At 42.6% G+C, this 144,179-nt stretch overlaps 1 long non-coding RNA gene and 1 pseudogene across 1 annotated transcript; both read left to right on the top strand.

Moving 5' to 3' along the window:
- Positions 1 to 69,602: 69,602 nt before the first annotated feature.
- Positions 69,603 to 117,134, top strand: LOC123277014 (uncharacterized). Its single transcript, XR_006513659.2, has 4 exons — positions 69,603 to 69,835; positions 93,492 to 93,531; positions 115,710 to 115,792; positions 116,681 to 117,134. It is a non-coding gene; the product is annotated as an uncharacterized lncRNA (long non-coding RNA).
- LOC123277064 (U6 spliceosomal RNA) lies at positions 93,204 to 93,304 on the top strand (annotated as a pseudogene).
- Positions 117,135 to 144,179: the final 27,045 nt, after the last annotated feature.

The raw sequence follows: 144,179 nt of genomic DNA, 5'->3' as shown, positions 1-144,179 counted from the left end.
GTTATGGGCTTTCACAGCGGCTGGGAGCAGGTTCACCTAGATTCACAGCTCTGTCACTATCAGGACCCGCAAGATCTCACTTGTCCACTATGGGCCACAGCAGAGCTATGGGTATCTACTGCAGTCTGTGGTTAGCTCACCCTGCTGTGCTACTTCTGCCTCAGGGTGTTCCAGCTTTGTGATGGCTGGGTGGGGCCTCTCCACTAATGCTGCACAGAGGCTTTCTCTGTGACTGCTGTGGGACTGTGGATTTTCCCCCTGAACCATGTAGCAGGGCCACTGGGGCTCCAATCTTCCCCCACCCACTCCCATGGGCTCACTGGCTGTCCCTTGCCCCCTCTGGGACACTGCTGGAGTCTGTGAGTCAGAGGCAGCTGCCAGGCTGCTGCACCACCCAGGATCCTCCTGTCCTGGAGCCTCCCAGCATTCTGAATGCTGGGCGAAGCCTCTCCGCTAACGCCAAGTAGATGTTTTCCCCACGGCTGGCGGCTGCTGTGGGACTGTGGATTTTCCCCCTGGGCTTAGGAGTAACTGCAGGTGGCTTAGGTAGGGCTGTAGTCACCTGTTTGCACTGTTGCCCTGCCGGTGCACGCACATGCCTGCCTTTGGTGCGTGGTGATGCCATGAGCGTGTCTGCTGGAAGAAAGTCGCTTGCAGGTAGTAGGCTGCCCAGGGGTCGGGGGTCGGAGAGTTTTCACCTATCTCCACCTCCTCCCAGGGAGAAGTCCGTCTGCCGTCCAATGTATAGCAGCACAGGTCTCTCAGGCGTCCTGAGATGCTGTGTGGATAGCCTTTGTTGACCGATGAATGTCCAATTAGTTGTAGATTCGAAGGGGGAGAGACAAAGAAGACTGCTCACTCTGCCATGTTGCTGACGTCACCCTCTAACAGATTTCTGTAGCGCATACCACACAACAACAGCAAAATACATATTCTTCTCACATGTGCATGGAACATTCTCCAGTATAGACCATATGCCAAGCCATAAAAAAGCTTCAGTACATTTAAAAAGATTAAAATCATGCAATGCAAAGTATGTTTTTCAATCACAATGAAGTGAAATTAGATAACACTAGTAAGAGAAAGAAATTTTGGAGGTACAAAAATATGTGAAAATTAAATAATACTCCTAAATAAAGATAAAATCACAAGGGAAATCAGAAAATACTTTGAGAGAAATTGAAATGAAGACAAAACATACAAAAATTGTGAGATGCAGCTAAAGCAATGCTTGGGGATAAATTTAATACCTGTAATAAGCTGTAACACCTATATTTAAAAAGAAGAATGATCTAAAATCAAAAACCTAAACTTATAGCTTATTACAATGGAAAAAAACAAAACAAAACAAACTAAACCTAAAGCAAGCAGAAGGAAGGAAATAAGTTGTATATTCTAGTTGTGGGTCCTTCTAGTTCTGCTATGTGGGATGCTACCTCAGCATGGCTTGATAGGTAGCATTAGGTCCGTGCCCAGGATCCAAACCAGTGAAACCCTGGGCCACCAAAGTGGAGCGTGCAAACTTAACCACTCAACCACGGGACTGGCTGGCCCCTCTACCAAATATTTAAAGAACAATTAATACCAATTCTTCACAAATTTTTCCAAAACATAGGAGAGGAGTAAACACTACCCAATTCATTCTATGAGGCACCTGTTAACCTTACCACAAGCCAGACAAAGACAATGCAAGTAAAGAAAACTGCAGGACTTCATCTCTCATGAATACAGACATTGAGAAATTCTCAATAAAATACTGAAAAGTCAAATCCAGTAAGATATAAAAGTGATTATACATTATGATCAAGTCGGATTTGTCCCAGGAATGAAAGACTAGTGTAACGTTAAAAAAATTCAGTCTTTATAATATACTGTATACGTAGAATAAAGGGCAAAAACTACCCAATCATCTAAATAGATGCAGAATAATTATTTGAAAAAAACCCAACACCCCTTCATGATAAAAACCCAACAAATAAGGAACAGAAGGGCACTTCCTCAACATGATAAAGTGCATAAGGTATAAAAAACCTACAGCTAACTTCATACTTAAGAGTGAAAGTCTGAAAGCTTTCATCCTAAGATCAGAAACAAAACAAGGATGTCTGCTCTCAACACTTGTACTCAACATTGTACTGGAGGTTTCAGTCAGGGCAATTAGTCAAGAAAGAGAAATAAAATGCATGTGGATTGGAAAGAAAGAAGTAAAACCTCTGCCCAGTTTTTGATCGAGTTGTTTGTTCTTTTGCTGTTGAGTTGTATGTGTTCTTTACGTATTTTAGAAATTAACCCCTTATCTCATATATGATCTGCAAATATTTTCTCCCAGTTGGTGGGTTGTCTTTTCCTTTTTTTTTTTTGAGGAAGATTAGCCCTGAGCTAACTACTACCAATCCTCCTCTTTTTGCTGAGGAAGACTGGCCCTGAGCTAACATCTGTGCCCAGCTTCCTCTACTTTATACGTGGGATGCCTACCACAGCATGGCTTTTGCCAAGCAGTGCCATGTCTGCACCTGGGATCTGAGCTGGCCAACCCCGGGCCGCCGAGAAGCAGAACATGTGAACTTAACCACTGCACCACTGAGCCGGCCCCATCTCTTTTCATTTTGTTGATGGTTTCTTTTGCCATGCAGAAGCTTTTTAGTGTGATGTAACATTTACTTTTTCTTTTGTTTCCCTTGCTTCAGGAAACATGGTGTTCAAAAAGATAGTGCCAATAGTGATGTCAAAGAGCATACTATCTATGTTTTCTTCTAGGAGTTTTATGGTTTCAGGTCTTACATTCAAGTCTGTAATCCATTTTGAGTTAGTTTTTGTGTGTGGTGTAAGAAGTAGACTTACTTCCATTTTTTTGCGTTTGGCTGTCCAGTTTCCCCAAAACCCGTTTATTGAAGAGACTTTCCTTTCTCCATTATATGTTCTTGGCTCCTTTGTTGAAGATTAGCTGTTCATAGATGTGTAGTTTTATTTCTGGGCTCTTGATTCTGTTTCATTGATCTGTGTGTCTGTTTTTGTGCTATTTTGATTATTATCGCTTTGTAGTATATTTTGAAATCAGGGAGTGTGATACCTCCAGTTTTGTTCTTTTTTCTCAGGATTACTTTGGCTATTCAGGGTCTTTTGTTGTTCCATGTAAATTTTAGGATTCTTTGTTCTATTTCCATGAAAAATTTCATTGGGATTCTGATTGGGATTGCCTTGAATTTGTATATTGCTTTAGATAATATGGACAGTTTAACTATGTTTATTCTTCCAATCCATGAGCATAGAACATCTTTCCATTTCTTTATGTCTTCTTCAATTTCTTTCAATAATGTCTTATAGTTTTCACTGACTAGGTTTTTCATCTCCATAGTTAAATTTATTCCTAGGTATTTTATTCTTTTATAGGATATAAATAGAAATTTTTCCAAAGAATATATACAGATGGCCAACAGGCGCATGAAAAGATGTTCAACATCACTAATTATTAGGGAATGCAAATCAAAACTACAATGAGATATCACTTCACAGCTGTCAGAATGACTTACTAAAAAGACAAGAAATAATACGTGTTGGAGAGGGTGTGGAGAGAAGGGAACCCTCATACCCTGCTGGTAGGAATGCAAACTGGTGCAGCCACTATGGAATACAGTGTGGAGAATTCTCAAAAAATTAAAAATAGAAATACCACATAATTCAGCTGTTACACTTCTGGGTATTTATCCAAAGAACATGAAAACACTAACTAGAAAAGACATTTGCATCCCTATGTTCATTGCAGCATCATTAACAATAGCCAAGACTTGGAAGCAACCCAGGTGCCCATCAACAGATGGATGGATAGAGAAGATGTACTATATACATATATATACAATGGAATACTACTTGGCCATAAAAATGATGAAATCATGCCATTTACACAATATGGATGGACCTTGAGGGTATTATAATAAGTGAAATAAGTCAGAGAAAGACAAATACCACATGATTTCACTCATATGTGGAAAACAAACATGTAGATAAGGAGAATAGATTGGTGATTACCAGAGGACAAGGTGGTGGGGAGAGGGCAAAAGGGATAAGGAGGCACATATGTGTGGTGATGGATGGAAATTAGACTTTTGGTGGTGAACGTGACATAGTCTATACAGAAGCTGAAATGTAATGATGTACACCTCAAATTAACACAGTGTTGTAAACCAATGTGACCTAAATAAAATAATTTAAAAAAATTTAAACTATCTCTCTTTTCAGGTGACATGATTTTGTATATAGAAAATTCCAAGGAACATACACAAATTTTGGGACTAATAAATGAGTTCAGTAAAGTTGCAGGATACAAGATCAATATATAAAACATCAATTGTAGTCTATACAGTTGCGGTTGCTAGTGCCGTGGTGTTGATTCTGACTCCTAACAACCCTGTATACAGCAGAGCTGAACCCTGCCAGGTCTTTTTTGTGCCATCCTCTCACTTTCTGGCGCTATATCAGACAATCCTCCACGGCTATTCAGAGGGTTTTCATGGCCAATTCTTTGGGAAGTGGATGGCCAGATCCTTCTTACTAGTCTGTCTTAGTCTGGAAACTCTGCTCAAAACTGTCCATTATGGCTGAACCTGCTGGTATTTGAAATACTTGTGGCATAGCTTTCAGCATCACAGCAACACACAGTGATCACAGTATGGCAACCGATAGGTGGTGTGGTTTCCTGACCAGGAAATGAACCTCAGCCATAGTGGTGAGAGTGCTGAATCTTAACCACTAAGACCACCAGGGTTGGCATTTCATACAGTTGCAATGAACAGTTCACAAATGAAATTAGGAAAATAATTCCATTTACGTTACCATCAATTACCTGATTGCCTAGTGGTTAAAGTTTGGTGCACTCTGCTTTGGCGTCCTGGGTTCAGTTCCCAGGTATGGAACAACACCGCTCATCTGGCAGGAGCCATGTTGTGGCAGCAGCTCACATAGAAGAACCAGAAGAACTTACCACTATGCATAACTATGTCCTGGGGCTTTTGGAGGGGGAAAAAACAGGAGAAAGATTAGCAACATATATTAGCTTAGGGAGAATCTTCTCCTGCAAAAAAAAAAAATAAATAAAAGGGTAAGATGCTTAGGAATAAATTTAGAAAAGAAATGCAAGACTTGTGTATTGAAAATTACAAAATATCATTGAAAAAATTAAAGAAGACCTAAATAAATGTAAGGACATCCATCTTCATGGATTGAAAGACAATATAGTTAAAATGGCAACACTCACCAAACTGATCAACAGATTTAATGCAACCCCTACCAAAATCCCAGCTTCCTTTTTTGCAGAAATTAAGAAGTTGATCCTAAAATTCATATGGACGTGCAAGGAAACCTCAATGGCCAAAACAATCTTGAAAAAGAACATATTTTGAGGGTTCACATTTCCCCATTTCAAAGCCTACTAAATAGCTACAGAAATCAAGACGGTGTGGTACTGGCATAAGAATAGACTTATAGATTAATGGAATAAAACTGAGCCCAGAAATAAATATTACATTTATAATCAAATGATTTTGACAAAGTGACAAAATAATTTCATAGGGAAAAAGTAGTCTTTTCAGCAACGGCAATGGGACAACTTGATATCTATTTATAAAAGAATGAAGTTTGATGCCTTCTTCACACATATGCCAAAATTAACTCACAAAAGATCATAGATCTAAATGTAAGAGAAAAAACTTTCTTGGAAGACAATAAAGGGGTAAATCTTTGTGACCTTGGGGTAGGAGAAGTTTCTTAGATATGATACAAAAAGCACAAGCAACAAAAAAAAAAGTAGATAAATTGGACTTCAAAATGAAAAACTTTTGTTCTTCAAAGGACACTATCAAAAAACAAAAAAACAACGTAAAGATGGAAGAAAATATTTGCAAATTATGTATCTTATAAGGCATGTGTATCTATAACATACACAGAACTCACACAATTCAGTAATACAAAGACAGCCCAAGGACTTGAAAAGATATTTCTGCACAGAAGATATACGAATAACCAATAAGAACATAAAAAATGCTCAGCATCATTAGCCACCAGAGAAACGCAAGTCAAAACCCCAATGAAAGACTACTTCACATCCACTAGGATGGTTATAATAAAAAAGACAGATAATCACAAGTTTTGGTGAGGATGTGGGGAAATTGGAACCCTTATAGATTGCTAGTGGCAATATAAAATGATGCAGACACTGACAACAGTTTGGCAGGACCTCAAAAAGTTAAATACAGGGTTGCCGTAAAACCTAGCTGTTCTACTTGTAAGTATATACCCAAGAGAGTCAAAAGCTTATGTTCACACAAAAACTTGTGCACAAAAAGCTCATTGTAGCATTATTCATAATAGATGAATTGTGGAAATAATCCAAATGTTCATCAATTAATGAAGAGATAAATAAAATATGGTATATCCAGAATTTCTAGCACAACTGCTACTGAAGCTGTCACCATGGGGAAGGCCATTCCATAAGACGGTAGTGAATATTTCAAAGCTTTTTGTTTTCCATTCCACAGAAAAGAATTAACTTTCTAGAAGATTTCTAACACAAGTCATGTGAGTTTTAGAAAGTTCATCAACCTTTTTGTGCCTCAGTTTCTACATCTGAAAAGCGAGGAGACTAATTACTACCCACTGCAGGGTTGCCAGCAAATTAAAATGATATATGACGTAAAATCAGAGAAGTCTTGGAGGATACATATTAGACCCTCAATAAATTTCTTTTTCCAACAGAATTGGTATTTAATAAGATCTTTATTGGGCACTGTGTTCATCAGAGCTCTCTTGGTTGCAATACAAAAAGTACAAACTAGACGGGTTTGTCAGTTCATGAAAGACAACTGGGGAAAGGGTGATGGGAGTGGTGTGGAGAATGTGTGACTGGCCTCAGGGATGCCCTGAGTCAGGACTCCAGGGCCTCCAGAAGACTCTCTCCATTTCTTACCTCTCTGTTCTTTGCATGTTAGCTTCATCATCCTTTACTGTACCCCACCTTTATCCACATGGTGGGAAATATAGCCCCTGGAGTTTCTGGACTCACATTCTCCCACTTTGGCCTTCACTAAGAAAAGACTCTTTTCTCTTAGCTGAAAGCCTTTGGGAAGCTTATGGTATGCGTCCACCCATGAGGCCAGGTGTTTGGATATTAGGATACTAAGATTGGCAACTGTGAAGTTGGAGTTGAGAGGGTAACAGTTCTTAAAAAAAAAAAAAAAAAAAAAAGAGGTGTGCTGTGCTGCTCTGATCAGATGGAAAAAAAGATGGTTAAACACTGGCACTTGCACCCATTAGGTTTTGATGAAATGGAGGTAGCATAAGTTCACAGAACCTGAAAATGGCATTTCAGCCCCCATTCACCATCTTGGCTGGAAGACCTTGTGCAGTGAACAACTTGTACAACTCTGCATAGTGGCCCTCTGCTCCCAGACCCACACCTACACCCTAACAAGTGTCAGATGAGCAGAATCCAAGAGTGAGCTCTACGGGCAAAGAGTTTGTATTTAGGGATAAAATGCTCATCCAAACTGGGAATACCATGCAACTAGGTAGACTATCTGAAGGGGGTTAGCCTGAGAGATTATGAAGCTACTCTGTGGAAACTGGACTAAACGGACTGAGCTTAAAACACAAGGTGATTGGTGGATTCCAGATGGATTTATAGGATGGGAAGGCACACCCTAACAGCACTGTAGAGGAATCCTATCATCCAGTGTGGACAGTGTAGACAGGGACGGAGCTCTCTATGCTGCAGCCCACACTGGTCACAACTTTGTCCCTACAGGACTGTGATAATAACTCAGTACCTCCACCTGACAGCAGCAAGAACAGCGGCATGAAAAGCAAAGCCCTTACGCTCCCACCCAGCAGCGATGTCCACATTGCCCTCCAAGGGAGGGTGGGCTAGTGTGAGGAGCAGCTCCAGGGGCTAGAAATGGCTCTGGTGGCAGTAGTAGCTGTAGCAGCAGTAGCAGCAATGGCACAGAAGCCCCTAGAAGTGGTGACAAATTCCCTTAAGTATCATCTGCCTTCTAAGTGGAACTGCCCCTGGAAAATAAACGAGAAGCTCCCACTGGTTAATAGGACCTCTGGTGCCCATTTGTATTTGCAATTTTGCAAACTCCTCGGTGGCTTGCGAAGGTTCTCCTTAAATTTCCTTTCAACAGTGCACTTTCCCTTTCTCTTAGATGTGCACAAAAAGAACCCGGCTGCCCAAGGATTCTTTCCAGGTCAGATGGTTGGCTGCTTCTTCCCTTTAGCTAAATAAAGGACACCATCTTCAAAGGGCGAGGAGGCGAATCCATCTGGTCTCTCTGATTGCACTGGTCAGGGGAGTTCCAGCCAAGTCCCAAGCTTTAGCTATGTGGACAGTCAGCTCATACCACCCAGAATCTACATCTGGCTGCCAAATGCACCTTGCTCAGGCCACCCACATACAGGGGATCCAATGAGCAACAGCCTCAGCATTCTCCTGGCTGAACAAAGAGGGTGATTGCCACAAGCAGGGCTATTGTTCAATTGGCATTGGCATCAAAGGCCCAGGCCAGCTCCCCTTTGTCTGTCAGCTGCTATTCAGAAGGAAAAGAGAAGAAAAGCAAACCAATAGGTTTCTTGGAAAGAATCATCTGTGGACGTGGGACATTTGCTGTAGCACTGTGCTAACGTGATTCTAATAACAACTTGTAAAGCTACTTAACATGGAGAACCTCACCAACACATATTCCAAAATGTCACAGTGCCTGGTTATAATGGGCATGCTGTTTCCCAGATTCAGAGCTGAGAGCTGAGTCATCCCTCTCTGCCTATGTGTAACAAGGTCTGTGCACGGTGTTTTGGGGCAGGTTATCACAAGGATGTTAACTTTTTTACCCTACATTGGTGTTAAGAACATGTGTCTTCATACCATGAGAGCATCTTTCCCAGAAAGCCAGATTTTTTTTCACCTGGCCCCATGCCCACCTCATGCCACCAGTAGCAATGAGCTCTCGACAACTTCACATATATCAGCTTTTTTTGGAATCATTCACCTGCACTGGTAGATGAGGGGTCAGGCAGGCCCAGTCCTCCCTGGCAGGCAGGAGTATTTTTCTGTATGTGGGTCAAAATCTTATTTCTTTCATGAAATATTTGTGACATGTCGAAAAACAGCAGATAGGAAAAATAATGAACGCATGGTGTCCACCTCTGGGCTTAAAAAAAATTACAAATATATGCCCTGTGAACCCCTTCTGATTGCTTTCCTTCCTCCCCACCTCCAGGGGTCACTGTCCTCCCCAGTGTTGGTCATGCCCATGCACTTTGTATACTTCTACAACATGGATCCACACACAACCCTCATTTTATGTGTTTTAAGACTTCGTGTAAATGGCATTAGACCATGTAGACTTCTGCAACTAGCAGCATTATGCTTTGGAGTTGCCCAGATTGATATACGGAATGCTGGTCATCTGCTTTCACTGCTGTATGGTGTTCCCCTATATGAATATACCACGGCCCATCCATCCATTCTTCAGGTGAGGGACATTTAGGCTGCTTCCAATTTTTCACTGTTACGAACACTGCTGTAGTGAGCATTTGTAGGCAGGAGTATTTTACTAACGTTTTTTAGGATTGCTGGTGCATGGTGATAACAAAAAACAGCCAGACTTTTAGTCAGTTTCATATTGTTTTTAAATTTCTAGAGACAATGCACTCCTTATCGATAAGCCCAGTGTGGATCCCGCCCATTGCCACTCTTGATTCTCCACTGTTCTCTCGGGCCATCTTTGTGTCTATTTCCTGACCTGTGCCTGATCTCTTCGGCATCTGTTTCCTGGGGTCAGCTTACCTGCCATCTCTGATTCCTTGTACCAATTCTCTCTCCCACTGGACTCTGGCTTCCTGTGCCCCTTTGATTATATAATTTCCTGCTATTCTAGGTGAAAACCTCACACAGTCTTGCCCCAGATCCTGTTCTGTGGCTTAGATACGCTTGGCAAGCATCCCTGCTGAATTCCTCAGGCCCTAAGAATAGAGATAAGAAGGGGAGATACGTAGAGTTTTCTCTGAATCCCCACTACCCCTCACAGGGATTGGTGCAGAGAAAATGCTCGGTGACTGAATGATTTACAGAATAAAAGAAGAGGGTAAAAAGGAATTGTATAGATGTAGTATAGGGTTGGGATTACATAAGACCCTTCTAACAATACGAGTAGATTGACTCTCATTGAATAGAGAATCTTTTATGGAAACATTATGGCACATAAGCCAAGCTATTTAAGAGAGCATAATAAATTTGATGTTTCCTTTCACCTGACTGCATCCCTGAAGAATATTCAATGTTCAACACCCACACATACATACACACTCAGAGGCATACACACCAACACTTCCATTTCCTGAAAAGCCTCAGTGATAATCTATTTTAGGCACTGCTAAGCAATTTAAATAGAAGTTGTCTTTTATGTAAACTTTCAGTGAAGTGCAACAAACAGAGAATACACAAATCATGAGTGTACAGCTCAAAGAGTATTCACAAACTAAACTCACCTGGTGATCATCTCCCAAATTAAGAATCAGAGGATACCAGCTCCCCAAAGCCCTGCTTGTGTGCCATCTCAATCACCACATGCTCTCCCCAAAGGTAACCACTATTCTGAGTTCTAACACTGCAGATGAGTTTTGCCTTATTACTATTATTTTTTTGCTGAGGAAGTTTTGCCCTGAGCTAACATCTGTGCCAATCTTCCTCTATTTTGTATGTGGGTCACTGCCACAGAATGGCTGACGAGTGGTGTAAGTCCACAGCTGGGATCTGAACCTGCGAACCCAAGCAGCCGAAGTGGAGTGCCCTGAACTCAACCACTACACCACAGGGCCGGCCCCTGTTTTGCCTGATTTTGAACTTTAAACAAATGGAATCATGTAGTATCTACTCTTTTATGTCTGATTACGTTTTGCACAAGTCTGTGAGAGGCATCAAGTCATTGTGTGTAGTATAACTCATTCATTTTGATTGCTATATGGTATTCTGTTGTATGAATATATCACAATTTGTTCATTTTACTGTTGATGAGCATTTAGGTTGTTTTTAGTTTTTAGCTATAATAAATAGGGCTGCAATAAACATTCTTGCACATGTTTTTGTGGGTGCACATATGCACACATTTCTGGGTATAAACCTAGGAGCAGAATATTGGTGTGAAGGGTGTGCATATGTTCAGCTGTGGTATTGCCAAACAGCGCCCACACCATTTGACACTTGTATGAGCAGTGTGTGATAACTGCATTTGTTCCTCACCCCAACCTTGGTATTTTCTGTCTGGGGAATACAGTAAAAACTCTGTGTCCAGTCTTCCATGCAGTAGCTCCTTCAAAATCACAAATCCTTTTTTATTCTGACTCTACTTCTTTCCTGATCTTTCTGTTTCTTTTGCTAGATCCTCTTCCTTTGCCTACTCTTTATGAGTTATCTTTCTCCTAAGCTTCCATTTTCTTCCTTCTTCCTTTCTTATTCTATTTATACTACACAACCCATTCCTTTAGCAAATAGTGAATCCCTACTATGTGCTAGGAATTGTGCTAGCTGATGAACAAAATAGACATGGTCCCTGCCTTTAAGTCCCAGTGGAGACGCAAGCATTTAATGGGTAAATCTCATAAATGATTTTATAATCACACATAACAATCATTGCCCTGAAGGAAAAGAAATGGGTGCCATGAGTGTAGCTTAGGGACTTAATTTGGATTGGAAAGTTCAGGAAAAGCCCCTTTGAGGAATCTGAGGTAGAAAGTTGAGTAGAAGGTAAAGGGATGAGTGTTGGGGAGATAAAGGATCAGCATATGATCAGGGCTCAGGGGGAGGAGGGCTCAGGGGGAGGAAGGCTCAGGGGAGGAAAGTGGTTGGAACATTCAGAGACCATGGGAAGGCCAGTGTTGGAGCCTGGGCGGCAAAGTAGCTTGCTGTGAGACTAGAGATGGAGGCAGCAGACAGAACACGTGGAACCTTGTAGGGAACGTTAAGCATCTTGTGTTTTATTGCAAGTGCAATGGGAAACCGTTGAAAGAATACCATATAGAGTAAGGTGTTCACATGTTCTGAGGAGCTTTGTTAGATCACTTAGCTACTGTGTGGGGGACTGGAAAGAAGCAAACGTGGAAGCAGGGAGACCAGTTGGAAGGTTATTTCAGTAATCCAGAGAAGAGAGATTGATGGCTAACAGTTGGACAGTAGAGTGGAGATGGAGAGAAGTAGACACAGTTTAGAGAAAATTGGGGGAGGAGAAGCAGAACGGTCAAGATCTGGTTCTCCACTGGAGGTGATGGTGAGAGGAAGGAGTTGGCAGAGCTGTTTCCCAGATTTGTAACTTGAGCAACTGAACAGATAGAGGAGCCATTCTCCTGGTAGAGGGAGACTGGAGATGGTGCAGATTTGGATATGGGGAGGACCACGAGTTTTAAGTATGTAACGTTTTGTTACGCCTCTGAGACATACAGATGGACATGCTCAATGGACAGTTTGGCGCTGAGATATTTCATTCTCACCACTTTGGTTTGTCCCAGGACTCTCTACTCTTTGAAGGTGAGGCATCTCCTTGCTTCAGGGTAGGGCAGACGTGGCTGAGAACAAAGGTGTTAAGGATTAGCCTTGCTTTCAAATTAAATTACCTTTAAAAAAAAAACGCATAGAAAAATAAACCTTTTTCATTCGCAAGGGACAGATTTTGTGGAAAGAAGAAAGGATTTGTGATTTTCAAGGAGGCATCTTCCCACCACACAGGAAGGCAATAGGCTCTTCAAGCTGAAGGAAGAGTGTGAGAAGATTTAGAAAGAGTGTGGACCCAGCAGGGAGTAATAAGAGAGGTGGAAAGAAAATACCATGAATATGACATCACAAAAACCAGTGAAGAGAAAGTCTTTTATTTTTTTTTTGGTGAGGAAGATTGTCCCTGAGCTAACATCTGTGCCAATCTTCCTCTATTTTATACGTGGGACATTGCCACAGCATGGCTTGATGAGCAGCATGTTAAGTCTGTGCCCAGGATCTGAACCTGCAAACCCCAGGCTGCCATGCAAAGCAGAGTGTGCGAACTTAACCAGTACGCCACCAGGCCTGTGCCCAGAAGAGAGTATTTTAAGGAGCAAATAATCAACCTCATCAAATGCTGCCAAGAGATCAAGTAAGAAGAGAACTGCACACAACCAGAAGGACCTACAACTAGAATATACAACTATCTGCTGGGGGGCTTTGGGCAGAAGAAGAAAAAGAAGGAAAAAAGAAGAATGGCAACAGATGTGAGCTCAGGTGCCAATCTTTAAAAAAAAAAAAACGGAAGAGAACTGCAGAGTCTCTATTGGATTTAGCAAGATGGAGGTCACTGGTGTTAAATACAGGAGAAGCCAAAGTGCTACGGGAGGAGCAGAAGAGAAAGTAGAGTCGACTGAGGAGTAAATGGAGATGAGAAATAAGAAGCACCTTTGGTGGATGAATCTTTGCAGAAATTTGTATGTATGTGGGGACAAGAGAGAGCATTATTTGGAGGAGGACTTGAGATCAAGAGAAGATTTTCTAAAGATGCAACCGCCTAAACATGTTTGAGTACAGATGAATATGTTGAAGATGTAGGAGCTAAGTCTCTAGAAGGCAGGAGAGGATGGGCCCATCCACATTCGTGGCTGCTGTGGTGGCCATGAAAAGCAACTGCTTAGATCTCCTGCTGTGGGGTGCATAACTGACTGATGGCCCTAGCTGCTGTCCTTCCCGATCCACCCCTGAGTCCCTGCTGAGGCCATGTTTCCCACAGGCCGTTCCCAGTAAATGACTAAGCATGGCAGGGCCATACCTGTGGCGATTTTGGCATGAGAACGCCCCATGATCCTGGCCAAATCTTTCTTGGACTGTGCTACAGTCTGAGACTCTTCCTGTCCCATCTTCCTTCCCCTCTCCTTTGCAGGTGCCAGACCTGCCTTACGGACTGAAAGCGCTCTTTGCCTTCCTTCTCTGCCTCCTCTTTTTCATCCTTCACAGGCATTTCCCCCATAAATCTCCTGCGTGGCTAATCCTGTCTTTGCATCTGCTTCTAGGAGGACCCAAACCTACCCAGCTACTGACCCTCAAATCAGTCTCTGTCTCTTCTGACCATCAGACTTGTCTTTCTAACTTCAAATTGGACTTCAACTGGAATATTGCAGCGAGTAACGCCCACTGGTTTCCTCACCATTATTATCTTCCTCTTCTGCTGAATATATTGTTCACACTACTATCAGAGTGATCTTTAAAAATAAACATTTGGCCGTGTGATCTTTTAAAACTGAATCAGCTTCATTACTTACCTGCTTTGAATTCTACAGAGGCTTCCAATCATGCCTAGAATAAAACTGAATCTCCTCACCATGGCCTCGCTGACATCTTCTAGCACATTCTCTGAACTATTTCTCAATCATGCACAGCTTATTCCCTCCGGAAGGCCTTTCCTCTTGCTGTTTCCTGGAAGACTTTTTCCCCAGATCTTCAGATGGCATGTCCTTCACTTCATTTCACTTCATTCAAGCGTCTACTCCAGTGTTACTCCTCAGAGAAACCTTACCTGATCCCTTTGTCTATAATTGCTCACCCCAGCCCCACCACTGTCCTCCTTTATCCCCTTATCCTGCTTCATCTTTTTCTTGGCATTTATCACTCTCTGAAATTATATTACTTATTTGTTTTTTTATTTGGGCTCAATAAATATTTAAAGAATACCATTCTTTCATTTAAAGATTCTGACAGCTATATATCATCTAGAGCAAAGCAGTCTGCTAGAAATGTAATGTGAACCACACATGTAATTTCAAAGTTTCTAGGAGTTCTCTGCTATGTCTCAAGCTTCCTAAATAGTGAGCATGAATGGAGTTTGGCAGTTGTTTGTGGAGAGGTAAAAATCCCCGGGTGGCCATAGCTTTTGGTTGTGGCAAAGGCAAGCTCACCTCACAGGGGTAAAAGCTTTCTACTTCATAAGGAAATTACTGAAAGAAGAGATGTGTGACTTGGCTTTAGTCCATCAAGTAGTCCTACGACCTTGTGCAGATCACTTGGGTCCAAGATGGCAGATAGGTTTTATCTTGCATGTCATCTTCTGTCAATTGATAGTGGCTGCCTGGAGGTCTGCTGAGGGAAGGATCTGAGGCTTAGTCTGAGATTCTTGGGAAAGTGTGCCGTGATCAATTAGTGATGTCTGCCCTAGGCACCACTAGGAGAATTGGGCTGGATGTTCTGACTCCCTCTAAGACTCAATTTTTTCCTCATTCAAAAGGGGATAAAAATAACAGCTCCCTCAACCCAACACGGATACTATGAAGCTCAAATAAAGTAGGCTGAGAAAATGCTAATAAAGTCCAACACACACTAAGATATTATTAGAAATACATCTTAGTGGGGTCAGGGATAACATAACAGGTTTTTGTATGTGTGTCTGCATGTGTGCCTTCTTGCACGTGCCTATTTTCCCCAAGGGAAAAAAGAGAAGTACAGGTTAATGTTTTCCAAGAAGCTGAGTCTAAAAAAATACTCTGTTGTGTCAAGCTCAGGATGTGGAAAAGCTGTTCTGATGAAGATTAAACCAATTGATGAGCTTTTAAAAAATTCTCAGTTTGGCTTTTTTCCCCCTTAGAGTCAATTTATTACATGTGTGTATGCACACATTTAATCTATAAACTTTTTTCAAAATAATGGTCTCTTTACAAATCATTTTGAATTTTTAAAGGCTCAATTTCTGCTGCATTGAAAAACAGAGTGTCATTTTTCCTCTTTTATAGACCACTTATGGTCTGACCAAATTTACTCCTGTCTCTACCCCGACATCTTTCTCAGCTTCTCCCCTCTCTGCAGATGCACAGGCCACCTCAGTGAATCTGCTATTATTGATTCAGGAAAAGGCTTTGATTCTGCAAACCGCAAGCTGTTACTCACGAAACTATGACAACTTGGTATTAGCTACAAATCAATGAACTTTTAAAATGCAGTCAAAGCAACAAAACTCGCTTACTGCTAAACCTTGATAAGCCCACCCACCCTGGAACTGCCAAACCTTTATCTTAACAGCCATGTGATCTTTGCAGCTTTGATAGCCCCTTTGCTGCATTGATAAGGATTACACATCTTGTAGGAGCTGTTGCCCTCTCTGGAAACATTTCTAAGGTGGCTGCTGGAGAAAAGGGAATCTCTTTCTATGGGTAGGCTGTGATAGGTCAGCGTTCTCAAGTAAACCCATTCTCAGCCTCCCTCCTTTTCACCTGAACTGTTCTAAGAGACAAAATAGAAAATAAGAACCTGTCAAGGAAGAGTTCAAGCTATGACGAAGCACTCTTGGGGGGATTTACTGGCGAGGGCATTTAGATCTTCGTTCTTCTCAGCTGTTCTATAGAAACAGCTTCCTGCCCATTGCTTCACAGCAGGAGTAGTCTCCTCTCTTTATTTCTCTCTCTTCATCCTTAGTTAATAAAATGTATATAAGTGGCTCTCTCAGACTTCTGGTGTTTGCCCTTATCATTAGGAGCCTTCATTTATGTGAGTCACTTTCATCTGGAGTTTGGCTGCAGATGAGTTTAGTATAATTTGGGAGAGCACGGGGGATAGCTATCTTGGGGAGACCCTTAAAGGGGTAGGTGGAGACCAGTACGGAGCTCCCACATGTCATCAAGCTGGGATGGCTTGAGGGTCCATGGTAACTGCTTGGTAAACCAACCCCCTGCTTGCTGTATGTCTGATTTCCGCCTGGTTAGGCATTATCCAAGGGACCAAAACTTCTGATATTTCTGTTTCTCCCCTGTATTATCTTCCTTTTCCTTCTCCTTGTCCTCTTCGTCTTGGACAGTATTTGTGCCCCATTTCACATCCTCACTCTTCCCCTTTCACTTTTGCCATTGCTGTAGCCACCAGCCCTGTGTAGGTGAAAACTGATGCCCCTGGCCCAGCTGTACTGCCTGGCTTTCAGTTTCTATCCTGGGCTTCTTTGCGACTATGCTATCGAGATGCCTACAGAATGCCCCCTGGCACTTGCCTCCCAAAAGTGAGAGGGAGATAACACCCTCGGGTACAAACTTTGTCCAATGTGTGTTGGAAGAAGATAAGTAAATACTCCCTTTAGCCATAAATAATCCCTCATCCATCTCTCCCATGGATTGTTCTGAGGCGCATTTTACGTGGCTTCTCAGAGATCCTGGCAGGGTCAAGCCTCAGTTTCCCACACTGGTGAGTAGCTCAAGGATTCCCCTTCATTTTGGCTTTCCTTCTCCCCTGTCTCCTCTCTCCCCATTGTGGGAACTGGGTCTTAGCACACCAATTCTTTCCAAAGAAATCATCCACCGACACCCAAGCCCCCTCCTGGATGTGGTGAGGGGTTTTAGAGTCATCTAACCAGTTGTTGAACACCTACTTTGAAATTTCTGCATGGAGGGCTGCCTCGCAACTTACTTTGGGATCCTGTATCTATGAACATAGGATCTCAACCTGTTAAATAATTTGTTACTGAGAGCACATTTTGAGTGGGAATGGATTTTCTGTGTGACCCATGATTTTGGGTTTCAGAAGTGTCTCAACCAGATGGTTCTATGTTTGCCCTTTAAATTTTATGAGTTCCAGGCTAGTGTATCTATTGAATTCTCAGTACGTGGTTCCTGAATCCTGTGAATGGTTGTGAACTTGGACTCCATACCTGCAAATTGTGCCAGCTTGGGATTTTTATTTCCCTCAGGTGACCATTTTATCACATGGAACTCCAGGTAGAAGAGCCATTCCTCTAATGAGCTGGAGAGGTCTTTAGGGATTCCAACTCTCTTATCCAATTTCTCCACTAACCTTGATTCTCTTGAAAAACTTTAAGGGCACTAGAGAGGGTGATTTCTGATGCAAACAACAAAAAATTCAACCTAAACTAGTTTGACTAAAAAAACAAAAGCAGGTATTTATAAGCTCATGTAGAGGCTCAGGTCAAGTCTGGACTCAGGGGCGGCTTTTTCTGGGAACAAACCTTGTGACCCACGCTGTTGTTCCCTCCTCCATTTCTCAGTTCTGCCGCTAAGAGCTCAGGCTTTGTTCTCGGGAGGATTTGCTCCTCAGGCGGGCCCAAGCTGGCACTCAGCTACTTCCAGGGAGTGGTTCTCAACCGGGGGCAATTTTGCCCCCTAGGGGACATTTGGCAGTGTCAGGAGACACTTTTGGCTGTCACAACTGGGGAGGAGAGGTGGGCTGCTCGTAGGGAGAGGCCAGCTCCCCACAGCAAAGAATTATTCAAGTAGTGCCGGGGTTGAGAAACCCTGGCCCTGGTCCACATGCTTTCTCTTCTTGTATCTAGTAGGGAAGAGAGAATCTATGTCCCAGAATTCTCTGAAAAAGTCCTGATTGGATCAGTTTGATAAATCCAGCCACTTCTTGAAACACACTTCTCTTTTGTAACTGGAGTCTTTTCTCTTGAGTACTTCCTTCTCTCCTCCAGCTTGTTATTATGTTGACAGACTTAGCTTTCTTGCTTAAATCTTCCTCCTAGTTTTTCCACCTTATCTTCCATTAATGGGTGGAGAAGGGAAGGTTTGGAATACACACATTAAATCTTACTTTTGTTACTTATGTGTACAGTTAGTTTATATGGTTGAGAGCATGTTATACACACACATAGAACATAATATTAAGTATTATGCTTTTTTTTTTTAAGATTGGCACCTGAGCTAACATCTGTTGCCATTCTTCTTTTTTTCCTTCTTCTCTCCGAATCTCCCCAGTACACAGTTGTATATTCTAGTTGTAGGTCTTTCTAGCTGTGGCATGTGGGACGCTGCCTCAGTGTGGCCTGATGAGCGGTGCCATGTCAGCACCCAGGATCTGGACAGATGAAACCCTGGGCCACCAAAGTACAGCAAGTGAACTTAACCACTTGTCCATAGGGCTGGTCCCTAAGTATTATGATTTTTTCTCTTTATATTGTATAATAATCCCATGGCTTTAAAAACTCTTTGTAATGAATATTTAAAAATTCTGCATAATGGTTCATCATACAGATAAACCAACTTAGTCATTACCTATTAATTTTCTTTGTATTTAGTGTCTTTCATAGTAAATTTATAGAATACAAGGATAGATTTTTTATGTGGTCAGTTCTTGGACTTTAGGAGCAAAACTAATGTAGGTCAGTGTTTGCTTTCTGTGGGCTAGGAGCAGAAGGACAGGGTTTTAACAAGTAGTTTCCAAATGATTGAAGACTGATTGTATTTGAATTACCTGGGGAATTTGTTGGAAGTAGATTCCAAGGCTCTGACTCTGACCTACTGAATCAGAATCTTCACATGTGGGACGTGAACAAAGGTCCCCTAATCATTCTGATGAATAATTAGATTTTGGAACCTGTAGCATTGTTTAACTAAAAGAACAGCCAGCTTGCTCTTCGCATAAATTCTCATTCTTAAATACTGGTTATTATAATGACACTTTTGGAAGTATGGTACCAGAGGGTAGTTGTAGTAGATATTTTTCATTCATCATGGCCAGGCAGCAACTGAATCCCTTTCTTTGCTTAGGGAACTCCTCATTTTTTGAGCCTTGGTTTGGGGCAAAAACTACCCTGTACAGATCCTAAAAATTTTCTATATTTGTTTTCTTAGCGTCTCTTGAAACTAGGATTCAGGCATGGGACTTAGGCTCTGCTAATTGGTTATATCCATGTCACACTCTACCTTTGGTCCCAAAGTTACAAGAAGGCAAGGATGTGGAGCTTTCTCAGTATAGGAGGCAGCAGCAGTGGTGGCAAAGTGGTGTTCCTGGCAGAGGGGCCAATCGAAGTGTCCAGACCTCAGGACCAATGTCAATCGTTTCCCCATCAATTCAGTTTAGTGGTGTGGTTTTGGGCATTGTTTCTGGCAGCTGAACCTCAAACCTGGTTCTCCATTCCAAGGTGATTTTATGAGCTATCCGATATCCATAATATAACAAGCAGACAACCCCTCAAACAAACAAACAAACAAACAAGCAAACAGAAAGTCTCTCCTTTTCTGATTGATCACACAGAGTCAGCTTCAGTGTATGAGCTTTCAAGGATGGACCTATTGCATCGTTACCCATGGAAGCAAGAGATATGTACTTTAGATCCCAGTTGACAAAAGTGCCTTTCTATTCAGGAAACAACTTGTAAAAGCCTGTATTTTTGCCCAGAAGTTGGGGTTATCTCAAGTTTGTATGGTGGTAAGTGTAGGGGAGCCTGTAGATAAGAGAATATTTTCCCCAAAGAGCTAGGGGACATAGCCCAGGGGCATAGTGGTTAAGTTCTGTGCACTCTGCTTCTTTGGCCTGAGTTTCTGGGTTTGGATCCGCGGCACGGACCTATACCACTCATCAGCCATGCTGAGGTGGTGACCCACATATAAAGTGGAGGAAGATTGGCACAGATGTTAGCTCAGGGCTAATCTTCCTCAGCAATAATAATAATAATAATAATAATAATAATAATGAAGCTAGGAATATATTTTGAATGTCTAGAGAAGTTCTTATTTGAGGCCCTATAATTCTACATCATAGAACCAGGAGGGAAGCATTTTGGTGAGGAAAATTGGAAGGCCATGGTTCTAGTTGTCTTCCTGGACATGAAGTGACCTGCAGGGAGTCCCTGCTGAAGCTTCTTTGGGAGCACACAGTCCTCTGATAGGCCTACCAAGAGGAATTAGCTAAAAATCTTACCCTCAGATTATAGCAATGTAATAGGTTGATGGATGGAGCTCTGTAGTATTGTCCATTTGAACACTGACAGATTCCTGACCAAATCAATCATCTCTTTTCAGCATAGTTGAATTTGAACTGCTCTTTTTGACAGTGATTAGCCAACAGTTTGAGCCGGGTCTTAAGGCCCTTCGTGTTGTAAAGCTTCACCGGACTGTACTCATCCATCTTCCTGTTAACTATGGTGGGAGGGCAGGCATCCCATGCATCTGAAATAGAAATCACGTTGCCTCATATGTACAAATTAAAATGAAGTGGGACTCAGAAAGACCTGTTTTATTCTGTTTTAAAATGGAATTTTGTCTGGCCCAGCATCATTCCTAAGCATTCTGATTCTTGCAATAGTATTATGATACAGATTTTAGGCAATGTTAATCATCTGGGATTTTTGCCAAGATCATCAAGTTTAGCGCAAAGACAGTTCCTGTCCACAGAACCAAAGGCTGATGGTAGACTAGTAATTGTGCTATAAAGTCTTACATTGTTCATAACTAACCCCCCAAGACAATTTACCATAAACAAGTAGCAGAGTGTAGAGTTGTACTTGCGGATAAGTTGTACCTAAAACATTTTTGCTCTCATGCAAGATGGTTGGTTGAAAATCTTACTGAGAAGGAAGACAATATGGAATTCTGAGAATAAATCCAGCAAATTATTGAGTATTAACTATATTCTTTGACCAGTGACAGAAAGCTCGTTTTGAAGATGGGGTAAACTCTTCTTTGTGTTCAGTCTGAGGGATAAATATCTGAAGAGTCCTTTCATGGAGAATTTTCAGTAAGAATTGGGTAAACATCTACACTTTGTCTTAAAGATAACGAGGTATGTTATTGTGCAGGAGTTTCCTATACCCAGCTTTAGAGAATTCCGGAGTTGATGAAACATGGAAAGATTATCTTCAGACAGTAAGTTCCAAAGACTAAGTTTCAGTTGTCTGTAGTTACTTGTTTTTTTTTTTTACAGTTCCTTATAGAAGTCATGTTGTAGGCAGCTATGCCACAAAATCTATTAAGGCTAAATCCAAATTTCATTAAAAGTCAATTTTTGGCAAACCAAATTGTTCATGAGAGGCTTTGAACTTTAAAGCTACTTTACATAACTTCCTATGTATTCCATTTATGACGTCAGTTCTCTAATTTTGTCAAGTTTGTACTTTTTCTTCCCTGACATTCAAATTAAAAGGCCAGGTTACCATTCTTCTGGTGGCTCAGATGTGTTGGATGACAATCAGGAATATGTTTAATCTGTCTCTAATGAATGATTGTTGTTTTTTATCCTTTGGATCCCAGAACGTTTTTTGTGAAAACTGGAAAATCTGGAACTTATTGTGAAGATACAGGTGTTTACTCACAGCAAGAAAGGACGGCAAATATGTTGGGGGCCTGGTACTCGCTGCTTGGTCAGGACAAGAGCAAACAGTCATGTTCTAGGCAAACTGTCTACTTCAGGAGTCCAACGAACGAGGGAGCTCAGATTCCAATCCAATTCTATTTGGTTTTTGGCTTTACATTCTTTACACTTTTAATTTTTAAGTTATCTATTTCTATGCTTTTTCAGAATAAGTTGGTTAGAAGTTAATTAGAAATATAACTAATAAGACTGAATGAGGAAACTCGGTCAACTCCAGGTACAATTAATTTTTTAACTAGCTTTATTGAGATATATATCTATACCATTTAATTTATTCATTTAAAGTATACAGCTCAATATTTTCTAGTATATTCACAGGGTTGTGCAACCATCACCATAATCTAATCTTAGAACATTTTCATCCTCCCAAAAGAAAATCCCATGCCCATAAGCAGTCACTCCCCGCCTCTCCTATCCTCCAGCCCTAGGCAACTACGATCTACTTTCTGTCTCTATGGATTTGCTTATTGTGGACATTACATATAAATGGAATCATATACCATGTGGTCTTTTGTGACTGGCTTCTTTTACTTAGCATAATGTTTTCAAGATTCATCCATATTGTAGCATGTATCAGTACCTCATTCTTTTTTATTCCTAAATAATATTCCATTGTATGGATATATCACATTTCATTTATCTATTCATTAGTTGATGAACATTTGGGTTGTTTCAACTTTTTAGCTATTATGAATAATACTGCTATGAACACTCATATATAAGCTTTTCTGTGGACATGTGTCTTCAATTCTCTTGAGTATATATTTAGGAAAGGAATTGCTGGGTCCTTTTGAGGAACTGTCAGATTGTTTTCCATGACGGCTGCACTACTTTACATTTCCAACAATTACATTATTGTGTACAGAACTCATATTTTGGGCTTTCTTTTCCTCCATTAAAATGTAACCATCACATATTCTCTCCCATAATGGCTCTGCTGTGTTTGTATACCAATTTGATAAACTCATTTTATTAAGAAGTAATGACTGATAATAGTTTGCTATGCTACCCCATACTGGAAATCTGGATTTTAACAGGAGACTCTTAAAGATATATACTTCAGCTTATGAAATAAATTATTCATAGCAAAATTTAGGTAGGGTGCAAGGACATGGTTGAGAAATATATTTTTATCTGGACCCAAATGACTAATCTGACTTAATTTGGTTCCTTTCTTGTACAGCTCTGCAAAGATATCTAGAATAAGGAGCTCTCAGGACTGGAAGACCCACTCTTCTTTCTTCCTTTCATAGAAAAACGCCCTTAAAGTAATGAAGTATATTATAGATCTGGTCTAACTATAGGTAAAATCATATTTAACACATTGTTTAGCTAACTTTCAGGAAATTGTAAATAGTTAAACAATTCCCTATCAGATTACAGTGGCGTGAAGTTGGTCAAATCAATAAATGTAAACCACGCTAAATAAACATATTTTTGAAGAATACCTGAAAGGTTCTAGTCTTCTCTAAATGCTACAACATTTGGCACTGGACTTCATTCTGGGGATTTATTTGAAGAATACTTAGAAACAGAAGATCTTAAAGAACATTTCACCTCTTCTTGAATGAATGGGAAAATCAGGCTTTCTGGTAATTCTTCCTCAAATAAATCACTTTATTGAGTTGTAAATGCTGTTATTTATGTTGTTGCTTCTCCCTAGCATGTGCTTGGCTATCACCATGTTGTGGGGGTTGGCTCTTATGGTGGTTCTGCTCTTCATGAGAAAGGGAGCTGCTGAAAACAAGGTTCCACACTGTATAATTTCTATGGCTTGTATTAACGCAGACAGTATAGTCACCATAAAGAAGAAAAATTACCAGTGGAAGATAAAACTAAAATACTAGTTGCACTACAATCGCATTCTAGTGCTGCAATAAATTGCATGAAGCCAATAAAGCAAAACTCACTGAAGGTATTTGGCACAAACCAAAAATAAAATGAGAGTCATTATACTGTCTGCTATAGGGACATGCCTCGATGTAGTTAAAGCAATAAACTACCTGGGAGTAATCTTTACTTATTTTAAATTGCAGATTCCAATTGCAAAGCTGTTTCTGGCGTTTTTGCCACACTTAACTTTACTGAGCTAAGGAAAGAATTACATATCTGAATACGTCATGTTCTCCTAAATGTGCTTCCTCTCTCCAGTAACTCATAACTCACTTGAGTCATAATATTGTTTATTCTAAAATTAATCATGGTGTTCTGCCATAAATTAGCTTTTCTCCAACAGACTGGAACTGAATTGATCCTGAACTTAATAACTACTTACTTCATCAGTAGCTTCCAATCTTTCCTTAGGATGATCCTCAGCTTTTTAGGTTTTCAGGATCAATGAGCCTTTCTTATCACTAAAGGAACCCAAATAGGTCAAACCTGTTGGGATTCTAGAAATGAACTGTTATATAGTGTTAAGTAGTTTTCCACGAAGACGGATTATCTGAGCTGATGGTTGATTTGCAGAAGTGTACTGTCCTTTTATATGTTAATAGATCTTTTACCTTCAAAGGAATGTTCCCCTGAGTCAGCAACCCAGAAAGCAGTCACGTCTTTAAAAAGATAAGAATTTACAAAGGTAAAATCTGGCCAATGGATTAGCTCAGTCACACTCAGAGATATATGGAGAGTAGTCACCATTGTTTCCTGGATAAACCAATGAGAGAGTTAGGGCTGTTCTCTTGAAGTGATGAGGGTAGGAGGATGGAAGTTCCTTGAAGGGGAGCAAGCCCTGCAGAGAGACAGAATAAACTTGTTCTTGCTCTAATATAGTTACATTTTGACTGTTAAATAGCATTAACAGAGCTCCTTGCATTCAATAATCAAGTAGCTTTTTGTTCCTTGTTTTTGAAGAGAGCATTCACATACATTGCTAGTGGGAGTATGAGTCAGTGCATCCTTTGTGGAGGTCATTTTGGCAGTATCCATTAAAAACCTTGAAACTAAGCAAGTAATTTGGCCTAGCAGTTACATCTAAGAATTTATTCTAGGGAGATAATCATGATTGGGCTAAATATGTTTGTGCAAAAAGCATCGTTTGTAGTAGTAAGAAGCTGGAAACTACCTTGACATCTCAGAATTGGAGACTGTTTGAATAAGTTCTAATATATGCACAGAGGGGAGTACTATGGTGCCTGCAGCCGCTAAATGAACTATCGTGGAACTCCGAAGGGATACTTGTGCTTTGGGAGAAGGTGGATGAAATATTGCCTGAAAAGCAGGTTACAAAATAGCAAGAAAAGGATAATGTCATTTTTTGCTATTAAAATGTATGTACTTACATAAAATGAAACAAATTAAAGCATCAAATGGTTAAATGTGGTTGCGTTTGGTAGTAGTATCATAAGTGACTTATTTTCTTCTTTTTACTTATATGTTTTCCAAGTCTAGTATAATAAATACGTATTCCTTCTGTGACCAGATAAAAATATGGTTTGAGAAAAATCCCTGGCGAAATTCATGTATTGCAAAGATCATTCCCACGTGAAATGCTATCCTTCCCCTCATCTTTAGGCTAGGAGTGGGCTGAGTCTCAGACAGCCCTGCTCTTTTCTCTTGGGCCTCCCTTCTCTGTCCTGGCCTTGGCAGCTTCAGAACCATTTCTGTCTGTGCATCTTTGGGGTTGAAGGTCATTTGATCTTTGGATTTCCACGGGGATCACATCAGCTGTCTTTGTGGAGAAAGGGTTTAAGGAGAGGGTTCTGAATGTCTTCTGATATTCTATTCCTTTCCCAAATCCACCCCTTCTTTTTTGTCTTGAGGTATTGTGGGTAGTGGGGAGCATATCTTCTGATGACTTTCATGCCCCTTCTGAGGGAGGCAGTCAATGAATAGTGTGAAGAATGCTCCAAAGTCAGAAGAAGTTGGGTTCAAATTCTGGTTCTGTATGACTTTGGGTAAGTCAGTCTCTCTACACCTCAGTTTCCTCATTGGTAAAATAGGTATAATAAAAGCTCCTACCTCACAAGGCAGTTCTTCTTCTTATTTTATTGGCTTTGACTTGGGTTGTGCCTCAAGTGTGTGTAGGCAGTGTAGACTGTCAGAATACGCCACCCCAAATATGCCACTTCGGCATATTGATTATTTTAAGTTAAAGGCCCTTGAAGAACAACAGATGCAGGAAGGGCACTCTGACCTTCCTTTTTCTTCTTGAAAGCAGAAGATAAAACTCTCCTGTGAAAGGTGCCTTCCCTGTACCAGGAGGAAAGGAACATTTTTATCACCAGAGATGGGGAATCAAGGTTGAGAGCAATTTGTACAAACAGACCTTGTTAAACTAACCCTTGTGTTCCTAGTTACTTTTCTACAATTAACTGCCCTAGCCCAAACCCCTTTGTCTTGTCACATTTTCATAATTTACTACCCATTGTCCAACCTGGTATGTAAGCTTTGGGCCCTAACTGCTTCTGTGGGTCTTTATTTTTCTGGTGAATGCTTCCATGTATATGTAAAAGTTACTAAATAAAATTTGTGTGCTATTCACCTGTTAATCTGTCTTATGTCAATTTAATTCTTAGACCCAGTTAGAGACCTTACAGGGATAGGAGAGAAATTTTACCTCTCCAATGTCGCCACTGCGGGATATTTACTAATTATTTGCAAAGAGGGCTAATATTAAAAAGAGGACTATTTATTCATGTGTTACATCTTTTCAGGTCCTGTGCTAAGAGTATGATAAGTGTGCTCTCACTTGCCTCATTGTCTGAATCCTCAGAGCAAGTTTATGGGGTAGGCCTTGTCGTTATATTCCCACTTTGCAGATAATGAACCTGAGACTCAGAAGCTGACAACTTCACAGCTACTGGATGGCTTTTAATCCCTGCTCTATTTTGTCCTCAGTCTCTGAAATCAACTATAATATTTAAAAATATTTGTTGACACTCAAGATTTAGAATTAATTTCTCTTCTAATTGCTCATCTCAAGGTCAAAATTATCACCAGTTCTTAGCTGCCCACAATATGCAAGACACCAAGGTGGGGACGCGTGAAAGGGACTGGAAGAAAATGTTCTTTGCTAGGTTCAATGTTCCTGGTTTCAATCCATCATCTAACTAATAACCAAAAATAAAATGGGTGTATTTGCATGAGACGTGTCTTCTGAATCAAATGTAAATGAGCTAAATGGCGGCACATTGTGCCTTCTTCATTATGGACAACAACTACTGGCATTAAATTAATTACACTTTTTCTTTTCTTGCAAGGTAACTGCCCTTAAATTTTTGTTACAAAGAGAGCTAATTCTATTGTGCTTCCATCACATGTCATCCTTTAAATAGGTGGGATTTGTTTTCGCTGATGTTTTACAACCCTCCTAATCTCGCCACAGCATTCCTTTCTGTCTGCCCTGGCACATTGATCAAGTTTTTGTAGAAGGTCTGTGACATCATGAGTACCACCTTAGCTTTCTTTTGGAGTCCTTCTAGGTGTTAGGAAAGCCATGTTTTTCTACAAAGCTGGAAAAAAATCACAGCTATGAGACTGACTTTTCCTCTCAAAATGAAGGTTTAAAAATGCTATTCATCTGAAAAAACAATAAATAAAAAGAATAACTGACTCACTTTTTTCTTCCTTTAAACCAGTCTCCTTTTTCCTAAAGTCATAAACTGGTGACAAAGCGAATTGACTCAATGTTTTATTACTCATTTACTGTAAAATATTGTACTGTCTTGGCAAGTTCATGAGTTCATATGACTAGAAAATATTTCTACAATAACTCAAGAAACTTAGTCAGTATGATACAGAATTGTGATACACGTGAAGCTAAGCAGGCAAACGTAACTACAGTCATGCATTGCTTAACGACGGAAATTCATCCTGAAAAATGCATGGTTAGGCGATTTCATTGTTTTGTGAACATTGTAGAGTGGACTCACACAAACCTAGATGGAACAGCCCACTATACACCTAGGCTATATAGCGCAGCCAATGCTCCTAGGCTACAAACCTGTCCAGCATGTTACTGTACTGAATACCATAGGCAATTGTAATAAAATGGAAGTACATGTGTATCTAAACATATCTAAACATAGAAAAGGTTCAGTAAAAATATGACATAAAAGATAAAAAATGGCACATGTGTACAGGATGCTTACTATGAATAGAACTTGCAGGACTGGCAGTTGCTCTGGGCGAGTCAGTGAGTGAGCGGTGAGTGAACGTGCAGGCCTAGGGCACTACTGGCCACTATTGCAGACTCTGCTGTACATTTAGGCTATATTAAATTGATAAAAAACACATTTTTCTTTCTTCAACAATAAATTACTTTAGCTTACTGTAACTTTTTCACTTTATAAATTTTTAATTTTTTAAAACTTTTTGACTCTTTTGTAGAAACATTTAGCTTAAAACACATTGTACAGTTGTACAAAAGTATTTTCTTTCTTTATATCTTTATTCTATAAGCTTTCCTCTATTTTTAATACTTTTCATTTTTGAATTTTTAGTTAAAAACTAAGACACAAACACACACATTAGCCTAGGCCAACACAGGGTCATCAATATTACTGTCTTCTACCGCCACATCTTGTCCCACTAGAAGGTCTTCGTGGGAAATAACACACAGGAAGCTGTCATCTCAATGATGACAACAATGCCTTCTTCTGGAACACCTCCTGAAGGACCTGCCTGAGGCTCTTCTTGAGGACGCATCACTCTTTTCAGAAATATATCTGCGGTGGTTTTCTTGGTTTGTTTCTTTTTTTATCATAGATTTGCTTGTAAGCAGATAATGCACCATGAATATTCTTCTTTATTAACAAAAACATTTTGGTGTTGGGGTCTATGTTTTCAGACTCTTTAAGGAGCTTGTTGAGGTCTGCAAAAGCTTCTGCTTAACGCTTCACTGTGAATTTTCTTGGGGGTTCTTCTTTTTCTTCTCCTGCAGTTTCCTTTTCCCTTGTCTCTTTTTCAGCTATGCGTTCCTGTTCTAGTTTGACCAGCTCTTCATTAGTCAATTCCTCAGGAAACACCTTAGGAGCTCCTCAGTGTCATCCTCATCCACACCCAGGTTAAAGTGGTTTGCCATCTCAACTACAAGCTTGTTGCTTTTTGCAGCCTCCTCATCCTCGGCAAATCCTTTGAAGTCATGGATGAACCTGTGGAGTGTCTTCTTCCAGATGCCATTCATACACTCCTTGGTGACATCACTCCAAGCCCAAGCAAGGCTCTTGATGCAGTCATAGATGTTGTAATCCTTCCAGAATTGCATCAGTGCCTTTCTCAGTTGCAGCAAACTGGATGGGCCTGAGTTCCCAAACAGAGGGATTTCTCTCCAGGCAGCATGAGAAGGCTTAGGGAACATTTGCTTTGTTGTGGGTGGCTACAGGGTGAGATACAGATGGAGGGTGGGTGTGGAATGTAGACTAGAAAGATCCCTGCACATCGGCACATTTGGGCGTTCTCCCAGCAGGCCTGGGTAATACTCTTAATCTGTTGCAAGTAAGTGGGTCATGGGAGATGTACCCAGTATACAGGTGCAGAAGTTGAGGAAACAAGAGGTGGAGTGGCTAAATGGTTAGTGACGGGGCCTGGATCAAATGGCAGATTTCCATTCTCTCATTCCTTATCCCATGCTACTTCTAGGACCCTGGAATCTTCCCTTATAATGATAAAATAATGGGAGTAGAGGAGGGCAGCCTTCCTACTTCTGCTGGACTTGCTACAGACAGATGAATTCAGCTCACCCTCTCCCATCATGCCTAGACTTTAGGTTTGAACAGCAAGGGCTTCCCTGACCACAGTATCTAAAAAAGAGCCACACATCCACACCCCCTCTTGCTAACTCCATACCCTACTGCTTTAGTTTCTTGTGACTGCTGTTACAGATGACCACAAAATGGTAGTTTAAAACCACAGAAATTAATTCTTTTACAGCTTGGAGTCCCAAATCAGTATCACTGGGATGAGCTCAAGGTGTGTGCGTGGCTGTGCTCTTTCTGGACACTCCAGGGGAGAATCTGTTCCTTTCCTTTTCCAGCTTTTGGTGGCTGATGTCATTCCTTGGCTTGTGGCTGTATCACGCCAATCTTCAAGGCCAGCATCTTCTAATCTCTCTCTAATCTGTTTTCACAGTGCCTACTTCTCTGTGTGTCCTATCTCTAGCTGCCTCTCTCTTAAAAAGATACATGTGAATGCAGTCACAGCCCATCCAAATAATCCAGAGTAATTTGCCCATGTAAAGATCCTTAATTTAATCCCATTATAAAACCCTCCCTTTTCTTTCTCTCTTTTTTTTTTTTGAAGAGATGTATAATGTAACCTTCACAGTTCCTAGGGATTAAGGTGTATCTTTTGGGGGCCATTATTCAGCCTCCCCCACCTGCTTTATTTTTGTTTTTCTCCCTGGTGTTTATCACCACCTGACATAAATACAGTGTTTTCTGTCTATATGACTGTGTCCTCGCACAGAAGGTCAACTTCACGGGGGCAGGGGCCTTGTTTGTCTTGTTCACCACTGTTTCCAGTGGTACAGTGCCTGGACATAGCAGGTGCTCAGTAAATACCTGTCTGAAAGATAGAGACAGTACGTCATTGGAACTGATCATAAGGATTCAATATGATTATAAAGTAAAAATGCAAAGCCCAATAGCTTCTTTTGTGTACTAGAAATATGCAGTACTTTTTTGAGGAAAACTATAGAACTTTACTTAGAGATTCCTAAAAGAAGATAGAATAAATGGAGAGACAATGCTTTTGAATTAGAAAAGAACACGTATGTTAGCATCTCAAGTTTTCTTGCAGGGCTAAAAATCCCAAAGGAATTTTTCCTGTATCTTGACAAAGTGACTCAAAATGGGTCCATCTGGAAGAATTTATAGCTGTGAGAAGACTCAACATGTATGGAAAAGGAAGAGTAATGACTGGAACATCCATTGCCAATTGTTAAACATTTGATAAAATTATAAAAAAATTGAATGGCACACTATTTTGTCAGAAAATTCAAAGAGAAATTAATGGGCCAGAAGACACAGCTTAAAACCAGACCCCAATATATATAAAACTTAAAATAATAAAGGAAACATTATAAATCATAAGGTTGAGAAGGTAACTATCTCAGAAACAGTTAGGTAGCTATACAGAGAAAGTGAAAAATAAAAAACATGTAAGAGATTCAGCCTTCAGCCGTACAAAAATGTAGCATGTAAGACATGGGATCTGGTTCAGATGCCAGCCTCACAATGTATTCACTGTCCAACATTGGAGAGACTGCTTACTGCTCCAAGCCTCAATTAGGAGTTATCAATTCTTAGTATTATTGTGAAGATTCAGAGATTCAGTGCCTATAAAATAATAACATGGTGCCTGGACCTAGAATGTGCTTAATAAATTTCAACTAATTCCATGTGAAAAATAAAACTATGTAAAATCTGGAAGAAAATGTAGATTAGTATCTACCTGTACATGGCATTGGAAACAATAAATGAAACAGAGAGAGAATCAGGATCTGATATGATGACATACAAATTCAAAGTATATATGGCATATCACAAAACTATATAATTTAAAGGGGATATTCTTTTTATGAATATGATGCACAGCTAGTTACTATCTGTCATATATGGAACATCATGTAAATGAAAATATATTTAAAATCACAACCTCAGTATTACATTTATCCCACATATCATTCACTTTTTATTAGAACCTTCTCAAAACTACGATGGCTTATATTTGGCCAAAGTTAGGGGCTTATACCAATGCTTATTCATTATCTCACTGATCTATGGTCAGAATCTGGGTCAGCTGAATTGATTTCTCTGCTTTGGGTTCACAAGGCTAAAAGCAAGATGGTGGCCAGCTGGGCTCTCACTGGGAGGCTCAGAGAAAATCCCCTTCCAAGTTCATTCAAGTCCTGAGCTGAACCCTGTTCCCTGTGGTTGTAGGACTGAGGTCCCCATTTCCTTGTGGCTGCCAGCTGGGGCTGCCCTGAGCTCCTAGAGGCCTCTCTCTGTTCCTTGCACATTGTCTGTGCATCTCAGAGACAGGAAAGGCACGATGAAACCTTCTCATTCTTGGAATCTCTCTGACTCTCCACTAGCTGCATCTCTCCTCTGCTTCCAGCCTGAGAGAATTCTTTGCTTTTAACGGCCCATGTGAGTACATGGAACCCACCCAGATAATACAGAATAATCTCCTTATTTTAAAGTCCGTAATCTTAATTATATCTGCAAGTCTCTTTTGCCCTGTATCACAACATATACACAGGTCCCAAGGGTTAGGACATGGGCATCTTTGGGGCAGCATGGGGGACATTATTCTGCCTCCCACATGCTATGTGTACTAAATTAGCAACAAATCACATTGGTTGCACAGCCAAACACAAGCTCCTACACCCTGGGAGATTTTCAGTTGCCTAGAATGTGATTCTTGAATGAAAAATCGGTAGGTTCATTCTCAAAATAATGAAAACTGAACTATATCAAAACTTTAACTGAAATAGGCAAAATTAGGTAAACTTTAACATCAATATTGTTTATTTTATTGTCCTATCAGAAAGCTTTAGTTCATAGAAATCACCAAGATACCCATTTGCACTTTTTGCATTTCCACAGGTTACCTCTCAGTTGTCAGTAAACCACTATAATCTATTCATTACCTTGGAAAGATGCTTTTTTTTAAAGATTTTATTTTTTCCTTTTTCTCCCCAAAGCCCCCCGGTACATAGTTGTGTATTCTTCGTTGTAGGTTCTTCTAGTTGTGGCATGTGGGACGCTGCCTCAGCGTGGTCTGATGAGCAGTGCCATGTCCGCGCCCAGGATTCGAACTAACGAAACACTAGGCCGCCTGCTGCGGAGCGCGCGAACTTAACCACTCGGCCACGGGGCCAGCCCCTGGAAAGATGCTTTTTAAATGCTAAGTGAGTGTATCTTCTCAATCCACTTTTGAAAAAAGTGCTATGGAGGGTACACAGAGTCAGGAGAATAGATGATGCTGAAAATAGTTTACTGGGAGGAAGATTTATACAGAAAAGACTATTTGTAAAGGTGTGGATGTAGGAGAACTGCAATGCATAGGCCATAGAGTGGTAGACAGAATAATGACCGCCAAAGACGTCCACCTGCGAATCCCAGAACCTGTGAACTTGGCAAAAGTTACTTTGCAGGTGTGACTAAGGTAAGGATTTTGGGATAAGGAGATTTTCCTGGGTTATCCATGTGGCCCCAGTGTAATCACAAGGAGCTTCATTAAAGGAAAGAGGGAGGCAGGAGGGTTATAGAGGGAGATGTGGTGGTGGAAGCAGAGATCAGAGAGGAGAGAAGATGCTGGGTGACTGGACTTGAAGATGGAGGAAGGGGCCACAAATCAAAGAATGTAGGCAACATCTAGAAGCTGGAAAGTCTCCAGAAGGAACCAGCCCTGCTGACACCTTGAATTTAGGTCAGTGAGACTGATTTTGGATTTTTGTCCTCCAGAATTGTAAGGTAGTAAATTTGTGTTGTTTCAAGCCACGTGTTTGTGGAAATTTCTTACAGCAGCAATACAAACTGATAGGCAGTAATATCGAGGTACTAACAGTCCAGTTGTTAGCACTTACAGACCCCAAAGGACCAGAGGAAGTAGTACTTAGGGGAACCCCCAAGGAAGAGAGTCACACAGAGTCAGCCCGTAAGAAGAGCTTGGCCTCCAGCCCGTAAGAAGAGACAGCACAAGGCCACCTTTTCAAGAGGGAGCCAAGTGATTCAGTGCCTGGGCTCACACTCCTGCTTTTTTCAAGTCTCCTTCTGGGCTTCCCTATTAGTGAACCCAAAGGGAGCTAGAGGGACATGGATTGGTTTGTGTCAGCAGCAGACAGCTGGTGGAGAAGGGCAGAGAGTGGGATGTGAAAGGACAGACTGATGATAAATTAAACCATGGGGTCACGAGCTGTGAGAAGTGAGGAACCTGAGTACTGGATCAGAGGAGGACATCCGTCCCTTCAACAGAGGTGTAGAGTTGAAGCCGCCTGGCAGTGGTTCCCCGTCTTTGCTGTGCATCAGAATCATGAGAGGAACTTGGAAAAAATGCAGATGTCCAGGCCTCACGAGAGCAAGTGAATCAGAGCCTCACAGGGAGGGGCCCCAGCAGGAGGAGTTTACTGCTGCACTGTGTGCCCAGATGCGTTGTCTTCTAGGAGCCCTTTTCCAGGCATAAGAATTTCATATCTTTACATCGTGTCTTGAGACTCAGCGTCTTACCGCAGCAAAAAACACACTTGAATTTGAGTCAAGCATATGAGTCATTTGTCTAGATTCACAAAATCATTGCATCACATGAACTTTGCATTAGAATGGGCTCTTGTGAAAAGATTTTCAAGGACAGTCTCTTCTGGTTCCACAATAAATCGGAAAGGCCTTGATTTAATCCCAGCATATTTGGTGTTATGTTGTCCTACATAGCACTCAGGTTTTGTTGGGACCTTCTCAAAATGAAGATGGCTTGTATTTGGTTGGCAAGAAACAATGTAGAGTCATCTCAACCAAAAAGGTGAAGTCCATACTCTAGGTTAAATTGGCAAAATGGTGGTGTTTCTTCGACTGTCCCAGGCTGCATTTAGATTTAGATTTAAATCACGTTGTCCATTTTTCTCATGAGCTTGTATGTTTTTTTTTAAAAAAGTTGCTGTTGTTTTTGGAAATGTTTGAACTCAAGCGATCCGTTAATTTTGTGACCATATAATTTATTGTTATAACTGGATCCGTATTTTGATTGAAAAAGGGAGCTATCAATAACATGCCAGGCACAAACAAGCACCACCTGAGCTGTCCAGCCTGCACTAGGATGTGTGCTCACATCCTTGCCATTCATGACCCGGAGCCAAGGGACAGGGCCTGGGGCAGGAGTCAGCTGCATGTCGTCGCACTCATGATGAGGCCCAGCTTCATTCTGGCCATGCTCAGGCCATGGGTTAGAGTCTCCTCTGGCTGCTGCAAGATCGGTGGGAGGAAGCATGGTGAAGTGGGCCCCGTAGGCAAGATGGTCACCAGAGCAACAGTGATCCAGGGAAGAGAGAATGGCAGTTTGCACTAGATGGTGGTGGCAGAGGCAGAGAGGTGAGAACAGAGGTAGTTGGAAAGAACAATCTATGGATGGCATGATGGTTGGGTGTAGAGGGTGAGGGACAAGGACGGGTCAGAAGGGGGTCCTCAGATGTCTGAGATGAGCAAGTGAGGGGATTTGGGGCTATTTACTGACAAGAGGATTCTGTAGGTAAAAAGGTTTGTCCATGGCTGGTGTCCCCAAGGTGACTGCAAATCTGGTTCCTCATGCCCTCTGAAACAGGCCGTGTCCTTAGGACAAGATCTGTACATGGTAGACAGGAGTGTTTGAGAGGATAATTGGGAGCAGGTCCCCTGCACAAGTTATACATCTGCTCTGCCAGGCTGTTTCTGCCTTCGTGTCTGTGTCTGGGCTGAATCTTGGCCAGAAATGCCTCTGCCTTCTTTATCTTTCCCACAATTTGCCTTATAATCAACTAAAGTTGCTTGCTATTCCATGTGTGGTCCCAGCATGGACATAACCTGGGAGCAGTGCAGGACCTCAGGCCCACCTAAGACCTGACAAATCAGAATCTGCTTTCTAATAAGATTTCCAAGTGATTCATATGCCCCTTAAAGTGTGAAAAGCACTGTAGATAACTCCTACTTATGCTTCAGTATTCAGCTCAGGGGCCACCTCCTCCAGAGAGCCCTCCCTGACCTCCCACCCCACTTACCAGCCTGTGGTAGGGACAGAGAGCTGGGCATAGTGTCAGCAATTGGTGCCACAATTACATGCCACATTCATGAGCACTTTTGGTCCATGAGTCTTTCTCTTCCACTGGCTGTGCACTCTGCTGGAGTCAACTTATTTTTCATCTATCCTCACAAGTAGCACTGTATCAGTTCAACTCAGGTAGTAAATGCATCACACTTGGGAATCCTCACCCTGCACTCCAGCCCCTCCTGGACCTGCCCTTGGAGTCTCTGTTGTGGGGAACACCTGAAAGGTGAGATCATCTGGTCATGAGGATCTTCAGGTATGGCAGAAATGATGTTGAAGTCCCAATGGACGTGCCTTCTCCACCCTCTATTCCTTAGGAAATCAGGATTTCACTGGGTGTAATACACCTGTGCCTTGCTGACATTTTTTTCAGGTTCCCCTGCAGGGATTTTACTAAGGGTTACTCAAAGTTGTACAAATACACAGGGTTATCAGAAAAGTTCTAAGAGTAGTTCTCCTTTCCTCTTCTCCGACCCCCAACTGCCCAAACACAGGCCGACTGTCCTCCTCCACCCCTGTAAAGACCACCCTAGTGCCAGCCCCCGTGATCCATGCAGACCTCTCACCAAAATCTTACCTCTTCCCCCTGCTGCCCGTTCTATTCTCTCCACAGAGATCTGTGTAGGATATATATCACACCATCTCCCCAGCCACCAGCCCTCTCCCTCCAGGTCTACACCGTCTTCTGGTGTCATAACACTGCACTAGAAAGACGTCTGTGCAGTGGGCCCTGTCCCCTGCCCACCCCTCCTTTCCTGTTATTTTTGCCCCATTTCCTCTGCCCCAGAAGCCCAGATCTCAGGCCTTTATACTTCCTGTTCTCTCTGCCTAGAATATTCTGCCCCTTGACTTCCAATGTTAACTCCTCTTACCTTTAATCTCAGCATAAATGTCACCTCTTGGTTATTACCTGGTCAACCTGTTACCCAGACTCTATTGGAATTGTCTGTGGAGCAGGTATTTCCATCCTTTGTCTGTTTGTTCTTTGTTATCTTATCTTGCTCCTCACTAGAATGTAAGCTCCAGGGTCCACAGTCCTCATCAGGTGGTTTTGTCCATCACAGCATCCCAAACACCTAGAGCAGTGCTGAAGACATGGTAGAAGGCCCCACATGTACTAGATAAATGGGTATGAATGAAGGCGATAACACACACACACACACACACATTTTGAATCAAATAGAGTCAAGAGTGCTGGCCATTCTCCAAATTCATCCTGGGCCCTTTTCCAGCTAGCTCCGTGGCTGGGGCTGACTCCACTGCCTGCGCTACCCAGGCCCTCTGGGGTGCTGCCCGGCGCTCCAACGGTAAATGAGAGGACAGGAGGACGGAGGGTGGAGGCGATTTTCCCTTCCTGTGACAGCCCCTCACTGGGCTGAGAAGACACCGCTTCCCCCTCCTCCTTCTAGGCCGAGGTGGGAAGAGCTTCCCCTGTTGGTAGCACCTGGGAGCCCCCCAACCTTGCACCTTCCCTTGTTTCTGCCGACAGCTCCAGAAACTGCTTTCCTCTCAGTCTCCTCATCTGCACCATTTGGATGAAGTGTTTCTACTTAGAACCTTGTCTGATACATCAGGCAACTCTTGTTTTCTGTGTTTAAGATTTGAGATATTTTTGTGTACATACAGGTGGTGTGTGCACAATGTTTTCCCCTTTATTTATTTAAAATTTTTTTCAAATTTGAATATCTTAATTTTGCCTTTTCCTTAGGTACTGAAATGGCAAAGTGCACTATATCTGCAGTGTTTTATGTGTGTGTGTGTGTGTGTTTGTGCATATGTGATTGCCACCAAAAGAAAACTTTTATTTTGACTGCATAAAATTTAGAAATGTTTAAACAACAAATGCTATCTTAAATAAAATAATGTATGTTAAAAAAATTGCAAAACAAATGTGTGCAAAATGTCAACTCTAAATTTATGAATTTGGGACTAAATAAAAACATGAAGTGTGAGTGGTGGTTGAAGTTTTTCTTTTTGCCTTGTTTTTAAAAACAATCTAATTTATTCAGGGAAATATTAAGGTACTTTACACCTTTCTAATAACAGCTTACAGCATACAGAAATGGTTTCCATTATTTTACTCACCTCTCTGTCAAACTTCAACAATGACTTAAGTAATGATGACTTCTGATTTAAATCTAAATACAACACTTATTTTACCTTATTCTGGAGGGTCCAAGGACATAGAAATAAATTATTCGTAAGAATTGTATTACTTGAAACTTTATTTGAAAAAAATTTGAAAAATTATAATGCTTTATCTACTTGAATAAGAACAATCAATTAAGAAACAGTAGCTAAACCAAAAAGAGAAAAATCAAAATTACTGTAACAGAAACAGATGCAAATGTTCTGCCGTGCTTGTGGGTATTCAGGGCCCAGCTGCTGTGGAAGGTGAGTCAAACCTGTAGGTGGCCCCGGATCCCTGAGGCGAGACCCTCCTCCTTTCTGAGGGGCCTGATGCCCCAAAGGATCCCCTGACACTCCTGGGCTCCTGTGGGCTGTGGAGCAGCAGGAGCCAAAGGGAAACTTGGGAAAGGCTGGAATTTGGACTCAATCTTGGCCAGCATTTGCCTGTCATTTTCTTTTCTTAGCTCCTAGAGGTGTCTCTCAGCTGACACAGCTGCCATTCAGCTTTCCTGAGCTCTTTTCTCGTGGAAGAGGATCTCCTTGGGATCGTAGGAAGTGGTTGCGGATCTGATATGTGGAGTTCATGTTTCCATACATGTTGGGAAGTTTCTTCTCTATTTCTGAGCAGTGCCTTTCCTCCTCAAACAATTTTCTCTGAAGGTGCGTGACACGTTTGTCACGTAGATCAGGCAGAATTTGAACTTCCAGCTTCAGAGGCTGAATCTCTTTCAAGCTTTGAATTTTCACACTGCAAAGATGCTTCCCTGGTTTTGAGACTTGTTATTTGTCCTGTAAGCTCATCATTAATGGTCTTTTCCTTCCACAATTGTCTGGCGATTTCTTGATGTTTGTCTTCAGGACTTTGAAGGGACACATTCAAGTCAGCATCATCAATGACACCCTTCAGGTCACCTTCTGACCACTGGATGGGTGATTGCCATTTTCTGCCTTCCTCTTTTGCTGGACTTCTGAGGTCCTGTCATCCATGTGATCTCCCAGAAGGTCAGGCAAAGAGATGGTCTGCGGCAGGTGTTCAGCTGTTGATCTTGATTGGCTGACTTTACCTTTCAGGACTTGCTGCATTCACGCGCTCGACTGTTCCAGCCTTTCTTTCTCTTTCTCCTTTTCCAGTACTCTCTGCTTCCATCTAGAAATTTCTCAGTTGAGCAGTTCTGGACTGTCTGGAAAATGAGTGTTTTCATTCAATTGATCCTTTATGTTCTTCTGAAGTTGTTCTCCATCCTTCTCTGATGCTTTTAAGATCGGTTTTTCATCAGTCATTTGTCAAATTTTAGGAGGCTGGCTCTTCTGTGCCTTTTCCAGAAAGTTGACATTGTCCCGAAGTGACGACCTGCTCAGGTTTGCATTCACTGCTGACAGGTTTTGTAACATGGGAGGACTAGCCTCCACCCCAGGCAACTTGAGGGCTTCCTTGGCTTGTGTCGTTGGTCCAGTATTCTCACTACATCTGCCACAGACTTCACTGCAGGCAAAACATCTTTTGCCTAGCTCCTTCCCGCTTCTTAAAGTGTGTCATCTGTTTACTGTCAAAACCAGCACTGCAGCACATACCAGAACCTCCCCGGGAAATGCAGGGAGACCTGGGACTTGTCTCAAGCTTTCGGAAATCCCCAGCAGAGCATCCCACAGGTGCTCCAGGATCAGCTGGAAAGTGGATCCGGCGGCCGGCAGCAGGCCCCCCATGGCTGCATAGAGTTCCACAGCTCTGCCTCCAAGTGCTTCAGAGCATCCTGTGGGCCACACTGACTGCTCAGAACTCTGGAGAGTGTTCTATCTCTAAGGTAAACAGGCGCCAGGCAACCACGGCAGATCAGTTAGGCCGGGGGAAGAGAGGCCAGCCAAGTTCTAGAAAAGAGATCCCTAACTTCGCTCTGAAAGCAGAAAGTGATGTCACTTCTCCAGGCACTGGGGGAGCTGGAAAGGGTTAATCACAGCCTGGAGCTTGACCACTCTAGGCCCATCTGACCCTACAGCAAACCTAGGGGGTCAGGGCCAGGCCATGTCCCTTCATGTGCCCAAAAGAAAGTCAGGGCAGAGTGGTGGGGACTGTCCTTTGGTGAGGCCCATTCTCCTGTTTTAACATTTACTTCTCTGCAGGGACACCAGATGCTACCCAAAAAGGTCCCAGGGATCTTCGTCTTCTGAGGTTCCCTCTATCCAGAGCTCCAGAGCCCCATGGGACACAGAGTGGGCGTGCAGGTAGTGGCTCCTCTCAGGTCAGACCCCTTTTGGGGCAGCAGGAGCTAACTCTGCAACTGCAAGTGGTTGGTCTTTAAAAAGGATCAAACATGGGTTGAAGAAATGCTAATATTCTCCTAAACACAAAGCCAGTTCTATAGAGCAAAATAGAGTTAAAACTCTATTTCTATTGCCCCATAAAGAGGTCCAGGGTATGTTATTGAGTCAAATAGTAAGACACAAAGTAACATGTATAGAGAGGATTCTGAAAAAAGTTCTGGTAGGATAACCCTTCCCCAACCCCCTATATTGGGAAGATGGGAAGAGGGGCACTTATGTTTATTGGAGGCGAGAGGATGGCAGTTTGGGGGAATATCAGCTGTATTCCTTTCCTGTTGCTGCTGCTATAAGAAATTACAGTCATATGTCGCATAATGACTGGAATATGTTCTGAGAAACGCATCGTTAGGGGATTTTGTCACTGTGGGAACATCACAGTGTACTTACACAAATCTCCATGACATAGCCCACTACACACCAAAGCTATATGGTATAGCCTATTGCTCCTGAACTACAAGCCTGTACAGCATGTTACTGTACTGAATACTGTAGGCAATTGTAACACAATAGTAAGAATTTGTGTATCTAAACATAGAAAAGGTACAGCAAAAATACACAATAAAAGATAAAAAGTGGTACATCTGTATAGGATGCTTACTGTGAATGGAGCTTGCAGGACTGGAAGTTGCTCTGGGTGAGTCACTGAGTGAGTGGTGAGAGAATGTGAAGGCCCAGGACATTACTGGACACTCCTGTAGACTCTATAAATGCTGTACACTTGGGCTCCACTAAATTTATAAAATAATATTTTCTTTCTTCAATAATAAGTTAACCTTAGCTTACTGTAACCTTTTTACTTTATAAACTTTTTTTTTTTTTAGGAAGATTAGCCCTGAGCTAACTGCTGCCAATCCTCCTCTTTTTGCTGAGGAAGACTGGCCTTGAGCTAACATCTGCGCCCATCTTCCTTTACTTTATACATGAGACGCCTACGACAGCATGGCGTGCCAGGTGATGCCATATCTGCACCCGGGATCCGAACCGGCGAACCCCAGGCCGCCGAAGTGGAATGTGTGCACTTAACTGCTGTGCCACCAGGCTGGCCCCTTTACTTTATAAACTTAAAAAAATTGTTTAAACTTTTCACTCTTTTGTAGTAACACCTTAAAACACAAACACATTGTACAAAAATATTTTTTCTTTTTATCCTTTTGTATAAGCTTTTCTCTATTTTAAAAATTTTTTATTTTTAAATTTTTTAGTTAAAAACTGAGATATAAGGGTACTCGCATGCATGGAGCAGTCATCTCCTATAATAACAATATTCTGGGAATATCTCCTGAAGCACCTGCCTGAGGCTCTTCTTGAAGAGATGCTACTTTTTTCAGAAATATGTCCATGGTGGTTTGCTTCGTTTCTTTCTTTTTTTTCGTCATAGATTTGCTTGTAAGCAAATAATGCACCATGAACGTTTCTCCCTATTAATGAAAACCTTTCGGTGTTGGGATCATGTTTCCAAACTCTTTAAGGAGCTTGTTGAGGTCTGCAAAAGCTTCTGCTTAACCCTTCACTGTGAATTTTCTTGGGGTTTCTTCTTTTTCTTCTTCTGCAGTTTCCTTTTCTTGCTTCTTCTTCAGCTATGCGTCCCTGTTAACCAATTTCAACAACCCCTCATTAGTCAGTTCCTCAGGAACCACTCCTAGGAGCTCCTCCGTGTCATCCTCATCCACACCCAGGTTAAAGTGGTTTGCCATCTCAACTACAAGCTTGTTGCTTTTTGCAGCCTCCTCATCCTCGGCAAATCCTTCGAAGTCATGGAAGAACCTGAGGAGTGTCTTCTTCCAGATGCCATTCACACACTCCTTGGTGACATCACTCCAAGCCCAAGCAAGGCTCTTGATGCAGTCATAGATGTTGTAATCCTTCCAGAATTGCATCAGTGCCTTCCTCATTTGCAGCAATAGCCTGGGCAAAGGTCCTCCTCAGGTAGCAGGTCTTAAAAGGTGCTATAACTCAGTGATCTATTTGTTGGATCAAAGAAGTGGTGTTTGAAGGAAGAAACATTGCTTTGATATTGGGATGAAGATCACCAATAAAAGGAGGATGTCCAGGAGCATTATCAACAATAAGCAAAATCTTGAAATGATGTTACTCTTCAAACAGTACTTGTCTGTTTCGCTGGCATAGCAATTCAGGAGGGCATCTTGGAAAAGGAGCTGTGTCATCCATGACTTCTTATTGCTCCTGTAGTATACTGACACTGTGTGCTTGTAGATATGCTTGAAGGCATTGGGGTTCTCTCTGTGCCAGATCACGTAGGTTTTCAATTTATAGGCTGCAACATTGCCCCGAAGCAAGACTGTTATTCTGTCCTTAAAAGCATTGAACCCTGGCATTGACTTGGCCTCCTTGTGGATGAAAGTCCTTTCAGGCATCCGTTCAGAATAGGGAGGTTTCATCCATATTGAATATTTGCTCTGGCAAGTAATTTTCCTCCACAATCAGTTCTCTGGAGTTTCCAAAAATTCTTCACCTTGCTTCACACCAGCCCTTGCAGACTCACCACTCACTTCCACATTATGTAATGAATAACAATTCTTGAATTATTTAAACCACTGAGAGCTAGCAATAAATTCAACATAGTATTCAGGTCCACCTTTTCTTTCAACATTGCAAACAAATTTTTGCTTTGGCTGTGACCATCATGGTGCTGAGAAGGATATGTTTCTGCGCCTGGTCATCATCCAGGTCATTAGAAGTTTCTGCACGTCTGATATAGGTCCTTCTTGAATTTTTGTTAGTTTCATTGCCTTCAGTGAAGCAGATCCTTTAACAGTTTCCACCACTTTGTTCTTGATCTTTAGGATCATAGCTATGGTGCAATGGGACATGCCTGACTGGTGAACAATGATCATCACTGGTTTTCCACCTTTGTAGTCCTTAATCGCTTTGAATTTTGTTTCCAGGTCAGTCACTAGATGTGGCCTCTTACTGGTGACATTAGTAGCAGGTTTTGTACACTCAGGGGACATGGTGAACAAAGCAATACTTAATAAATTAAGCACAAGAGAAATGTTGCAGTCAAGAGATGCAGTAAACAGGAGATGTATGAGGCTGCTGCCAGCATTAACAGAGCATACTCTTTTTATGGTAAACTTTTTTTTAATAAGTAGAAAGAGTACACTCTAAAATAATGATAAAAAGCATAGCAGAGTAAATACATAAATGAGTAACACAGTCATTTATTATCATTATCAAGTATTATGCACTGTATATAATTGTATGTGCTATACTTTTATGACTGGTAGTTTGTTTACACCAGCATCACCACAAGCACGTGAATAATGCATTGTGTGACGATGTTATTGCTACGACATCACTAGGTGATAGGAATTGTTCAGTTCCATTATACTCTTACAGGACCTCTGTCATACATGCGGTTTGATGTTGACTGAAATGTTGTTACGCAGCGCATGACTGTGCTATTATTATTGTACTGCTACCACTATGAGTTAACATTCATTGAAGGACTTGATGTGTGTCAGGCATTGTCTCTCATTCAATGGGGTATTACATGTAGGCACTATTTTTTTTTAAATCTCATTTTACAGATGGGGAATTGGAGGCTGTGAAAGGTTTGTAAATTGCCCGAGATCACGTTGCTAGTCAGTGGTGAAACTGGGATCAGTACCTAGTTCTACCTATAGTCAATGCCTTGTTATACTGCCTCCCCAAATAATTAGGTTCCATGTTTGCACTAACTTGTACTACAGAGCTTTGCTCACCATTATTTAAGAGTATTTGTAAGATCGTAACACTCATAGCCCATGATGTTAATTTGACTTTGGACATGTAAAGTTCAATGTTTCTTGGATGGAGCAAATTCTAATTCAAGGCTGAAATTAGAGATTGGTGGAAACCGTCTATTTCTTGTATGTCTCATAATCATTTTTAAAAAGAGCTTTGTGTTGAGAGAGATCTATCGTTCATGAAACAGTTTCAAACTGAATATAGAAATGGGAAGACTCCAGCACTTCAGGACGTTTTGAGCATGATTGCATTGGAGAGCACTTGGTGTGTGTGGACTGCCATTGCTTCCTGCACAGCCCCAGCCTCTCTGGAGGTTGGGTCTGGAGTTCATTTTGCTGTCTGCATGTTTGTACCTGGATCTACTACAGACACTCAACGCTCCGTGGGCTTAAATCACATTGATGATCTGTCTGTCCCCTTAACCTTCTCCCACAGTCCCTGTTTGGTTACTAGCATAACTATCCTTTCAGTTATTTAAGGCAAACATGCTCAGTAATTTTTTTTCCCTAAAGATTGGCACATGAGCTAGCATCTGTTGCCAATATTTTTTTTTGTTTTTTCTTCCTTCTTCTTCTCCCCAAAAGCCCCCCAGTACATAGTGTATATTCTAGTTGTGAGTGCCTCTGGTTGTGCTACGTGGGATGCTGCCTCAGCGTGGCCTGACGAGCAGTGCCATGCCCTCGCCCAGGATCCAAACCAGTGAAACCCTGGGCTGCTGAAGTAGAGCGTGGGAACTTAAGCACTGGGCCATGGGGCTGGCTGGGCTCAATAATTTTGACTTCCCTGATTCTCCCAAACCAATTGAATTAGCCTATTTAAATAAACACTAAGGGTTGTTGTTTCTACCTCAGATCGTCTCTCTAATCCATTTCTCCCGTTTCTATGACTACCTGCCTGGTTTGGCCCCTTATCATCCCTCTCCTTAGATAACTTCAAATCTTCCTTCTGCCTTCAGTGTCTCTACCTTCCGATTTAACCTCTTTGCCAGGAGTTTTTTCTTGATATCTGTGAGCTTCAGAAATTTCAAATCCCTCCCTGTCATTGCTTAGAAAGTTCTGTGCACATATACAATTTCTGCCCCTCTCCCAAATTCTCCCCCCACCCCCTGCCCAGGGAGAGAATCTACAGCTACCGTGAGATTCTCAGAGAAACTTTTAATCCAAAAAGGAGTAAGAAGCCCTCTTGCACTTTATGACTAGAGTGACCAGAGTGATCTTTCTAAAACATATGAGTGATCATGTTATTTCTTTGCTTAAAAATGTATGAAACTTGTACTCATCCTAGGACCAAGTAAAAGTCATTTCTCATAGTCTATGTAATTATACTATTATTTAATTTATCTGTATCCATCTCTTCCTCTTCTTTACAAATAGGATGCTGATTTTGTTTGGGGATGCATTGTGCCCACTAAAGAATACTAACCTTCTCAGACTCTCTTGCAGCTAGGAATGTCAATGTGATCCAGTTCTGGCCAATGAGAAGAAGTGTAAGTTCACTGGGTGGGGTTTGTGGGAAAGCTCTTTAAAGGGGACAGATTCAGCTGTCTGGCTCCTTCAGCCCTTTGCTACTCACTTTTCACTTTTTCCTGCAGGAATGCTGATGAAATGTGGCATTTTGTAATTATGAAAATGAAGGACAAAAACTACATGCTAATGATGGTGGGAGCAAAGTTTCTCTACCCCGCTTAGTACAGCCTATGCCCAGACTACATCTTGTGAGATTAATAAAACCCTTATTTGTTTAAGCCACTACTGGCCTAGTGTTCTGAATTGATGCAGCTTACTAAACTCCTAGAATCTGACCCCAAACACCTTCAAGCCTCATCTCCCTTCATTGTCTCCATTACCTAATATTCTTTGTCTTAGATTGGCACCTGAGCTAACAACTGTTGCCAATCTTTTTTTTTTTTCTGCTTTTTCTCCCCAAATCCCCCCAGTATATAGTTGTATATTTTAGTTGTGGATCCTTCTAGTTGTGGCATGTGGGTTGCCTCAATGTGGCCTGATGAGCGGTACCATGTCCCCACCCAGGATCCAAACCAGTGAAACCCTGGGCCACCGAAGTGGAGTGCACGAACTTAACCACTCAGCCACGAGGCCGGCCCATCAACTAATATTCTAATCATGCCAGATTTCTTGCTTTTTCCCACTTGTCCTGCACTTACCAAAAAATAACCTTTTTCTTTTAGAATAGTTTTAGATTTACAGAAAAGATGCAAAGGAAGTTCAGATAATTCCCATATGCTCCCCACTCAGTTTCTACTATAGTTAGCATCTAACATTACCATGGAATATTTGTTGCAATCAAGGAACCAACATTGGCATATTACTAGTAACTAAACTTCAGATTTTATTTGGATTTCAGTAGTGTTTTCAATAATATTCTTTCTCTTCCAGGATTCCATGCAGGATACCACACTACATTAGTTGTCATCTCTCTTTAGTCTCCTATGGTCTGTGACAGTTTTCCAAGTCTTTTCTTGGTTTTGATAACCTTGACAGTTTTGAGGAATACTGCTGGGTATTTTGTAGACTTTTCTCAATTTGGGTTTGTTTGATGTTTTGTGTATGATTAGGTTGGGGTTATGGGTTTTTGGGAAGAAGACTACAGAGATGAAGTGCCACTGTCATGGCGTGACATCAAAGGCATATACTGTTAACATGATTTATCTTTGATGTTAACCTTGATCATCTGGTTAAGGAAGTCTTTGCCAGATTTCTTCTTGTAAAGTTACTTTTATTTTTTACCTTTTATATACCCTTTTCTTTAGACACAAGTCAATGTGTGCATCTCACACTCAAGGGTTGTATGTGTGTGTGTTTAGGAGAAAGCATCTATAAATTATTTGGAATTCTTTGTAAAAAGTACTTGTCTCTAAGTCCACAACTGTTTATTTATTCAATCATTTATTTATATCAGTATGGACTCATGGATGTTTATTTTACACTTGAGAGTACTACTTAATACTACACAATTTTGTTTCTCAAATTATTAGTTTGGCTCCTGTATTCTTTTGACATGCCCCCATCCTTTTGTTTTCTGAGTGCTTTCTTACTTTTAGCACTACAAGATGTTCTGGACTGACCTTGTATCTTCCCTGACCCAGCCCTAGAATTGTCTGTATCTCCAAGGAACTCTGGTTCCTTTTATTGGAGAATGATATTAGAAACCGAGACTAGGGCACTGGGTGTGCTCATTGCCACTGAGATGTCATTGACTCTAGGCCCTCCCAGTTGACAGAACTAGGAAATATTTGTGTGTATGCTAACTCTTGACTGCACGTGTACCCATAATGATTTCTGTATCTATTCACGTCTATATTAAGCTAAGTGTGAGATCATGCTAAGTCTCTGACTCAAATCTAGCACCCAGTGGTTTATTCTAGCTTTTCCCTCCTGCTTGTCTGTTATTTCCCTCGCCAATAATGATAAACCTGTCTCCTGCCACCCACCATCTATTTATTTATTTGTTCAACCTCAGTATACATGTAGAACAGTTTCAAAATTTTTAGCCTGTAACCCTGTGAAAAACAACTTTGCTTTAAGGAGAGTACAGTATTTATGTAGACTTCCAATACAGTCTACGTTTCATCCTGGGATCCCTCATCTCTTGGTTGATTTAAAAAAAAATCTGCATACATTGAAGTTCACTCTTTATGATATAAAGTTCTATGGGTTTTGAAAAGTGCATAGCAAAATGCATCTACCACTCCAGTTCCTTATAGAATAATCCTATCACCCTAAACTTCCTCTGTGTGTCTCCTTTGTAGCTCCCTCTTTTTTTCCCCGCAGTTTTACTTTGTCTAAAACTTACTTACGCTCCTCTGCTGGAGTCTAACTCCCTCAGTTAAAAATGGCTCAAACATCTTCTCTTCTGTGAATTCCATCTTTTGCATTCTTACCCCCCAATCTCACAACACACACACTGCTACTCAAATATAATCATTATTAAAGTTCCTATAGTACTTTGCTATTATTTCTATTATAGAATTTACATTTTGTAAAGAAATTATTATTTTAGTTTTTGTCTTTCCCACACCATAGTCAGCTCCTTGGGACCAGGGGGCTATGCTTTATTCATTGTTATTTCTCAAGAGCTTGGCTTACAGTTTGTGCTCATTAAATGTTTGTGGTTTTCTGAATTGGATCCGTCATAGCTAATATTCAGATTAAGCAGCTAATTAAACTGAACAAGTATTTATTGAGCACCAGGTAAATTCTTGGCAGTTTAATAGGTGCTGGCTGTGGGGAATACAAAATGAGTATCCTGTTTTAAAATTTTTGTGGGTTTATAATGTCACTGAAACAAGAGTGGCTGGATGCTGACATGTGTTTGTGGTCAGGAGGTTGGGGTCGGGGGTAAGGAGAGGTCCTCATTTTGTATTTTGGGCAGGCAACTTCAGTGATCCAGAATTTGGATTAGGGTATGAGGAAAAGAAATATTGGTTCAAAAAACAGAAAAAGAAAAAAGACAAAAATGAAAGACAAAGGTAACTAGCTCTTTCAGTGTCTCTTTTTAAAAGGGAAAAACACAGATTCAGGGGCCCTTGGCTTACCTTCCCAGCTATATTTATGCTGGCAAAGACAGCATGTGTGTGTTGTATAATAAAGAATTTGTCTGGTCTTTGTTCTGGGTTCCTGGCACAGAGCTTCTAAAACCCTTGGAATTTCCCAGGTGATAGAAGTGTCTTTGTTATTCATGAGTCCCCCATCCCATTCCCCCCCTCCCCCCCATCACACCTAAGTTTATACTAAGGAGCTGACTCATGGTGGGCCCCTAGACAGCTTCAGGATGGGGGCTGGTCACCAGAATGACTAGCCACATGATTAGAGGGTTGGGACTTTGAGCCAGCCAGACCTTTAGGCAGCAGGGGGATTGGAGACTGAGTTCAATCACATGGCCAATGATTCAATCAATCATGTTTACATAGTGAAACTCCAATAAAAACTCTGGGCTCCAGAGCTCAGTGGATCTCCCTGGTTGGTAAACACATCGATGTGCTGGGAGAGTGAAGTGTCCTGTTTCCTCAGGGAGAGGGTATGAAAGCTCTGCATTCAGGACCCTCCCAGACCTCGTCCTATATGTCTCTTCATTTGGCTGATTGGGATTTGCATCCTTTGTAATAAAACTGTAATCATAAGTATATTGCTTTCCTGAGTTCTGTGAGTCCTTCTAACAAATTATCAAACCCAAGAGGGTCATGGGAACCCCCCAATTTGTAGCCGGTCAGTCAGAAGTGTGGGTCGCCTGAGAACCCCTGAAACGCAGCTGGTATCTGAAGTGAGGACAGTCTTATAGAGTACTGAGCCCTTAAGTTGTGGGATCTGTGCTAGCTGCGAGTGCTTAGTGACAGAGCTGAATGGCAGTAAACCTGTTGGCGTTGGAACAGAATATGTATACCACCCACGGGTGAATACAGTATTAAGGGTTGAATTCCTGGCTTGACATTAGGGAAGAGTGATGTTTGAGGGACTGTTGTCTTAAGCTTCTTCAAATCACAGCTTGCAGTTTTCTTGCTACTTCTCATAATAGTGAAGGCAGATGGGTGGGTACCGTAGACTGAATGTTTGTCTCCCCGAAATTCGTGTGTTGAAACCTAATCCCCAATATGATGGTATTTAGGAGGCAGGGCTTTTGGGGGGGGGAGGGTAGGGTGAAAGCAGGTCATGAAAGCAGAGCCCCCATGGATGGGATTAACGCCCTTATAAAAGAGGACCCAGAGTGCTCCCTTGCCCCTTCCGCCTTGGGGTGTCTGTCCGTCTATGAGCAAGGAAGCAGGCTCTTACCAGACAACAAATCTGCAGGTGCCTTGATGTTGGACTTCCCAGCCTCCAGAACTGTTAGAAATAAATTTCTGTTGTTTATAAGGCACCCAGTCTATAATATTCTGTTATAGCAGTCTGAATGAACTAAGACAGTGGGAGAATGTAGTCTGTGAACATGGTGAAACGTGGACCTGGAGCTGGGCCACTCGGGAGACCATTGCAAGAGTAACTCCACAGCATGGAAGCTGTTTTCCCCGGGGGATGGTTGTTGCCTCAGGCTTTGGGGGCCACAGACCTGTAGGGTCCTCTGGCCTAATGCCTCATATAGGGAGGTTCATAATTCCTAATGATCACGGTAGTAGGTGTTTATTTTTTTCTTCTCTAAAGGTAAGTGTTATTGATATTGAAATTCAAATACTGTGTTGCTGAAAATAATCACATTGCCAAAATCCAGCTTTATGCTGACAGACCTAATTCTGACTGAACGCAGTTCACCAATCAATACACTGTTATTATCTAAAGTTCCTTGCCAGGATCTGAACACTGCCCTAATTTAATATAACTTAACACAGTTCTATATTACATTTCTACCCTTGTTCTGTCAGCTCAAAGAAAATACAAATATTTTTGAGGTGGTGACACTCTGGGTACCACATGCCTGAGTCCTTTGGGTGTGATTTTTGGAGACATGTTGCAAAGCAGGAAAATCGCCTGTGAGGCCAGTTAGCCTGCTTCTTATTTTTTCTGTTTCCCACCATGCCTTTAGTTCCCACAAGACCTTCCTTTGTCAGGAGAACAGCTGTCCTCCAGCAGGAATTGGCTCATAATGGTGGTACCTCTCTCAGAGCATTTGCATTTTAGCAAGAAATTCTTGAACCCCTAAAAGTCATCAAGGCTCAAAAGAGAGTGCCGGAATGTGCTGGGTGGAAAAACGCCCCAGGAACAGAGAGGTGGCACAGGTTCAGCATCAGCAAGGCCTGGGTTCAAATTTCAGTTCTGCCACATTCTGGCTTTGTGAACTTAGGTAAGTTTGAACTCAGGTAAGTTTGAACTCCTCTGGGCCTTAGTTCTTTTACCTATAACTCCATGGGAAGGGAGAACTAACATTTACTGAGTTTTTTATAGAATTATTTCATTTAGCCCTCTCAACAACCTTAGATAGTAAGCATTATTATTCCCATTTTACAGGAGAGGAAACTGAGACTCAGGGTACACACAGAAATTACCCAAGAATATGAATCTGATGGAAAATGAGAGAGCTTCTCAATGTTTCTGAAAGTGATGGCTTAAGACCTTCACTTCGAGTTGTCCTCATGGGATGGTGGACTGGCCTTATTCTGCACACAACACCCTTCCCAAGGGGCCTTTGGGCAGCGATGGTCAGTGAGTCCTGGTAAGTGGTGAGAAGGCAGACTTCCGTCGATTCCTCAGAAGAGGGAATAGCTCTGGGATTAGGAGGACACCTAATCCAAGGCCACTTGCCCACTGGCCATTCCTCCTTCCTCCTTGGTAACAGGATCCACCTTTGTTCAGATCACGATAAGGCAGCCCTGGGCTTCCTATTCCCCTATGGCAGATTTGCACTTGCCTAGCAGCCCTCTTTGCAGATAGTGTGGCTGTCTGTCCCAGTTCCAGACAATGAGACCAAAAGGGCAGTCTGTTGAGGGACTTCTGGAAAAGATGTTCTTCTCTAATAAAAACACAGAGATATGGAAAGAGATTCCATTTCTTCCCTTCCTTCTCTGGATGGTGCTGTGGGAAGAACTGTGTTTAGAATGGCTGCAGCCATATTGCGACCACAACGTTGATGAGGATTTTTAGGCTGCTTAATTTTAAAATGGCTTATGATGAGGATTTTTAGGCTGGTTAGTTTTAAAACTACAGATGAGATTCAGGCTCCAAGGAGTGGAATTTGTTTGCCCCTTTGTTGGGAAACATTTACATTTCTAAGGGAAACCTCTATCTGTGAAGATGCCTCCCTCTCTGTGCCAGGAAGAAGGGGGAATGGTTTTATCTCTAGAAGCTCTTAATGGGGAAGGCAAGAACTTAAGTTGGTTGCTGTCTGGCAATCTCATGTAACTGGTTTAGGGTGGTGGCGTCTAACCTTTCTAACCTTTACTTAATCCGATTTGATTCTTGTCTAAAAGTCATGGGATCACTCAATGACCAGACCCCACCTGCACTGATACCATTTTAACTTTTTTTTCATGTTCTTTCCTTTGTCTTGTAAAGAGATGAATCATATACCTATGCCTTAAATTTAGCTCTAACCCTCAACTGGCAGCAGCAGGAGCTCTGACTGCCCGTGGGTCCTGTCCCCACGAACCAGCTCTGCCTGCCCATGGGTCCTGTCCCCATGCCAGCAGGTGCAGCAGCAGCAGCAGCAGCAGAAACTCTGACTGCCCATGGGTCCTGTCCCCATGCTATTCTACTCTCTAAATAAAAGAGCACTACTGCCAGATCTTGAGAGTCCAAGAAATCTTTCTTTCGACTCCTCGGCTCACCGACCCAGCATCAACGTCAAGGCAAGGAGAGTCACAGAGACGCTGAATCATCCTGGGAGAGCTTCATTCCAGATTTCTAGTTGGGCGGCATAATTACATGTCTCTATTGTCTAAGTCACTCTTGGTCCGATATTCTGTTACTTGCAGCTGAAGGCACCCTGTCTGACAGTCTTCGTCTGCAGGAATCACTCTCCACTCCTGAGTGTCCTGTCCTAGGAATTTTCATGTAGTAGTGATGGCTGTAAGAACTTTCAGGCTAGAATTTCCCAATAGGCCGGGCCCTGTCAGATACATGCACATTTTAGCAGAGAGGAGTTCCTGGAGCTATCCTGTCCCTTATCTGTAGGGACTGAAGGATGAAAGAGAGGGGCCAGCTTTTTAATTGCAAAGCCTAGTGCAAAATAAAATTCTGGCACTCCTTCAAAAATCTTAAAGAATTTCAAGACAGTGACAACAGAGCATTAAACTAAGCATGAGGCCCTTTGGGGGGACCCTGTATGACTGCTCAGCTCACCAGTTTATGAAGCAAAGACAGATGGTTGAGAGTTACTGCTGCCCAGCCTCCAGCTCCATGGCTTTCTGTTTGTGGGAAGGAGATTTCTAGTGTTCTCCAATTCCCACTGAGTTCTTTCCTACTCATTTTCTGGTGGGACTATCTCTTTGGAGCTTACGTTTTCTTGGCCTGGGTCCCTCAATTTTGGCATATTTGTTTTGATATGTTTCTACTCCAAATTTCCACAGGAGGAAAGGGAACTAAGATTATTGAACTAAGATTATTGTATTATCTTTAATCATCACAACCTTTGGAGGAAAGGTGTTTCACATCCCGATTTTACAGATGAGCAAACCAAGATTCAGAGGCATGAAGTGACCTGAGGTGTGGTTGAGATTTCAACCTGAACTGATCTGTTTCCAGAGTTTGGGCTCTTTCTTCTGCATCGCTCTACATCTTCCCTCCCTGGGTTACCTCTTTCTACCATTTAGAGCTCCAATAACACACAATTTCCATGAGCGAGTTCCTTCCCTCCCAAGAGAAGTGGGCACATTATGTCTTGTTCAGCCTTCTCTGTCCATGGCAGGGGATGTTTTAGCAATTACTTTACACTCTGTTTAATCCCATGGGAGTCATTTCTGTTGGACAGTAACAATAAAGCAGGCTCATTGGAATTTCCTGAAGGTAAGGCTCTCCTCTAAACAGTTTCGTTGTGCTAAACAGTAATGGCAGAGGCTGTTCCTCTCCCTGACGACTTTGATTGGCAGGGAAATCCAGACTGCAGGCTGGAGCCAACAGTCTCTTCTTTTGTCACAGCGATTGGGCCATGTTCCAGGCACCATTCCAGTGTGAGAGCCAAAGCTGATAAATGCCCTTAATAATTATCTTCCCCCAGCCTTCCAGTTCATCCCTTTGCATTCCATAAATATTTCCTGAGTGTCCATTCTAATCGCTGTGCTGCCTTGGGGCCAGAGAGTTGAGATAAAGTCTCTGCTCTCTGCCCTTAAGGAGTTCACTATCTAGTAAGAGAGAAAGACAAGTTAATAAACATGGTACAGTGTAACAGTAAAAGTATGTCAAAGAGGAGGGATGGATTATTTTTCTGCAAAGAATCCAAGAAAGATTTCTAGAAAAGGAGATCTCTGAGTTTGATTTTGAAAGATTAGTAACAGTCTTCCAAGAAAGATGGAGGTGAGGGTAGAGAAGCTTTCTAAGCAGAGGGAACAGCATGTACAAAGGCATGAAGCAGCATTGTGTGTGTAATAGTTAGCTATTACTCCATGACAAATTAGCCCCAAACTCAGTGACTTAAAACAATTAATCATTATTTCTCATGAATTTGCCTGTGGGCTGGGATTTAGCCTGGCTTAGTTGGAGACTGGCTCCAATCCACATCCTCCTCCTGGTGTCAGACCATGAGCATGAGTTTGTCACGGCACCCGTGGAGGTGGGAGAGAACAAGTGGAAACATGTACACTATCATTTCTGCCACAGTCTATTGGCTAAAGCAAGTCACATGTCTGGGTCCAGAGTCAAGGAGTGGGGATGAAGTGCTGCCCACGATGGGAGAACATGTCAAAATTAAAGGGCTTAGGATATCGATGCAGGGACCGGTGAAGATTTGGGGCCATTATTGCGATTTACCAAGGAAAAGTTTCTCAACAGAGGCACTATCGACATTTTGGGATGGATTATTCTTTTCTGTGGGAGACTGTTCTGTGAACTTTACGATGTTTAAGCAGCAGCCCTGAACTCTACCTGCTAGATGCTCGTAGCATCTTCACTTGCGACAATCAAACATGTCTTCAAAGTTTTAGAATGTACCTGGGGGCAAGGTGTGTGTGTGGTAAAATTGCCCCCATTTGAGAACCTCTGTACCAAGGTATGTTTAGAAGACTTAAAATATTCCAAAATTGTTGGCATATAAGCTGTGAAGTAGGGAAGTGGAAAGAGGAGTGAAAATGGCCAGAAGTGCAGCTGCAGAGGTAGGTAGGGGCTGTTTTTGGAGGCTCTCAAATGTCAGAATCTGGAGTTTAGATTTTATCGGAGGCTATCAGATTTGGAGTTTGGGAAGTTGACTCTGGTGTGCAGCAATCCCTTCTTCTGCAGCAGCTGACCCATTGTTCTTAATGTCAGTCAATGGCCAGCCTTGGTGCAGGGGTTTTCTGGGGCACAGATGCACAGGAGTGGTAACTTTCTTAGCCACCCAGGGGTGGAAGGAGTGAAGCTACTCACACAAAGCCTCACAACTCTGTGTGCTTCATGTGGCATGGAGCACTGGTTTATCTCCGCAATTGCATAAAGATTAATGGTAGCCTTTTTCTGAAACATTTTGCTCCTGGGCCTCAAAGAATGCATTATTCCAATAATTCCTTTGATTTTTCTCATCAGGGGATGATGCAGCTGAGTAATAGCATTCATATAAATACTTCTTTGCCTTTCAGAGAGCATACACCCTTCTGAATTGTACACTGCAATTTAGAAATTACACTCACATGTGGAATAATATGGTTTGGTGTACTTATTAGAGAGGCTGGCATCAGTCCTTCAATTGTTAAAGATCCCTGGGTATTTCTATTATGGTGTAAATTAGCTAGTATTTTTCCAAGTTCATTATTGCTATTTTTATGTCCATTATTTATTCATAAAGCTTTAGAGGTACACACAGGTTCATGGCCTTACAAGCGAAATTTCTTCTGGTTAACATGGCATTGCAGGTCTTAGCACAGAGGCACTATTTCTTTGAAATCAGAATTCTTTCAAATTGATTTGATGGCTATGGTTTATAGCACAAATACATAGAGAGTGTGTCTTCTTTCTTTTTGAATTTTTGCTGAAGGGGGAAGAATCCTTTGAGAAGGGAGTGCTTCCTGAAACGTGGCTTTTGACAGTATAAACGACTGGATTCATTTTATGACGGAGGAACCAGAATGTCTTGTGGGGCTGTTCCTGTGAGGTGACTGGGGCTTGAGGGATGAGATTTGGATTGTGTGTGGTGTTTCCAAGCATGCTGGAGCATTGTTTACCAAATTTGTTGGATCCCGAGAACTACCTGATGTGCTCGTTAAATTCTGATTCTAGGGCCCATCCTAGGAGGGAGGCCTGGGAATCTGTGTGTTTACCAAGTACTTCAGGTGCCTCTTATGACTGGGCAAGTTTGGGAAGGATGAGGCTAGGTTTTCAGATTTAGCTCTTCCTTCTAGTCACTGAGAAAGCTTCTCAAAATCCAGATTCCTCAGCTTCCCTTAAAATCTCTGGGGTCGGGGCCCTGGAATCTGTATTTTACAAAAAGCTCCCTGGGTGATTGATGCCTCTGGTTTAGGTAACACTGCAATAGATGGCAAGATCTACAAGGTCAGAAGTCAGATATCCATCCTGTCTACCATTGGACCCTAAATCTGCCTAGAACCATGCTTGGGCACAGTAGGTGCTCAACAAATATTAGTTTACTGAAAGAAGTCTTAATCCATCTCGCTCCCATGACTTTCTTGTCTATCGCCTTTTACCTTCAGTTCTTTTCAGATGCTAGAAGCATGAGATTAAACATACTTCCTCCCTCTTAGGAGAGATACATGCACTTAACTGAGCTAATGTGTAGTAGCGCAGTTGGGGACTCAGGGGCGTCAGCATTTCTGTATCTGAGGGGAAAATATTTGGCTACCAATCCAGGGTTTATAAAAAGAAAGCAAACCCAAAATAAAAATTTTTCCTTTTTTCACACCCCTGATCTAGAAAGTTCTCACAGGACCTACCCCGTTTCTGTTTGTAATCTAATTACTCTGCACGGGAACTGCTCTGAGGGGAGGAAGAGGAGCAGACTCTCGGGACGGCCAGTTACTTTAGGCAAAACACAGGACTTCGTCTCATCTGTAAGATGGAGACAATGCCTACTCCACAGGGTTAGTAATAGAATGAGGGTAAAGAGTTTGAAAGCCTTTAGTAAAGTGTAAAAAGTATAGAAAGTATATGTACATTTATAAAAAATTAACATCTTCGTTCTTGGGAGACAGTGTATTATAATAGAAAGAGCTCAGATTTTGGCTTCAGACTGAACTGGATTCAAACCTGGCTATGCCATCCACTGACAAGCTCTGAGATGCTCTGGGCCTCGGTTTCCTGCATGGCAGTTTACAAGATTAAAAGAATGAATGAGGTTAGGCACTTGCACGTGGAGAATCTGGTTATAGAAGGAGATATCCTGACGGTCTGTAAGTAGTTACTCTAGTTCTAAAATGCTTATGAGGTGGAGGACACCATAGCTCCAGCTTGTCTGGCCAGACGGCCCTCCTGTTGCCGCTGTTGGGTTCTGACTTCCTCTCTGCTAGATGGCGAGAGAAGGTGGAGGCAAGTCATTGTTAATTGTGTTTTTAAAAATTGTGGTAAAATACACACAACATAAAATTCATCATTTTAACCATTTTAAAGTGTACAATTCATTGGCATTTAGTATATTCACAATGTGGTGCAACCATCACCGCTATCTAGTTCTAAAACATTTTCATCACCCAAAAGGAAACCCTATACCTGTTAAACAGTCATTCCCCATTCTCCCCTGCCCCTGGCAACTACTAATCTGCTTTCTGCCTCTATGGATTTGCCTACTCTGGACATTTCATATAAATAGAAGCACACATATGTCGCCTTTTGTGTCTGGCTTTTTTCACTTCGTATGATGTTTTCAAGGTTTAGCCATGTTGTACATTAATTGTACTTTACAGATGAGGAAACTGAGGCTCAAGGAAGGTAAGTAACTTGTCTAAGCTCACTTGGAGCCCAAGCAGTTTAGCTTGAGCCATTCTTCATCCTTATGCCCTTCTGACTACTCTTGGGTAGGCTATGCCCTGTGGAAAAAGGCAGGTGCCATCAACGTCCTAATTAGGTGACCATGTTGCTCTCTGTTCTAGATTCTTAGTTGAATTCATCTGTATGTACTATGGAAATAAGTGATCTGTCAGGCTCTGGGTTTGTCCTAACTTTTAAAAATAAACCATGTTTCTGGGTCAGCAGCTGTGGGGGCCACACTGAATAACAACAATGCCTTGGACATATCAGCCCCAAGGCTTCTATCTTATCCTCTACTGCATTCTTAGTTAAAACACTTATTTCCCATAGACTCGATCCTGGGCCCACCCCAGACCTATGATGTAGGGGCCTGGGAATCGGGGTGTTTAACAAGCGTCCCAGCTGATCCTTAAGAAGGAAGACTGGTCAGATGGTACTAATTCTTTACTACAGATGGGGAAACTGAGACCCAGTCATGGGGTGACCTCCCATGGTTTTGGATTTGGTTCCTTTGACTTCTTCTAATGAAGAATAGAGGCTTGAGGTATCAGAGTATTACTTTCACTAAATATTTATGTTTTATTACCTACTTAGCTCTTTGAGAAATGGTTACATCAAAGGTCTATTAATCTACGAGCTCCTGGAGGACGAGGACAGATTGTTGGAGTGCCCTCCTAGTATGTTAAAAATTAGTGAAGACGATAACGATGCTGATGACAATGATGATTAGACTCCGTGCTAGGGCCTGGATCCAGTCCCTTAACTTCTCTAGATGAAGTGTCTTCCTTAGTTAAATCAGGATAATGAGACTCTCCCGCTGTTGTTTGTGAAACTAATTAACTACTGTCTTGGAAGGACTCAGACTTGTAAACACTTTGTAATCTATTCAAATGTAAAAAGCTTGTTGACTAGGACTTTAGCTTGTGAACTTAAGCGTATGAAAGCCAGAAAATGCAAATATTCAGGTCTGCCAGTGAAGTCAGGCTGCCAGTCCCATCCCTATCTGCACGAAAGAGCTTTTCGAGTACTTCAAACCCTATAAAACAAGCAACTAATGGTTCTGTATTACAAACAAACAAACAAAGTCCTATATAGAATGAGTATGAATTGGTCTTCATCAAGAAATTTTTTCCAGGGGCTGGTCCCATAGCCGAGTGGTTAAGTTCACATGCTCTGCTTAGCTGGCCCAGCTTCGGTGGCCCAGGGTTTTGCCGGTTCGAATCCTGGGCGTGGACCTGGCACCACTTATCAAGCCATGCTGAGGCAGCATCCCACGTGCCACAACTAGAAGGACCCACAACTAAAGATACACCACTATGTACCGGGGGGCCTGTGGGGAGAAAAAGGAAAAATAAAATCTTTAAAAAAAAATTTTTTTTCCCCAGTTATAAATAATGGCTTGAGGGGTGTGTGTGTGTGTGTGTGTGATAGTTGTTTTCTGTAGTTTTTTTTTCATGGTGGTGTCAAAGCCAAGATAGTTATATGGCAGATCTGCTTTTGGAAATCATGTCAATTTAAAATAATTTGTGATAAAACTTCTGTCTTAGTCCATTTGGGCTGCTATAACAGAATACCATAGGCTAGGTGGCTTATAAACAACAGAAATTTATTTCACACCATTCTGGAGTCTGGGAAGTCCAAGGTCAAGGCACCAGCAGATTCAGTATCTGGTGAGGACCTGATTCCTGATTTATAGATGGTTGTCTTCTCACTATGACCTCACGTGACAGAAGGCTGAGGGAGTTCTCTGGGGCCTCATTTATAAGGGCACTAATCTCATTCATGAGCGCTCCACCCTCAGGACCTAATTACTTCCCAAAGGCCTCACTTCCAATTACCATCACAGTGGGGACTAGGATTTAACATGAATTTTGGGAGAACGCAAGCACTCATTCTCTAGCAACTTGCAGCACAGAAATCCTGAGTTTTGTCTGTACCTAGCAATGGGGCTGTAGGCTGCTCTTTGGCCCATGCTTAGGCTGAACGAAGGGAGGAGAAGGGAGGAAGCATGGGGAGGAGTCGTCTTGTCTGAATAACCTGACAATCACTTCCACCTGCAGCAGAAACACTGCTCTACTCCCTTGGCCTTCCCCTGTGAACTATTTTTTATAGCTTCCATAACTTATAAAACACCTTAACATTTCTTATCATGTGTAGGCTTGAGAACAACCCTGTGAGACAGTCAATGTCTTTATTTCCACTCCATTTTACAGATAAGGAAATTGAGCTCTAGAGATGTGAAGCTGGCCTTGCCCTGTCATCTGAGTTCATTGTGATTTAATGACAATCCACATAGCTTCCCTTGTGTGAAGGAAACCTCCCAAGTGATGTTGATGCTGGGACCCAAATGACACAGATGTTAATGATTTTATTCTGGATGATAGCAAAAGATGGATCAGGCAGAGTGCTCTGATATGGGAAATTGACTTCAGTTTTGGAGCTCCCCAAAACTGCAGTCTAGGGAAAGCTCATGTTTCTTGAGAACTTACAGTGTGTCTGGCCTTGGGCTAAGCTACTGATCCACAGTATAGCCTAGTGGTTAAGTGTGAGGTTTCAAGTCCTAATTTTCCCATTTATCAAGTTGTTTGACTTCTCTGTGCCTCAGCTTTCTCTTCCGTTAAAAAAAAAGTAATAACAGTAATAATCACAATAGTATGTTCCTCACAGAGCGATTGTGAGAATTAAATGGGTCAATACATACAGAATTCTTATAAGCAGCCACATAAAGGATGGTCCCAAGGCCACGCAGTGAGTGAGCAGCACGGAATATGCATCCAAGTTCCTCCAGAGCGTGTGTTCTTAAACCATTGACCTCTTCTCCCGTGAGACCATGTGCTTGTAAGTGCCAACACTCCAAGGCTCTGATGTCATCCGTCTTTCATTCAAACACTGAGTGCTTCCCGTGTGCCCGGCCAAGCTAAATGCCAGGAGTAAGTTCCACCACGAATGAGACGCTGCTCTGCCTGTGAGGCTTGGGGCTTGGCACCTGCAGCAAGAGGGGCTACTGCAGTGGGACTGTGTGGTGAGTATCATGATGGCGAGAAGCCCAATCTTGGGGAAGAAGATGACCCCTGACACACACACACATTTGCCAGGTTCTATGGTGTAAATAATCCCTCTAGGTCTGATCGTGAACTACTAATGTGACATCACTAAACCCAGAGTTGGGGAGAGATGTGCCGTGGCACACCATTCTACAGTATTTCCACAATATTGACACAATCACATAAACGCCCTCAAGAGCACAGACTGTAGTAGTAGTAAAACGTATGAAAATAATTAGGAAGTGATGTTTTAAATATTTATTGCCTTTGCTTTTAATATAGTTTATTTGATTGTCAGTTAATATCACTCAGTTTTAATAAAGGCTGTACAAAATTCCTGGTAAGAGCTGGCTCCAGGACCCCACTGACTTTAAGGCAAGTCTTGGCTGTGTTTACCCATTTTTGTTCCATCACCTTGTGGCTGTTCTTACATCTGGAACTGGGCTCCAAACTTAACCAGCAGACTATTTTCCCATTACCTTGAATTCTGAGAGCTTTTCTGTTCCTTTTCTCGAATGTCACATTCTCGCCTTTTGCATTCAGTTGTTTTCTGAGATCCTGAATTTGGGTCCCACCACTCTCTTTGCTCCTCAGGGGAGACATCTGACAGTTCTAACTAATTCCTGTAACTTCCGTACCCCATATCCACCCAGTCATCAAATCCTTGTCCTTCCCTACAATTTCTCCTCTGCGGGCTCTCAGCAGCATCTCTTCCTACTGTCACCCAACACAGGTTGGGATCTGTCCCTGCTCTGGTTGCTGCAGTGTCTGCCCTGACTGTCCTTTCTTCTGCCTCTCTCCTTCTCCAATCCACCAGCCCATGGAAGGGTGCACCGATCACCATTCTGATCAGGCCCCTACTCTGTTTAAGATTCTGTGGCAGGACCTGCTCCTTATCAGATCATTCTAGGCTTCCAGTTCCTTTATCAGTCACCACATTCATGCTGCTCTGCAGGGCACACCCAGCGTGGCTCAGGCCCCGGGTTCTCTGTTCTTATTACAGGGAGGCCACCCTCAGGCATTTGCTGGTGGGTAGCAGGTTTTGTTGGTCAAACCTACTGACAAAACCCTCTCGAATCATTTCTGTACATTTCTGTAACATTTCTACTGATTTGACTCACCTCTTGGGGGAATTTTAAAATTTTGATCAGCAGCACAGAGGGAGCGAGTGAAAGGCATGGAAGTTATCGATTCAGTAAAGATGAATCTGGGCAGTTTGAATCCAAGGGCCTTTTTTGGGACATACAGGCTGAGTCCTTGTTATGAGAGGTTGGGGTGGGGAGGACAGCAAGACCGCTGGCCGAGAGTGAAGCGTGGAGCCAAGCCGATGGTTTTGGCATTCCTTCGGCAAACAAGGGAGCAGGATTGGTATCGCTGACAAATGAAGTTAAACACTGTACCACACAGCACACAGGGGCGCCTCGGATGGCCTGGGAGAGGTGAGAAAAATTTCTTGTAAAAAACAACCAGACCGCTAACTGTAACTATTTATAAAACTGAAGCAAAATGGGTGAGTCCTAAATCAATTCTTAATTTTTCATATTTTTTTCCCTGTATTAGACAACAACCAAGCAAGCCAGAACAGAAAGCTTCAGAGAAATAGGTTAGCCTCACGTAGGAGCACAGCCCTCGAGTCAGGATGCCGAGACTGCTGTGCCCACCCACCCGCGACCTCCCCACCACCTGGCAGAACCCCCACCAGTCAGCGCTCTCCTCGAGCTTCCAGCAAATCCTCCCTCTCAGTGCAGAGGAGGCAGATGTCTCAGACTGGGAACAAATTCCCTGAAGCCGAGCTGATCTAAATAGTTTGGAGAGAATGGTTTTCCCAAAAGTACCATCAAGGTCTTTCTAAGTGAATTAGAATGCGTGATCTCTATGTGTCCTGTAATAATTATAATTTAATGAGAGCAAAAATGTATTATTTACTAGGTTCCAGGCACTATGTTAAGCACTTTATACATATTATCTCAATTAATTATCACAACAGTTTTATGATAGAAGTGGGGTGGGTATTAAAAATATTTAACAACCAGTCCAGCATTAACGTTTTGATTGAGAGATGATGGGGAGTTCTGGGGGCCTGGGGGCAGGATCATCAGGGGTCGAGGTGGCTTCTATTCACTGATTGGCATGGGAGTATTTTAATAACTGGTATGACCACACAGTTATATACCATCTGATTATCAACCTCTGGAGGTAGGTACTATGAATATATTCATTTGACAAATGAGGTATATTGATAAAGATTAGGTTTGACTTTGACTAACAGAAGATGTAGAATGTCGATAGCTTAAACAAGTGTTTATTTCTCACAGAGATAGTGATTACACTGAGAAAGGTTACTGAGGGCTAGAATGTTCTGGTCATTATGGGAGAAAACATTTTTGTTTGGGCATTAAAAAGTGGGTAGAACTTGATGTCCATGGACAGATAAACAAAATGTGGTATATACAGACAATGGAATATTATTCAGTCTTAAAAAGGAAAGAAATTCTGACACATGCTACAACACGGATGAGCCCTGAGGACATTATGCTAAGTGTAATAAGCCAGTTGCAAAAACACAAATACTGTGTGGTTCCATTTATGTGAGGTGTCTAGAGTGGTCAAAATCATAGAGACAGAAGGCAGGATGGTGGTGCCAGGGGCTGGGGAGAGTGTGGGAGGGGAATTGTTTAATGGGTACTGAGTTTCAGTTTTACAAGATGAAAAGAGCTCTGGCGATTAACCGCACAGTGCTACTGAACTATACACTTAAAAATGGTTAAGATGGTGAATTTTATGTTATGTATATTTTATGACAATTAAAAATTTTAAAAAATTAAGAAAAAGAATAAGTAGGACTTGAATAACTGGAGGGCTAGAAGGATGGGAGGAAAAGGCACACGAAGAGAGTGAAGAAAGACTTTCCCGGAGAGGCAGCTCTCCCCCTCTTTACCCATCTCCATCACTGTTCTTACTGTAAGATATTAGTATGATTTGTCTGCATCTCAAGACAGAGACTTTGTGCCTCACATAGAACCTAACACAAAGACGACACTTTAATAAAGGTTAGTCGATCGAATGGATAGTTATGAAAGAAGAAGTGTTGAAGAAAAATAGACTTAGGAATGCTATAGCTGACTTTGCTGGTTGACCATCTAAAGCCCGTCATCCCAACTTCCTTCTCCCATGCTTGCCTTCACTATGGAGTCTAGAAATTCTAACTTTCTTGGATTCTCTGGCAGTTAGGAGTAGCTATGTAACAAGGTCTGGCCAAGAAGTGACTAGAAACCTATTGGAGTGGTTTTGGGGGAAAGCTTTTCTTTAAAAAGAGAAGCCAATATTGGTGTCATGCTTCCCTCTCCTTTTGTGCTTTGGAGGTAGATGTGATGTCTGGAGTTATGGAAACCGTCTTGTGACCACGAGGGATAAGATCAAGAGAATCACTGAGTTGTTATTTCTGATATTACTGAGATACTGGACCAACACCAACTGCCACCTGTCTCTGGATTTCTTATTATATGGGAAAAATAAATGCCTAGTTCTTTAAGCTACTTGATGTAGGCAAAATGATTCCTATCCGATGCAAATATGATCCTCCCTTTTGGCTCTTATTTGGTTTTCAGGGAGTCACTGTAGAAGACACTTTAGTCCAAAGGCATTTATTGATTGCCTACACCACATCAGGCTCTGTGCCAGGTTCTGAGTTTTTGATGGCTCTCAGGAAGTCTTTCTGGACCTCCTGGGACTGAGTGAGATGTTCCCTCTGTGTGCTCATGTAGCAGATTGTACTAATGCCTTTCAGGCATTGATCACCTGTATTGTCATTTAGATGTACAGATTCTCCATTTGATGGTAAGTTCCTTGGAGACAGACACCATGTGTTTGAATCATTTCTATGTCCCTAGTGCCCAGAGCAGTGTCCGACACACACAAACGCTAAATTAGTTAAATAAGTACTGAATGAAAAAGTACCATTTAGGTGTCCAGGATCTGAAAAGCATGAGAGCCTCATTTGCTGGCTTCTTGGTGTTTTGAGGAGTCTCCCACCCTCTGTCTCTCTCTCACATACACACACATACATGCACACGCACACGCGCACACACACTCACAGACCAGTGAGCACTTACTCCACTGGACAGAGCTTGGCAATGATTGCTGTCATGATCTCACCTGAATCAGGCACATGGAAAGGGGTTGTGGAGCCAAGGCCCTTTATAAAATTAATTATGAACAGGCTCTGAGCAGCCGCTGCAGAGATGCTGGCAGCCGGGTTCTTAGCCTTTTGGCTGCAGGGATTGGACACTGCTGGGAGGAGCAGCGAAGGCAAAAATAAGCTAATTAGGCCTGGCGTGTGGCTGTACTTTAAGAGTGTCCCGCGCTCCCTTGGTACATTTACTGTCTCTGTGCAATGGAGAGAGGTCACACCCCTGGACTAGGGAGCCCTCGGCAGTTTGCTGGGGCTGCCACACGGGGGAGGGGAATTCACTGGGTAGAACAGGGATTTGGGTTGTTCTGTTGGAACATGTTGGTTGTCGGCACAGGCTGGCAGCTCGAATGAGGACAAATCCACCTCTCTCTGAACCGAAGCTTGCTTGAGCGGTTTTTCCATAGCACGCAGCATCTGGGAAGAGGAGGGCTCACTGGGTGGACATTTCCTGCTTGCCCTTAGCAGCTTTTTCTCCCTAGAATGGAGCTTGTGCAGGGTAGTGATGAGAACCTGGACTTGCGTGCCAGGCAGCCCAGAAGCTGATCTCTGGGATCTGCCACTAACTGCTGTGTGCTCAGAGGTAAGTTACTTCTCTCTGAGTGTCAAGTGCCCCATGTCTGAAATGAGACCCTAGTCATTCCCTCAAAGGACATCTTGAAGATGAAAGGAGTGTAGACAAAGGGCCTAGCACAGTGCTCGGCTTGTGGGAAGTGCTCCGTTAGTGGTAGCCATGTTCCCATTGTGATGGTAATCATTGTTTATTCCAAGGACTACAAAAGGAATACAGGCTAACTGTGTGTGTGTGTGTGCGCGCATGTGGCACATGCACAGACACACATGTGCAGAAAACATAATCTCTTTGCAAGAGAACAGGGTGGGTGAGGTCTTTGGAGTGATATTTCAAGGTATCCCTTTTTGAACTTCCAGATTTAAAATATCTGCAGATGGAGACTTTGGAGAATTTTCATGTCTCTCCTCCGCAGCATCTTTTGGGTACTAATCGGAGCTCACGGTGTCTGAGCCAAGTGCGTGCCTCCTCTCAGTTAATCTTCATGAACAACCCTATAGGTCAGTACAAATCTCTCCATTTTAGAGGACACCAAGCCTCAGGGAGGTTTGTATTTCCCCGACTCTTAGCCCTGCCCTGGCCCCTCACCCTTGCGCCACCCTGTCTCCAATGAAGATGCACCATCCCCCTGCTGTGCTGTGCTGTGTTTGTCTTGTGGAGTAGCAGCCTTCTTCTCCTGTAACATCATTTGGACTGTTGACTCGCTGGCTTGCTCTGTTGCTCCCTTTAGTTGAGATCAGCTTGTTCTTTTCTCAAAGCCAACCTATCTGCACAAAAGCGTTAAGGAACCCAAAGATTGCTGAATATTTAATGTTCACAGGCAGCATGCCACAGTAACCAAAAAAAAACTTGAAACGTGACCAGACAAGGGGGTGGGGAAGGAGAGCACTGGAAGGGGAGGCCCTGCAGATTGTTGGCCAGTGGAGGTGTCACTGAGGCACTGCAACTAAGCAGGAGGAACTGGCAGCTTGGTTGGGTCAGAGAAACACTAGCCAGCACTGCTGTTGTTCCCATCTCTCGGTGGTAACTGCCTTTGACAGTAGTTTGCAAAACCCCAACCAAAGGAGCTATTGATGGAGATGAGCCTCTGGATGAGTGCATGGATGTCAGTACCACATTTAGACAGGTAGTGTCTTGGAGTTAGGGCCCATGATTGCAACTAAATCATACCAGTGGCTTACTTCTGGCTCTTGAATTTCCCCTTCCTATAGAAGGCTGGGAAGGTCCCCGATGTGAAGGGCAGGGAGAAGGAATGCTTGACAGGCAGAAACCAATTAGAAAAGCACAAACTCTACTCATGATCTGAATTTTGAATCTTAGCTGGCTGGGAGTTTTCATTGAAGCCAGCTATTGACATTTTTCTTCCTGCTGTAACAGGTAGGGGTACATGGACCATATTTCCTTCTTAATTGCAGACCGAGAGGTACAAATTTACTGAATGGAAATATAATGCTTGTGGAGTGAATTGAATTGGGTTGTCAAGTTACATTCAAGAAAGTGTTCTTTAGTGGGGAGCAGGTACATCAGGCCAGAGTTCTTGGCTGGAAAAGCAAAAGCACTGAGGAGTAGAAATACCAGGTACGTGATACTGCTGTGGCTGGCAATTGCGTAAGCCAGACAAGTGAAATAGTTCATGTGCTTGAGGAGAGAAATGCAGTTTAGAAATGCTGCGCCATTCTGGTGACATCCCAAACCTATGAGGAAATGAAAAGAATAAAGAGCTATCTTGGTATAATTTGTTTGATTTTGCATATTCTCTATGGGAGACAAGGGTACCTTTGATGAACTCTGAGAAGCACTTCCATGAGCTGTTTTCTCTAAGGAGGTCTTACGCCAGTTCTTTTCTGCTTTGGAGTGGGAAGGGAGCGGTACTTCCAAAATTAATTTAAAAGTAGACTTGAAGTCAATAACCAGACTTGATGCATTAAACTGTGGCGGGGAGGGAGTTGGGGTGGGAGAAAGGAGTCATATTCTCTGTAAGAATTCTCAGCTTTGTGTGTGGGCCACATCCTGAGACTGTGTCTTACGGATGGGGTAGAGTGCTGGGAGCCAGCTGGGAAGAGGAGGTCCTTCCATGGTGGGAGGAGGCCTTGAGCCAGGGGCCTCTTCTGAACACGGTGGCTGGGAATCCACACTATGCTTATCAGTGAGAAATTTCCATGGCGTCTGCATGGGCCAAGGAATTTCTCCACCACTGATCAGTTCTGGGATAACTCAAGGGTTTAGTCTTTGACTTCCTCTTAGGTTTGGGATTTTGGTAGGAGTGATTGTGGCTTGTGGTTTCTTCAGCCTCTCTCTCAAGTGCGACAGTGCTGGGGAGGTTTCGTAGTGAGGTTGTACCGCCCAGCTCCCTACTTGAAGAGAAACAAGTGTGCGAAATGGAGCAGCAGAAGGCAGGCACATTGTGTGTGTGGGACTGGAGAGTCCTTGTCGTGAGGATACTTCCCCCAAACCAGAGTTTCTGGCCTTTGCAAGGGAACAACCTGGCTGAGGTCTCTGGAGTGGTATTTCAAGGCATTCATCCTAAACAGCTGCTGGACATAAATGACAGGGGCAAGAGCTATTAGCCTATCTGGTTTCTCCCCTGGGTGTAACTGTTCAACCCCATCCACACACAGATTTTGGAGCTCCAAGTTGAGAAGGACATATTGAGTGTGCTCAGAAATAGCAAGTTGCCTGAGGGACTATACGTGGGTGGGAACCTGTTGCTATGTGACAATGTCCCCTTGGTGGAGGTGAGTGACTGAGCTTTCTGGTTTCTAAACAATCATCAGTGCAAAAGTTTTCAAATAGTATTGGACCAGCAGTTATTTGTATAAGCAAGCTGTAAGCCACTGGGGCCAATGGCTTGACCATAAGTAACAAGTGTGGGGACAGATCAATCTCTCTGGCTTCTCTTCCTCCAGGAGTTCAGTAAAGAAGGAAAGATTTCAAGGTCACAAAATATTGGAGTCAGAAGTTCAGGGCCCTTGAATCTGCATTTCTGACATACACCCCAGGAACTGCTCTAAACTTATGGCCAAATACCTATCACTAGAAAACAACAAGTTCATTGGAAAATGGGGGCAGCGCCGCCTTCTACCTGATGGAAAGCATGGGCAACCAGAGCACAGGCCTCTCTGGTGAGCAGCCATTTTGCAGTGGCTCTTCAGGATTGAAGCTGATGCTTCTAGCTTCTGGAGGAATCTCACAGAGATAGACACTGCTAGCGTGGAGATTCTACACCCAGCTGGAGACTGGCTTCACATTAGGTAATACGTTACATGCACCTCTTTCAGGCAGGGTAAATTGAGTGGTGGGGAGACATGCCAGGTGGAGGTGTCTGGGGAAGAATCTCTTGGTCAGTGGCACAAGCCCGGGGTTCTTGTCTGACTCAGAACTCCTGGATGGCCCACCTGGGCTCCGTCACAGCTGGACTTCATATTCTGGTGGGGCAGATAGACACCGAGCAAGGAAACACGTGGGTAAGAATAATTCCAGACCATGGTAAAGGGAAAGGAGAAACTAAAAGTGCATTGTGATGTGGCGGGGTGGGGGTGGGGGGGGGAGGGCAGTGGATGGGGGACGGCAATACTAGATAGGGAGCCAAGGAAGGCCTGGCCAGCACAGGTGACATTTCGAACAGATGCCTGAGAAAGGGGCGGTTCCAGTGGCCCATTTGCTGTCCCCATCCGCTGTTAATCTTTAGCTCTGACCTTGAGAAAAGCACATGTATGCATGCTCATGTTGAGTAAATTCCCCTGAAGACGAGAAGCCACAGCGGGTGTGGACCTGCTCCATCAAGCAGAAAGTGGGGAGAGTGACTGGAAATGTCAAGCAAAGTTTGTCTTGCTGGAGATTTGGGAAAACCCAGAGGCAGGGAGAGAGGGGGCAGTGCCACAGAGAGCCTATGAGAATCATAGTCAGATACATTGGCTTACAATTTCGGCTCTGCCACTTACTAGCCCTCCACACTTGGGCAAATCAGAAGACTTCCCGAGCGAGCCTCATTCCCTCTGCTTTAAAATAGGAGGAATACCAAGCTCAGAAGGCCCTTTTCATGGTTCAGGGAGAGGACGCGTGCAAAGCACTTGGCAGAGTGCCTGGCCTGTAGTAGCTGCTGATTACACGTGTCCTACCCCCCCTCCCTCCATCCTTCCCTCCCCACCTTCCTCCTTCCTCTTTCCCTCCTCTCCTCTTCTCCCACCCACCTCCCTACATTCTTTCCCTCTTTCCTTCCACCTTCCCTCCCTTCTTTCCTTCTTTCCTCCCTTTCCTTCCTTCCTTCCTTCCTCTGTCCCTCCCCCCCTAGCCTGCCCAGGAAGCACTGATGACAGAAGAGATTAGCTGCTCCTGGCCTCAGATTGGAGGTGGATGAGCCAACACCCACTGTCTCCCTGTGTTCCCAGCCCTTTTAGGAGAAATCTGCCACAGGTAGGAGAGCCTGCGTGATCTTGCTTGTGCTTGTCTTTGAAAGAGAAGACATTCTTTTGATGCTGTGTTCTCTCTCCTTTAAAACACACACAGCACACACAGCACCAGGCAGCTGGAACAAGAACCTTGTCTGAACCCCTGCTTTCTCTTTCTCTAGCAGGCTTTGGGCTGCCTTATTTGGGATCTCCACGGAGGGCAGGAGGAAATGCTTCTAGGGGCTGGGATGGGGGTGAAGTGCTCCTCCTTTATAAGGCAGAGCTGGAGTGAGTGGTTCTTGGCTCGCCTGCCGGGCAGACCAGTGTGCTTAGCTTTTTTTGGCAGCTAGTTTTTGGTTTCCTCGGCCTCAGCTGGATCTCTTGACTTGAGCTAAGAAGGGCTGTTATGTCTTCATTTGGGGGGAAGAGGTACATACATATTAGCCTTAGAAATAGTGTTTATTGAGCACCTATTGTGGGCTGAGCTCTACATAGTAAGCCCAGGGGAGGCACTGGATGTGAGAAAGTCTAGGATTGTGAGAATGGGAGGAGTTGGAAAGCTTTAAGGAAATAGGATTTTTCTAATTTGCTCAAAAGGTCTGGTTCACCAAACACTTATTGAGCATCTATGATGGGGATGAGATGCGGCTCTAGCCCCCAAGGAGCTCTTGTTGAGTGGGAGAGAGATGTGTAAGAAGTCAGTCACAGTATAACAGGGCAAGCTGCATAATAGAAGCACAAAGAAGGTTCTATAGGAACACAGAGGAGGGAGTGACTGAGTGAGGCTGGAAGAGTCCCTTGCCTCTCCCAGGGGTCGGGGGAGGGTGGGTAGGGAATAGGGATGTCATGGGGGAGAAGCAGGAAACATCACGGGGTGGGGAGAAAGGCAGTGCAGGCAGAGCATGAGTGCAGAGGCTCCTGGCAGGGGCGAGAGCCAAGGTATTTAACAACTTGGCTCTTTGCTGGGCTAGATGTTTGCCCTGTGACTGCTGGAGGTAGGGCATGTAAGGGTAAGGGTGGCAGGAGACACTTGGGGGCTTGGGCCAGTGGCTATTTAACAACTTGTGCAAAAGTCTTTCTGTATTTAACAACTGATTCTGTCTACTGGTATGTATGGGTGGAATGTTAGCCTGCTCTGAGGTGAGAGACAAATGCCCCCATGGAAAAAATGGTGATGGTTTGGGATGTCTGAACTGCTGGCTGAGGCTAGGGGAGTGGTAGGAGATGAGGTCGGAAAGGTAGGCAGAGGCCAGAGGATGAGTAGCCTTTTATACTCAGTTTACGAGCTTGGACCTCAACACAAAGCCAATGGGAGCAGTTGAAAGGTTTTAAGCAAGGGGGGCCGTGGGAGGGGACTATAATTTGGATGGATGGCCCTGAAGCTCAGGACAAGGTGGCTTGGCAAGGCAGAGAGACCCATCAGGAGGCTTTTCCAGGAATCCTTGAGAGAGGTAAGAGAGTCCAAAATAAGGCTGTGGCAATGAGGAGGGAGAGGGGCATGGTCTTAAGATATATTCAGGATATATATCAGTCCCAGCCCTGGTGATTGATTGGATGTGCAAGGTGAGGGAGAGGGAGGACTTCGGTGACTCTCTGGATTTAGGATGAGTGAAAGATGGCGCCAGGCAACAGAATCCAGAGGAAGAGGCTGAGGGTGCGGTGGATAATAGGCCACTTGAAGAGGAGGAGGACTGCGTAAGGAGGGGGCTGTGGATAAACACCCCAGGCTCAGGAAGTCCCATGAGTGAAAGCAGCGTGGTGTGTACAGGAGCTCCCCTTGAAGCCAGAGTGATGGGAGCAGAGGAAAGAAGTGGGGTATAGGTTGGACGTGTGGCTAGTTTCATCCGTGTCTTGGAGCCAGCAGGAAGGGTTTGGACTTGACGGCACCAAGAAGTGACAGATTGAAGGGGGTGTTAAGATTAGACCAGTGTTAATATTTAAGCTGGTGACTGAGTGAGGGTTGGGCTGGAGGCAAGGGTACCGGAGAGGAAGGCACCAGTGGGAGGCTAGTGTGAGGTCCACGGAGCTCTAGGGATCTGGTGGCCTGGGGTGCAGTGGGGTGGGTTAGGGGCTGCTAAAAGGGGCATGTAAGCAGGGTACTCTCACTTCACTGCTTTATGCTGTTTTATCTCTGGAGTTTGGTGAAATATTTCATTTGACCCAACGGTTCTGCTGCTAAAATAAATTGGAAAGCCACTGCCTAAGCAAAAAGAGTAAAGTGCTGTGAGGCGAGCGTGGAGACTACCAGGAAGAATGGTGTGGAAACTTCAGTAGTGTGGGTGGTGGTGTGTTCTATAGCAGAGAGGAGGTGAAAGGCGTTTCTCTGTCAGATTTGAAAAATTGTACTTTGGGTCTGAAGCTCTGAAGCACAGAAGAGTAACATGAAACTTAATTATAGCCTCTCGTTTTCTCATTTCACAAATATTTATTTTCTGCCCTACATTTGCACTGTGTGGAATACAAAGACCCAGCCCCTTCTCTGAAGGACCTTATTGCTTGTAAATACAGGAACAGCTACAACTCAAACACCAGTTAGGTCAAGTGTGGTAAGCACCAATCTAGGTGAAGTTAAAGAGACGAGGTGTGTCACCTCAAAAACCTGCCAACTCGAGAATGGCTTGAGTAGAGCAGGCTGAAACTTCCAGAAACAGAACTCCCTGTGAAGGCCCCCTGGAGCAGGCAGAGCACTGTAGACTCTGAATTTCCAACCTGTTATAGAAGGAGAAAGAAAGGCCTGGAAGAGAAGGACCAGGAAGGGGGAATTTCTGGCAGATGTCACACACGGTTCAGGTGTGTGAACTGATGAGAAAACAAAACCCAGGAAGAGAATGAGGTTGGTCCACCTAGACAACATAGTGGGACAGGGGTAGACAAGACTGAGGGGTAGGAGAGCAAGGTTGGACTCTGATGAGCTGGGTATACTGGAGGAATCACTTGGTTGCCTTGGTTTCCCTAATTGTAACAAGGGAATTTGCCTGAGTCCTTGATGAGTGGCAGAGTCTGTGGCAGATGTATGGAATTCCATCACAGTACTTTTTCCCCTTTGAGCCCAGAGGCCACCTCGTTTCTCCTCAACACCCTAGGCAGCCATTCCTTCTCAAATGGTGTATATGTGTGCAATGAAACCAATCTGTGAGCCCTGGGCTAGGTAATCCAAAGGGCTCTTTCATAACTGACATTTTAGGGTTCTATAACTTACCAACAAGTATGGATCTGGTACGGGTCCATATGTTCACACGCCCTGGGATAGCATTTTTTCCCCTTTCTCTCTGTGATTAGGGAGATGTCAAACATCTGTCCAAGTTTTAAACTCAAGTGCCAGCACAGCACAGACCAAAAGCTTTAGGAGCCTTTTGAGCCTTGAGGTCATGTTATATGAATTTACTACATCTACCTGCAAAGGCAGAGCCAATGAATGTTTTTCTATTTATAAAATCTCTAGCAGCTCTTTTTCCCCAACTTTATTGAGATGAAATTCACATATGATATTGTGTAAGTTTAACGTGTATAATGTGATGACCTGATATGCTTATATATTGTGAATTCATTACCACAGTAGGGTTAGTTAATGCCTCCATCATCTCACATAATTACCATTTCTTTCTTATGATGAGAACATTGGAGATCTACTCTCTTAGCAACTTTTAAGTATATAATATAGTATTGTTAACTATAGTCACCATGCTGTACATTGGATCCCTAGAACTTATTTATCTCATAACTGGAAGTTTGTACCCTTTGACCGACATCTCCCCATTTCCCCCACCCCCTAGACCCTGGCAGCTGCAATTCTATTCTCTGCTTTTATGAATTTGGTTTTTTTAGACTCCACGTACAAGTGAGACTATATAGTATTTGTCTTTCTCTGTCTGACTTATTTCACTTAGCATAATGCCCTCAATGTCCATCCATGTTGTCATAAAAGGCAGGATTTCCTTCTTTCTTATGGCAGAATAATATTCCACTGCATATATATACCACATCTTCTTTATTCATTCACCCACAGATGGACACTTAGATTGTTTCCGTACCTTTGCTATTGTGAATAATGCTGCAGTGAACACACAAGTGCCGACATCTCTTCAAGATCCTAATTTCAATTCCTTTAGCTATATACCCAGAAGTGGGATTGCTTGATCAAATGGTAGTTCTATTTTTCATTCTTTGAAGAACCTCCATACTGTTTTCCATAGCGGCTGTACCAATTTATATTTCCACCAACAGAGGACAAGGGTCTCCTTTTCTCCACATTCTTGCCAACACTTGCTATCGCTTGTCTTTTTGATAATAGCCATTCTAACAGGTATGAGGTGTTATCTCATAGTGATTTTGATTTGCATTTCCTTGACAATTAGTGATGCTGAGCAGATTTTCACATACCTGTTGGCTACTTGTGTTCTTTTTTGGGAAAAATGTCTATACGTTTCCTCTGTCCATTTCTGAATTAGATTGTTTGTTTTTTGCTATTGAGTTGTCTGAGTTCCTTATATATTTTAGATATTAACCCCTTATCAAATATATGATTTGCACATATTTTCTCCCATTTGGTAGGTTGCCTTTTCATTGTATTGATTGTTTCCTTTGCTGTGCAGAAGCTTTTTAATTTGATGTAATCTCACTTATACGTTTTTGTTTTTGATACTTGTGCTTTTGGTGTCATATCCAAAAAATTGTTGTTAAGACTGATGTCAAGGATCTTTTTGCCCTGTGTTTTCTTCTAGGAGTTTTACAGTTTCAGGTCACATGTTTAAATCTTTATTTCATTTTGAGTTAGTTTTTGTGAGTGATGTAAGATAGGGGTCTACTTTCATTGCTCTGTATGTGGTTATCCAGTTTTCTCAGCACCATTTATGAAGAGACTAGCCTGTCCCCATTAAATATTCTTGGCTCCTCTGTCAAGTATTAGTTAACCATATATGCGAGAGTTTATTTCTGGGCTCTTGATTGTGTTCCATTGGTCTATGTGTCTATTTTAATGCCAGTGCCATGCTATTTCATTACTGTAGCGTTGTAATATAGTTTAAAATCAGGAAGTGTGATGCCTCTGGTTTTGTTCTTCTTTCTCAGGATTGATTTGGCTATTCATGGTCGTTTGTGGTTGCATACAAATTTTAGGATTGTTTTTTCTGTTTTTGTAAAAAATGCTATTGGAATCTTGTTAGGGGTTGCATTGAATCTATAAATGGCTTTGGGCAGTATGAACATTTTAACAGTATTAATTCTTCTGATCCATGAATACAGGTTATCTTTCCACTGTTTGTGTCTTCTTCAATTTCTTTCATCGAAGTCTTATAGTTTTCAGCGCACACATCTGTCACCTCCTTAGTTAAATTTGTTCCCAAGTATCTTATTGTTTTTGATGCTATTGTGAATGGGACCATTTTCTTTATTCCTTTTTCAGATATTTTGTTGTTAGTGTGTAGAAACACAACTGATTTTTGTATGTCGATTTTGTATCCTGCAACTTAACTGAATTTGTTGATCAGTTCTAAAAGTTTTTTGGTGGAGTCTTTAGAATTTTGTATATATAAGATCATATCATTTGCAAAGACAACTTTACTTCTTCTTTTCCTATTTGGATGCCTTTTATTTCTCTTTCTTGCCTTATTGCTCTGGCTAGGACTTCCAGTACTATGCAAATAGGAGTGGTGAGAATAGGCACCCTTGTCTTGTTCCTGATCTAAGAGGAAAAGCTTTCAACCTTTCACCACTGAGTATGATATTAGTTGTGGGCTTGTCACATGTGGCCTTTATTATGTTGAGGTATGTTCCTTCTATATCCAATTTGTTGAGAGTTTCTATCATGAAAGGATTTTTTATTTTTACTTTTTGTGAGGAAGATTGGCCCTGAGCTAATATCTGTTGCCAATCTTCCTCCTTTTGCTTGAGGAATATTGTTGCTGAGCTAACATCTGTGCCAATCTTCCTCTATTTTATGTGGGATACCACCACAGTGTGGCTTGACAAGCGGTGCTAGGTCTGCACCTGGCATCCAAAACTGTGATCCCTGGGCTGCCAAAGAGGACCATGTGAACTTAAGCACTATGTCACCAGGTCGGCCCCTGAAAGGATGTATTTTGTCAAATACTTTTTCTGCATCTGTTGAGACAATCATACGATTTTTATCTTTCTATTAAAGTGATGCATCACATTTATTGATTTTCATATGTTAAATCATCCTTGCACCCCAAGGGTCAATCCCACTTGATCATGGTGTGTGATCCTTTTGGAGTGCTGTTGAAGCAGTTTGCTAATCTTCTGTTGAAAACTTTTGCATCTACATTCATCAGAGATATTGCCCTATAGTTTTCTTTTCTTGTAGTGTCCTTGCCTGGCTTTGGTATCAGTGTAATGCTGGGCTTGTAAAATGATTTTGGAAGTGTTCCCTCCTCCTCAATTTTTTGGAGGAATTTGAGAAGGATTAGCATTAATTCCTCTTTAAATGTTGGTAGACTTCACCAGGGGAAACCACCTGGTCCGGGGCTTTTCTTTGTTGGGAGATTTTTGATTACTGATTCAATCTCCTTGCTCATTATTGGTCTGTTCAGATTTTCTATTTCTCAAGATTCAGTCTGGGTAGGTTGCATGTTTCTAGGAATTTATCCATTTCTTCTAGGTTGTCCAGTCTGTTGGGATAGTCTTGTTCATAGTAGTCTCTAACGGTCCTTTGTATCTCTGTGGTATCAGTTGTCATGGTCCCTCTTTAATTTCTGATTTTGTTTTGAGTCTACTCTCTTTTATTCTTAGTTAGACTAGCTAAAAGTCTGTCAATTTTTTTTTCTGGAAAATCAACTCTTAGTTTTATTGACCTTTTCTATTGTTTTTCTGGTTTCTATTTCATTTATTTCTGCTTTGCCTTTTCATTATTTTCTCCCTTCTGCTAATGTTAGGCTTAGTTTGTCCTTCTTTGAAGTCTTAACACTTGAGTAACAAAGGAGCAAAGATGGTCTTACACAAGGCAAAGGAACTGGGGTTTCTTCCTCTTTCTCATATTAGGCTGAAAGGTGTGAGCAGTGCATGTCACAGTAACCCTGGGAACCAGGCACAAGGTACTGTAAATAGAAGAGGGCTAAGTGGTTCTGGAAGGACTAGGAATGGTGCTTACCACCTGGTGCTGGAGAAAATTACCAAGAGAATACTCCTCCTCTTCCGCCACCATAAATGATATGAAGAATATGCATATATAGGAATTGGGTGATTCCAAATATGTCCAGTCTGCCTTGGCCCTTCGTCCCACCTGGTCTGGTCCAGCAGGCCATGGTGCAGTGAGCAAAGTAACGGCTAATGTAGTGTGTTTCATAAAGCTATATGTAGTGAATTTAAAAGAAATTTCTTTATTCTAAGAATTTGTTCTTTCTCAATTTGGGAGGCTTAAATATCTATTATTTCGTGAGATGGTCCTAGTGTGTGTGTATATTTTTTTAAAGATTGGCACCTGTGCTAACAACCGTTGCCAGTCTTTTTTTTTTTCCTTCTTTATCTCCGGCCCCCCCGACCCCCCGCCCCCGTACACAGTTGTATATCTTAGTTGCAGGTCCTTCTAGTTATGGGATGTGGGACGCTGCCTCAATGTGGCCTGACAAGCAGTGCCATGTCCGTGCCCAGGATCCGAACCCTGGGCTGCCACAGCGGAGCACGCCAACTTAACCACTTGGCCATGGAGCCAGCCCCTGTTTTTTTGTTGTTCTTCTTGCTTTGGCAAAGGAAAAAGTTGGTAATTCTACTTTAACCCCAAAAATCTTTTTAGGAAAATGTCTTGGGACGTGAGATCCAAGTTCGGGGAGGCAAAATTTAAGCTCTAGGTATTTAGTGCAAATATCAGTGGCTGAGACTTAGGCCCCGGGGACACTCTTGAGGCTGTCCCTCCTCCCCACCATCCCTCCTTTCTAGACTCTCTTGCTCTTTCCTAGTCTGCCTGTCTTGTTCTGGATTCCTCTGCTCTGTCTGAATCTCTTGGCTGATGTGAACTTCGGACCACCTTCTTGGTTCTTGATTCTACCATCATCCCTGGTTGCTGAGCTTCAGAGCTCCCTTATTTCATGTGCTGCTGCTCAGCAGCCACTCCCAGCCTGTTCCCAGGCCCTAGAACCTCAGTTCCGGACCCAGGACCAAGGTCCTCATGGAGCCTCAGAAGTCAGTCTGCATGTGTATTTCCTGATATGATGCTTTTATATGTTATTGATTCAGTTTCGCTTCAGTTAACATTATGAATATCTGGCATGGCTTTCCTGGATACCAGGCATTCTCAAGAGTACTGAAGACAGGAAGCCTGTGCCAGTCTTGGACAATACTGTACAGAATGTGTTTGCTCAGGGTCTAAGGAAAAGGTAGACTGTCCTGATGGGACAATTGTTTACCAACAAAAAAACAGTATGGGCACTGGAGTGTATGCTGAGCTGAGAGGAGAGCTGTAGTCAAGTTCCTGCTTTGCTGTTCATAGTTGTAAGGACTTAGGTCACTATGAGCGGATGCCTCAGGTGGCTCCTTTCATGGATGAATAAAGGGGAGTTTGGGCTGGATTCTTTCCCTCAGGCTCTTTCTAAGTCTGCAGTTCTCTGACAGCACACTTACTTTTAAGGTTACCTGTCGCCTCTGAGAACTATAGTTGGAGATCACTAGTCATGACACCACATAGGATATAATTACCATCAGATGGGACCTAACTGATTAACCCCAGCTTGAGTGAGAGTGGTGGTGTCTGAGGTGAGGAGGACCTGGAGTCACTCTCAAGGGTGCTGTATTGCTTTTCTACGTGCTCCCCCACTGCCCGCGCCTCATGACTCCTTCTTCAGTGCGTGCTAAACTCTGAACTGAATTGTCCTTGTATCATTTCATGTGTAGTGGTTTGGTCTCTTTAAGTAGATATAGCTCTCGTGGATCTTTTCAAGTGGTGTGCTGGTAAAATGTTTAATAAATGGCTCTCTGGGAAAGGAAAAAAGCCCTGGTTTGTGTTTGCAGATTTCTGAGGTGTAAAAAGCCTCCCACAATGGCCAATTTCAAGCTACCGATGGGATGTCACTGAAGCCAAAAAGAGATGTGCGCAGTCATCTCTCGTGAGCCAGTCTGAGCCAGTCTGAGGTGGCTTCAGCACACTCTCTGGCCCTGAGAGTAGACAGCACGGGCTGGGCTCAGTCAGTAGATTCTCAGGAATCACTGCCTCGGCAGCATCCCCACCAGGAGGATGAACAGGAAAAGGGAGGACAGACGGGCGGCGCGGCTCACATCTGCGCTTGGGGCATTTGTCATTAGCTCCTTTGGAAGAAGATCTTTCCCCAGATATCTTTTCCATCTTCCACCTGTGACCGAGTGATCTTTCTCAAACACATTTTGGATCATGTCATCTTTATAAATCTTCTACGGCTCCCCTCAAGATGAATTCTAAATGCTTTTGTGTGGCATTCAAGGCCCTTCAGGATTTCATGCCCAACTGCCTTATCAGTCTCATCTCCAGCATTCCCTGGTGTGGATTCTGTGTCCCCCCGCTCAACACTTCCAAACCACTCAAAATGTCATGGTTTCACGCCTCCTGACCTTTGTATGGGCTGTGGCCTCTGCCTTGCCTGCCTTTTCCCGCTCATCAACTCGAGAATTCTTACTCTTAAGGGCTCACTCATGTGTTGCCTCCCTTATGGAGCCAGCCCTAATACTCCTTGGGCAGTTAGACTCCCCCTACAGTGCTCCTTGCAATCTTTAGATAGCTCTAGTAGAGCATCAATCACACTGTATGGTATTATTTTACTTAAATGCTTATTAATTGTGAACTCCTTGAGGGCAGGGAACATTTCTTATTTATCTCTTGCACCTAGTGCTACGCCTGGAACAAAGTAAGTGTGCAAGAACCATGCATTAAATGGCTAAGCAGAGAGACAATTGGACTTCGCTTCTCCTTCGTTTCCTTGTCTCTGATTCAACTGTGTAATTAGGAATTGGCAACACTTTCCATTCTTCCCTCCACCTGGGCTTAAACCAACAATAAAAAGGTTTATTTGATTGACCGTTGTCCTTTCAGGCAGATGAAAGTGACAGTTCACCCGCCTCTTTCTTATCAACCCCTGCATGTGTCAGAGCATTTGAAGATGGTGTGTGTGGGAGCTCTGGCTCTGTGGTGACTTCTCTTGGTTTAATTAGTCTGACCTTCTGTGATAATCCCCCTCAGATGTCCCTGGCCACCCCTTCCTCTTCTGTATCACATTCAGGCTTCTGCCTTCATCAGCAAAAGACCAACTGCTCAGCTCAGCCTGTAGCATAATTCACAGCTTGGTTCTTGAAAAAGAACTTTTACTTATACAGAGCTGCTCTTTGCATTAAAATTGGCCTGAGAGAGCTAAGAAAGTTTATCTTGGAGCTAGCACGGGGTCTGTCCCTCCAAGTCAAATATTTCTCTTTAAAACTAGCGTGAGCTTTCGTGTGGCTCTACCAATGGCTTCCTGAAATATTGGGATATCTTTAAACATTAGCATTTAGTTACAGTGCTGAAGGCTTTCTGGAGAGTTTTTATGTCTCCCCCGCCCCTCCTCTGAATAACCAGGGCTTTCATACATGCTTTCCTTTCATTTCAGGGCATGCGATCTCTCTGCTCAGGAGGGGGAATGCATTGAAATAGCTCAATGCTGGGCTAATCAAACAGCTATTTATTTTCAGTCCATCCTCACTGGATTTTCTGAATGAGGTAGAGAGGCCACTTTAGAACGATCCAGAAAGTCAAAGTGGTACCCTTGGAGCTTCTGGTCTTCAGGATGCTGGGAAAATTCTAGGGAGTTTAATGCTTTCCTTTTAAAACCCCCAGCCCAGGCTGTGAGCTGTATTATTACTATTTTCTCCATTTCCTGTTTCTCTCACTATTTTGGAATAAAAACATGCCAGCATATGAAGGAATGACTTCTTTCTCAGCAGTGCAAGAAGGAATAGGGCAATTTGTTACATGGATTTGTTCAACATTTATTGATGCATACCCTGGACCAGGAGTTATTTTACCCACTGGAGATACAGAGATGAGCAAGGCATGGCCACAGCCAATGAGAAATCTACCAAGTAGAAGAGATGGACATGCCGACAGAGAAGGACAATTGAAGCACATTAACAGGGCATCTGGAACCCAGAGCAGGGGACAGCTAGCTCTGTTAGAGAGAGTTGGGGAAGTTGTTACAGAGGATGGGACACTTGAGCTGGGTATTGTAGGGTCAGTAGAGTTTCTACAGCTGCTGCAGATTGGAGGGAGCACTCTGGGCAGTGCCATGGCACCTTGAGGAGTGGGCATGAATTTGGGGTGCTTTAAGCACAAGGAACATAGGAATGGGGCATTGAGTAAGGGAGCTGGGAGGATTTTGGGGACTAGACTATACACAGTTCTAAGGAAATTGGATCTATCCTTTTGGCACTGTATCTATGGTAGGATTTGAAGCAGAATAAGGGTATACTCAGGTTAGAATTTTCTTAAGGTAATAGGCAGTGGTGTGGCAGAGAGAGGAATGGAAACCAGTTAAGAATGCTATCACGATAGATTCAGAAAGGAAGTGATGACCTTGATGAAGTCAATGGCAGCGGAGAGAGATGGAGGGAGTTGTCTGCAGCTGCCAATTAAAATCACCATGCAGGGGCTCAGAAGATGACACTGGTGACAGCAGCCATCAAACATCGTGGCTGCTGAGGAGCCTATGAATCATCTGAAGGGCTGTGAGGAGCTTGATTTTGCAGTGATTCACCTAAATGTGGGGAGGTGTTTCAGGGTCAAAGGGCCACTGAGATTGCGTGGCAGAACATATACTGCTCCTTGAATATCCACATGCTCAGCCACATTTCCCAGCCCCCTTGCAGTTAGGTGGCTAGTTCTGGCCAATGGGCTATGAGCAGAAGTGTTGGTTCTAGGCCGAAGCAATTAAGAGCTGGCTCTTCCCTTGCCATCGTGTCCTGGAAGCCATGTCTTCCAGATGTGTAGCTGTAGGATGCAAGTCCCCTGGATCCATGAGTTATCACTTGAAAGGAAACTGCTCTGAGGAGTTGCCAGATCCACAGTGAACTTTGCATGAATAAGAAATGAATTTTTCTTTCTTTCTTTCTTTTTCTTTTGCTGAGAAAGATGTGCCCTGAGCTAACATCTGTTGCCAATCTTCCTCCTTTTTTTGCTTGAGGAAGATTAGCACTGAGCTAACATCTGTGCCAATCTTCCTCTATTTTGTATGTTGGTTCCTGCCGTAGCATGGCTGATGAGTGGTGTAGGTTTGCACCCAGGATCCCAACCCGTGAACCTGGGCCACTGAAGCAGATTGCACCGAACTTAACCACTATGCCCTGGGGCCAGTCCCTGAACTTTTTTTTTCTAAGCCATAGAGGACTTAGGGCTCTTTGTTACCACAGCATAACCTAGACTATCCTGATAAAAATACTTTCCTCTGCTCTTAAGACCAGTGAGGCCTGGGGGAGCTGGGGTGAGGCTGGTATCTATGACTGCAGGTGATTTTAGCTCCTTTACCACAAGCTGGTGCATCAGAGAAGTGTTTGGAAGGAACCACATGGCAGGGGTATGCTTATCTGCCTCAGAACACTTTGGCTCCCCTTGGCTGGAGAATACGACAGTTTCCTCAAGCAGGCAGCCCCTTGGGAGGAAAAAAATGATTATATGGTGAAATGCCAGAGTCCTTCATGGTGCCAGAGAGATTGACAGCAATTCTCAGTACTCCTGGAGTATGTGTCATCCTGAGAAAGCATAAATGCATTACAAGCCTCCGGGGGCAGGATGAAAGCTCCTCTGGTCATCAATAGTATATGCCTCTTGTCAAGCCTGCGGCAGAGAAGGAGGCCCAGGTGGGAAGGGGACGTGTAATCATAGGCTAGAGGAGGAATAGGCTAAAGAACCTGGAGATGTTGGGCCTGGAGGAAAGAGGACTTGGTGGGGGTTACATGATTGGTATTTAAAAATTCAAGAGCTGTTACGTGAAAGAGAGCAGATTTGTTCCTGGTAGCCCTGCAGAGCAGAGTTAGACCAATGGATGGATGAAGACACATTCCAGCTCAACAGAAGGATAGACTGTGGCAGGTGCATATTGTACAGCTGTCCCTTTTGGGAAATTGTCCTTAGCAGTTTCTCCCTCAAATGGTCCTACAAGGAGTTGAGGAGGCCTGGCTTCTCTTTGACTAAAGTGTATTCTGAGGAAAATGAGGTTAGGGACTAAGGAGTATGCATTGCCTTTGGGTCTTTTAGTTCATGCTCTTGATGGAAAGAATTCTGTCCAGGGAACCTGGGCAAGGAGTTGGGGGAATCATGTCATCTGCTGTTGAATTTTGATGACTGGGTGTCCAGTGCCTGTCAGGCTATGTGCGGCAGAGAGAAAGAAGGAACTAAAAACACAATTGCAGGAGTAAGCTGCCATCTTAGGTCTTCAAGGCCCTGCCTTGCCCTTGTTTCTGACATTGCACATACTCCTTCTTCTGGCACTGTACTGACCCGGCAGTGTGTGGGCTCTTATTGGCTTCCCCTTCTTGTCTCTCTAATCCCATGGAATCCACGCAGGTGAGTGCCTCATAAACACTTTGATCTGCAAAGCAGTGCCTTTCAGAATTTATGTCAGCGACTGGGGCACTGAGGAAGAGTTGATTAACTCTGTATCATGGACTGGAGTGGGACCAGGAATTTATAAAGGAAAACCAAGGCAGACGAAAGGGCAGGGGGAAGAAGTGAACACAGGCTGCCTGGAATGTCGCTGTGTCCCTGCGAAGAGTGACTGCGTCTTCAAGTACACACAGGTACACGTAAAGTGGGTGGACTTCTGTAAACCAAGGTGGATGCAGGCCTCTCTCTTACCCAGCAGTGAGACCCAAACAGGGAGAGGGAGAGAAAAATGAAGGCTGATAGAGACAAATGCTTTATAAGAATAATTACTTTAGATTTTTAGAACCCCAGTCTAGAGAAATTAGAATTTAAAAACACATATTTATCTATGTTTACAAATACGTATATATAACTTGAAAACACACACACACGCACATGCATACACATGTAACAAACACAGGTTCATCTTGGGGGGAGGGTATTATTTGCCTTACTTTACATAAAAGCTTTTCACATGACTGTAGGGTACCTTGAGGCTGCCCAGCCCTGCTCCCTCCCTCTCTCCCTTTCCCCCCACCATCCTCTCTCCCTCCCTCCTTTTCTCTTTTATTTTTTAATCTTATTATGGAAATTTTCGAACATACACAAAAGTAGGGAGAAAAGTGTAGTGAACCTTGATAAAGAGTCCCTTTAAATACCTCTTCTTTGGAACATTTACAATGGGGTTCAATTTACAAAATAATTGCCTTGGAAGTTTAGAAAGACTCTTTGTGTAAAGTGAAGAATAAACATATTTTATAAAATTATTCTCTGGAGATATGTACACATGACAAAACAATGGAGATCTTTACTGACCTAATGTAAATCAGTGAATCCAGTAGAATAACAACGTCAGAAAGGCTCCTTCTCCACTTGTACATTTTTTTTTTTTTATTTGGCCTCATGAGAATCTAAAACTAAGGAGAAACACTGAAAATATTTGTTAAGGCCAATGCTTTTGGTCAGTTTGTTATGAGGCATATGATGTAACTGATTCATTATTTCAGTGAAATAATCAAGTTGATAGATTTTATTTCCCACCAAATTGACCAATGGTTTCACAGAATCAATCTTTTAAAGCATGACTTAGACAGCACTTGGACCCCAGTGCTATACGGCCAGTGAGAGGAAGGAAGACATATATGGAGCTGGGGGGGGCAGGTTATTACTGGGGTTAGTGGTCATCCAGGGGGCTGAGGTGGACGGAGGAGGAGAACTTGGCCTTTGGGCCTCCCCCTGTGAGGGATCCCGAAGGCAAAACTGAGTTCCTGGAGTTGACAGATGATGGCCAAGAGGTGGACTTGAGTCATAGTTGAGGAGTTGAATGTTAAAAGAAGTGTCAGTCCTGAGGGGCACCCGGGAGGCAGAGAAGGGCAGGAGCTGAGGAGATAAGGAGTATATCAAGAAGGAGAAGGACAAATGGTTCAGGATGAAAGCTGAACCAGGTGAGTGCGTCAGAAATCTGTTCTTAGTGGGACTGTCCCCATGGTAGGCTAGGACCACTGTAAATGCTGAGCCACAGTAAAACAGCGGAGGATGTCCCCTGCGTGGAACCATCTGAGGGTATTCCACAGAGCCTGGTTCTCACACTGTTGCACGTTAGAGTCTCTGGGGAGCTTTTACAAATCCCCATGCCCAGGTCACACTCTGAACAAATCAGAATCCCTGCAGGTGGGACCCAGGCATCAGCATTTTTAAAAGTTCCCCAGGTGACTCGAATGTGCAGCCAAGTGAGAAGCAGTGGCATATGGTAACAGTGCATGAAGGCCCTGGGTTCTATCCTGCCACTAACAATGATAAGTTATGTGATCTTGGACAAATCAGTTAACGTTTCTGAGCTTCAGTTATTCAGCTCGAACTTGAAGGGGTTGGAATAAATGATCTCATTGAGTGGTTTAAAAAATGACTCCAAGATTCTTTGAGAGATGAGGCCTCTGTCCCCTCCCATTGAATCAGGACTTGGTGACTTCCTGACCAAAAGAATATGGCGGAAGTGATATTGTCCCAGTTTCTGGGTCTGAGTCTTAAGATACTGACAGATCTACTTTCTGCCTGTTGAGACACTTGCTTTTGGAAGTCAGCCACCATGCTGAGAGGAAGCCCAGACTACATTGGAGAGACCACATGTGACTATTGCAGCAAACAGACCCATCCGAGTCCCAGTGGATCTCGAGCATCAGATGGCAGACATGATGTGGAGATGCCTTCAGATGGTATCAATCCTCAGCTGTTGAGTCATTCTTAGCTTCAAATCTTTTTAGCTGATGCCCCAGACAGACCTTGTGGACAGAGACAAGCTGTCCTCCCTGTGTCCTGTCCAAATTCCTGACCCGCACTATCCATGAGCATAGTAAAATGGGGGGTTTACTTTATGAAGTTTTTGGGTACTTTGTTACATAGCAATGATAACTAGAATGATCCCCCAGCTTTCCCATTTAAGGAATGTTAATGAATGATAGTATAGCAGTGAGTTTAAGGGGGTGGACTCCAGAGGCAGACTATCTAGGTTCAAATCCTGGCTCTACCTTTCTCTAGCTGGGTGAATTAGGGCAAATTACTTACCTTTTTGATGTCTGTATTTCCTCATCTGAAATGGGATACTAATAATACCTACCTCACAGAGTTGTCATGAGGATTAAATGATATATTTCAAGAGTGAGTCCCATGTAAGTGTTTGAATGATTATAATAATGATGGTGATAAAGAACACGGCCTGGCCTGTGCTCTCTGTGGTTTGTAAGACGCTGGGGTAGGGTGGGGGGCTGTTGCATAAACCCGGCACAACCTGCGTTTGCCCCGCAGCGTCCCATGTTGCTAAGTACAACTGGGGGCCACATTGTTCTTTGCTATTCAGCAGGTGTTCAAAGGCACCTTGGAATCGTGTATCATGTCACTGGACCTGTCGCTGTCACGTTGCTCAGAAATTGGATTCTGCAGAGTGGAAACATGTGGCTTGTTGGCAAGGCAACTGGTTCAGAGCAGGGACATTTCCAGGCTGAGAGAGCTCGCCTTTGTCAATTGGGTTACAGCGCTCATAAAAACCTGTTTATTTGTGTTCTTTTCTGGCTGCTCAGAGACATCGGGCCACCTTGAGTGGTGAGGGGCGAGTGTTCTCCACGCGAGGGTGGCTCCAGCTGCGCTCCTGTCTTTGTATCCCCTGGCTGCTAACCAAGTCTTGGACCTCTTAAGTGTGGGGAGTGCCTGGGCCTGGTGACGCTGAGACAACATCTCTCCGTTCCATGCCGGAGTGGGGAGGGCCTGAAGCCCTGAGTGCTTCTGGCTTTCTATTTTTGCCTCCAGGTAGACGGAGAGATTCAGGAGAGGGTTTGCAGCTCCTCTGCTCCTACACACAATGTCATCAATTTCCATTTAAAAACCAGAAGGGTAGCCTTCTAAAATATCGAGTTTTAGGTGTGACAAATAGAAATTTATGGCACAAGGGTTAACTATTGAACTGTTAAAATCTGTCAGCAACGCCATTATGAATGAAATGGGAGGATACGAAAGTTGAAAAAGTGTCGGTGCTCAGGGTGGCATCGTGGGACTTGGTGGCTGAATGGCAAATTCTTGGTTTATGTGCTGGCTCTGCATTTGGTGGCCCCTTGATCTTGAACCAGTTAACCTTTTTGAGCCTCCACTTATGTGTAAAAAGGGAATGACGATGGCATCATGTTAGAGCACTTTTGTGAAGGTTGGAAAAGATCGAGTCTGTGTAAAGAGCTTTTAAACCACAAAGCTTTATAGATATCCAGCTATGTAGACGGGGTTGGGGTGCCTTCGTAAAAGATCCTTACACTTGGTTGTCAAGGTCAGATAACGTTCCTTCCTTTGTTCATTTATTCATTCACTCACTTATTCACTTATTCCACAAATATTTATTAAGCACCTACTGTGTACCAGGCACTGTACCCGTTGCTGGGGATGTAATCAATGAATGAAACAATGAAAGATCCCTGTCTTTCTGAGCTTATTCTCGCGGGTAGAAACACAGACAAAATAAATAAGTAAAGTGTGATCTATTAGACAGTGAGTAGTGCTATTTAGGAAAATAAAGCAGGGAAGGAAGATGGAGACTGAAGTGTGGGAAGACATCTCAGTTTTAAATATCATGTCAGGGAAGGCCCCACTGAGAGGGTGACATTTGAGTAAAGATGTGAAAGAGGTGAGGAAGTGAGCCATGAAGTTATCTGTGGGAAAAACTTTCCAGGCAAGGCAGACAGGACATGTAAATACCCTGGGAACGCACCTGGTATGTTTGAGAAACAGCAAGGAGGATGGTGTAGCTGGAGTGGGGTGAGGGGGAGAAATAGGAATGAGGGCGTGCTGGTTTCAGAGCCAGATCGTGTAGCGCCTTAGGGGTCATTCCAAGAACTTTGGCTTTTTCTCTGAATGAGATGGGAAGCCCATGGAAGGTTTGGAGCAGAGGATGGAGATGATCCTACTTAGTTTTGAAAAATGTAATTAAAAACAGCTTTATTGAAGTAAAAGTGACAAACAGTAAACTATACATATTTAAAATATGCAATTTGGTAATTTAAAAAATTTCGATGATGGTGAAATACACTTAACATAAAATTTACCATCTTAACCATTTTTAAATGTATGGATTATTAGTGTTAAGACCATTCATCTAGCAAAATGAAAACTCTGTAGTCGTTAAACTACAGCTCCCCATTCCCTCCTCTGCCCAGGCCCTCGTCACCATCACCCTACCTTCTGACTATGAATTTGACTATTCCAGGGATCTCATGTAAGTGGAACCACATGGTAATGTGTCTTTTTATCACTGACGTATTTCACTTGGCATAATGTCCTCAGGGTTCTTTCATGTTGCAGCATGTGTTAGAATTCCCTACCTTTTTAAGCCTGGATAATATTCCATCATTTGAATATGTTACATTTTGTTTATTCATTCATCTGTCAATGGACACTTGGGTTGCTTCTACCTTTTGACTATTGTGAATAATGCTGCTATGAACATGGGGGTACAAATATCTCTTGGAGACCCTGTTTTCAATTCTTCTGGGTATAAACCCTGCGATTGCTGGGTCATATGGTAGTTCTATTTTTAATTTTCTGAGGAACCACTATATTGTTTTCCATAGTGGCTGTATCATTTTACATTCCTACCAACAGTGCACAAGGGTTCCAATTTCCTTACATCCTTGTCAACACTTGTTATTTTCTTTTTGTTGTTGTTTTGTTTTGATAGCAGTTATTCTAACAGGTGTGAGGTGGTATCTCATTGCGGTTTTGATTTGTATTTTCCTACTGATTAGTGATGTTGAGCATCTTTTCCTGTGCTTGTTGGTCATTTGTATACATTCTTTGGAGAAATGTCTATTCAGGTCCTTTGCCCATTTTCTAATCAGGTTATTTATTTATTTTTATAGTTAAATTGTAGGAGTTCTTTATATAGTCTGAATATTAACCCCTTATTAGCCAGCCCAGGTGGTCTAGTGGTTAAGATTTAGTGCTCTCACTGCTGTGGCCTGGGGTTTGTTTCTTTTCTTTTTTTTTTTTTGAGGAAGATTAGCCCTGAGCTAACGTCTGCTGCCAATCCTCCTCTTTTTGCTGAGGAAGCCTGGCCCTGAGCTAACATCTGTACCCATCTTCCTCTACTTTATATGTGGGACACCTACTATAGCATGGCTTGTCATGTGGTGCCATGTCTGCACCTGGGATCTGAACCAGTGAACCCCAGGGCCACCAAAGCGGAACATGAGCACTTAACTGCTGCGCCACCAGGCTGGCCACTGGGGTTTGTTTCTTGGTCGGGGAACCACACCACCTGTCTGTTGATTGTCATATTATGGTGGCTGTGTGTTGCTATGATGCTAAAAGCTATGCCACGGATATTGCAAATGCCTGCAGGGTCACCCATAGTGGACAGGTTTCAGCAGAACTTGTAGGCTCAGACAGACTAGGAAGAAGGACCTGGCAACTCACTTCTGAAAAAATTGGCCAGGAAAACTCTATGAATAGCAGTGGAGCATTGTCTAATGCAGCGCCAGAAGGTGAGAGATTGGCACAAAAATACCAGGCAGGGTTCTGCTCTGTTGTACACAGGGGTGCCAGGAGTTGGAACTGACTAGGCAGCACTGACAACAACAAACTCCTTATTATGTGATTAGTAAATATTTTCTCTCATTCTGTAGGTTGCCTTTTCACTCTGTTGATTGGGTCCTTTGATGCACAGATGTTTTTTTCGTGGGTCCTTTGATGCACAGATTTTTTTTAGTTTTGATGTAGTCTAATTTATCTATTTTCACTTTTGCTGCCTGTGGCAATTTGTTAAAAAAATCTATGAAACCGTCATCATAATCAAGATAGTAAACACATCCAACCTTCCACAATATTTCCTTGTGCCCCTTTGTGATCTTTCCCTTTTGCTCTTCTCCTCCTCCTTCTCTGTCACTTGTCCTCAGGTAGACACTGATCTGCTTTCTGTCATTATAGATGAGTTTTTCCCCCTAGAATTTCATATAAATGCAATCATACAGTATGAACTCTTCTTTTGTCTGGTCTCTTTCCAACAGCATAATTACTTTGAGGTTTATCTGTGTTGTATCAATAGTTCATTCCTTTCTATTACTGAGTAGTATTCTACTGTTTGGATATACCACAATTTGCTTATTCAGTTTCTCTGGATTTTTGAATTGTTTCTAGTTTTTGGCTGTTGAAAATGAGGCTGCTCTGAACATTCCAGTACAAGTCTTTGTATGGACATACGCTTTCTATTCTCTAGGGTAAATACATAGTAGTGGAATGGCTGGATCATATGGTGGGTCTAGGTTTAATTTTTTAAGAAATTGCCAAACTCTTCTCCAATGTGGTTGGACCATTTTACATTCCTACTACTAGTATGAAAGACCCAGTTCCTCCACATCCTTGGCAAAATATGGCATGATCAGTTATTTTAATTTTAGTATTTCTAAGAGCTGGGTAGTGGTATCTTATTGTGGTTTTAGTTTGCATTTTCCTAATGACTATTCCTGTTGAACATCCTTTCATATGCTCATTTGCCATTCACGTATCTTTTTTGGTGAAGAGTCTGTTCAATTCGTTTTCCCAGTTTTTAAATTGGGTTGTTTATTTTCTTATTTTTGAATTTTGAGAGTTCTTTATATATTCTGGATGCAAGATCTTTGTCAGATATATGCTTTGGAAATATTTTTTCCTTGTCTCTGGCTTGTTTTTACTATTATGATTGTTTTAACAATGTCTTCTGAAGAGTAGATTTTAATTTCAATGAAATTCAAATTATTAGTTCTTTTATGGACTTGTTCTTTTAAGTGTCATCCCACTTTGGTTTTAAGAGGATTCCTCCCACTGCTGTGTTGAGAAGAGAGTGAATGGCGGGCAAAGGTGGAAGTGAGAAGACCGATTAAGAGGCTATAACAAGAATACAGGCAAGGGATAATGATGGCTTGGACTGGGGTGGTGGTAGTAGAGGCGATGAGAAGAGGAGGGATTTGGATATATCTTGAAGATGGAGCCTGCAGGATTTGCTGATAAATTGGACGTGAGATGTGAGAGAAAGAGAGAAGCCAAAGAAATTCCAGCTGAGGGCCTAGAAGGATGGCGTTGCTGTTACCTGAGATGGGGAGACTGCCAGTGGAGTGCGTGAGGGCAAACACCTGGAGCCTGGTGTTTGACACATTACATTTGAGATGCCTATTTGACATCCCACGTGGATTAGGTATTTGGACATATGAGTCTGAGCTCAGTGTGATTCAGCCTCTGGTCATGCCAGGTTCTGTGTCATCGCATGACATTTCTCTTCTGAATTTATATCCCTTGATGAACTTGTCATTTCTTTTATTGGAGCTCATATACTAACCGCATGAGCTCTGACTCATGTAGGCAGTTGTTCACGATTCGAGCTCAAGCCCACAGCCTGGATCGACACCATTTCTATCCCTCAGCTATACCTATTCCTATCTGTCCTTCACAACCTGTGACAGCGCAGTAACTGAGAGTGGAGTAACTTTTCATCTACGCCTCTGTAGTCGGTGGAGATTTTCAGGCCTCGCTGACTTTTGGGAGGAAAAGCCAAGGGGTGCCTCTAGCTCTCTCCCTCATCACTCTGAAGCCTGTCTCTGGTGGTTCAAATTGTCCCCCATTTGTAGATTTAAAACCTACCTGGGCTAATGCTGGCTGTGTTTCCTGCTCACTTGTGGTAGATTCTAGTCGCATGACCAAAGGGAGAAGTAACCACAGTCTCCTTGGTCTTGCAGACGATGGTCCTGCAGCGAAGCAGCTCCCTTGGAATTTTGCTGTTCGTCAGGAGTGGACTTGGATCCATTCCCCAACTACTTGGAGATTTGCTTGAGGTGCTTCGGAGTTTCAATTTTAAGAAAAAGAGAATTCATCTTTAAGGAAGACTGAATGACTAGCACCAGTATATTATTGAGGCCAATAAATGCCTCTTTGGACCCTGGGCAAGTGAAGCAGCGCCATCCGCAGGCTGCCTCCACACGCCAGACAGTGTCTCCAAGGGGCGCGTGGGATGAGTTTATGATTTCAAATGTCTTGGATACAGTGGTCCCAGATTTTATATTAAGCTCCCCAAAAGATGCCAGTTCATTTTAGGAGATTTTTGCATATTCTAATTTTGTTTCCCTCTAGATTTCTATTTGTTGTAATAAAACCAAAACAGCTCCAAAAAGAAATGTGATTTATACTCTTGTCTTGTTCGTGAGCAGCCATTTTCATCATTTCTTACTCTCTCTGGTCCTTGTCCACTTGCAGACATGTTCACATTGCTGTGATCATATTGAATCGGTACAACTTTGTATTATCATTATTCTTAATAATTTACTGAGTGCTGCTGTGTGCCACCCCCTGTGCTAAGAGCTTCACAGCCGTTTAAAGCTTCATTTAATCCCCATCATACTCTTTAGGTACTCTTATTAGCACTGTTTCATGGATGAGGAAACTGAGACTCAGAGCAGATATTCATCACTGCCCTCTTTAACATAGAGAGAACGTGGGATTTGGTAGCAGGTGTTTGAGAGCCACTGATTGTGTGATTTTGTGCAAGTCATTTAATTTTTCTGAATCATAATTAGTAATTCCTACCTACCTCCTGGGACTGTTGAGGTCTAAAAAGAGTAACGTATACAAGGGTGCTTGATAAACTATAATGTTTACTATAATTATAAAAATAATTTATAACCTTGCCTTAATTCTGTTGTTGGATTTAGACCGTATTTTATTTATTTAGGTTGTTAGAGGGACATGACAATGAACATCTCATATAGCTTTATTTTTTTATTCTTTAAAAATTCCTTAGGCTAAGGGGACATTAACGGTATTTCAAGATGGATCCTGATATGTGTTGCCAAGAAATAATACTGGTTTATATGGCTACCAACAGTGTATGTGGGGACTAGTTTTACCATAGTGTTGCAAGACTGGTTAATTTATAAAATTCCTCTAAAGTAGTTGGTGTAAGATGCCACAACTTTATTTGAGTGGCCATTTCTTAGATTACAAGTAAAGTTGAACATTTCCCCACATGCTTCTTTACTAATAGTATCTCTGTTTTCATGAGTTGTCTTCTTAAGTTCTTTGCCGATTTACATAGTGGGGACTAAATGGTATCAATATGTATAAGCTCTTTACATAACATAGAAATGACCCCTTTTTAATATTTGCTGTGAATGTTTACTCCAGATGATATTTTCCCTTTGATATGAATTATACTAATTTTATCAAATGGTTATTTGCTTCTGTAATGTACAAGCTGTGCATCCCTTGTAATTTCTTTCAACTTAACCTATAAAGTTATCATCCCTCGTGTGTCTTTAGCAGCCATATACTAAAATTGAAACGATATAGAGAAGGTTAGCCTGGCCCCTGTGCCAGGATGACACACACATTCGTAAAGTGTTCCATATTTTTTATGGTATAAGAATTATATCTCAGTAAAGCTGTTACAAAAAAAACTTATCTTCCCTCTAAAGATCTGAAGCAGTACAGTAAAACAAGTTCATTTTTAGAGATGAGGATTTTATGTAAGCCTTTCTTATCCACATTCACTTATGATGTGTGACTGTAATTTTCCTTTTGTGTATTTTATCTTTATCAGGCTTTAGGAAGAAGATCATGCTTGCCTAATGGACATAAAGGTACTCTTATCTCTGTTTGCACTTTGGATGTTTTATACAACATCGAAATCATCTGTTTCTTAAAAGTATGAAAATTGTTCTGGTGGAAACTTTGGGACCAGCTGCATGTTTTTGGTTATCGGGTAATTATCTCAATTTCTTCTTTGGTTACTATTCTGTTTAGATTTACATTTCTTGAGTTTTTTTTAAGCAATCTATATCTTTCTAGAAATTATTCATTTCAGAGAGGAATTCGGTTTATTAGCCTACAAGTGTACATAACATTCTCGTTGGATTTGGAGAAAAACATCTATTTTCTATATTTTTTCCTATCTCCTTTCTCATTTCTAATTAAAAATGTCCCCTTAATCATGTTTGTCGGAGGTTTATTTATTTTAGGAGTCTTATCAAAAAAACAGCATTTGAACTAATTTATCATTCTACAGCTTTATGCTTTACAATTTATTTATTTCAGCTTTTATCTTCATTTACTGCCTCTTTTCAAATTACTTTTCTCCTTAACTTTTAAATAGAAGGCTTTGTTAATATCAGTGTGGATAATTCCAGCCTGAATAGGATTCTGCAGCCTGAAACAAGTTATGGGTAGAGAAACTGATGTATTATCATTATGTATTTATCAATCAGGGACCAGCAAGGACAACAGAGCCCACAGCAGCCAGTTCAATAGAGGGAATTCATACAGGAACTAGTTGTCATGTGTTGGAAGAGCTGAAAAGCCAAACGGGTTGGTGAGTCAATGCAGAGATGAGCAACAGCAGCAAGCTGCTCCTCCTCACGCACACATAGCTGCAGGGACCCGAGAAGGTGGGACTGTTCCTAGACCCCAGGAGCTGGGTACCTGGGGGGAACAGGAAGTACAGGTCTGATGAGAAGCCACAGAAGGCAGAGATGGGTCATGGTGTGGAGAAGGAAAAAGGGGAGAAATAACCTGGCCTTTACTATCGTCCTCCTCCCAATCTCCTGCCAATGCCTCTCTTTGGCAGAAGTTAACCAGAAGCCAGTTGGCAAAGGAGCCTGAGAAATGTAATTTGCAGGGGTCGGGCCCCTGTGATAGGAGCTGAACAGGGCAGGGCAGCCAACGGACCTGAGAACAGACAATGACCAGCACTGACACCTTCTCTTCAACGTGGGTGGGGTTGGAAGGGTTTGTGATGCTAGAAAGATGACAGCACTAGACTAGGACGCTGTAAAATCTTTGCTAGGTCCTGCTGGGCCTTAGCTTCTGCATGCCTTTCTCATTCTCCCTGTCTCCCTTCTTGTTTTGATTGTTGAGCCCATTTTAAACAGGTAAGTCAGGTTTCTGTCCTGGATCTTTCTTCAGTCAATTCTCTCCTTTGGTCAACTTACTCACAGCCTTTATTCTAACCTGGACTTGTGTACAGGGCTGCCCAACTCTTTGTCTCTACTTCTGACTTCTTTGCTCAACTCCAGACCTGGATTTCTAGTTGCCTAATGAGCATAATAGATGCTTCAGAATCCTTGTAAATTGAATTTATGATATTCTCTTCTCCCCAGATCTCTTTGATCCCCTACATTCCTCTCTCAGTTGATAGGACCTCCTCTATCCCGGCATCAGAGCTGGCCAGCTTGGAGTAACCCTTAATCCTTCTGTCTCCCTCACATCCTATACAGACTTCTGTGCATCTGTTCAGTTCCGTGCCCTAAGATTTCTCTGTTTCTTTCTTCTTGTCTCACTGCCCCTGCGCCAGCTCTGGCCTCATCACTTCTCCTCCGGCCTCTTCTAACTGTTCTCCCGTCCTCTGGTCTCCCTCTGTTTCAGTCCATTCTCCAGATTAATGCCAATGTGATAGTTTTGGAAATACAAACTGATTGTGTTCCTCAAGGCCACAAACTCCCAAAGCTCCTCCAAGTGTACAGGATTTGCCCCTAAACTTCTTTGCTTTGAGATCAGCTCCTGCCTCCTTTTCCCATCTCATCTTTTGCCATTTTCCATCACTACTCTCTGATCCAATCAGGCCAGACGACTTTCCCTCCCCTGAGAAGACCAGGTCTTTCACATTCCTGCATCTATGCACATGCTTCTCTCTGATTCTGGAAGGCAGTGGTTCTCAAAGTGGGTGTCTGGACCAACATCAGCATTATGTGGGAACTTATTAGAAATGCAGATTCTCAGATCCCACCCAGACCTTCTGAATCAGTAACTGTGGGGGTGGGGCTTGGGAATCTGGGTTTTAACAGCCTTCCAGGGGATTCAAATGCAAGGTCCGGTTGAGAACCACTACTGTAAAGGCTTCCCTTGCACCTTGAATCCTACTCAGTTACAGATGCCAGCTCTGTGGAGCCTTTCCTGCTCCCCGGGGCAGTGTTGCTCACTCCCCCTCCTACCTTCCCCCCTCACTTTGCCAATCCCTCTACTAGAGCTTCTCAACCAGTCTATCTATTAAAAGAAACTGTGAGTTCCTGAAAGGAAAGGACTGAATCTCATTCATCTTTATCTTCCCATTCCTAGATGTTTCCTAGAAATGCTCAAAATATATACACACACATGTGAATAACTAAAATTAAAAACTATTTAACAAACACTTGCATAATGCTTACAACCAGGCATTGTCTTGAGCACTATAATAATTTAAAACCTTTTCATTTCCATAAAAAGTGTAGCACTGGGATTGTTATAGCCACCACTTTGGAGGCACAGAGAGGTTAAAATAACTCAAAGTCATACAGCTGGCGAGCGGCAGAGCTGTGGTTTGAATTCTGCCTACAGATTCTGATTCCTCACCGACTCCCCTGTGCCCCTCAGTCGTACTAGCTGTATTAAAAGGACGTGTGGAGATGCCATATGATGGGCAGACCATGCTGCTCGGCGTCGCATTCTCTGTGGTGCTGCGTGTGGCTGTTTCTGCAGCTCAGCCAGCCCCAAAGCTACGGAGTGGCTCAGTGCAGCGCAGCTTCTCAGCAGGCCCACGAGTTCTGCCTAGAGTTTTTCTCCCTCTGGTGGGGAACGCCCTGGGCTAATGATCTTGAAGAGCTGAATTGTTTTGAGAGCCAGTTACCCCAGCTGGCCCAGGAGGCCTGGCGATCAACCTAAAGTTGTAGTTTTTAATCTTGAATAAATAAGACTATTTCTTTTAGTATTTTGGAGACTTTTAAGAATATAAAGCATGATAACTTACCCCCCAGGATAGCCTAGGCCCTGCCCATGGAACGGTTGGCTTAACTAGAGATTTATACGTCAGTTCCAGTTCTGAAGCGTTCTCCCTCTTCCATTCGCTTCCCTAATGCACAGGATTTCTGCAGTCTCCACTGGAAAGGCCCTCCTTCAGGACTAAGTACTTAGTGTGTCCGCATTACCTGGCTAGCACTGCACTATCTACTGTGGAGGTGGGAGAGAAGATATGGTTGGCCTACAGGAATCTCCGACTATAGCTGGAGAGAAGAGCTACGGCATGTACACAAAGAATCAGAGCAAGGCATGATTTTATTTATTAGCACACAGCAATTAGCGTGGATTCAAGTGCCAAACTGTGTGATACCAACAGTTAGAGAGCAAGACAGCATGTTGTAAGGTGGAGATTATGTGTTGTGAATAGTAAGTATAAAATAAGTTAGAGAAAGTAGATAAATGAAGGCTGGGGTGTGGAGGGGAGGTCTTAAGGCGTGAGATTCGATCGGAGTAATGTGGGATGATGATAAATGATAACATTGGATAACTTTAATCGAAAGCTTGACTGTGTGCTATGGACTCTTCTGAGTGCTTTTCATTAATTTCTTTGATCTTCACAATAGCCCCATGAGGTAGGTCTTGTTAATACCTCATTTTACAGATGAAGAAATTGAGGCACAAAAAAGTTAAGTATTGTTCACAGTGACACAGTTGGAAGGTAGCAGAGCTTGGATTTGAACCCACAGCCTACATTCAGCCCTATGCTTGACCACTGGACTGCATAAGGAGTGTTTGCTCTTTCTTCCTAGATACCTTGCGAGCCCAACACTTGGGTTGAGTGTGGGCTGGGCAGGACCAACCAGGGTGATCTGAGAGATGGGACCCAGGTGGTATTGGTCACCAGGTGTCAGACAGACAGTCCAGCCATGTGTCCTTCTGCAGAAGCTAGGCAGAGGGGCAGAAGCCGTTAGCCACAGGAGGGAAACAAGAAGTGGCCGACTCTGGGGAGGGGCTTTGCACCCTCAGCCTTTGCCTTATATCATTTCCCTCCTCACCCTGCTTAGAGTCCAATGTCCCTCATTTCAGTGACTCGTCTCAACAACCTTCCTCCCCAGCCTCTCCTCGGCCACCACTAGTCATACTCTCCCAGCAAGACTGCAATTCTGGAAAAACCCAACTTTCTCTGAGCTTTCTCTGAGCCCGTAGATGAGCAGCCAAACGTAGAAAAAGTTAGCCATCAAGGCCAATGTGGTTTACCAAACATTCACGATTGCTGATGGCAGCTGCAAAAATTCATGACGGCTGATCGCAGCTGCATCCTTAGCACTGCCCATCCATGCTACTACACGTCCAGTGCAGTGCCGTTATTGCCTGTCTGGATGTCTGAATTGGCTTCCTGAGTGGTCACCATTCTTATCCCCCTACAAACCAGTTCCCAAAAGTATCCAGAATGACAGAACTAAGGATTAATCAGATGATGTCACTCCCTGCTTACCTCCGAGTACCCCCACCTGCTTCCCATCACACTTGGATTGAAATTCACCCATTCCTTCCTGACCGAGTCTCTCTCTGCCTCTCTGCACTCATCTCCCATCACGTTCCACCTTACTCACTTCACTCCACTCACTGGGGGCTTCCACTTCCTTGGTACTGCAGTGATCATTGGCGATCATTGTTCCCTCTCCCTGGGTTCACTTCCCTAGACACTCCCATGGAGAACTTTTTCTCACCACTCCAATGCCACTTGTTTAGAAAGGCCCTTTTCTCCCTGCCCTGGGTAAAGTTATTCCCTCTCCATTTTTTAATCACAGTTTTTTCCTTCAAAATACTTATCACCAGCTAAAATCCTTATCCTTATTAATCCAGAGACTGTTAAATGCCTGCTCAATACCTATTCTCCTCTTTTCTTTACTAAGAGAACACTATTTTCTTTGTGATAAAAATATATCCAGCTGGGATTATATTTCCCTCCCAGCCTCCCTTGAAGGTAGGAGTAGACAATGAGTTGTACACATTACCTGTGGGCTACAGCTTTCAAGAAAGCTCTTTAAGGGGGCCTGACTCAGTTGGGAGGCACCCCCTCTTACCTTTCCCCTTTTCTCTTTCTTCCTGCTAGAATGTGGATAAAATGAATGGAGCAATGGCAGCCATTTTGGAATATGAAGTGCTCTGGAAGATGGAAGCCATGTGCTAAGAAGGGTGGATCAGAAAGATAGGAGGAGTGTGGGTTCCCAATGACATTGTAGAGCTACCCTGTGAGTCTTGGAATGCCAACCCCCAGACTTATTTTATGTGAGAGAAATTAGACCTCTAATTTGCTTAAGTTGATGTTATTTGGGTTTTCTGCTATACTCAGCCAAACCTATTCCTAACTAATAAACTTATTTATAGCCTTTCATCATTGACTAGAATGTAACCTCCATGAATCCAGGGACTCTGTCTTTACTGTTACCACTAAATCCCTGATACCTATAATATCATCTGGCACATAGTAGGTGCTCAATAAATATTTGTTGAATGATGAGTGTGTGGTAATAGAGAGGGCCTGGTGAGATTCCCTGAGGTGCTATTTATGGCGTATGAATCAGCCAGCATAGGCTAGGTTGTGCTGAAATGATAAACTATCGTGATCTAACATAACAGAAGTTTATTTTCACTCAATTATGGTTGTCTGCAGGTCTGAGCATCTTTCCAGGTAGCTGCTCTCTGTGTCCAGCTTTCTTGGCTGCTTTGATCTTGAAGCATCTTTACTCAAGTTCACCATGGCAGAGGAAGGGAACATGGAGAATCAGGAGCCAACCCTTCTTCCTGGACTTGATACCACTTTGCTTACATTTCATTGCCCAAAGTCAGTCAAATGGTCATGACCAACTTCAAGGGAGTGGGAGGGGAGGAGAAATGGAGATGTTGGAGAGTCCTGGTAGTGTCTACCGTAGGCTCTGTGCAGCCTCTGAAACTGCTGGGGAGGGAGTGGGCAAGAGTCCTGAGCGTGCTCAGACAGGGAAGAAATGGTAAGTAATCCAACCGAGGATGCCAATTCAAGTGGGAGAGAAGAAGCCATATGCACAATGATGGTTCTTTTAGTTTATTTTGAAGTGTGAGGATGGACCACATGGACTAGGCTGTTGCTCAGCCAGGATTGTTGAGGACATCTGCCTGTGAGTATTAACTCTGGACTCACTTTGGTGACATTAGAGAATATTCTGTTCTCCTACTTTGCCCTACTACCCAAGACTGCTCCTTAGGCAACACATTTTAAACTCTAAACCTCTGTATCATCTTTGCTCACATCCAAACTTAATGGCCCTGTGTGCCATCATTTCAGGATTTTGAATTAAGCCATAAACTAATTCAAGCTAAGATGTGATAGTTTGATAAAATAACTCACCTAACATATTTGCATTTTAATGGAGGCTCTCAATGCCTTAGAGCAGAAGGGCTGTAATTTCAGGCACCCTGGTAAGCAGGTTGGGAAAATATTTTTCTCCAGAGGAGTCTTTTAGTGCTCCTTAAATCTGATCACACTGCTCTGCAGACAGAACAGGACTGACTCTCTGGGCTGATTTCTGTCACGTTCCCAGCCAGATACCTCCTGGGAGAGGGTGAAAAGATAAAAACATAGGCTCTGTTCTATTAAGGATATTGGCAAGAGAAGAAAGGAAACTTATTCAGAGGAGGTGGACTCAGGTGTTCAGAGGAAAACAAATAAACCATCCCACTACTCTATCCCCTGATAAAACATCCGTTGGCGGTCATGGAGGAATTACACTGCTTTTCCATATAAGACAACTTGGGCTTTTTGTGCCGTTGTGGAAACAGCTAGGTTTCTTCCCCACTGTTTGACATTTTCCGTGCTTGTTGCTAGATCTTTGACAGAAGCATTAGCTGGGCTGAAGAATAATAGTGTTGTAAGAAAGCTGATAATGGCCTATAAAAAAAAGTATGTATAATACATACCTTGACATTGAATCGCTGAATACTTTAATAAGTAATGCACACAAACGGAGGCCTTTTGTGTTGACATAAAATGTAAGCTCTACCTTTCTTCACATTGAGAAGCATAAAGAACAGGAGAGGAAAATAGATTGGAGAAATTCAAATATTTTCCTTTGGGGACTTTGATGTGCCAATGTGCTATACACCAATGGGTTTTTAAAAATTTCCTTAAGTATTAGAGAGAGAATGAGAGCAAGAGAGAGAGGAAATAGAGGATGTGTTGCATTTCTCAGTGTTTTCCAGAAACCAGTTCCAAATGTGAGAATCTTATTGTAACATGGCTTTCAGAATCCCAGGGGCCTCCATAGGCTTACATGTAGTGTGCACCAGTGAAGTCAAAAGGGCCCAGGCTCCAGTGACCAGGAGCCAGCGTTGGTGCCAAGATGAATTCATATGACCTGAAATGAAGCATCCTCTTGGATGGAACCATTGGGCAGGACCCATAATCAAAGACAGAGCCTTCTGGGTGAGGAATGAATAAGAGCAATGAAAGTGGTTGGATGTGTGAAGCAGGGTTCAGTGACTTCTGAAGTTGTTTTTTTTTTCCTGAGGAAGATTCGCCATGAGCTAACATCCATTGCCAATCCTCCCCTTTTTTTGCTTGAGGAAGATTCACCCTGAGCTAACATCTGTGCCAGTCTTCCTCTACTTTGTACGTGAGATGCCTCTACAGCATGGCCAATGAGTGGGGTAGGTCCATGCCTGGGATCCAAACCTGTGAACCTGGGCTGCTGAAGTGGAGTGCACAGAACTTTACTCGGCCATGGGGCCGGCTCCCATTTCTGCAATTTTTTGATTTAGAGTTTTGAAAAAAAAAATCCTTATACATTTCCATTGTAAAGACCCCCCTACTAGAGTGTCAGATGATAAACTTGAAGCCTTTCATTCCTGTCTCTCATTTTCAAGATTTCTCTGCAAAAGCTGTCTCTACCCCCTTCCTCCCATCTTTCTCTCATCCTTCCTGCAGTTACTGAAATGCCTTTTCCCCGGTGACAGCTCTCTCCCTACCTAATGGCGTGGAACTCTGACCCCAAAGATGCCTGGTTGCCTCCTGCAGATTATACTTAACTCTGACTAGAAACTGAGTTGGTTAGGATGTAAGCTTGTCTTTGAGTAACAGAAAATAAGGCTTACAGTGGCTTGAAAGAACAAAGATACTTACTTGTTTCATGTAACAAGAGTTCTGCTGTTAGGAGTTCATTTGCTGTTTGCTCAGAGTCCCTCATAGATTTAAAAAATGTGGCTAGTGTGACTGAAGAAATTAATTTTTAATTCAATAACAAGAGATCTGCTGTTAGGAACAGCAACTTCCTAATGCCATCAAGGTCTAGGCTCTTTCTCATTTTCCACTCTGTCACTCTGTCATCTCTGAGTGTGGACACTGGGGCCTCATGCTTAATGCCTCGTGGTCACCAGAGGGCTGCTGGAACCCTTCACTTTCAAGGAAGGAAGCAGGGATCTGGGTGACAAAAAGGATCCTTCCTTTATCAAGGAGGAAAAACATATTTCCCAGAAGTCCGCCAACAGACTGGCTCTCACAACTCATGGCCCAGCACTAGGTCACATGGCTCTCCCTGGCTGCAACAGGGCCTGCAAAGATTGGTGTCTTGCCAAGGGAAATAGGATTGTCATAATTAACTTAGACTCATCATGGTTCATTGCCTGGAAATGAATAGGTCCTGCTAGGAAGAAAAACATTGAGAGTGGGCAGACAGCTGCAGTGGATAGCTACGCGTAGCTGGTACATTTTCATCCTGCTATTCGTTTATGCCACAGATGTGTATCTTACTCTGTGGCATAGGTATGTCCCTGGGTGGTGGCAGTAAATATTTATATAAAAAAAATTATTTTTTCACTAAAAAAATCTAAGATGGATTTATACGATAAGTATTTTGCTCAAGATTATACCAAATCACATGCTTAAAATGGTAATAATACAGATGTTGAAATACAAAACGCTACAGGTAATGTCCATGTTTGAGCAATAGATGTGTTCCAGGAAAGTGCCCCTAAGGTGAGTTTATGTAAAGTGAATCCTGTATTCCCTTTAACCATTATTATGAAATCGGAGCTATATTCCCATTGGAAAACATTATTCTGTAGGTGGTAGATGTAGCTGACAAATGATAGCAGGTGAAGTTTCTATATGGTGGCTCAGCTCCCAAACTTGGCTTTGCATCAGAATCACCTGCTGGAGTTTTCTAAAACTACAAAATTCCCAGACTTTTCTTCAAATAGGTGGAATCACAGTCTCTGAGACAGAGGCCTGGGAAGCTGTGGATTTATAAAGCTTCGCAAGTGATATTGATACACAGGCAGGGGTAGGAATCATTGTCATAGACTCAGACTCATCGAATTATAGAACTTAATAGGATTTTGAAATAATTTGGCCCAACCCATTCATTGTACAGGTGAGAAAAGGGAAGTTATAAGCCTTGCTGGTGGACACAGAAGTGTGTAGCAGCCGAGCCTTGAATTCAGTCTTCTTACTCTGATGCTTGTGCTCTGGCAGGAGATCACCCTGCTGGGGAAGGGATTCAGGCTATTTCACATAGCGCTTCCAGAGTTTTATTGTATTTTCCGAACCTGCAATCTACTGCTTGCCTTCATGGCTCTTACTCCTCTCTTTGACCAGAACTTTCCTCAGAATGTAAGATTTTCTATGGGAGTCATCAAACTCTTTATTCTTAGAACTTGTTCTTTTGGGCCAAAGATATACATTCCCTCATAGAGCCAGGCAACATAATTACAACTCAGCAGGGGCTACTAATATCAAAAAGGGTTCACCCCAAACGGAAATCTTAAATCTGAAGATTTTATAACCTTGTTTTGTTAGCAATTTTGTTCAAAATTTTGCAAAATGAGCTTCTCTGCATTAAGAAGTTATTAATGACAGGCCCATGAAGCTAGCTTATTGTAAGGGAAAGGAGAAGGATGCTAAGATTTCATTTATTGGACAGACTTCTTTCTGAATGCTTATTGCATCCTGGATATGGTTCCAGATGCTGCTATAAGGGAGGTTGCAGAAAGGCTTTGGGAGGTGGGCGAGGGAGAGTATTGACAGACCTTTGTACTGGAGTGTGATCCCTGCAACAATACGGAATGGACCGAGCACAGTGATAGCAGGGAGGAAGAGACTAACTTCTTTTGGGGGAGGCATCGGAGGGTGCTTTATACATGAGATGTGACTTCTGAGTTCAATCTGATGGTGAGTAGAAATTCAAAAAGAGAGCAAAGAGGACAGATATGCCATGTCTGTGCGGACTACACAGACAAAGGCCTGGAGGCGTGCAGCAGCCTGGTATGCTGAGGGAACTCTAAGTGTGGTATGAGATATGGTAGATGTTGGAAATAGCAGTGAAGAGGAGGTCAGCTCGGGAAGGACTTACGTGAGAGATGAGCGCATTTGAACATCATCCCACAAACAACAGGGACATTTCCGAGAACTTCCAGCAGAGGAGTAGCAGGCTCAGGTGGAGGCTGCCCTGGTGGGGGACATTCTGAAGGCAGGAAATTGTGTAGGGGCCATTGCAGTAGTTTGGGTAAGAGATTTCCATGGGGTAGGAATAGTGAGGATAAAGAGGAAGGGAAGCCAGTAGGCGTGTAAGAGGTTGAGTTGACAGAACCTGGTGACTGGATATAGAAGATGAGAGGAGGGCAGAGACAAGAGCAGTCTTCCTGTTTCACTTCCTGGGAACAGAGCAACAAGAGGAAAATTTTGTTTTGTTTTGTAGGGAATATAGTAAGTTTACCGTTGGCTCTTGACTTGAGGTACCTAAAAGATATTTGATGAAATTTCGATAGGCAAGAGAGAACTTTCTACAGCTTTGAGATTCATCATTTTGATGTTAACATATTGATCTCCCCTGTTGTGTAAGGGGAGACCTGAGGCCATAAGCCGTGGGACTCCTACCGCTCAAGGAGTCAGCTCTCGCTGCATAACAAGTCATTCCAAACTCAGAGACTTAAAACAACAAGCATCTGTTACTTCTCATGATTTGTGTTTGGCTGGGTAGTTCTTCTGGAGTGGGTGGCCAGCTGAGGCTGGATGATCCATGCTGGCCACTGCCACATGTCTGGTGGTTGGCTTGATGTGAGCTGGGGCAATAAAATGATTCAGTCACACGTATCTCATCATCCTGCAGGCTAGCCCAGGCTTGTTCATAGGGTGGTGGTCAAAAGATCCCCAAGAGTTACAAAAGAGGGAAAACTCCAATGCACAAACATTTTTCAGATTTCTGCTTATGTCTCATTTTCCATCTGTCATTTGCCAAAATAAGTCACCTGGTAAGCCCAGGGTTAGTGTGGGAAGGGGCATAGATACAGAAAGGGGAATTACTGTGACTGGTTTTGCAAACGCTCTCCCACAGGGGCCTGACACGTGGAAATGGGGCCCATGAATATCTGAGTGCCTACTTAATGCCTGGCAGCTTGCCAGGCAACTTAGAGCAGCTGAGAGAGGTAAGAAATCAGCTCAAAGTCATACTAAGTGGATGAGCTGTCATTTAAACCTTGCTCCTTCTAGATCCAAAGTTTGTGCGTGATTACACCTGCACTGTCTCTATCTAATTAGTATAAGCTCCTTGTATCTGCAAACCCTCATGATGTCCTCAGAACCCCTTTTGTTGCCCCGAAACAATCATAAAAACAAACAAAAAAGAGTAAAGTGACCCTTTCGCATTTTGAGATTCGAGGTTGTATGCTTGTATCTGACCATTTGTTCTTGGCTATGACTGAGGCTAATTGTTTGTCTTACAGCTGGTTAGGCCTATTAGGACCTTGAGTGCTGCTAGCACGTTCTGAGGTTTGGCACATTTGGCTTGGGATGACTCACAGGGAGTGTTAGGCTTGCCTTTGAAAGGTGTTTATTTTTCCTCATTAAGTCTGTGTGCAATCTATTCTTTCTGCAAGAATGACGATTTCTTCCTTCAGGCTTGCTTTCAAGAGGAGTGCCCTGCAGCAGGTGCCTTGCCGCATCCTCACTCCCCTCATGTCAGCGAGTCTATTTTCCACGGTTAGCTCTTAGCGGAGACTCTGTGTGTGGGGTTTTTATTGCATGAGAAAGTGTAGAGTGTGGGGATTGTCGGAAGGCCCTGGGCAAGTTGCTTCCTCTGTGATTCCCCTCCTGGCTTATGAAATGAGAGGGCTGGACCAGATGAAAGGCAAGTTCACAGCCACCTCTAGGAGCTAACTGTGATTTTTAATCCTTGCTTCTTGGGTCACAGGAGAAGGTCAAGGGTCTGGGTTAGCTTGCTGTACAAAGTTCTGTGTGATCCTGAACCCAAATGTCTCTCTAGTGTCATTTCCTGCCACTGCCCTTCATGGCCATGCTGTAACACTAGCTATTTCCTAAAAACCCATGTGTCCTTATGTCCTCACTCTGCACGTGTGGTTCCTCTTCCTGGAAGGTTCTTTCCTTTCTTATCCTTAAAATCCCAGCTCAAACCTCAGAGGTAGCAGCCTCTGTGAACTCTTCCACAATCTCTACCGCTCCACCCAAGCTCCTGACATTATTGGGGACTCGTCCCTCTGCCCGCTGGTGTCCTGTGTATGTCTCTAGTGAAGAAAGATCATCCTGTGTTGCATTTTTGTGGCCCTTCCTTGGATTGGGAATTCCTTGAAGGACGTGGCTTGGTTCTTTGTATCTCTAGCTTCCTAGTACATTGCTTGGCACATAAATGATGCTCAGTTGACAAGAGATTGAATAGCTGCCTCCATCCTATCCTGCAAAGTCTCCAGCTCCTCCAGCTTTTTCTGATGGGGTGCTGACCTCCATTTCATAATGCTGGGACAATGTATTGTAATTGCCACTGCCCCTCTAAACAATAGGGGTAACATCTTAAGGTTTGGCAGAAAGGTGGGGCATCTCCAGCTTCTGGGTGCCTATTATTGAATTCCAGGCAAGTTCCAGCTTCCTTTACCTGTGTTTTCACTAGTCTCTGGTTTGTGGTGATCTGAGGTCCTTGGAACTTTCTAGTGCTGGCAGAGAATGATCAACTAGGCACTGGTTTCTGAAACTGCAGATGGACTGAGGAGTAATCTAATCAGGGAATGTGCCAGATGGATTGAAGGAAGGAAAACCAGAAGGCAGAGGAATAATGTAGAGGGATATCACAGAAGTCAAGGAGCTTCCATGCTTGGGTTGCTGGGAGGATGGAGGTGGTGCCATTTGTGGAAGTGCGTAATGCAGGAAGAGGATCAGATTTAGGAGGTAAGAAGATAAATGTTTATCATACCAAGCCTGAAGTGCTTGTGGGACATCCTTGTGGAGTTGTGCAGTAGGCAGTCAAAATGCAGACTTGAGGCTGAGGAGAAAAAGGTCAGAATCATAGCGAGAAAGACTAGGCTTACTGAAGTTGACAGGGTAGATGCAAGAGAATACACAGAGACGAGAGGAAGCTGGTGAATGGATTCTTGGAGAACATCTATTCTAACAGAGAGCCGGAGGGACGCAGAAAGATTTAGGAGTTTCAGAAGAATATAAAACCACTGAAACTTATGGAGAAGAATTTGTCAAGAGCTTGTTTGGAGATTCTAACAGGGAAATCTTATAGATCTTCAATGAAAAATAGAACTTATCTTTATGGAAGGATATCCTCCTCAACTGTGTGCAGAGTGTTTGCAGGTTTGCGCATGAAGACTCCCCCAGCCAATCTGATCTGCTGAGGCAGCTCAGGCGGTGGTCGAGAAAGCAGATTTCACATGGGAGTGGGGACAATTCCAAGAAGATGGGAATGATTAGAGTGCCACATGACACAGGGACTCACTGGAGTTTCCGTACTCGTGGAATTCTTGACTCCTCTTTTTTTTGAATAATGTGTTGTTTTACTCCCTCGTCTTTCCCTAAGAGAGAGGGGTGTATTTCTGGTTCACAAGTACAGTAACTGGATTCAGGTGGAATGACCACTGTGCTTTAATTAATTAATTAATTAATTTTTCCTGTTCACTCAGGCCTCAGAAAGAGGTTACTTTATTGGAAGCTATTTTCTTTTCTTTTTTTTAATCTAAACATTAAGAATTCTTATTTATTTATTGTGATAAAATATATAGGAAACTTAGAATTTTAACTTTTTTTTTTTTGTGAGGAAGATTGGCCCTGAGCTAACATCTGTTGCCAATCTTCCTCTTTTTGCTCGAGGAAGATTGTTGCTGAGCTAACATCTGTGCCAGTCTTGCTCTGTTTTGTGTGGGATGCTACCAAAGTGTGGCTTGAAGAGTGATACTAGGTCCCCACCTGGGATCTGAACCTGCGAATCCTAGGCGGCTGGAGTGCATGAACTTAACCACTACGCCACCAGGCCGGCTCCAGTTTTAATCATTTTTAAGTGTACAGTTTAGTGGCATTTAGTACATTCACAGAGTTGTGCAACATCACCACTATCTGTTTCCAGAAACTTGTCATCCCAAACAGAAACTCTGTACCCGTTAAACAACAACTCCCCGTTCTCCTCTCCCCCTCACCCTGGGGAACTTCTGTCTACTTTCTGTTGCTGTGAATTTACCTAGTGTAGGTACCTCGTATAAGTGGAGTCATACATGTTTATCTTTTTGTTCCTAACTTATTTCTCTCAGCATATCCTTGGGAAGTCTTGACAGCTCTCTGGAACTTGGCTATCCCAGTCTTGGATACGGATTTCTGGAGTACGTGACATAATTTCTCAATTATTTTCTCAGAGGCTTTTTCTCAGCCCCCTCTTAAGAAAGTGAATAAAAGTTTTTCTCCAGAAAAGCCATTTTGCACATTTTTAATAAGACTTCCAATTGTAACAGTTGTGTGATGGTAGCCTTGGTGGTGGTTTCAACTTTTGCCAAAGGCCTTTTATGGAGCAATAGCGGCAGATGGTGGCACTGAGCCACAGCGAAGGCACCCTGCATCACGCCTCCTGGCCATGCAGGGGCCCCTGGAGACCCTTTGTTGTGTGATAGAATGTCTGGGCTTCCTTATTCTGAGTAATTGCGACCCTGTCTTGTGAGCACTGTCACATGTCAAAACACTTCTTCATTTTAATAGCTTTAATAAAATTTTTTTACAAGCCCCAATTCTTTTTACTATTAGATTCAACAGACATAAAATTACTCTGCCAAATTGCTATAAAAGTTTCTAAATGCTTATTCCCAATTTCTGTAATTATCTGGTTGAGGCCCCTCCTTCCTGGACCGCACCCTGGGCAGCCCCGGCACGCATGGCGGCAGGTTGCTTGGGGCGCGCTTTGACGGATGCGGTGAAAGGTATCTGCTCCCAAGACACCTTTTCCTCTTACTGACTCTTTACCCCTCATGCTGTGGGAGGGGACTGGATTGCCTGAACTGATCTCTAACCACGACCCAGCTTCTGGGCAAGAGGCCCTCTTCCAATTGCTCTATATCGTATTTGTGTTAGGAGCTCTGATGTGAAGTAGTGAAACCTCATTGGCTGGAATTCTTATTTGGAACTTGCAGTTGTCAAATTTGATTGTCTCAAGACACTGCTGTAGGGCTCTGTGGTATCCATTCCCAAGGGGAGCCATCAGCATGCCGCCCAAGAAATCCCCTGGGCCACCTTGCTGAGCTAAATGGTGCAGACCTGCAATATATATGCCAATTGCCAGCCCCACTTTTTTGTTTTATTGATAATATTCAAGTCTCTGCATGATTCCTGATACTGACAATTGGGTATCTTCTATAATTAAACAAGTTAATTCAATGTGGAGTCTCCATTGGCAGGTCTTCCCAAGTCTTGAGGGGAGCTGGGATCCTGAGAAATCTTATCCAGGCCTATATTTGGGCTCCACAGATAGGCAATACTATACTATACTTCTGCTTCGAGGGTCATGATTAAAGTCAGAAGATAGCCTCAGCATAATAAATCGCAGAATGCAAGCCAGTGGACTTCAAACACCTCAGCATAGCAGGAGGCGGTGTGGTGTACTGCACAAAATATGGATATTGGCGTTTAGACCTGGGTTCAGTTCTTCCCCTGCCACTTATAATCTGTGTGAGTCTGGGCTGGTACTTAACCTCTCAGAGCCTCATGGATTAAAAGTGTTAGGAGGATTAAATGAGTGTCTATGGAGCCTGGTGCCTGGCGTACAGCAAGCATGCGCATATTGGTTGCCGTCTCCGCTGTGATTTCTCCACTGTGGTCCGGAAAGCGGCTTTGGAATGCTCAGGTTATAGGTGGAAGGCACAGTCAACTGCTTCACAGCAGTGGTTGAGAACAGATTTATACTGCCTGCTGTTGCATGCTCTTTTTTTTTTTTTCTGGAGAGTCGGCAGTCCTCATTTTGTAAAGAGATTGTGTTTGGTAGCAGTAAACAGGCTTTTAGCAAAATGGCTCTTTAATCCTGTTCAAGCATATTCTGCACTCACAATAAAAATGCAGATGAAAACTAAAATGAGATATCACTTGTTGCCTATTGGTTGGGCAAAGATCAAGAGTTTGATACCATGCTGGGTTAGGGAGGGTACTAGACAGCAGGCACTAGGGGGAGAGTAAATTGGAATGGCGTTTATGGAGAGCAATTTAGTAATGTCTATCAAAATCTCAAATGCACATTTTACCTCTAGAAATGTATTTATGCTTGCTTATGTTCAGAATAAAGTATTTACTGTTAGAATGTCATCTCCAAGAAATATTTTTTATCTTTTTTTTTTTTTGAGGAAGATTAGCCCTGAGCTAACATCTGCTGCCAATCCTCCTCTTTTTGCTGAGGAAGACTGGCCCTGAGCTAACATCCATGCCCATCTTCCTCTACTTTTTATATGTGGGACGCCTATCACAGCATGGCTTGCCAAATGATGCCACGTCCGCACCCGGGATCCGAACGGGTGAACCCTGGGCCGTCGAAGCAGAACGTGCGTGCTTAACCGCTGCGCCATCTGGCCGGGCCCTTCAAGAAATATTTTTAAGTGAAAGATGCAAATGGTGAAGAATGTTTATAGTTTACATTGCATATGTAGTATTTATATTAAACAAAAAGAGAAAACTCCAACTCATTCATATATCTGAAAAAGAACATTTTGGGCTGACCCGGACATGTTTAGCTGTGGAAACATAAAGGGAACAAAATGGGATGACACTGTTTGCAGGAACGTGTGTGACAGTCTTCTCCGTAGGTGTAAGGCTCGGGTCTTCCACAGCTCTCGTCTCCAGTAGCTCACATGAGGTCAAGTTGAGTCTGTTTGGCTGTTCCGCTCTCAGAATAAATGAATGAATGAAAGAACAAGGGAACTTGACATCTCTCCTGAGCTTGCAACTGAATGAATCCTGCCGGTGGGAGCCAGGGTGTTACTATACTACTGTATTCACCTAATGTTCACTGCGAATATTTTGGGAGATCACAGTTGCCAAGGTGGAGAAGAAGAACCAGCGCCCATAAAGCCTGAGGCCATGTAACCTGATTAGTAATTGCTAGAAAGAGCCAGAAATATTATACAAGAGAACCTAATGCGTGGCTCCATTTGAAAGGGTAATTTACATAGAAAACTTCTTGTGACCAGGTCAGTTTTATTAGTTATTTTATTTAAAAAAATTATAAATTTTTGTGATAGAAAATAAAGAGAAGCAAAAAATAATAATTAGCAATCCCACTAGCCAGATACAGCCACTGTTAACATTTTGGGATGTGTCCTTCCAGTCTCCACTTATAAAATACACACACACACGTATGTACATTCCCTTTCCTAATCCCATTTTTGTTACATAAAACAAATGTTTTACATGTTTATATCTATGTTTTCCATTTTACATAAAACAAAAATTAGAATTATTCAAGTCAGTTAAAAAATGTACGTCCTTGTTTGGTCTTGTTTCTACCTCTCTCCTTTGCCACACTGAAGCAGTGGTTAGTGTTCTCCTTCTCTAGGTCATTCTCACACTCTGAGATTCTTCCTCTCCACTCTACCATATTCTAACGCTCTGTTCTCATTATTCTCCATAACATTAAGACGATTTCTCCTACAACCATACAGAATGACTTTTGGTTTCCTGAAATGCCCTGTTTCTTTTCTTTTGTGACTTCTTCAGGACCCCTCTCTGCCTTGAAAGTCACCCCAAATCCCAATTTCTCTTATTGCTTTGTGTTCTTTAGGCCTCAGCTCTCAAATGTCATTTCCACAAAGAAGGCTTACCTGGCTGTCCATTCAATTAGATGCCCTTTCCCTATCCTGTGCAGACTTCAGAGTCTTAGTAAACTCATTGCCTACTGTAATTTTTAGCTTTCTTATCTGTTTCTTCTACCAGACTGTATCCTCAAGTGAAGGAACAAGGTCTTAATCAACCTAAATTTCCTGGAAGCTGGTGACAGGACTAAGCAAATAGATGTTCAATAAATGTAGATGGATTGAGTGAAAGACTAAAATGCGTGCAATGCTTTCCACTTTACATGAGGGCTTTCACATGCCTTACCTTGCTTAGCTAGCTCTCTACTGCTGGTATTTCTATTTAGGTGGAGAGAACACGTCTTATGAGTTACCTTGGGCTGTTCTCTGCCCATTCATCACTCCTCTTCATGGGAGTGAAGGGATCTCTCTGACTGGTAGTCTGGGAAGAATAATCTGGACATGCTCAGCTCTGTGCAGCCCTCCTATTTCTCTTGGGAGTGAGATAATCACCAAGAGTCTGAGGTTTCCTCTACTCCTCAAGCCCTAAGCCTTAATTGGACAGCATATGGAGGCTTGCCCCAGCTCAGTGTGGTCTGGGACTGGCCTGAATGAGTCATCTGTCTCATCTGGGGTTCAGGTGACAAGCCCATTTATCTCTCATTCTACTCTATCGTCCAACTCTGTCTTTCTCAGGGATAAGGATGAAAATTCGGGTCTCCATCTTCTTTGTTTTGTTTTTCTACTTATTTAGGGAGGGGGTAGGGAAGAGACATATATTCATTGAGGTACCCTTGGCAACCCCAAGGGGTGATTTGACTATTATTCCCACTTAATTAATTGATGAGGAAACTGAGACTCTGAGCAGTCAAATGACAGGTCTATAGTCTCGGTGTTTCTGGGACCTGATATCAGGCCCTCTGACTCTCCAAACTGTGTTCTCCATTCAGGCTAATTTTTGAGTTTTCCTCCCACTATCTGGACTGCAAGCTGTAGCTGGAATTCCCACACAGAGTGGAAGGAGGAGCTCAGGAATCGTAAAGTCCCTTCCAAGTCTGAGTCTGTAATTCACCTCCTGGGCTGGCATGTGCTTGTCCATTTCTTTGTTATCCTTCCCCACGGGGCACATGCTAAGTGTTCAGTAAATGTATGCTTACCACCAGCCTGATCATTTAGCATGAGAGGCCCTCAAGAACAGAAACAGAAACAGGCTGTGTAAACATTCACTACAGATGGTTGCAAAGGAGCTATGAAGTCATGTCTTCAGTATGGGAAGCACTGAGCAATGGTTTTCTCAGTCACACCCATAGGCACAGGTCAAGACGCCATCAATCACATCATCCTCAGAAATGAGGACTGTCAACAGAAGCGTGAGTGTAGGAGCTGGTGGGCGGCCTCACCACTGGCTCCACCCCCTACTTGGGGGAGCTGAGCCAGGCTCTCTGTTACAGCAAGCAGTTTCTCAAATAAGTCCAGCCTTGGAAAACAGTTTCCCTTTACTTTTTATGTGTTTTCTGGGCTTTGAAACCCATGGGTATTTTGAGGGAAACATAGCCCATATGTTTCTGATTTACTTACATTAAACTTGCCAGAAGTTTCTTTTGTAAAATCTATTTCACGTCTGGGAAACCTTTTCAGCCTGTTTTTAAAAAGCCTTTTAGACTGGATCTTCACACTCAAAAGGAAGCAGAGAATTGAAACAATTATTAGGATGTAATTGAGACCAGAACACCCTTTTTGCCTTTGTTACCTGAGCATTTCTTGGAAAAGGTAAAGCTAGGAGGCCTTTGTGATAAAAGTAATTGTTCTAGTTACCCACTTCACATTTCACGTGTGGACACAATCTTTAAAGACTAACATTTTTCTTCTAAGCACCGTATGCAAGGTTTTGGTTTTCTAGTTAAGTTAATCTTGGCTAAATGTCCCTGGTCTGTTTCCTATTCAGAAATCTCTGAATTTGAGTAGGTTATAAATTTGATGAAGTGCTTTTATTTATTTATTCTTTGCTTGGAGGAGAGACTGACATAAATCCAAGGAAAAATAAATGTACATAAAACTTTCAAGCTATACTACTAACTTTCAGATGGTAAGTATTATTATTTTTATTAGCGATAACTGTCAAAGTACTGAATAGTGGTTGGGAGAGTTGAAGTGGTGGGAGAAAGAATGTTTTGGGGAGAAATAGGGACAACCCACTTAAGAAACTGGGAAGGCAATTTATAGCCAACCCACCCCAAATACACATCAATTTGAGAAGCTAAAACTCCTTTTATAGCCATGTAAATTCTTAACCTAGAACGCTGGATGCTGGTGTGAAGAGCTGAGACCTCCTAAAAGGCAGAGCAGAGTCCCCCCACCCCCAACCACCAGCAGGGCTGTATTTATCACATAACAGCTACTACCTATTGCCAACTTTCAGCCGAATTTTCAGCTTTTCCCTTAAACTTTATAACATTTTCATAAAGTGAAGTTTTGATTTTGCTATCTTATTTTCCACTTTCATTCCTTTGCAAACTTGAACGTACGCTTTCACTGAAAGGTGTTTATGCTGAGATGTTCTAGAAATTACAGCTAGCAAAAGTAGACAATGTGACAGACAGGGAAAAATGAAAGGTCTTTGGGACAGAGCACAGACCTTAAAAGTGGAACATAGGTTCCAAATCAGTCACAGTCCTTTAACTTTCACAATGCATGAAATTCCCAAAAGGAGTGGAGGTGATGGTAAAGATGAGGGAAGGAGAATGGCGAAAAGGTTGATTCCCAGGATGTCTTTTGTTCTCATTGGGACTCCTTGCTCTTGGCTTCTTCCTTTGAGCAAAGGCTTTTAGCATCATTTACGGCTGTGTTCATGTCCATCATTGTTTCTCTATCTTTCTCAGTCTTCTGGGAAAAAAATCAAACGATGCACTTTTGATCAAGACAGAGTCATGATGATCATGTTATCAAACCTTTTTTTTAATGGTTGAAGAAGCCAAGACCCAGAAAGAAAAGCAACTCTCCCATGGCCACACAGCTGGTTAGTGGCTAACCTAGGACTCAAAACAGAGTCTGTTGACTTCTTTTCCAGAGCAATCACAGCAAGTGCCAAGATATAATTTGTCCTCATAATATACATAAGATGCTCAAAATTGCATAATATTGATACTTTTTATAATTTGTTATCTGGACATTTGAAATTTTACAAATGTGAACTTTCAGGTAGTTATACTTTACTAGATGTTGCTTCATAAAATTTCAACCTGAAGTTTCATATGTTGAGCTGGTATAAATTTAGAGATTGCTGTCCTGTCCCCGAAAGCATACTACTTTTTTTGCCTACTTCAAAAGGTTTATTTTGGTGCCAGCCCTGTGGCTGAGTGGTTAAGTTTGCCGGTTCCACTTCTGTGGCCCAGGGTTTCACCAGTTTGGACCCTGGGTGTGGACCTAGCATCTCTCATCAAGCCATGCTGAGGCAGTGTCCCACACAGCAGAGCCAGAAGGACCCACAACTAGAACATACAACTATGTACTAGGGGTCTTTGGGGAGAAGAAGAAAAAAAAACAAAAAGGCTTATTTTTTTTTTTTTTTTTTTTAAGATTTTATTTTTTCCTTTTTCTCCCCAAAGCCCCCCGGTACATAGTTGTGTATTCTTCGTTGTGGGTTCTTCTAGTTGTGGCATGTGGGACGCTGCCTCAGCGTGGTCTGATGAGCAGTGCCATGTCTGCGCCCAGGATTCGAACTAATGAAACACTGGGCCACCTGCAGCGGAGCGCGCGAACTTAACCACTCGGCCACGGGGCCAGCCCCAAGGCTTATTTTTAAATATGAGAAACTATGGGGTTTTTTGGCTCAAATTAAACCAGAAACAAACCAGATGAAACCTTAACTTTCATTTTCTCCCCTTGGAATTATGCCCTGATTCACCTGAATACTTGCCTCACCAAAACGGATCTGTAACTCAGTAGGTTCCATGCTTGGTTCTGTCTCCCTATCTAGGTGGATTTGGACACATTGCTTACCATCGCCCCCGCTCGGATTCAATTCCATTATTTGAAGAAGACAGTACTTGGATTAGATAGGTAAGTTTCTTTCTGGCAGTATATGATCACACTCAAAGCAGACATTTTTCTTTCAGTTTCTTTGCAAAAAGTGGAGGAAGGAAAAAAACGTTATAGTAGCTAATCCAGAATGCCAGCGACTCCAATCTTTCACATGGGAAAAGAAAAGCAAATACCCCAGGCAAACTGATCACAACATTTTCTGAAAACTTTATCAGGTGGCTCATGCTGGCACTTGTGTAGTACTGTTGCTCTCTGATGGTGCACTGTGAGGCGTTTTGCTGGTACAGTTGTTTTGACCAAGTGCCCTCACATGTTACTGAATTCTTGACGCAGGCATTTCCCATACAATGCTGAACTCAATCCTCTTGAAAGAATAATTCCAGGTTGATTCCGTACGCAGGGTTGGATGAGTGTGATAAACATTGTCATTGTTTGTCTTAGGTACAGGGGACAAAATATTCAGCTGCTTTTTATCGGATAAACCACAGCTCTAAACGTAATGTAGAACAATGCCACTTTCTTCAAACAGGAAATCGCCACCGGCTTCTCAGCGTGGCAGTAAAGATGCCATGTGTGTGACCTCGTTTTCAATATTCACTGGGTTACATTATTGTGTGTATTATCATGTGCAAATTCAGATTTGGAAGGGGAGCTTGTAGTTGGGTTTCCATTTATCAAAATCTCTTGCACAATTGCCAACCTTCTTTCTTAATTGACTGGGGGCTGTTTTGGTGCTGCCGAAACAATGCTTTCTTATGAAAACAAACTGCTTAAACTGAGGACAACAACTTCTTGATGTGCTTGAATGGAAGTTGAAAGTTTAGGATTACAGAGGAAGTAAATGCCAAAGGTCAGGAAAGTACAGATTCAAAGTCAGGTCCTACCGTTTCTGCTTTTCTCTGGCAGGAAGTGGCAACTGGAATCAGACAATGGCATTTTGAAGCAAAAAAATAAGAAGAGGATGATATTTTGGTTATGGCAAAGAACCTTTGGACAACTCTCCAATACTTCATTGCAGGGGAGTCAGCCATCACTCAAAGCCCTTCAACACATTCTGGTCTCTCTGAAACTTCTTCGGAATATAGAACAGAAAGAATTCAAGTTTCAGAGTTAGCGGGGCTTCAACTTTCAGCTAATCCACGTCCTAACTCCATGACCTTGAGTATGTTAACTTCTCTGAGCCTCAGTTTCTTTACCTTTCAAAAAATAGGGGCAACGATTCCAATTCTTCAGTGTAATGTGTGGAGTCAATGATGCGATGTGTGTAGAAGTGACTGTACTATACTTCGCACCCAATAGATGCTTGAGAAATGTTACTTCTCCTTAACTTCTGTATCTGCCTGTATTAAAGACATTAGATACTGTTTGACCTTAGAAGTCTTTCTTTCTATACGTGGATGTTGGGCTGCCCAACATTTCAGAACATTGTTTGAAAGAGAGACAAGAGCCTCTGGCGTGGTAGTAGTTTGGTTCCTGTTGCCTCTGTAATTTTCCAAATATCAGATCCTGCATGCTTTTCTGCATCTTCTTTCCCTTAGTTGATCTCCTGGGATTTGTCTCCTCGCCTGCCTATAACTGCGTACCTATGAGGCCTCTATGAATCCTGACTAGCCCCCTTTTCTTCCAGTCTGGGCTTCAGCATTACTCCAAAACTCTCTAGTTATTTCTGGGGATAATGATAACAGCTAGTATTTATTTAATTCTTACCAGATGTTACACATTTTGCTAAGTGCATGATGTCACCGAGCCTCAGCATGATTTCACAATAACCCAAATAAGGAAGATGCTTTTATTATCTACATCTAATAGTCAGGGACCTGAGACTTGAAGAGGTGGAGAATTTTAGCTGGATAAGCGGCAGAACTAGGATTTGAATCAAGACTATAAGACTTCAAAACTAGGGCTCAGCCACTGTGCCTGAAGCTCTATCAGTATCAGCTGGTGACTGGACTCGCTGGATGTGGTTGTTACAGCACTGGGGGGTGTGGACTTTTCATCCTGCAGGGGAATAAACTAACAACAGAAGCCAGTCAGCTGCAATATTCAATGGCTATGAACAGGATGCAATTAAATCCATAATGTGTTATGATCACCTGAAGGATCATTTGGAAATGAGAACTCTTTCCAATGAGCAGTTCAGATGATGTAGATGTTCATATTTGATACCCATAATGTCTGTGCTTATCATTCCAGATGGATGAGCAGGAAATATCTCTAAGTGTCTTCCAAACCAACAATTGGAGGAGTCCAAGGGACCCTTCAACCTCTCAAACTGTAGGATTCTTGCACACATTAGAGCTTCAAATTCAATAGCTGTGTCCATCCTTTCAGGGCAAGAGAGCAATATGGCTCCAGCCTTTGGGAAGACACTATTTACTGGTGGAGTGGTGACAAGTTGGAGAGCTCCCTTCTGTTCTGACCCTCAGTGTGGTGACATCCCCTCCAAATGTCTTAAGTTCTACAGCCCTGGGAGGGGGCCAACATGGAGGTGGGGGTGGTAGAATTTGACCGCTGGCTTAGAAATAACTCAGGGAAGCAAGGCAGCCAGGTGGTCAGTAGTTGATGCTTACAAAAAAAGAAAGGAAGGAAGGTAGGAAGGAAAGAAGATAGAAAGAAGGGGCCTTAAGTTTCTAAAGATAGAGCACATGTATAGTCCCCTCACCCCTTCCAAGGCCAAGAAAGCAGGATTTCCCAAGCTTACTGGGCAGTTTGATCTAGACAAAGGGGTGCTCAATTTGGAATTAGACAAGGCTAGGTTTGAATTCCCATTCCATTAATTTTTAGGAATGTGATTTTGGACAGGCTAGTAATCCTCTTTGAGTTCCCTGAACTTCGCATTGGATATGATCACATAGTGGCAATTAGAAACTGGCCCCCAATTCTTTGATACTTCTTCCACTGAAGGAGGGCTGTCTATATTTCCTCCCCTCATATCTGGGTGGATCTTGTGGCTGTTTCAGTCAATAGAATATGGCAGAAGCGATGAAGAGTAGCTTCTGAGGCTAGGTTATAAAAGCTCCCCAGCCTCGACTTGGTGTCTTGGGACTCTTATTCTAGGAGACAACCAGCAGGTAAGAGATCCAGCTCCCCAGAGAGGCGACATCCTACGGACTCTATTGAGCAATGAGCTGACAACAGCCTCAAGTGGCAGCCGTCTGTGTGAGCCATCTAGGATGTCCGGGTTAGTCAAGCCCTTGGATAACCACAGCACAGCCAACATCTGGCCACAAGGGTGTGAGAGGCCCCAAATCAGAACGGGACAGCTGAACCCTTTGCACATTCTTGACTCACAAAATCATGAGCAAAAACAAATTGTTGTTGTTTTACATTTCTAAGTTTTGGCGTGGTTTGTAGTACAGCATCGTTAACCAGGGCAGATACTGACATTGGAGGGTTGTTGCAAGGATTAAATGGGAGAATGTATGAGGAAGTCCTTAGTACTTAATAGCTGATGGGCAAGTTTCTTTCACACTGGTCCTCTTCCCATCTAAGGTTGTTACTGATGCCCAGTATAACCTCGTGTCCTCAGGATAATGGTTTTCTGCAGAGGTTGGAAGCACACAGTGAGGTCATCCCCCTAGTGACAGCCCTTTATTGCAGTTGTGTGTCGAATCTGAGTCACTCCCTTGGGACCAGTTGTGTAAAATGGAGGCCACACCCGTAGACTTGTAAACTAGAGTAGAACCTGGAAATGTGAGTACTGTCACTGAAGACTCACTGCCACTCTCAGAGCTCACCTGGTTTTTCTCACTGCCCTTGATGTGGGAAATTTCCTCAGAAATGATTCAGACTGTCTGCTGACTTCATACTGGCTGCTTTTCCTTTTCTGTTCACTTACTATGTTCAAATTTATCCTGATATGCCAGGGAGAGAGCGAAAATGGCAATCCAGATGGAAAGGGATAGGGCTCCAGGCAGCATAGTGACGGCAGTCCTTGAAGAGTCACAGGACATCAGCGCTTTAGGGACAGCTAGTCCTATCTGTGAAGTGTTCTGGAGGGGGAGGTGGGCTTGCCCCAGGTAACACGAGTTAGTGACAGAACTAATTCTATGTGGCATGGATGGTGGAGGAGTCCCTGAAACTTAGCTGGAGATCATTCACTTGCCAGGAGCAGAACACCCCCACCCCCCACCCATGCTAATTTAAGAAATAGAGCCTTTACAGTCAAGATATTGGGGGATATCAAGGCATCCAACTGCAGACGCAGATTGGGTCTCAGGGAACCAAAAAGTCAGCAGAGCGGTATCCTTTCTATCTTCCTCCTTCTGGGGCCACATGGTTTCTTATCTTGGCTTCTCTTGGCAGTCTAATTACATCTCCAATGCTCTTAGTTTTTACTCTGGCATGACTTCTGGTTGCCCATGGCTTTGTTGCTATGGTAATAGAAACGATAATAAAAATGATAATAATAGCTAATACCTATGGAGAGGTTGCCACATTCCAGGTCCTGTTCCAAGTGCTTGCCCTGAAATAATTCTCACAAGAACCCTGTGGGGTAGTTACTACCAAGATCTCTATTTCATAGATGAGGAAACTGAGGCATAGTTAAAGTAATTGCCCAGAGCTCCACAACCAATGCATGGCAGAGTTGGAACTCAAATCCATGTCTTCTGTCTTAGTGCCCAGTATCAATTGCCTATCCACAGATCTGGATCTCTAAGATAAAATTTATTGGAGAGTAGAACTTAACTAGCTATGGCCCAGAGAGTGATTTTCAGTCAGCTATCCAATCCTGGCTGAGGTGTGTAAGACCTTGTAGGCTCTGGGTAGTGGTGGGGTAAGAAGGTCATTCTCTAAAAAGGGACTGTGGGTTAGGAGGGAATATTGGGTATCTTTAGTAAATGAAGGATTGAGGAGGGTAGGGAGGAGGGGATAGAGCACAAAGCAGAGATGTCCCTGTGGCTCCTCTGCCCAGGTGATGGCCTCTAGCCAGAGCTGGAGCTGGTACAAGGGTTCCCTGGCAGAGGAGGCCAGTCTGATGTGCCAAGGACTTCTGAATGCTGGGTGCCATTGACCTATTCTTCCCATCTCTAGTCTAGCCTGCTCCTAGCCAGCCTTCTGCCTTTTCTAGGTAGAGTGTCTATCCGCTCTCATCTAAGAGACCCAAACTTCAGCAGAGAACTATGATCTAAACATTTAAAAAAATACAATCATTTTTCAATACTGAGAGAGAAATCACAACAACATTGGAAGGAAGATTTATCTTGCCTTTATGACCTCAGGGCCAGGCCCATCACTGCTCAGTAACCCAGTTGCATGAATGCATTAGTATTTGCATGACTGTATTAGTATTTGGATGAATGTTTTGGTATTTCCATGATTGTATTAGTATTTGCATGAATGCCAAGTTGCTACGTGATCTCCTCCCTTTCAGACTGTGTCACTCCCAGAGCTACTGTTCTCCTTGGTTCTCTTGAGCTCGGCCAGGCCACAGGCACTGAGGGGGGCTGCAGCTGTGCTGCTTTTAAGTGGCGCCTCTGGGAGGTATGGAAGACTTTGATTAAACACTATACTGGACTCAGCTCCCCTATCAAGTGAATTGAGATAAGAGACCCAATAAAACTAGACATTTGGGTGTCAGTGTTTGTGTTTGGGAGAGAAGGAGTTTATTTGGAGACTTGAGAAGGAGGCTCTGCTCTTTATACAACAACAGAGGGAAGTTTAGCCTTTGCGTGGGCAGCTTCCATCAGGGAGCAGATGGAGCTTTCAAGGCACAGGAATGTTTCCAGATGCCACATGTGCATTTGGAAGGCAAAGGCCAAGTTCTGCAAGGAGCTGTAGGCGATGGGCCTGCTGCTGGGCCTTGGGAACTGTGATCATTCCTAAGAAGGCATAGAGCTCCCCTCTGTCTCCCTCTGCCCAGCACCACCCACTGCTAGCAAGAGCAAATCAGGCAGGACTGATGTCTCAGGAGGACAGCTGGCAGAAAGGATAGGGAAGGAGGTGGATCAGACTCATGATACTGCTTGTCCTGGTGCCAGGGTAGCAGGGCATGGGCTAAGAGTGTGCAATAGCCTCGAAGTGGCCTGAGTGGATCACCGTTATCTTTCTTACAGAATCCTGATCTGTGTTTACCAAGCACAAGACCTGACCCTTAATCCCTTGGGCTAGCTCTGGGAGAGGCTACTGATGGCTGAGAACTTGTTCTTGTGCTCAGACGGACTTTTTTTGGCCTACTTTTAGGCTTTATGTAGTCTGTGCATGTTGTGTGGTGAGCTTTTGGTTTCCTAAGGTACCAAGGACTCCCAGATGATGTTACTTGTCTAGTGTTGGGACAGCAATGAGCCTGATACTCCTTTGATGGTTTGGAGTGTAGCAGGGGTGCTGGAAGAGACTATGCCTGAGAGCCTGATTCAATCTGCTTATCCTGCCTGGTAGGCAGAGAGAGAATTAAGGGTATTCTCTGCGCTGCCCTTAGTCACCCTCCTCAGCTAGATGTGTATGTGTGTACGCGTGCACGCATGCGCACATGCTTATAAGCATGCGTGTGTATATATGCCTGCATATACTTAATCTGTTTCTCATTATGATTTTAAGGGAGAGTTTGTGGAGAATATGGTAATGGATATTTTCCTCTATACAATGAATCTCAAAAGTTTAGGAATGCTAGAAAAAAATAAAAGGAGTTAGGCATGTGGCTGATGATATGAAATGGGCTCTGGAATCCATCCGACTGGTTTGAATCTCAACTCTATTCCACATACCAGCTGTGTGATTTTTGTCACACATTTAACTTCCCTGAGCACCAGGTTTCTCATTTCAAAGACCAGGTTAATCAGTGTATTTACTTTATAGGGTTATTATGAGGCTTAAATGAGATAATCCTTACAAAGTATTTGGCACAGTGCTCATCCCATTGTAAAGGATTTATAAATGTAAGTTACTACTATGATTAATCAATATCTTTAACAACCTCTTTGGATTGCATCATAGAAGGGCAACATGTCTTTATCTAAATCTTTACTGAACTCATGCATATTTGTAGCTTCACCTGCTTTTGGAGAAAATGCACTCCAGGTGGGTGTTCCTGGGCAGCTGGATGCCCCTGTGTGCAACACACCCCCTTCCAAGTCATTGTCCCATATGTCAAGTTGAGGGTCTGCTGACTTGTTTTGAGGGCCTGTCTTCCCCTCCTGGCCTCACTCCAGTTGGGGACTGCTGTCCAGGTTACCAGAGCTCCCATTCTAAAGAAAAGGATTAAAGCAACTTTCCTTCAAGATGAATACATTTCCCTCCATGATTTTAGTAAGTTCACTACTTAATTGAATAGGGGATGCCAATGACAAGAGAAGCCATGGGAGAGAGTGCATGTGGGGTGTGGCACGCAAATACATGTGTGTGTCTGTCTGTGCCTGAGTGTTTATAGCCATGTGCACCCTCATGAGTGAGGTGAAGGAAAATGAAAACCATAAATCCCATACTGCTGTTCATAGAATATCTTTGGAGTCTGAGTCTGAAGATTATAGTTGAACTCTGCCAGTTCATTCATTATTTAATCCTTTAATTGATGACCGTGGTGGAAAGATGACAGCAGCACATCCTTGGCAAGGAGGCAAATTCTATTTATTTGTTTATTGCAGTTGCACAATTTATCTAGTGGAGAGCAAGTGATAGGAGGTCACCCATGCTTCATGGTTCAAAATGTTGTTATAAATAACAATTAATCCACTTAGATATCTGGTTCCATTCAACCTGAAGAATCCCACTGGAGATAAAAGATTCTGGAGGAGTGCTGAGGAGGAAACTGAGTTTTCCATTTCCTTGGCTCATCTTACTGTTTGGTCTTCCAAAAGCGCTGAGGTTTTCCAAGATGATAAATATTGAGTGTTGGTACCATCTCTTAACTCCTATTGTTATACTACCAGCCTCCCCTCTATGGCAGTTAACCACACATTACTTTGGGATGTTTCTTGGATTGCTATGTTAAACTGTTAAAATTTCTATTATTCATTTGTTATCTATATAATTGTCTTCTTAAAAAGATTACAAACTCCTTGAAAGCAGAGAATGTCTGTTACCATAGTACAGGAAAGATGCTCAAGAACACAGGAGAGAAAATTGATTGAGCTCATCCTGGGTGCCAGGACTTGTGCTTGGAGCCTTCATGTACATCCGGCAAGATTTGAATGTGGAGAAAATGAAGACAGAGATCTAGCTGAACTCCAAAAATAACATGACATAAAACATATTGTGACATAGCATAACATAACATAATAAGGGAAAAAATGTCAGAACTACAAAATAGTTAAAAAAATGCAGTTTTATAAATTTGGAGAGAATATAGCAACAACTCTAACCAGATCCTCTTTACAAAAGATTTAAGGTTCACATTTATATTCACAATCTGGTTTCCACCTTTATTGTGGTCTTCAAATGGCTCTTTCTTAGGTTTCCAATATACTTCTACTAGCAAATCCACTGCTTCCTCAGGTTTGTGAGGAAAACAGAAGCTGTTTCCTGCATTTCAGGTACAAAATTTTTTAAAAAATAGACAATTTTTTAAACGCAGTTTTAGGTTCACAGCAAAATTGACCAGAAAGTACAGTGAGTTCCCATATACCCCTTGTCCCCCACCCCCGCTGCCTCCCCCACTGTCCATATCCCACAACACAGTGGTGCATTTGTTGTGATCAATGAGCCTACATTGACTTGTCACTGTCACCCAAAGTCCACAGTTTACATTAGGGTTCACTCTCGGTGTTATACATTCCATAGGTTTTGACAAATGTATAATGATGTGTACCCACTGTTACATTATACAAATGTATACATCATGCAAACGTATAATGATGTGTACCCACTGTATCATACAGAGTAGCTTCACTGCCTTAACAACCCTCTGTGCTCTGGGGACAAAGGATTTTAATGTAGGATATAGAAGTTTGTTTAGCTGTTGGAAGACATAGAGGACTGAGGTGAAGTTTGTGGTAATCCGCCATCAGTGATTTCAGCTTGATGTACCAAGGTGGGGGATTCAAAAGAGTTCACCTGAAAGCCACAGTGAATCTCCTGTCTGACTCTGTATCTTGCTTCATCTGTCTTCAGAGAATAAGGGGCTTTTCTTCCACCTTCAAATCTCCAATGGTTGCCTCTCATTGCAAAACTCTAACTCACAACCACATAGGGAAAATGATTCTGGGAAAGGCTGTTCTTAAGTGAGAAGACTTCGAAGGGGATAGTAATGCTGAATCAACAACAACCTTGTTATAGTTGACCTTTCTATAGCATTAGATCCTGGCCCTCCTGGAAAGTTCAGTGCCCACAGAGGCACAGCCTGATGCACTGAATTTATTTCTTGATTGAACATGTATGAATCCCTGCCTCCTTCTCTATCTTGAGATCTGGTCAGGACAACCTAGAAGAAAATCCAAAAACACCTGTATTCTTTCCAATCACCTTGAGTTTAGAACATGTCTAATGCAGCCAGAAACTGGAATCCAATCTAGATGCCTATGATATGTTGTGTTTTGTAACTTCAAGGTCTTCGTTCTGCTTGTGCTCTGTTGCTGTATATTCTTAGGCCATAAGTACTGTTTCTGACCCTCTTCCATTTCTTTTCTTAATATAAAAAAATAACAGTATACCTTCAAACTTAGTGTCACTATTTTATAGCAACATATCACATAAATCTTAATCACAGAACCTCATAAGTGGAAAGACTAACTTGTTGAAACCAGAGTCTTCTAGAGGGCACGTCACAGTTTTGCTGAGAGTTCAGGGGTTAATTTCAGGAGCAACACCAGATCCAGCAGCAATGGTGCCATTAGCCTGGGCTTTCTAGGATTTCCCAGTCTTTTCTGCTCCAGTTGTTAGTGATAAGCAGCCGCTTTGTCATGTGAACAGTAAGATAAAGCAGGTGCTCAGCTCAGCACTGCATATAAAACGGGAACCACTTGAAAGTCATGGTCATTGTCATGAAATTGATGCGAGTCCCTCCTGCACAAAGTCTTTCCATTACCAAAACAAAAGAAGAAGAGCAACGAGCTTTCCAGCATTTATTTATTCGAGGAGGCTTGAAGTACAGGTGGCAGCAGTCACAGCACTGAAGATAGTTCCTCCCTGCTGAAGGATTCCATTGTTTGGGGGTCACACTTTGCAGTGAATTGGAACCTCTGAAGACAGGAGATGTGTAAGTAAACCTCCCTAGAAAATCTGTCAGTCGTGCGTCACCTACTTCCAGGTTCAAACTGTCTTTCTATTTTGCTCCTTGTGTTTCTAAAGCTGCAAATAAGAGTTAGTGACTCATTCCTGCTCTTTAAATGGTTTTGGTGTCATAAATAGAGGCTCTCTCGAATTTGTGGCCACGTAAGTTCACCAGCCCTATCTCATCTAATTGAATTTGGATCATCCTTTGAAGTGTCAGAAGGCTGGCTTGTCTACTAAAACTCCTCAAAGTTGAGAAAAACAAAAACTAACCCTTTTTCTTTTTATTATAAAGACAGTACAGGTTCACTTTAGGAAATCTGGAGAACACTGACAAGCAAAAACACAAAATAAAAAGCCATCTATAAAAAAATAAAAGCCATCTATCGTGCAGTGCCCAGAGATTGTCACTATCAAGATTTGGGTAAATGTTTTTTTAAAGCTCTCTGTCTTTGTTTTTATTTCTGTCCTTGTTCCTATTCCAGACCCATCTATCTATCTACCTATAAACACCCCTGCCCACAACATATCTTATCAGTGATTATGGTTATGTACACTGTGCACTCTGCTTTATAGTCTGTATTTACTTAAATATTTACTTCCATGCCATTAGTTATTCTGTAGCATCGTTTCTAACGGCTGCCTCCTGCCTTTTAACATTCTTTATGCAATAATGTTTCATTATATTGCTTTATAACAAAGTTTTCTTAACACATCTATAGTAAAACCTTGTCCAATCAAACCAGGAAAGGCAGATGTGAGCGTAATTTGACCTAGTCCAGCCTGAGGATTATTATGTATACTGTCCCTTGAAGAAAGGTTTCGCTGAGCAAAGGTGAGTGCTGAGGATGCGACATAAATCCAAAAACTACTGTGTTTTTGGAAAGTAATTTAGCAGCAATCACCTTGTCTCTCTAACTTGAGGACAAATATGACTTCCTTTACTCCTTGTTTTCTTCCAACATACCTAATGTAGGCCAGCAAATACTTATTGATTGCGGAACCATTTGTAGGCAATTATAAATTGGTAGTACAACCAGCCTATACGTATTGAACACAAACCATGTGCAAGAAACTTTAGTAGACGCTTGAAGAGAAATAAAGATATTAGAATTCTTCCACCCCAAATGAGTGCCAGGGACTTGTGTCTACACTAGTTCCCCACCCAATGTCAACAGCCTCCTTATTCTTTGCTGACCACTGGGTATTGTTGCACTTTGCTCAGATGAAATATTCACCTTTCCAGGCTACTTTGCATGTAACGGTGACCATGTGATAGTAATTCTGGCCAGTGAGTTGTATTGGGACTTGAGGGCTCTGGGAATGTTTTGACTTTTTCCAGTGAAAGAGACTGACTTGGCTGCCATGATCCCTTCTCTTCTCCTTGTCCTATTTTCATGCATTGAACATAGATTTGGTGTCTGGACCTGTAGCCATATTTTAATCTTGAGGTAGAGCAAAGAAAAAGAATTCCTGGTCTCTGGTGACATTACTGAGCAACTAGCTGACAGCAGCAACTTCCCATCTCTGGACTTGTTATATGAGAATAATAACCTTCTAATTGTTTATGTCACTATGAGTCAGTTACTCTGTCTCTTGTGGCTGAATACATTCCTGAAGAACACACTATTTCAGTGCTGAGATCAACAAAAAATACAAATGATCAAGATATTTCTTAGGAATGGTGAGAAGTTTCATTTGGCTGGAATGGAAAATATATCAGGAATGGGGGATATGAGTTTTCAGGGATAGATTGGGATCATAAAAAGGGTTTATTTGTGCAGCTTATCTGGAATATCTTGAAAGTAATGGTGAGTTTATACTCAATTTGGTAAACAGGAGGGAGCTAACAGGTGATTTTGGGGCAGAAGGTAGGAAATTCAAGCTCGCAGTAGTGAGAGAGAGGGACTTGAGTGGAGAAAAGTAGGAGATGGGGCAAGAGTTAGGAGGCTATTGCTGCAAATCAGATAAGAAGGAATGAAGGTCTCATGTAAGGGGGTGGCTGCCATAGTCTGCTCAGGCTGCCATAACAAAATTCCACAGCCTGGGTGGCTTAAGCAACAGAAACTTACTTCTCACAGTTCTGGAAGCTGGCAAGTCCAAGATCAAGGTGCCAGCCAATTTGATTCCTGGCGAGGGCTCCCTTTCTGTCTTGTAGATGGCCGTCTTCTCACTGTGTCTTCAGGAGGTGAAGAGAGAGAGTTCTGGTATTTCTTATTCTTCTTATAAGGGCACCAACCCTACTGGATTAGGGCCCCACCCTTATGACCTTTATCTTTCATCATCCTCATAGGCTCCATTGTCAAAGACAGTCACATTGGGGGATAAAGCTTCAACATATGAATTTTGAGAGGATATAAACATTCAGTCCTTAACAGTGGCCATGGGATGGAAATAAAAGTCTGAGGGATTGTGGGATAGAATCCATTAGGCTTCACATTGATTGATATGAGGGTGAAGGCAAGTGATGAATCAAAGATGTCTTGAGCGTCAAGCTTGAGTGACTGCAAGAATAGTGGCATCATTTATAGAATTAGGAAACAGAATAAAATGCAAATTTTACAAGAGTTGAGTTTTTAGGCCAATTGAACTGGGTTGACATGACATTCAGGAGGAAATGAAGTGATGTGGTGGCTTGTTAAATTTTTTGGGAGAATGCTTCTTATGTTCTAGACACTGGTCCTTTAGATGCATTATGCCATTTAAATATCAAATCTCTCTTCATTTTATAGATAATGAATCTGACATTCGTGGTATTCTAGACTGGAAAATTATAGTCCATGTTACCAGAAGAAACCTGTCAAATTAGATCATCCAAATTGCGATGGGTGGTCTTTGTAAACTATGGAGAACACAAGTGGTTTGGAAAATTGGAGACAAGAAATTGGAGTTTGGATTTCCAAGCAAGAGAGAAGATGGAATCTGCAACCAAATAGGTTTCAAGAATGCCCAAAGGAAGATTAAAGGGCTGGCATGTGAGCACCTAGGAAAGGAAGTGGCAGACACTAGCAGCCAGCGTAGGCTCACCACGAGTGAGTTTTGTGTGATTTTCATCCAGAATGCTCAAAGTCAGCACGGTGTTTGGCAAGCAGAAGGATGAGTGAGTGGAATAGTTACTGATTAAAGAGCTCTATTTTTAAAGGGACTGGTTTAAAAGTAAATGTTAATCTGGTGGGAACTGTCTAGTGACATGCTTTGGAGCTTTGCCCTTGCCTTCTTCTTTTTTCTTTTTAATCTGCTATTTGCATGAATATTTAGAAAGAGGTTTATTAAATTAATGTACAACATGAAGCTGGGAACCTAGTAAGCACATTGGAGATAAAAATCAATATCCTGAAGGGTGTAAACAAGAGGGTGAGGGGGACGAATGTAACCAAATCAGTGCACTGGGATCACTATAAAGTCCCAAATGCAGGTCCAGCTGCTCACAGCTGGAAAGACATGGTTTAGCAACACCACATGTGAAAAGGAGTGTTAGTTGAGAGTAAACTATGTGATATGGCTTACAAAACAGTAGATTTAAGCTTGGCTGGTGTTACTGCAAGCGTAGGGGTTCTCTAAGTGTTACCTTATTCTAGAATTCACAACAAAACCACCAGAGGTTCTTTATAAAACATAGATTGGCTTCTGTTACATAAATACTCTTGACAGCTCCCAACTATTTCCAAACATCAAGGCTTAGTATATTGATCTTACCCTAACACCTTATTTTCAGCCTCATATTCTATCCCCCCTTCTCTCTAGTATATCTGATATGTTGGTGTTACCGGAAAATTCTGTATTCCTGGATGACACCAAGCCACTTCATGACAGTGGCTTTGCTCACGCTGGAATGAGCTTGAGTGCCTCCCTCTCAACCCTCAACCTCTTTGTTACAATCTTTCCTTAAGAGGGAGCTGAGTGGTCCTCTTCTTCATAAAGCCTTCTCTAACTTCCTCTCCCATATTCCAGCACCTAGCAGAACCTACTCATCTCTCTACCATGATCGCAGTTCTCTTCACACAGGAGTCCACCCTCATGACTCATGATTACTCATTTGCTTATTGTCTCCCTTGATGGAATGACCATTTTTGCGATCATTTTTGTATCCCTTGTCCTAATTCAGGGCTTTGTACTGGGAGCATTCAATCTTCTGTTTGGCAGAATAAAAGGAGATTGAATAGTTCAAGCGATAGTCCTTCTTCTACTTCTGGGGAACACAGCTGGATTATTATAAACACCCATTTTGTAATTCTACTAATCCCTTACCTACCAGTAAGTTCATGCAGTAAGGAAACAATTGAAACTGAGACAGGTATGCCAAGGCAAGTACTCATGTGCCTTTAGAAGGGGAGGGAATAGGAAAGACTGAGCAACAAATCTACAAATCATATGTACAAATTGAACTTTAAGTATAGGAGAGTAATCAGGATAGAGAGCACTTGCCATGAAATTTGGAGTCAGACAGCCATGGGTTCAAGTCCATATTATTCTATAGTAGATGAGTAATTTGGGCAAAGTGCTTAATCTCTCCAAACTACATTTTCCCATCTATAAAATGGGCATAAAATCCTCATAGGATGTTTACGAGGATTAAGTGAATAATGGAGGTAATGCATCTATGATGGTACACAGTAAGCCTCAGTAGCTGGTGCTCTTTATGTGATGGCCAGATCACAGAACAGCTGGTCCTTGACCATGAGTAGGGAGGACTCAAGACACTCTTTAGTATCTTAGGGAAGAGGGATTGGGCTTGGTCTGCATGGCTCCAAATGGTAGAACCGAATGGGTGAAAGCAGTAGGGAGGCAGAACACAGCTCAGCTCAAGAATTCTGAGAGTCACAGGTGGCTTGAGAAAGGCTTCTAAGAAGTAGCAAGTTCCCTGTCACTGGAGGCGTTTAAGCACAGGCTGCTGCTGCCTTCCTAGGGATGTTGTAGAGGGCACTCAACCATCAGGTGAATGGTTGAACCAGGGTTCTTCTACTAACTTTGAAATGTGATGATCTGTAGTTTTGGCAGTGGAGGTGGTTCTAGATGAGGAGTGAACTAAATCATGTACTCTTTAAAAGAACTGGGTTGTTATGTATGGTTCTCTTGGCCACAAGAAGAATGGGCTTCCTTTGATTGAACAGTTAGAATCAGAGAGGCATATGTACCTGGAGCCCTCAGAAGGCCAGTCATATCTGTGGAAGCACCCCGTGCTCTGATGACGGACCTTGCCACAGTCAGATTACCCTCATGTCATCCTTAGAACCCAGCTCAGCCTTGGCACATAAAACCTCTTGAACTGAATGTGTGAACATATGATTTTGTGAAGAAAAACACATCATCAGAATCCAAGCTTCCAGCACTGCATATCTTATCAATGTCATGGTCCTGTTTTGGAATTTCTCTGTTAAAAATTCTTCCTATGCTCATGGGACACTATAAATCTTTCATAATATGTTATAATCACTTGTGAGTACTGTTAGTTCTTATAATGAGCCAGGAAGAAGAATTTGTTTTTGGTGAATATGAGTAAAAAAACTCCTTCTGTTTAAGCCCACATCTCTTTGAAGGTCCCGGCATATGTTGCAGCTCACCCAACACTACTACTAACATATCCTGCCTCCTGCGAATGATTTGTGTTCCTTTGGAAACAGCCTCCCATGGGAAGTGCTGGAAACAGAACCCTCACTCCCCCTGCTTCCCCGAGAACAACAAGAGTCAACAAATCTGGAATCCTTGCCTTTGTCCTTTTTTAAACAGTTGTTACTGAGAATCAAAGTCAGCCCACAGTGCATATGGCTTGATTCAAGTGGCTACGTCGGAGAACATAGCTCCAGGAATATATATAGCACACTCTCCTCAGACTCTCTCCTTTTGCTATACTTATCACTCGATGAATTGGTAAACAGCAGCCTGTCACCAGCAGCACCAATAACCAGCTGGACAGATTCTAGTGGCTGTTATCTCATTTCCACTTCCTTTGAACTCTTGAGAGGGAAAGACTATCAGAGGTTCCCTCCCATTGTTTTTACTGTTAGATGCTTTTAGAGAGAACTGTGTAAGCTGGCCACACAGTCTCGTCTCCAGAGCGATTTGGGACTTTGGGGAGCAGAAGGTCTGCTGAGGGTCGAAGACAAAGTGGAGACTTCAAGGACACAAGGGAGGGAGGAGGGAAGAAGATTCACGTCCTCTCCTGCCTGGGTTTGTTTTGGTGTTGCTCTCTTGTCTTCCACCTGAAGGTGAAGCAGATGTGCGGTGTCAGGCCCTGGGAGTGCCAGGCTGGGAAGCCGCTCTGCCCTTAAAGCCAAGTTGGGCCAGGGAAGGGACCCTGGGGAGGGGACCCTGGGGAGGTGACATGGAACGGACTGCTCAGGGCCTACAAGGGAGATCATAAGGTAAAGAGATTGGAGGACCTTTTCAATCCCATGTCGGGCTCAGCCTAGACCAGCAGGCTTTTGACTAGACAGGGATCTGTAGCCAAGTCCTCAGCTCTGGACTCCTTTAGGAATGTAGCAGAGATGGGTGATGGCGGGTCAAGGGTTCAGGATCTGGTCCATTTACCCTTCGTAATAATTAACAAGCGTATCCCCCAGCATTCAATGGTGAGTTTATGCACAGAAGTTGGGGATTTGGGTTTAGCCTTCTGAGAAAACTTGCGTAGTTAAGAGAAGCTCTGGTTTTCATTAGCAAAACTCAGAGAGAGAATTTGTGCCTTGATTATGATTAGTAGGAATCTGGGCTTGGCAGGGGTGGAAACTTCTGGGTTCTTGAAAAAGTTCACTTCAAAATAAGCAGACTTCTGGTGTCAAATGCTTTTAGCATCTGGATTGTGTTGTGAGTTGGTATTAATGGACTCAAACTACATCTTATTCTCTCGCTTTTGTTTTCTTCCCATTGAGAGAGGATGTTCCTTAGAAATACATAGAATATGGATTCAAACATTGGGAGTTGGTGGAGTTTCTCTATGGACAGAGTTATGCAGAATGGGGATGAGGGCTCTGTACGCAGGCAATGTGTAATCTTCTTAGACTGAGTCAGGGGACTCAATGGAATTATCCAAAAATGAGTGATGAAGACGAAAGCAAACAGCAACAACAAAATAACAATTTCCTACTGCTAGGAATCAAGTTTGCTCATTGGAGGTGAAAAAGTATAGTAAGTGAGTGAGATTATTTAGGAATTGGTATATGAATGGAAAATGATCAGATCTTGGGAGGTAACTCAGGGACAAATGGGGTCAGCTTATAAATAGTTTTCAATCTTCTAGGCCTGTAAAGATGTCTGAGAAGAGGAACAGAAGGTGAGAAAGATGTCGGGAGGTTGAAAACGGCTTAGCTCAGATGCTAAGGAGCAGTACGACTGCTCATCTATGGGTAGTTTGAAGGTTTAAGAACCCTGAGCCTACATTCTGGGAAAGTAGAGTTTGAGCTGTCAAGACCTGGGGAATTCAGATGTTGAAAGAAAACAAGAGTTATGGGATTTCAGACCTCAGGATGTCACTGAGAATGGGATTGGGGAGATTCCCCAGAGGTAGCTGAAATTCGGAAATCTTTCAAGTGGGTTTCTCCAGCTGGGGCAAATATGGAAACTAAAAGGGACGTTCTCCTTGGAGGCAGACATTATGGGACAAAGCTAAGGCATTCCAGAAGGGAAGGAAGATGCAGTAACCACAGAAACTGGAATGTTACACAAAATAAAGCCTTGAGAGCCTTCAGATGTGGAGAAATACAGAGAGAAGGGTAAACTCCTGGGATTAGGGGAGGGTACACAGCCAAGGATTTGGATGGAGATTAGCCCCATTCAGGGAAGTTTAGGGTGCCAAGTATGCAGGGTTGGAGAAGGAACGGAGGGAATCACACACAAATTATTGAGGGAAATAAGAAGTTTTATTGGGTAGACCTTAAGGAAAGGTTTTGAGGAAGAACATGGGCACTGATCCTTTATCCACTTTCTGAGAGCTGGTTTCTTAGGATATGAGAAACATAGTGTCTCGATGAGATTCCTCCTTCAAATGAGTGTAAACTTTGTAAGTGGAGGACTTGGAACACCTGGCGTGGCTGACTGACGCACTGAAAAAGCTAAAGCCACAGGGGCTTTTTGGTTCCTCCTTTCCTTTTTTTTTCCCTGTTAATGTTTTCACTAAGCTAATATGAATTTATCCATGATTGGTGATAGCAACGTGGATCTAGATTATATGACATGTTGGGTTTAGGAAACATTATATCTGCTTGAGAATTGATGTTAAGATTGTAAACTACTATATTGGTCATATTTGGTTTGGGGATTAAGTGATTTTTGTAAATATTGTGGACATGGGCGTCAGGCTATTTATTGTATTTCCCTATAATTCTTTGAAATTCTGGAAAGATCAGACATTCAAGAAATTGAGATAATCACATTTTGAAGGTATCAATGTTCCTGTGGAAAATATCTCAGTCTGTGAAAATATTAAACAAGAAACTTGGGTCTCTGAATGCTCTTTGTTTGGCCGGGGTTGAGTAGATCCAGAAGGAAAGGAAAGAAGTGAGGCCACTGTGTGAGATGATAGTGAGACTTTAATTGCTCTGAATTGATCTGAATGAAAGAGGGAGGGAAGATGAATATAAATAGGTTTTTGGATATTGAATCAGCTTTGTATTTCTGGAATAATTTCAGTTTGGTCATTATAAATTATTATTTTTGGACACTGCTAGATTCATTTTGCTGATATGTTGTTTTCAATTTTTGACCTGTAATTTTATGACTTTTTTTTTTTTTGAGGAAGATTAGCCCTGGCTAACATCTGCTGCCAATCCTCCTCTTTTTGCTGAGGAAGACCGGCCCTGATCTAACATCCGCTGCCAATCCTCCTCTTTTTGCTGAGGAAGACTGGGCCTGATCTAACATCCGTGTCCATCTTCCTCTACTTTATATGTGGGACGCCCACCACAGCATGGCTTGCCAAGCAGTGCCATGTCCACACCTGGGATCCCAACCGGTGAACCCCGTGCTGCCAAAGCGGAATGTGCACACTTAATTGCTGCGCCACTGGGCTGGCCCCTTGACCTGTAATTTTAATTTTCCGTATCATCTTTATCCGGTGTTGGTATCAAGTTACACAAATCTAATAAATTGCGTATTCTCTGAAAGAATTTACATAAGATTGGAATTACATTTTCCTTGAATATTTGGTTGAACTCTACTGCAAATCCATCCTGGCCCGGCTTTACCTTTGTGGAAAATACCTTTAGAGTCAATTTCTTTAATGATTATAAGCCCATTCAAATTTTCTATTTCTTCTTGGGTCAATTCTGGTAATTCGTATTATTCTAGAATTTTTAATTTCACCTAAGCATTCAAATTTATTAACATATAGCTTTCCATAATATTCTTGTATTATATTTTCAACTTCTGCTCTATCTTACGTTTCATTTAAAAAATTTCTTCTGTTATTTATTTGTGACTTCTCTGTTTCTGCCTCATTGAATCTCATTGAAAAATTTGTATATTTTATTGATCTTTACAAAAAAGCAACTTTTGGATTTATTTATTCTTCCTACTGCATTTTAGTTTTCTATTGCATTACTTTATGTTCTTACTTTTATTATCTCCTTTCTTCTACTCTGTTTAGATTTATATTCTTGTCTGCTTAAACCCCACTCCACTCAAGTTCTTATGTTGGATGTTCAACTCATTAATTTTTAGGCTTTCCTTTTTAATGTCAGAATTTAAGAGTATAAATTTCCTTCTACCTACTCCTTTACTATATTCCACAAGTTTTGATAGATAGCCTTTTCATTATATTTAATTGTAAATATTTAAACATTTCTGTTATGATTCCTATATTTATTCATGAATTATGGAGAAATAGGTTTTTAAATTTCCAAATTTATTGATTTTTTTAGTTAATTTTAAGTTGATTTCAATCTCAGTTGCACTGTAGGAAGAGAATATGACATGCATGGTACCCAATTCTTGGAAACGTTTTGAAAATTGTTTGTGGACTAGTGCATATTTATTTTTTTGTAAATATTCTATGTGTTCTAGAGAACAATGTTCACACATTAAATCTAACTTGTGAAATGTGTTGTTGACATCTTTATATCCTTTTTCACTTCTTGGTCGTTCCTTTGACTTAGAGTGTGGCCCTTAGGGTACTCTGTTCAGTGCAGGGTTCTTTGGTTCCTCTCCCCTGCTTTCCATGCACACGAGCCTAGTCTCCTAATCCCTTAGGTGTGACCATTAATCTCCAAAATTCTAGATTCTTGGAATCAGTATTTTGCCAAGGCAACTCAACTTTGGTATTTGCTTGGAAGTCTGATGTTTTAAAACATTTTTTTGCCCTTGGGGATTTTCCTTATTTTCTGGTGAACTCTGCAATGCACTTATATTTATTGTAATTCTTCCCTCATTTGACTGTTTTGTGGTAGAAAGCTGTTTCAGACTATCTGAAGCGCCATATTGCCGGAGGCAGAATTCTCTAGACATTCTTTACTGAGTAAATAGTAGGTAGAGCTCATCCCTTCTGCTCCCTTTATCTTTTGATTGGGTCTGGCAAAAAACATGGTCCTCAAGAATACACAGTAATCTGTCATCTTTTTGGTGAGAAGGAGATAGATCTCTTCTCCTAGAAGATAAACAAGAAGGTTAATGGGAGAAGTAAGAAGGTTAATATTATTTTCTCTCCAACTCCTGTTTTCAATGTGTGACTCTTCTCTCTTTCATCCCAGCTGGGACAGTGGGTATGAAATTTTATATCAATTTGGCATTACTATTTGCTCCTTGCCTATTTATACACAGGTGTTTTAAGGAGAAATTTCAAAGAAAGGAAGGATATCATGGTGGTAACAACAGTACATTTAGAGGGAAGTGGAGGGGGAGAGCAGGAAGGCGACAAAAGGAATGGGAATAAAATGAGATTCAGAATAGGTCTTGGTTTAGACATAAATTGCATGGTATAAGGGAGAGGCCATTGGCATAAACATAATTTCTTGGGCCCCTAGACTTTAGAAAGGGTCCTGTGCATAATTTATTCCTAGTAACATAAACAGATAAAATAACAAAGGATTGCTTTCCTACTTACTATGTTTATGCTCTGATTTTGAAGATCAGGGTTTGAAAACTTGAAAAACATCCCTTCCATTAAATGTTTACAATTTAATTTGCTGGACGAGATGTAGACAGCAACATACAGAAGTACATGATACCAGTTTTAAAGTGAAATCAGAATTCATTTTGGACAAGTTCACTGCAAATCAAGGGAATCAAATAAGTCTTCAAAGAGAAAGAAAGACAGGAAATGGCCTTGAAGGATGCGTTCAATTTTAGAGGGGCAAGAGAAAGGCACCAACACTTTATGTAGAGGATATGTGAGTCTATCTTCCCCACTCCTGATGTAGGCCTGCTTGTGGGGCAGGTTGCCCACGTGACTTAGAATATTGCTGACTTATGAGATCTACAACTTTCTCATTTTACAAATGAGGAAACTGAGATTCAGGGTACAAGGTCACAGACCCCTGGGGCTTCTGACACTCGGTCTATTAGTCTTCCTCCACACACTGTTTTTAAAACTTCCTGTAATTATGTTACTAGTTCTTGGTTGGTCAGTAGTTACTTCAGACCATAATCAGAGTATGACTGATGCATGGCAATGCATAAGCTCTGCATAGACAGTAATTATACACAAAATAGTTGTTGATTTTAATTTTCCTATAATCTGCAACTTTCTAATTCAATGAAATACCTGCAATAAATAATTAGCTGGTATTCGCAAATGCTTAACTCTCTCTAGAGAAAGGTGCCATATTAATATAAAGAAAAAGGCCCTTTGGTATCAAGCCAAGTACTTCTGAGCCTGGAACTTTCAATCAGCCGACAAAATAAATTCCTAGAACAAAAGTCGATTTGATGATCTGTTACACAGAGGAGTCAAGGCAAAGAAACAATAATCACAAGCGATTCTGCTGAGAAAAAAAGAGAGAAGACTCCAGAGAGAGGATTCTTGGTTTTTGTCTTATTTTTGACAATAGTTTGACCAATGTCAGCAAAGGGGAATATAGTCTTTTAAGCCACTTTTGTGAGGATGACAGGCTCTGACTGTTAACCTTGTGCATAATTGGGTGGATGTTGTAACATTGTAGCAATGGATACGAGCACCAAGCTCTGGTAGGTAAAACCTCAAGGCAGAAAAGTTGTCTTTTGAAGTAAACGGAAACCATTTGATGATAGTCTGAGAGACTGCAAAATCAGGCATATATTGAAAAATTAGAATGGCTTTTCTCATAGGGGAACTGGGAGCTCCAAGAAATAATAAGTGTTACAGTAACTAACTAAATCTCATTCCTCTCTCTGGAACCATCTTCCTTGAGTAAATACCATATATTAGCTCTTGGTTGGAGCTGTGTGGCAAGGCCCAGTGATGTGTCTAGGCTTGGGCCGGGGCCTGGGCCTGGGCCTGGGCCTGCAATTCCCTGGAAGCTGACTGCATACTGTCGGGTTTAATTTTCAATCCGCTCCCTCTCCTGCAATTCCACCCATCACTCTCGGATTCCGTTTCACCACAAACCTGCTTCTTTCTGCTGAATGCCAATTCTTCCTCCTATTATTCCACTTCTACTGGAAATTCTGACAATTTTTTTTCAGGTTAAGGGTTTGAAAACATAATCTTAGAGAAAGTGTTCCTTTCTGTTTCTAAATTGATCTCCCTTACTTGCCAGGTGCCACGCCCTTAAGCCACATACTGAGAGGAGGCTGCCACAATGCCCATGCTCATTCCTGGAGCTCCCAAAGAAGACTTGAAGCGGTCTCAGATAAATTGTCTTTGTCCTCATTTTTCAAGTGCAGCAAACGAGGCCCAGAGAACTTCTAACTCATGTCAAAGCTGTAATAACATAAAGCGATTAGAAGACTGCTGGACACATAGTAAATGAACAACACCACTATCTGTAATTATTTAAATTATCAAGAGACCAAGCTGGAGCTCAGTAGGTTTAAGATGGACCAGGTTAGAAGGGGATGGCATATGAGGGTGGGGTTTCTTTGTCAACAAAGTCAGTACTTTCCAAATTTTGCACGCCCAGCATTCACAGAATGGTGATATTTATAAGGCACACTCAGCTTGCTCAGGAGAGGAAGGGTCCAGGGCCCATCTGCTACCCTGGAGGCTGAGAGATCCTTATCTCAGCTCCTTGTGACCCACTGTGCAAAGCCTGGGTTAAGCCTTGGGGAACAGACTTTGAGAAACAATGAATGGCAAGTGTGGCTTAAATGTTCTGGCAACTGATAACAGGGATAGCTCAGGCAGGCAGGTGGTCAGGGCCAAGGAGGACCAGGAAGGTGTGGTTGCTGTGCTATGGAGCACAACGAGAGCAGAACTAGGCCACGCCTAAGCACAGGCGCCCTCAGCAGGCCTGGGTAGGCTGGGACAGCCCTGGGTGGTCTCTGGAGGTCTGCAGGAAGGTAGGGTTCCATTCTTGGGGAATTGAGGTCTTGGAGACATTAGCAATTCTTCTACGGTGCTCAGAGCTCTAAGGTGGGATAGAGTAGGCCTCAAAGTAAAGGGGGGGACTGAGCTGTAGGTGGGGCCCATGGGATAGAGGGACAGGCCGTCAACAGGCCTTCACAGGCCGTAGTGGGTGTCCTTGTCTCTGACTGTGGTCAGTGTTCTTTCCTCTACCACACACAGTAATTTCTTTTAAGCTCCTCAGTAGGTCGAGTGGGCAGTGTCCATGTCAGCAGCACTTACGGGGTGTGCCAAACCCTCCGTCGGAAGGCTCCTTGCCAGCTGGGAGTCTTCCCTCAGGCTGTAACTCAGCCAGAGACTTTCCTGCTTTTTCTCTACAAAGCTTCCCATTAGCCTCAAGCAACATTGTGATCTCCAATCTCTAACCTTAATGTCTTAAACAAATCAGTTTTTCCCTTTTCTCTGATTATAAAAGCTATCCCCCTAACTTAGAAAATGTGGAAGATATATAAAAATACAAAGAAATGAATAAAAATATCCACGATCTTACCACAGTATCTTAATGTATATTCTTCTGGGTGCCTTTTCTAGGCACTGCAATAGAGTGGTTAGCAACACAGGCCTGGAGTCAGAAAGACCTGGGCTTGAACTCTGCCTCTGCCACTAATACCATGTCTCATCTTGGGCAAGTTGCTTAACTTCTGGGTCTTCTTTCATTACCTATAACTTATAGGCATTGATGCCTTTCTCTTGGGCTACTAAAAGAATCAAATAATATAATGCACATAAAGTGCAGAGTACAGCTCTTGGTACACAGTAAATGTTTAAAAAAGGATAGTTTTTCAAAAACAGGGATCATGTGCTACATGTTTTTTAAAAAAATACTTTTTAATTTAACAGTGTAATCTGAGTATAATGTAATCTGAAATATTTTTTAAGGAATGGTCATTAAAAATCTGCATAGTGTTTCTAACCCCAAATTCTTACCCTATGAGCAACCTGCTTGGGCTGCTATTCATGACATTCAGACTAGAAAGAGTTAGCCGTTGAAAATACTTCAGCAACTGTTTTTATGTCTGCTATGGTGTGTTTTATACCGAAAATAATCTATTTTGCACTTAAATAAGTCTAGGGTCCATATGCCTGAGATTTCATTATTACAGCACCTGTAGATAAAAGTTTACACGGGGAATTAAGAGTCGTCAAATATTCACTAGCAGACTTTAAAAATTAGATTCTACTCAAATGTACCTGTGACACAATCCTGAACGGCATCAATATTTGGTCAGTTTGCAGATGATTTTCAGATGTTTTGGTATTACTGTGTAAATCAGAAGCAGATAGAAATTGCAAATTTTGCAAATAACACAGGATTTCATGAAGTTGACGGAAGTGATCCAGTAGCGGCTTGGATTGCTCTCCAATCTATTGACAAAAAAGGATCTCACAAGTAACAATTGAATAACAGGAAAGCAACCAACTGAATAGTAGAAAATCAACAAAGATCAAGAAATTAAAACAGAAAACCTGGACTATTGAAGACTTTAGAGGGGCCCTTACTTTATGCTTCTCATGATTGTGTGAACCGTGTTGTGGAGGGTGATGTATCTATATTAACATAAAATTTTGTTGGGAAAACTATGCCCCAACTTCCCAGTCAATCCTTAAATCCTTTTAACTTTTAGAATATGATTAGAATTTTAGCCTACATTTTACTAAATATAAAACAGAATCATCTCTTCATAAATTTTCATTTTATCTTTCAAGATGAAGTTGTGGTCAAAATCTTTTCACTTCTTACGCTGAGATTTTAGTCCCTGTTTTACATGGATTCTGTTTAAGTGGCCCTTTTCTGGTGCCAATTATCCTGGGGTATTGAGAAGCTTTTGAGTGTGTTATTCTGCATTGCTAACAACCAGCGAGTGCTGTGTGAGTTTCAGCGGCCAAGGCGCTACATGCAGGTTACTCATTCAGCTTGTTTTCCAGTTACCTGAAGACCACAACCTTCAGTAGATTAGGCCTGCAAGCCCACTTGAATTAATATACTTTAAATTTTTATGATTTTATAAATCTTGATTGTTAAGATATGCTTATTATCATGCTTTAATTAATATAGTTCAACTGGAAAGAGTCAATGGAGGAGGTTTGGGGATTTCCCTTACTGGAGAGCTTCAAAAAAGAAATAGATGAGCATCTGTTCTAGACTCCTGAGACATTCATCTGCCTGTAGGTAGAGGGTTGAACATAATATCTTTGGTGCTTACTTTAGAGATTGTGTATTATATTCAAAAGTGCCTGGCATCTCTGGGCTGGGACCTTTCAACCCCACTCTTTGCCATTTGCATTGACCAGGTAGAAACAGAAATGGTACATTTTGCACCCTTTTCAATTTGCACAGACTTCCCACCCTCCTTTGGTTTCTGATGATGGGCCAGCTTACGTTCAGTGATTGAAGTATCTGCTATGCTGTGGGTTGGGAGGACTTCCTTAGCCATTTCCTGTCCACTTATTCTTGCTCTGGCCACCATGCTGTTTGGAGCTCTCATTCTTTTCGCGTTTGTGTGTTTTCTAAATTAGTAGTTTGCTCTTGTGTGTTGACCTTTTTAATATTCTGTATTTTGATTGGTTGGTCTTACCATTCTCTCTCATTTTCAGCCTGGCTAACCCTCCAGGGAAGAGGTGAAACAGCTATCCAATAAAAATACAAAATACTGAAAAGGTCAAAATACACTATTACAATAAATTACCATAACTCAAACAGGGAAGCCAGCATTAAAATTCTGATACGTACAAGGATAGAGATTGGCGTGAGAGTTGAAAATGGCACTGCATTAATGCATTTGGATGTCAGAGTTCACCCAGAAGAGAGTAAACATTCGAAAACCAGAGTCTGAGCATTATCTCGTGAGTTTCCTATGCTGTCACATCCCGGCATTGTTGGATAATAGAAATGCTGCACTGAATCGACTGCTTTTACCATTTCTTCTTCTTTCCCAGAAGTGGGGACAAGAGGGGCGAAAAAGAAAGAGCGAAAACATAGTGTCTGCAAGATGAAACTCTTAAATCAGCCTTGCCAGCACCATTCACAATTTATGGCTGGTCAAGACACAGAGCATCCATTTTATTTATTTTATTATCTGGATTCTGTGGGCTGTCACTTGGCAGAAATGTCATGTGTGCAAGATAGAAGTGCAGTTTTCAAAGCCCTTTTGTCCTTTCCCCCGTTGGAATATTTATTCTAGGTATACTCTGCAATAGGTTGCAGAGAATACACTGAATTGGGGATTAGGAGACGCAGTTCTAACCTATCTCTGCTGTGGACTTGCTGTGGCATATGCAAGTCACTCACACCCTTAACCCAGTCTGCCTCATAACATCAAAGTCTTTGTGAATATTACACAGGACATTGGCGATAAAAGTGACTAAGACCCTGTTTGTCACTTTGTGAGTCTCAAGCAATACAAACTATCCCTTCCTGTCCTTCCAAGCTCTGTGATCTTCAGCAAGTCTCCTAACCTCTCTGAGCCCTGATCACCGTCTCTTTTCCCAGAGCCAGAAGAAACCTAGTGTTGGAGTACATGATTCAATGACTTGCTGGGAAGTCCCCCTCCTCTCTCCATCCCACGTGAGAAGCAGAAGCTAAATAAATCAAATCTCCAACCTGGAAGGCCATTTCATATTGGCTGGATCAATAGGAACTCCATTTTCCTTGAGACATCACCGGCAAACATCATGGTGGCTACTGACAGCCAGGCTGCCAGCAGCTGTGGTCCTCTCACCTCTCCTGCCTGTCACCCGTAATGATGGCAGACCCCCACAGGGGGCAGGGTGTGCCATCAAATGCCTGACAGAACTTCAGGGGAGGAGGCCTCCTGCTTATGGGCAGCCACAATCTAATCGGCTCCTGCTTGAACAAATTATCTCTTAAGTGGTAGCGTGAAGAGAGCTGTGTTAATCTACTAAATGATAAACCTTCCCGCAGTGTGATGCTGAGATCCAGACAGATACTAATCTGCCACCGTCCTGTCAGTGATGGTTTTGACATCAACACTTTGAATTGCCAACAGAAAATCGTATTTGACATTTAATTCCAATCATGCAGAGCCTTTCATTGAAAGCGCTGTCAGTTTACCTTCATTCAGGAGAAGGGGAGACAATATGCTTATGTCTTCTGGTAATTTTTTTTTTCCTTGAAGGAGGGGGCATGGGGAGGAGAAAGGAAGAAAAATCAAACTTCAAATAATGTACCCGTTGAAGAAATACTTTAATCCTCATGTCAGTCTGATGCTGAATCCACTCCCACATGCCTTAGGTTTTATATTCTCAAATTTGCTGCATTCGAGCAAATCTCCATCATTTTACACAGATTAGACATTAATTCAGGTCAAATAAGGATTAATTAATCAGTAGAAACCAGCCAGTGGCATCAATGTGCCAACAAGCGTTTTAAAATAATCTGTTCTTATTTTGAATCAGTATTTTCTGAGGGTGGGGCCTCTGGAGTATTATAAAATTGAGATCAGGTATCTGACAGAACCAGAAATGAGGAAACACGTCAGTTTTAGCAGTGTTTAAGTCTCACCTGCCACTGCAATGCCACCTTTCTCAAATTGGGTCCTGTGCGAAATAAAGGGATGGGTGAAGGGCTGGAAAGAGGCGCTGTGTTTGGAAGGCACGAGAACTAGCCTTAAAATCAGGGGTTCTCAAACTTGAGAGTGCTTTGGAATCATCTGGAGGGCTTGTTAAAAGACAGATCGCTGGTGAGTGCCACCTTCAGAGTTTCTGATTCACTGGGTCTGAAGTGGGGCCTGTAGTTTGTAGTTTTAACAAGTTCTTCAGTGATGCTGATGTTGC

This window comes from Equus asinus, chromosome 14 (assembly GCF_041296235.1).
Source record: "Equus asinus isolate D_3611 breed Donkey chromosome 14, EquAss-T2T_v2, whole genome shotgun sequence".
NCBI classification, from domain to species: Eukaryota; Metazoa; Chordata; class Mammalia; order Perissodactyla; family Equidae; genus Equus; species Equus asinus.
Note: the sequence above shows the minus strand (reverse complement) of the source record. Positions and strands in the feature narration are given on the sequence as shown.